Source organism: Xenopus tropicalis, chromosome 4 (genome assembly GCF_000004195.4).
Source record: "Xenopus tropicalis strain Nigerian chromosome 4, UCB_Xtro_10.0, whole genome shotgun sequence".
In the NCBI taxonomy this organism is placed as follows: domain Eukaryota; kingdom Metazoa; phylum Chordata; class Amphibia; order Anura; family Pipidae; genus Xenopus; species Xenopus tropicalis.
Genome location: NC_030680.2, coordinates 65,388,407 through 65,498,891, shown reverse-complemented (window position 1 = coordinate 65,498,891; position 110,485 = coordinate 65,388,407). Strand labels below are relative to the sequence as shown.

Sequence of the window (110,485 nt, the reverse complement as noted above, 5' to 3'; positions counted from 1 at the left end):
CTATTGGTCAGCAATTGTTTAATCAAAACACAGAACCATCTTTGGTTGCAATTACAACATATACTGATCAGAACACTTTATTACACTCACTGGCATAACTACAGCCATTTGTGCCCAGATTCAAGACCAGCAAATGAGCTTTAACCTATAGACTATTCCCAAAAATTTGAATTGTAGGAGCAAAACAGGATTTTTCTATGTAGATAACCTAGTAACCCTACCCTAGCGCTCAAGCTACCGTGTGACTGAACATACATGTCCTACATAAAAAATAATAACCTTCCATATAGCCATTTTACTGTCTAACCTATCTTGAGCTTCTCGCCAGAAAAGTATTCTGCCCCTGTCCTTCAATAAAACGCATAACTATGTGCTCTCGTATTATTTATTACACATCTACTCGCTGCTATTTTATTCCCGGTTCTTACAGAATCAGAGCTAGTCTAATCCATCAAGCATCAAATCTCTTTCTACCCCGCTTTAATACAACACCTCATACTAGATTGCTCCTACAGCTCAAGACGTAGGCATTGACACAGATCCCTACCTCTACCACTCCACAAAATGGTTTATCCCGCTTCAAACTCCGCCCGCTCTTGTTTCACGCTGACCAATAAATATCCAAAAAACCCCAAAGAAGGCGCTCGGTGGGCGTCTCCTATGGACCTTGGTGATTGACAGCTATTCTTTGCCATCCACGACTCCGTTTTTTCTTTTACTCCGAGGGCCCAAGGAGCAGCGATTGACAATGACCGTAAACCAAACAGACGCCTCCTTTAAAGCACGTGGGCGGGACCGGAGAGCGAAGTGACCTATCGTGTGCCCCTGTGTGGAAGGCGGCGGGAGGGACATAGTGTCAGTCTCTTTGGGGGGCGCAAGCCGTCTACTTGTAACGGTTTCGAGTTAAAGGAAAATAACGGATAACGGGATTGTGGAACCGGTGGGAATAAACCTACTGGCACCCGAAACTGGAGGAGCGGACAGGGAAGCGGGCGTGCCTTCATACATGGTGGGAGCCTCTCTTCTCATTTGGGGGCTGGGTGGTGGTTGTTTTTATGCCGAGCTTTGACACTAGTTTTCTGATGGGGAAACTTCCCACGGGCGGAACCCCGAAGGGACTGTCACAGTGATAGCGTTGCCTAGTTGGAGGGACACACTTAGGACTGAATACATAGGCACGTTATGCATTATATCCTGAATATGGCTTGCTTCATAGGGATGCCTAGCCTGCGGCCCTGCAGCTGTTTTTGAACCACAATTCCTGGCGATCCTCGACTTCCCACGGGATCTTGCTGTTTTGTGGGAGTTGAGTTTGGAACGACTGGAAGGCCACGGCTTGGATACTCCCCAGCAGCCCACTGTCCTTGTGTTTCACGCCTTACCGGCATTGACACCGAGCTTGCTTACATGGGCACTGACGGAAGTACAGATGTGTAGTGAGCAATCAGTGCGGATGGAAGGGACTTGGAGGCATGAATCGCTTTCCCTTAGCGCTCTGGATACTTATACACATGGGATAGAAAAGCAATGTGCCAGTCTCGTTGTCTTAAACATAATGAAATAATATCCTATCACACTTATACTACAGGTATGGGATCCTTTATGTGAAAAGTTCTAAATTAGCAGAATGCCATCTCCTGTAGACTGAATTTTAATCATTTTTTTTTTCTTTTTTAATCTCCCTTTTCTCTGTATTAATAAAACAGAACCTTGTACTTGACCCCAACTAGGATATCATTAATGCTTACTGGAGGAAAAAATATATTATTGAGTTTAATGTTTAAATGATTTTTTAGTAGGCATAACATGTTAACAATTATGTAAAGACCTATTATCCAGAAAATCCCATTTTGGATAAATGGTCCCATGCCTGCACTAAAGCACATAGAGTACTGTATAAGGGATGTAAACACAGAAAAAAAATATCTAATTTAGTTATCAAAATTCTAAGCAACATTACAATATACATTCATTGCAGGTTTAGAAGATTTAAAGTTATTTGTGAGTATTAATGGTATCAGAACCCTTTTCCAGAAACCCATTATCCAGAAAGTTCCAAATTACGGAAGCCCATCTCCCATCTCCAAATCCATTTTAACCAAATAATTCACATTTTTAAAAATTATTTCCTTATTCTCTGTAATAATAACAGTATCTTGTACTTGATCCCAACTAAGATATAATTAATCCTTGTTAGAGCAAAAACAATACTATTGGGTTTAATTACTGTTAAAATGTTTTTTTTAGTAGACTTAGGGTAGGAAATCTGAATTACAGAAAGACCCCTTATCCAGAAAAACCCAGGTCCCAAGCATTCTGGATAACGGGTCCCATACATGTACTACCATTGAAAGTAGTATGTCTGTCCCTTTCTAGTTCTTTATACAAAGAAGCTGTAAGTGTACAAAACAACTGTGAATGTTTTATGTGGCAGTTATTTTACCGTGGATAGGCAATAGCTACAGAAATTTATGGATTTGTTTTGACTGGTACCTCTGCAGTTTACCCCAAAACTCAATGCTGGTACACAGTAAAAGGCTATTATACTGTAGTCTGATCAGTTTGGAATGTAGACAGACATAGGTAATCTAGTACATCAGGTATATAGAATAGGCACACCTAGACAGTAGACTTGCAAGTACAGTAGGTTAGAGTGTTATCTTGCTAATATTAACACATGATAGTGTGTGTGTATATATGTATGTATATATAAAAACACATAGGTTAGCCCTATGTAGGCTGTAGCAGCACTGTAATATATCTACCTTTTTTACTGGGTTTGCAGTTGACATATTGTTATGTTTTCATCTAGGTGGAAATTTGTACCAAGGTTAGACCAACCTCAAAATCATCAACATGAGGCGAGTGGCGTGCCTGTGACAAGACCTTTGTTCTTCCCAGGAGGATGCAGCAACCTCCTTGGTGTCTCTGGACTTCCAAGATGCCAGAGATTTTGTAAAAGTGCTGGTCAGATCAGCCCCCGGAAGACTGGGAGATTTCGGGCTTGGGCTGGAGGCGCTGTTTAATAACAATCTTTAGTTGCCACACAGGAGTCTGCTGTGGTTCTTTAGAAACAAGTGTGCATCTTGGAAGCTACTGCTTAAAGCATGGTAGAGAAGCAGCGTTGCCCCCTGCAGAGGGATGGAGTTTACCGCTGGTTTTCGGAGCTGACCTCTTCACAAAGAGTTGAGTTCCTTTGCGGCCTCCTAGACCTGTGTATACCCCTTGAGCTCCGTTTTTTAGGCTCCTGTCTTGAGGACTTGGCTCGAAAGGATTATCATGCTTTGAGGGACTCTGAAATAAGAGCTAATAATCCTGCTGATCTGGGAAGTCTGACCAACCTAACAGATGAAGTGGTTCGTAGTAAGCTTCTGGTGTCCCTGGCTCTTCTAGCTTCTGATAATCGTGAGGCTGCTGGTGTTCTGTGTCGAACTCTAACTCACATTGACTCAATCATAGACAACTATGGTCTGCAGCTCAATGATGGAAGGACAGGGGATGAGTTTTTTCTGCTTTTTACCATGGCCACAAACCACCCTGCATTTAGCTTCCATCAGAAGCAGGTGCTAAGGAAGGAGCTGGCCCACATACAGGCACGGCAAAGTGCAACTAGTGCGAGCCATACTACAACCCCTAATATCCTGACAGCTACCGTTACCACCACCACTACCACTGTTACCAGCAGCAATGTATCATCTGGCTGCTCCAAGGTAATTGAATAAATGGGAGAGGACTAAGCAGTGTTTTGTTCTTTTTTCCCCTTTAGCTTTTAAAGATAATTTATGGTGTTTTGCTGCAGTATTTACTGCACATATTTTTTTCGTCTAGTTACTAAAATATTAGAAGATGGGTTTTTTGTTTTTCCATAAATATTTCATATATTTTGCTTCTGCAGTATGTAATGTAGTGATGTAATCCCTTATCCAGAAAGTTCTGAATTACGGAAAGGCCCTCTCCCATAGACTCCATTATAAGCAAATGATTCTAATTTTTAAAAATGATTTCCTTTTTCTCTGCAATTACAAAACAATACCTTGTTCTTGATCCCAACTAAGATGTTGTTATTAATCCTTATTGGAAGCAAAACAAGCCTATTGAGTTTATTTAATATTTGAATGATTTTTAGCAGACTTAATTTATGGAGATCGAAATTACAGAAAGATCCCTTATCCGGAAAAACCCAGGTCCAGAGCATTCTGGATAACAGCTCCCATACCTGTGTAACAATTGATCTTAGGTCAGTGTGTCCATCTTTTAATGGTTGGGCTGATTGTACATTATACACTCTATAAACCAGGGATCCCCAACCTTTTATACCCGTGAGCCACATTCAAATGGAAAAATGTTGGGGAGCAACACAAGCAGGAAAGTGGTTCCTAGGGGTGCCAAGGAGAGCTATAATTGGCTATTTAATTACCCCTATGTGGACTGGCAGCTTACAGAAGGCTCTGTTTGGCATTATTATTTATTATTTTGGTTTTTATGCAACCAAAACTTGCCCCAAGCCAGGAATTCAAAAATTAGCACCTACTTTGAGGCCACTGGGAGCAATATTCAAGGGGTTGGGGAGCAACATGTTACTCACAAGCCACTGGTTGGGGATCACTGCTATAAACTATGTAATACATGGCTTGGAAACACTAGGGACCATAAAAACTACTTGGATTCATAATGTGGATTCATAATGTAGTTGTAGTTTTGGAGCCTGTGGACAGATTGGGGTCTATAAAGTACCTTTAAGGGCTTCAGCTGCTCCGTGGGCCTCTAGTTGGAGAGTGCTGGTCTAACTTGTGGTTGTGATACTGTGTTTTATCTGTTTTTAATGGTAATTGGCCTGCTTCTTGAGACCTGCAATGCAATCTGTGTCTGCTTTGATGGAGTATGCTGTATGTAAGTTTCAAAGCGAATTTAACAGTTAGTCATAGTTTACATGATTGGGAGTTTGTGTGCTGTACATAGTTGGAGAGAGGATTGTGTAAAGGGAAAGCCAGCTAAATACTAAATAAAATTGCATTATGTCGAATTAATAAATATATGTTATTAAAAAAATATTTGTAAATAATGATAAATGTAATTTTTATTACATTTATCTGAATCCTCTAGATTTAGGACAGTGGTACATAGGGAGATTAGTCACCCTGTGACTAATCTCGCCGTGTGCCACTGCCCTTAGGGTGAAGACACACTGAGCTACTAGTAGCAACTACGCTGCCATAGACAATACTGAGAATTGCCTCTTCTAAAACACATGTAGAGACAATTATCAGTAAATGATCAGCATTTTAGTAGCCACAACAAGTAGCTGCTTCTGGTAGCTCTGTGCGTCTTCACCCTTGGGTGCCTTGAGAGGAAACTTCAGGCGACTTCCAGAAATCGTAGCGACGCATATGCCATCCCACTGGTGATTTACATTGTTGCCGGTGCAATGGCATTGTGGGAAGAGTATTCGCCGTGGCAGCGAAGAATTGTTGCAGGGTGACTAATCTCCCCACCTGTCACTGCCCTTAGTGTTACAAGGGTATTCAAAACAGCCATTTGGCACTCACCACAGATCTTATACTAGCTGTTAAAGGAGAAAGAAAGGTAAAAACTAAGTAAGCTTTATCAGAAAGGTATAAGTAAATACAGCCATAAGCAATCACAGAAAAGCTGCACTGACTTCTCTGAAAAAAGTTGTGTCTGTAATTCCTCTGCCAGAGACACGCAGCTTTCTGTTCTCTGCTCTTTCCTGCTCCCCCCCCACCCTCAAGAATGCTAAGAACTCACTCCCCTCCCTTAGGAATGTGGATCTGAGCCAATCAGCAGGAAGCTGACTCATAGTCTTACTAACTGAGCATGTTCACTTGGTCTGCAGGAACAACGCATTATGGGAACTTTCTTTACACAGCTCAGCATTTTTTCTTCCTGTTTGGCTTCAGATCTTCTGAACAGGTGAAATATGGGGAGACTTAAGGGCACTATTGAGACAACTGAAGTTTGAGATTAACTCTTTACTAGCCTTTCCTTCTCCTTTTAAGACTGGAACAGCATGCATTGCTTGGTTATTACTTGTAGGGGCCATTCTACAGTTTGGAAACCTCTTTCTAGACATTATCTGACAGAATGTATATTATGTGTATTCAGATTGGGTACTAAAGGAGAAGGAAAGGCTAATAAAGAGTTAATCTCAAGCTGCAGGCATACCTTCAGTTCTCTTAATAGTGCCCTTAAGTCTCCCCATATTTTTCCCATTCAGATGATCAGAAGAAAAAAAAACGCTGAGCTCTGTAAGAAATTCCCATAATGCCATGCTCCTGCACCAAGACTAAGACCGGTTTACATGTGCAGTTAGACTATGAGGAAGCTTCCTGCTTATTGGCTCGGATCACAAATTCCTAAGGGGGGGGAGGGAGTCCTTTAGCATCCTTAAAGGGAAGGGGGAGCAGGAGAGGGGAGAGAGGAGAGAGCTACGTGGCCGCTGGCCCAGGAAAACAAAGAGACAAGATATCCTGTTTTTGAAAGAGAACTCAGTGCAGTATTTCTGTAAGTGCTTAGGCTGATGCCACACATTGCATATGGTGTATATTTTCGGCGAGCGGCACATGTAGCCGAAATACGCAGAAAAACGCGAGACTTTGCATTCTCTCGCGTTTTTATGCCAATATTGGCTACATGTTCCTGCATCCAAGTGTATCTCATTCTGGTGCAGGCACAGGTAGGGGACATATTTTCAGTAAATGGTTTTCAGCTTGTCGAAAATAAACGCCATACGCCTGGTGTGGCATCAGCCTTATGGCTGTATTTACGTAGACCTTTCTGATAAAGCTTACTTAGTTTTTACCTTTCCTTCTCCTTTAACTGGCGGCAGACAAAGGATCCTCAATCCATTGAATGCCATAGTATCTCACACATTGGAAACACCAGTGAAACCCATGGAATAGAGGAACATGCAGTTTATTAGGGTAGGGAGATGCGTTTGGAATATAATAGTTACCTGGGTACAGCCTTCATAGATAAATATACACGAACCTTGAACGAACAGGCCACTTCACACAGGACTTGAATAAAGTTGAATAAAGAAGTTTATTTTTAGAATATAACTAGAACTGACGTTTCGGCTGGCGTTCCAGCCTTTCTCAAAGTTACAAATCTAACAGTGAAGTGAACCTAAATACACTAAATACCGCCACTTGATGTATTTAGGTTCACTTCACTGTGTGTGCAGCTCACTGTTTTGCTTTACACATGTTTTTTTGCAAGCACCCGGGGCAGTTGACTATTATTAGGGTGTGCTCTGTCTTTTTCTGTATGTATGTATGTATGTATGTGTATATATATATATATATATATATATATATATATATATATATATATATATATATATATATATATAATATATATATTTATATATAAGGTATAACTGTATTACAAAAGTCAAATAAAGCATAGCATATCTGATTTTATAGAGAATGAGAAATTTACAGAAACTAAAAATTTGCATATAGTATTGACACACAGGCTGTTAGTATACCAAGCCTGCACATTAATACTATATCTACATTTATATGTACATATTGGTGACCCAAAGCCTGGCTAGATATACTGTATTATATACAGCCACTTCAGAAGTTGTCCACAGGTGTTTTCCATTTTGGACATTGTTAGGCCATGACACTGCAAATACTCAGTATGCCTGGGCATCTGTTCAGAAACTAAGCTTAGGGGGTCATCAATGAAAAATCATTATGCAGAATATGAGGTCTGTCTGTTAAAGAAGATATGCTACATTGCAGATGATTAAACTTAGATTTTGACTACATAGCCTTCTAAGCTGTCTCATTATGTGTCTTAACATTTTACTCCATTCCCTCACACACTGTATACAGTACTAACAGATAAAAGATATTCATGTATTTTCATGCTTCCATTTCTTACGTAGCCCAGTATGTAGATCTTGTACAGCTGGAGCTCTGGGTTCCCCTGGAATATGTGGTGGAATATTGCTAGGAATATTCTTCAACAGGGGTCTGGAAACATTTTCTGGTTTATCTTCTGGTAAATGGCAGCTGAATTGTTAACAATATGCATTTTACATGCCATAGCTCTTTATCAGAATTATCGATATTAGACACGATCTTACCTTTTTACTTTGGCGGGCTTACATAATCTGATGTTGGCGGCTCACCTGGCAATCCCTGACAAAGTCAGCAGCTCATTGGCCTTTGTATGGGGCCAAAGCAGTGGCATTCTTTCATGTTCTCAAGTAAGGATCCATTGGGCTTTAAATCCAGCCCCTGTGTAATTCAAACAAGTGGACAACTACCACTTTAGTGGGCAAATAAGGTAAGGTCCGCTACTTTAGAGACCTTGCCAAATGAGTGGATTTTTAGTATTGCCAGCTTAATGTGGTTGTTTACTTTTAAGATGACTTTGAGGGTCCCGCTTATTAAACCTCTGATTTTTTTTTTTCTTCTGGATTCTGATTTTTAGTGCTAAAAGTTACATGAAAAAAAAATTGCAATTTTTTTTAAAATTTACTATGCGTCAAAACGGCTAAAAATCAGAATCCGACATTTCGCAAGCTAAAACTTGGCGAGATTATGTAGAAGTCAATGGCAGAGGTCTTTCTTTTCCTTTTGTCTCAAAACTTTAGAGTTTTCAGGTTTTTGTGCCACAATTCGATAAAGTGGAGGTATCCTTGCAACTTAAAAAATTTCGAGTTTTTGCAGTCACAATTCAGTTGCTGCAACTTTTTCTTGCACAGACTATTCATATTGGATTTGTTTAGTAAATGTCAGACATTCGAGGAAATTAGTTTAGTTGAATTGTAAAATTAAAAAAAATGAGTTTTACTAAATCTGACCTGAATATTTTATAGAATGTACTATTCTTAGCAACTTTTTGAGTAGTCTTTTATTATTATTTGTCTTTGTCTTCTGCCTCTTTCCAGCCATCAAATCGGGGTCACTGACCCATGAAGCTAAAAAAAACTATTGAGGCTACAATTTTGTTATTGTTACTTTGTAATATGTTTCTATTAAAGCCTTCTCATATTCATTATCCAGTCTGTCATTTAAACCACTGCCTGGTTGCTAGGGAAATGTGGACCCTAACAACCTGATAGCTGCTTAAATTCCAAACAGATGAGCTGCTGAACAAAAAAACTAAATTCAAAAACTATAAAATGAAAACTAGTTGCAAATTGTCTTAGAATGTAAATGTCTACATCATACTAAAGGTAAACCACCCCTTTAAGTTCCTTACCTAAAAGTGCCGATTGTGTTTAACCTACAGGAAACTAACCAAAGTAATGGATATTGCTAAATAAGGCAATTTCTTCTTACTTTACAAACCATTTATTTTTGTCTGAACTAATTTACTAATCATAGCCCATAGATTTTCTAGCTCTACTGTAAATAATTAGAACTAGACTTGTAGTGACTTGTTCTGGTATGCAGAAAATATTTAAACTTATATAGTGTAGCTTAGGGTTTCAAACCACCATAAAAATGTAATGCTCAAGGTCTGTGATTTTATCAGTAGCTAAAGTAAGCCTTTAAACTGCACAGGTGTTTCCAAGGTTAGATAAGACTTCAGGAAAATGTGTTTTTCAAATAGTTTGGATCAGTATTTAAATTGGATTTTGGTGCCAGCAGCTTATTTTATATGTGAGAAATCGCTTCTATTACAGTCTGATACTACCTGAGTGTGCCGTTGCAGCAGAACTTATTTATACTGCTATGAGGGTTGCGGCATACTGCAACCTTGGTCTGCCAGTACAAGTAATTGGATGCTATAGGAAAGGCAGAAATCATATTCATTTTCCTGCTGGAATGACGTTTTCCACTTGACAGTTTGTCTAACTGTGGAAATACCCATGTACTGAAGATCTCAATATGTATTTTCATCATTAAATCCTCACCTATATTAATTAAGCTATGTTTGTCTTCTTCAGAGCACACTAAGAACAGATGCACCTATAACCAGCGTTGGTAACAGTTTAGCAAATGCACTAAATACATCAGCACATTCCATAGAAGAATCATTATCTAGACGACCTTCAGGAAAACACTCCAAAGGTAAGAAAACATTTTCATTAAAATAAATTAATTTAAATTCTAAAGAGCAACAATGACTTTTTCAGTTTCCCTTTGTGTTTCTTGAATAATTTAAGAGATAGAGGTGAATGTATATTCCATTTTCTCTCACTTTGAGTTTTCTAGTTTATAACAGCTTCAGCCTTGCATAAGATTACCTTGTTTATTGGCCTTCATTATTCCCCTGTGGAGCATTACACAAGGCTAGAATGGGGGGTTAAGGGAATGTGTAAATGGTAACAGATGGTAATGTAGAATGGTACCAGAAACAACCAGGAAGAACACCTTATATTTACTTATATCTTGCACAGACAGATTACTATAAAGCTTTTAATTAAGCATGGAAGATATTGGACATTAGTGAACCCTTAAAGGAGAAGGAAAGGCTAATAAAGAGTTAATCTCAAGCTGCAGGCATACATTCAGTTGTCTCAATAGTGCCCTTAAGTCTCCCCATATTTCTCCCGTTCAGATGATAAGAAGCCAAACAGGAAGAAAAAATGCTGAGCTGTGTAAAGAAAGTTCCCATAATGCCTCACTCCTGCACATACACCCAGACCCAGTGTACATGCTCATTTAGTTAGACTATGGGGCACATTTACTTTTTACTTATCCACGAACGCTCCAAGAGTTGGCTCGATTGGTCCAATCGTATTTTCCACAACTTTTTCGACGCTTGCACAACTTTTCGTATTTTTAGCGCAAACAAATCGGATCGGTTTTGCTGCTGTTTCAATCGTTCGGTACGAAACTTTAGTGACCTTCGGATCGCCAATACGATATTATCGGGACTAATACGATTTTTTCGTAAGCATTTTCGTGATATTTGCGATCATCAGAAATATTTGTTTCCAATCCAAATTTTTCCCATTCGGGATTTGAACTCGTGTTTTGATAAATCTGCCCCTATGAGTCAGCTTCCTGCTGATTGGCTCAGATCCACATTCCTAAGGGGGGGGGGGAGTGAGTTCTTAGCATTCTTGAGGGGGGGGGGAGCAGGAGAGAGCAGAGAGCTGCGTGTCTCTGGCAGAGGAAAACAGACACAACTTATCTTTTGACAGAAAACTCAGTGCAGTGCTTATGGCTGTATTTGCATAGACCTTTCTGATAAAGCTTACTTAGTTTTTACCTTTTTTCTCCTTTAAGGAAACATTATACAGGTATAGGATCCATTACCGAAAAACCCATTAAACGGAGACCTGTTATCCAAGTTCTGAATTTAAAAAAAAAAAAAAAAGCCCATCTACCATAGACTCCATTGTAAACAAATAATTCTAATTTTTTTTTAGAAATGATTTCCTTTTTCTCTGTAATATTCAAACAATACCTTGTACTTCATCCAAACTAAGATATAATTTAATCCTTATTGGAGGCAAAACAATCATATTGGGTTTATTTAATGTTTAAATGATTGTATTAGATTTTATGAACAGTATGATGGCTATGGCTTTTCTTGGGTGAAGCAAGGTGGCTTCCATTTGGAAGAAATGCCTAGTTCATCTAAGTAAATTCTAACCTGTGAATATGTAGTTTAATGCAAGGGGCTGTATGGAATGCAAGTTGCTATAACTGATTGTTGTTAGAACTCGCAAAGCAAGGTTGTAGGACTGCAGCAATAAAAACATGCATTATGGGGCACATCAGATTTTTTTTTTCTTGATTAATTTGGAATGGCAGTATCCGTTTATTTCAGTTGACTGGTAAATATTGCTAATGTGTTTTTTAAATGACAAGCTAAGAAATAAGTAATTAATAGTAATGCAGAATTGTGTTGGTTGAACACTAGGTAATCTTCAGGGTGCCTTGGTGAACAGAATAACCAGAAACTAGGAAGTTTAGGATGTTTTCTTCAAAATGTCATAATTTTAGCATTAAGCCTTAAAATAAGTTTAATAAAATCCAATATAGGCTAGAATATGTTTGCATTAGAATGTTCAAAATCCACTTATTGATTTACTTTCAAGTAACATATTAAAGGGGACCTGTCACCTTGAGAAATAATTCCAAATCCATAAATCCAAGCAGGCAGCTGCCATTTTGTAAAGCACTGTTGTTAAGACAAACTTTGTATCATCCCAAAATTATATTTATTCTCCATAATCTGGCACCTCATGCCCATGAACAGGATACATAAATGGCATCTAGGAAGTGCTGAATGGAAAGTGAAGGTAATTGCTTGCTCTATGTGACATAGAGGCAGGGCAAGCAATATATGATTGACAGGTCAGATTGGTATGGACGATTTAATTAAAATAAAATCGATTTTCATGTTTAATTTGTAGTGGACTTTTTTTATACAGCTTTTTATGTGTGGGTGACAGGTTCCCTTTAAATAAATGTTATTTATGTAATTGCTGTTTTTTGATTTTACAGAACTCAATATTATAATTTCAAGAGGCCTTTGGGATTGCTTCATATTCACTTCCAAGCTCTGTTATGTGATCTCAGCACTTTGGTGTTTTATCATCAGATAAAGTTTTCATGCCAAGGCATGCTAACAGCTGTTGCTCATGTCTTCTTCTTGTTTGATCTAGTTCATTCAGTGTCAGAATGTTGAGTTATTCTTTAGAACACAGAGCTATGTAATGGTAAATGCTAAGATTGCTTTGGTTTGGGAGTTGCTTGAGTCATAAAAAAATGATATTCCATAACATTGGCATTATAGGACTTAAATTAGTATGTTACCTTTAATGTCACCTTTAATCTCCTGACTTCCAAAGAATGTAAATTCTATGGCAGCAGCTGCCTGGGACTTGACTGGTGACAGCGTATCATTTCTTTTTTTTTTATATACATAAATACATTTTGCTTTGTCAAAATGTTTATTTATAGAAACAGTGTCACTAAATGTGTACTTCCCCTTTAAATGGTAAATAAAATGATGTTCTCAGGAAACATTAATACGAATGGAATGAGAGAGGAGAGCATTGAGACTGGAGTCTTCGTGAGGAAGGTAGGAATATGAGGTAGTGGAACAAAAAGGAAGAAAGAAGCAAGGAAATTTGATATTTATCATGCGATAAAATATTTACACAAAACTAGCACGTTGCTGTTCATATCTAAATATTTAATACATATGGGTGTTCCTGACAACTGGAGGTATAGACAGTGCCCTAATATATATATATATATATATATATATATATATATATATATATATATATGTGTGTGTGTGTGTTTATATATGTATATGTATATTGCCAACACCTGTTACTTGCCCCAGGTGAGTTTAAAGGAGCATCACATGTTTGAAACAATCTTATTTATCCACAATTTTGAAAGGGTGCCAATGATTTTGTCCAGCCCATTTTGGAGTTTTGTGTGACATTATGTCCAATTTGCTTTTTTTCCTCCCTTTTTTGTTCTGTTCCAATACACACAAAGTGAATAAACATGTGTATAGCAAAACATGTGTTACTGCAATACTTTTCTGTGAGAAATACTTGATTTTCTGGAAAAATTTCTGGGGTGCCAACAATTTTTGCCATGACTGTATATATTCTCAAGTAAAATGTTTGTTTTGGCAACAAAATAATAAAAGTTACAAATATCTTAACTGCAGACCAGATTTTTACATTGCCATAGGCCACATTCTCTTCTATTATCATTTGCAGTGTTTCTGCTAATTTAGCTCCATCTGTTAACAGAGGCTAGGCAAAGTGCCAAAAAATTATAAGTTGTTCTGACAAATGGTATTCCAGGTTTTTTAAAATGGCACCTGGAACAACAGTGTAATGACAGTGTGTATACAGATCCCTTATTAACAAATAAGTGTAAATATTAAAGGGGAACTAAAGCCTAACTAAAGAAGTAGGGCAGAAATGTTGTACATAATGTTGTGTGCTTCTACAACCACAGTGCTTTAGCAGGGAATAGCTTTGCCCCAAAAGATGTCTCAGTAGCTCTCCATTTTTTTTTTGCCGATTCACTGCATATGCTCTGTGACCAACTCACAATATACTTGTGCAATTAGCATTAGAATTTAATAATCAGCCCTGTAGCATCACTTTATATGACAGACAAACCTTATTTTCTGCTTGATAATTTGCTATGACCCCCTAAGCTTAGCTTCTCAGCAACTACCCAGAGCACATTGAGCATGTGCACTGTCCCAGACAGTTCTAACAGAATCCAAAAAGGGGAAGCTCTTGTGAAAACTGTAAAGACCTATATCATTACTACTATAGAGATGCTGAAACTTTAAGCTAGTGCAATCTGTTTAGTATATAAAATATTGCATTTCTAGACATATTCATCTTTAGGGTTTAGTTCTCCTTTAACCCCACATTATATCCATAAGTAAACACAAGACAATGTAAATATATTATTTTGAAACAAAAAAACAATGTATGGCAACATTTGGAATTTCAGGTACTGACTAATTAATGTGTAATTAGAACATCTCAAAACCAAAAGTCCAACAAAGAAAAACAAATGCCTACATTTGTCACTTTTATTTTTTAAACAAGTTTTTGGGAAACGCCTCATGTCATAAATAGAAAAATATAGAAGAAAAGCAGATCATACTTGAACTGTAAGTTGTATGTGGAAATTTTGCAGCTATATAAACAAAAAAGATCAAAGTGTTCTTATTGGTCAGTGGGCTAGTGCAATGGGTGAGTGAATATAAAATGTCAGGGGCTAACCAGATAACTAAAGGTGATGTACAGACTTTAAGGGGAAAAAGTGTGTAAATAAAATAAAACATTGAAAATATTAGCTAGAAGCTAAAATTTGGAATTACAGGAGCCTGGGATATTTAAAAAAAAAAAAAATCTTGTATATATTCTTGCATATATTTACTGGATATATTTTCTTAATGCTTTAAACTTAAATCAGGGCTTGGAGAGTCAAATTTGAGAATTTGGGTGGGGGGGGGGGGAATATTGACGTTTTAACCATTTCATTACGTTTCCTAAATTTTGAGGAACTGGAAGTATCAATATAAGTTAAGTCCATTTCCCATATACACCTAGCAAAATTCCATCACTTTCAATCTGGTGATTTCCACATAGATCTTAGCTTATTGCTGAGATCTGTGAAGAAGCTAAACAGTCCCCAGTGCATAAAGCAGAGCTATTCTCCATGTACCACTGGTTTCTGTGCAATAACCCTTTCACTGCCAGCTGTTTTGGGCAAAGTGGAACTTCTACTGCCAGTTTTTGAACAGTTTGCACTGTTACACTTTAGGGGCCTTTTCTTGGGGAGACTTTTAATTTTCCCAGGAAAACTATATATTGTTTTTTTCAGAACTACCTAAGCTTTCAAAATATGGTGGAATTTTTGTGTAATTCCAATTCTGTAACAAGATATAGGCTTCTAAATGTCTAAAAAATGAAAAAAAAAATATTTTCCATAATATAAACACATAAACCAGAAACAAAAATTATTTTATGCATGAAAAAACAACTGATTGGAAAAGTCCCATGTCCCCCGAACGTGCCAATACCAAATATATATAGTTTTATGGAGACATCTCACTTGGGTAGGTTAAAAACTCCCAGCAGTACACTACCAAATTTCAAAAGCACTGCTCCAGAAAGCTGCATACTTTCAAGGCCAAAAATTCCACTAACAGAAAGGTTTATCCCAGAAAATTATACATTTTTAGAAAGAACAGATTCTGTGGAATCCAGAACTGCCTGTCTACTCCAAACTACCAAGTTGCAATGCTTTCCTAAAGTTATTGTTTTTTATCAAAATTTGTGAAATTTCTTAATAAACACTTCACAGCTTCCAGTCTTTAGTATCTTATCTCCCACATATCATTAGGTACCAAGAGAAAACACCCTAAATATAAACGCCAGGGGTCCACTGAACAGTTTGATGCCCAATATGTATAGGTTTTTCCTAAGTATGTGGCATGTAAGGGCTCCAATGGGAACATACCCCCATATGATCTATCATTTCAGCTTCTGCAAAATCAACGCATTTACATAATTTTGTGTGGGATAACGCTAGTAAAACGTATACTCACCCCAGAAAGCTATATATTTTTGGAACGTACACGTTCCCCCGAATCTAAAATGGGTACCCATGTCTTTCTACTACAAAGAAGCTAGCTGCAAAGCTTTCCTAAAGTTGGCAATTTTGATAATATTTCCAAAAATCCTCTCAAAGCTTCCAGTATGCAGCCTCTTATCTCCCATGTATCATTAGGTACCAAGATAAAACACCCTGAATTTGAACGCCAGGGGTCCACTCAACAGTCTGATACCCAGTATGTAAAGGGTTTACCTAAGTATGTGGTATGTAGGGGCCCCAATGTGAACATACCCCCAGATGATCTGTCATTTCATCTTCAAAATCAACACATTTACATCATTTTATGTAGGATAAAGCTAGTAAAAAGTACACTCACCCCAGAAAGTCATATATTTTTGGAAAGTACACATTTCCTGAAATCTAAAATGGGTACCCGTGTCTTTCTACTCCAAAGTACCAAGCCACAAAGGTTTCCTAAGTTTGCAGATTTTTATGACATTTCCAAAAATCACCTCAAAACTTCCAGTATGCAGCATCTTATTTTCTATAGGTCATTAGGTACCAAGATAAAACACCCTAAATATGAACCCCAGAGGTCTACTGAACAGTTTGATGCCCACTGTACATAGGTTTATCAAAGCACATGGCACTAAGAGACCCCAAAATATACCTTGTGCACACTAATTTCATGGCTTACCTTTACCTAATTCATAACCACATGGTAGTTTTATGTGGGATAGGAACTGCAGAAATGTAGGGTGACCCCTGAAAACCATATATTTTTGGAAAGTACACATTTTGACAAATCCGACATGGGTAAAGAGTCCTTTCTACACCAAAGTACCAATCTGAAAAGCTTTCCTAAAGTTAGTGGTTTCTACGACATTTCAGAAAATTGCCTAAAAATGTTGCAATTTGCCACAATTATCTCACACAATTTCTTGCATACAAAGGCAAATGACCCCAAATAGGAACACCAGAGGTCTACTGAACAGTTTTATGCCCTATATGCATAGATTTAACAAACTATGCGGTGTACAGGGGCACCCAAATAAATATAGTGCATATGTATTTTCACAAATGACGCTCCGGCTCGTGCAGTTTTTGCACCCGATATGTGTATTATGTGCCATAAGACCCCCTAACAGTATGGAGACCCTAGAAAACCATACATTTTCCAAAAGTACAGATTCTGACAAAACAAAAATGGGTAAATACATCTTTCTACTGCAAACTACAAAGCTATGCTAAACAGAACGGTTTTTATGACATTTCTGCAAACAAATAAATAAGGTTGAGGAGACTGCCTCATACAGACAAAAGCAAACAAAAGGAATTCTGGGAGTGAATTCCAAACTCTTAAAAAAAAATCCCATTTACATGGGTTATGACATTTCTGAAAATCGTCACAAAGCTTGCATTTTACCTCATTATGTACCCAACATTTCATAACATACCAACATAAAACACTCTAAATATGAACACAAGGGGTCTACTGAACAGTTTGATGCCCAATATGCATAGATTTACCGGAACAGAGGAAGCCAAATTGAAATACAGCCGACAAAAGGTCCATGTACAAAGACAAGTAACAAAGAACAATGTGAGTTAAATTGCTAAAAATCCCCCCCCCCCAAAAAAAAACAACTAAAATCAATGGTTTTTTTTTCCTAGTGATATCTGCAGTCAGAATCACAGTTTAAGAATTTTGGCTTGGGCAAATTAGTTTTACAGACAAAGTCAAGCGAAGAACAACTATGCATAACTGAAAATGAAATAAAATGGCTAAAAATGCAATAAAATAACTAAATATGCATCAAAATCACAGAAAATGTAATTATTATTAATGTATTGTGCAGTGCGGTTAGCCAATACGCTATCCGCAATGGCAATAAAAAAATTTTTCAGGCAAGAAAAAAACGATGCAATAAAAAAAAAAGTTTTGTTTTTTTTTACAAAATTGCATATGTGTGTGTACACATGGCAAAATGTGTTTTGTGTGAGTGTGCAAGTAAGTGTGAGTGCTGTAAGTGCTGTGAATGTGTGAAACCCCCAACCCCCCCAAAATGTAAGAGTGTGTGTATAAGTGTAAGTATAAGTGTGTACTAGTGTAATAAGTGTGTGATTGTGTGTTTGTGTGTGTATCTGGCACTAACCTGGGCACAAACAGCTGGAGATCGCAGGAGGGACACAGAAGATCACAGGCACAGCAGCTGCAGTCGTGTCCAGTGTCAGGCTTTTCCCATGGTGCCCCTGGGCGATCGCTCCCCAGGGGCCTTTATTTACCACCCTCTGCTTGTTCCCTAGGGGGTTCTTTACCATGCGCTCATTCTCTGCACTCAGATTAAGCAGCGAGTGCAGACCACGAGCGCAAGATAAAGAAAACATAGCTCCTAAGTGCTTGGAGCTTAACATCTTTTTATGCCAGCACATAGGAGCTATGTCGTTGGCAGGGAAAGGGTTAAACAACTCTTCTACATCATTTGTGTTGTGCAAAAGCTCAGTTTGGCTATTTGAAGGAGAAAACATTGGTGCTAATTTCCCTTTTGTACTCAGGATATACATTTTTTTGGTTTGGACTACATTTAACCGCATTTATTTTGTCAGCCTTAAAAACAGCTGAATAATAACATCTGGTTTCCAAATTGTGTTCAGTGTTCTTACAAAGTAATGAACTATTACAGTATTGGATTCATATGCAATTGTTTTTGTAACTCTGCTCCATTTTTAGAATGAAATGATGTTTGGCCACAGAGCAATATTTGTGTCATGAACATTGGCTGACTTTTGCTAAGTGGGTATCGAAATAGGTAGAATTTTCTTATGAATTTTCTAGTAGTCATCTTTTTTTCTGATTTCAAAGATTTTATTCTGACCACATATAAGGTAACATTACCAGCCATCTTGTTCCTTCCAGACCTAGTCAGTGGCTTATTGGGCCATGAATATGGCCAAAATGACTGCTTGCCTGATCTTGTCACACATTCATTGTGTGCTAAAACATAATGAATGCAATATGTTGTGACATTCTTTTAAAGATGCATTAGAATATCTGTTCAAAAGCACTAAAGTGTAGACTTACAATATTTCTAATGCAGTGCTATTTTTATGGACTTGCTAGCCTCATGCCATATATTGGCAGGCTGATGTCAAACAGAAAAGTCTTTGGTGCCCGCAGACATGTTGGGTATACATCAAAAAGTTCCAACTTTTGGAACATTTTTTAATTTTCTTTTTAGTGCTATGTCAAACATAACATGTATTATAAAGTTAAGCAGCCTTAGGAAAAATCAGAGTATGTGTGCAATATAAACCACCAGACAAGCCGGCAAATAATCTGCTCCAGAAGAATTGACAGGATTTCTTTACTAGAAAATATGCCTGCTGTGGATCTCAAATGTAACTGACACAGCAGGCACATTATTCTGGTTTGTATGAAAAACACACACAAACGCACACACTTTTTAAAAATTATGTAATGGCAGGATCCAAAAGTCACTAGCTCTGCCTTTACTAATAACAATGAAGTACACTTGTTCCACAGCTATACATAAAACTACAGCTACATATTGAGTTTTTATCCATTTTATTGGCAGCTGTGATTGGCAGCACTCCAAATTTTTGTGGGATATGGAAGTGTACATTCTGTGGCAGGTGGTAGTCGGGTCCAGACAGCCAACACCATAGAATCTGTTTTCTGTGGCAATTAAAACATTGTTTAAAAAAATTAAATGTACAATGAAACCATGGAAGTTTTTCTTAAAGGCAAGAAAAACTAGATACGCTGGTGGTTGCAATTAGTAAGGCACAGCTCAGTAACGCTAATCCCTAATGTCTTACCCAGGGTAAACTGCAGCCATCATCTGTGTAGCCAGACCTCCTCTGCACCAAAGTCATACTTTAAAGGGATGCTGTCATTATTTTTATGGTATAATTTTTTTTTCTAAATTACACTGTTTACATAGGAAATCACTATTCTTTAACCAACAATTTTTTTTTTTTTTTAGTTGTAATATTAATTTGTAGGCAGCCATCTCAGTGCCTTGTGCCTTGTGCCTTGTGCCTAAGTCTGAGATTTCAGAAGGAGCCAGTGCTACACATTAGAACTGCTTTCAGGTAACCTACTGTTTCTCCTACTCCCATGTAACTGGAGGAGTCCCAAGCCGGACTTGGATTTCTTACTATTGAGTGCTGTTCTGATCTACTCGGAGCTGCTACCTTCCTATTCTGCTGATTGGCTGCTTGGTGGGGGATGGGGGCAGGGGGGAAGGGAGGGAGGGTATTATCTCCCCAACTTGCAGCTCAGCAGTAAAGTGTGACTGAAATCTATTAGAGCACAGGTCATATGGCTGTGGCACCCTGTGAAATGTATATGGCTGGCCCCATGTGAGTTTTCAAAATGAAAAATAAAAAAAATCTTTGTGTTCTTGAAAAATGGATTTCTGCTGGAGAAGCTCTATTTACTGATGCAACAGTATCCCATGACAGTATTTCTTTAAGACTTGATGAATGCACACTACAAAACTTTTCCAACCAGATCCTTATTGCTCAAGTGCCAACACTCTAGCTTTCCTTCTCCTTTATCAGTTTTAAAACTCTATTTTTAGTATACATAAGATATTGTGCCGGTTTCCTGAATTATACATTGTATTAAATATTTATCCAAACAGATGAAAACTTAAGATACCAAGCCATTTCCTCTGAATATTTTGTATCAGCTTTTCTTAAGAGTTACTCTGGCTTCTTTTGCATTGTGTGCAATGCTGTAATGGGAAAACTACAGTGCAGTATCTTTAGCATGAGATCATAAGGGAGAAAAGCCTGGGAAATTACTTTTCAATTTTTGGAAAATCTTAGTGATGTCTGAATGTAGACAACGGAGCCTGTCTTCAATAAAAAAAAAATGTTCAATCTCACACGACACTAAATTCTGAAATGATGTTTCAGCACCAAAACAAATGCAGTTCTTAAAGGACAAGTGCTGTCGCTGTGAAAATATATTTTTGCATTTAAAATTGTATTTAGAAATACAGGTACGGAATCCCTTACCCTTAAACATATCATCTAAAAAGCTCTGAATTAAAATACAGAAGGCCATATCCATTTTAAGCAAATAATTCAGATTATTAAACATGATTTTATTTATACTTGTAAAAGTAAAACTGAATCTACTAAACTGCATTAATCCAAATTGGAGGAAAACAGCCCTGCTGATCTAAATTATAGAAATAGATCTGGGTTCTAGGTCCTTATGCCTATATAATATTTTTGGCAGCAAATAGCCTATTTTATATGAGAGGTTATGGTGTTTGACCTGTGTTTTAGCTACCAGAGTCACAACTATAAAACCCTTATGTTAGAAAATCTGTATTACTACTGTATTACTACAGCTTGAACTGCTGCTTCCTTGGATACACAGCTACTTGTATATAAATAAAACAAAATGCAGTACAGGTATTAGACTCCTTATCCAGAAACCCATTATCCAGAAAGTTCCAAATTTTGGTAAGGTCATCTCCCATAGACTCCATTTTAATCACATAATTCGCATTTTTAAAAATTATTTCCTTTTTCTCTGTAATAATGAAACAGTACGTTGTACTTGATCCCAACTAAGATATAATTAATCCTTATTGGAGGCAAAACAATCCTTTTGGGTCTAATTATTGTTTAAATAATGTTTTTAGCAGACTTTAGGTAGGAGATACGAATTACGGAAAGACCCCTTGTCTGGAAAACCCCAGGTACCAAGCATTCTGGATAATGGGTCCTATACCTGTTGTGGTTGTGAAACAAACACACAGGTTTTACCATTACAAGATATAACAGTATATTAAGTTTAAGTGCTTAATACACAGATCCTTTAGTTATTGTATACAAAATTCTGCTGAAAAAGTAGTGATACACAAAAATAGATTGGCTTTTGTTAGTGCAAAACTAACCTTAAATCGTGTAGCCAATCATTATTGCATCAATTGGTTTAAAGACAAAAGATTATTACAGTGGGGCACTGGTAAGTAGTACACACATGTAGCAGGGATATATATATATAAAAATAATATATATATATATATATATATATATATATATATATATATATATATATATATATATAAAATTTGTATTTTTTTTTATATATAATACATTTTGACCATTCATCACTGGCTGTGCTTTGTTATTTTGGGTCCCCTCCTATACTGAATTGTCCCTTAGCCAAAGTATTTCTGGAAAAGGACAGGGGCAACATGTCTTCTCTTACTATCTGTGTATTCATATTCCAAGTCACTTCAGTTCAGTGTGCAGTGCTAAAATGAACATGGACAGCCCTGTGAGGAGAAACACTGCACATGGTATACACACAGGACATGAGGTGGTTGGCAATGGAGGTACTTATCTCAAATATATTACACATACCACATGCTACATTAGTAAGGCAATGGGAGCTTAGGTAGACTAATATGATTTTGAAGGGCTTTTTTTTGAGAACTAGACTGTTTTTTTTTTTTTTTCATCAGCTACAAGCTGTTTGCCAGGGATGGGCTACATCTTGATAATGGTGTCGCTTGCTTAGGGGATGGCTAGAAGGTTGGAGGATATTTTTAACTATGCTTGTTGGGGTGGGGGGACAGTAATAAATTCTGCAGAAGATGGGGTAAGCCAAGATCTGGGCCATATAAGGGTAAAAGGAAGTGGAAAGGTGAACAGGAATATTATACTTGGCAGGGTGGAAATTAAGTTATACAAAATAGAAAACCTGGTACTGGTATTAAATGTATGTTTACAAATGCGAGAAGCTTATCTGGCAAAATGGGAGAGCTGGGATTAATTATACTAAATGAGAAATATGATGTCATTGGCAATGCTGGAACACGAATGAGTCACACAACTGGGCTGTAAATATAAAGCCTGTTCCTTGTTTAAGAGTAATAGGAGAAATAGAAAAGGACCAGGGTATGTCTATGTTAAGCATGATTTAATACCTATAAAAGAAGTTGTGGAGGAGAATGATAGGACTGAATCCTTACCTTTTCAGAGTGTGAAGTGACAGGCAAATTAATTGCAGGAGTATGTTGCAGGCCCCCTCACGTAAGCAGAGAAAAAGGATCATCTCCTGCTACAAATAAAAAAAAATCTGCAGATGGGGTGTTTTAATTACCTGTATATTGAATGAGGCAATAATACTGCCTGCACGGCTAATGGAAGCAAGTATATACATGTGCTGTATGATAATTTTATGTCACAGATTATTGTGGAGCCAGAAATCATGCTATATTTAATACTATATTGCACAGCTGCACATCCTGCTTTTGTTCACTTTGTTTGTTACTGACTTGGGCGAAGACTCTGGAAACAGAATATCTGTGTTTGTCAATGACAAAACTATGCAAGCCAATGAAATCCATGCATGATGTCGCATCCTTGCTGGGGGATCTGGATAAACTTTGTGGCAGATGAGTTTTAGTATTGAGAAATGTAAGGTTATTAAGAAGTTAAAACCTGCAAGATTATTCTAGATTGTTGGGCCCTATCTAGAAAATTCTGTGCAGTTTTAGTCTCCAGGCCAATTTGCTGCCAACACGTCCACTCCCTGACCTTTCTGATCTTTTCCAACCCCCATAAGTGACTGGGTGGTGCTTGTTTATGTACTTACGCTGGTCCGCACCATACTATTATGTCAGAGAGGGGCGTATATATAAATCTGCATAGTGGGTGTGGATTGGGGTCTCTCAGTTTAGGGTCAGGTTCAGGTTGAATATTCTTAAACCTGCACATCACTAGTCTCTTGTGCTCAGAAAGGATATTAATAAAGCCAAAGCTAATAAAGCCAAATAAAATCCAAAGAAGGGCAACTAAGCTGGTAAAGAGTATGAAATGTCTCAGTTTTTAGGAAAGGTTGGCCAAGTTGGGATTGTTTACTCCCTGCTTAATGGGAGATATGATAACTGTATTACTATATAAGAAGGGCATGTAGTAAATTGTCTGATGCTTTATTCAACAATAGATCATTCCAGCAGATACAAGGGCTTCCGTTTGGATTAGAAGGAAGGAGGTTTTGGAAAGGGTTTTTGTTTTTACGGTGAGAGCTGTGAGGTTGTCGAATTTTCTGTCAGAAGTAGGAGCAGATATATTACTTTTAAGAAGCCCTCTTGGTGTGAGGATTTTTTTTTTCTCTCCGAGGCCAATGGAGAGGCTTCAGGTGGGGTTTTCCACTTCCTCTGGATTAATTATCAGTCGGGCAAGCTCATCTACTATGTTTCTATTTTATGTATATTTAGAAGAGAGCTTTGGTGTCGCAATGTTAGAAGCCAAAGTCCATTATTGGGCAGACCTTTATATTAACACTTGTATTAATTTCTACTTTTCTAGTCCTTTCATATTCAGTACTGTACCTGGGCAGACCTGCCCATGCTACTACATAACCCCAAATCCCTATGATATTTTGTAAAGCAGAGAAATTCAGTAGTTATTTTTTTGTAATGTGTTGTGTTGGATTTGATGTACAACTGTGAAAAATCTTTGTGCTTTTTAGAAAAAAAAACCTGTCATTAATAATCCCCATGTTGTGTTTTCACAGTGAATGTTGAAAAAATTGAAGTAAAAGTATTTCCACATAAGAAGAAAGAAAAGAATGCTGACTATTGTTTTGAGGTATGTAATTGACTTGGCATGAAATCAGAAATATAGAGGTGTGAAAAGCCAAACAATGGTTCTTCTTGCCCTGTTAGCGCTTGAGCCACATGTTAGGGCTCATTTACTTCTTCAAGCGTGTTCCTGCAGTCAGTTGTGTGTACAACCACTTTCATGATAGGTACTTGCATCAAAATGCATTTATTGCACTTCGATATTGTTGCTTTTGGCACCACTCAGTCCTTTCTGCCTTCTGTACAGAATCAGGCACTACTGCACCTATTGGCACCTTTGTGACCACAATAATGCCAGAATTCTGGGGAAAACCCTGCACTTTGGCGATGGTGTTTGAAATGGCAATTTGCTTACTGCATTTGTGGATGTAAATGAGCCCTAATATGTCTAATTATTAAAGTTTATATGCTGTAGAAAGGGTGAGAAACACAGAAGGTGGGGGCTGAATAAGACTACAACTCAAAATGCATAAGGCTAATAGCTATGGGAAGCAGCCGAGGTGATAATAAAAAAAAAAATCATATTAGCTATTGCATACTTTTAATTAGGAGCACTTTTAATATGCACTCAGCAGAGAAGCAATGAGTTCTGTAGTCTTATTCATATTATTTTTTAAAAGGTATTACAGGATGCAGACATTTATAGCAGGAAGTTTAACTGTGTCTACTCCAATTCACCTTTAATAGCAATTTATAGGTCATGTTTTCTTTTTGCCAGTAGAAGACACAGACTTTACATATACTCAGAAATGAGAGAGTCTTGCAAAAGTTTTGAATCACAGGCTGTGATTGATCCTTTAGGAAGGAGTTAAACATGAAAGACAAATAAAGCTATATTGAAAATACTGTATTTTTAGTAATTCTATTATATACCTATTGTATAAAAATAGTTTCCCCCACCATAGCTGCAAGCTAATAGAAACAAGGGAAATTAGCATTTTTTTTTTAAGAAAGCCTCCCTTACAAGTCTTGTGTCCTGTGCATCAGCTGCCAGTGATGGGCAGCCATGTTGGGGAACACATATGAGCATTATGAGGGAGTGCCTCAGCTTAAGCATTGGGGCCAGTTTATCAAAGTGTGATATTAAAGCTCAAGACAGAAAAATGTACCCACTTTCTATTCATTCCTATGGGACTTTTAGAATTATATTTATCAATGAATGAAAGTTAGAGAGAGGTCAGACGAAATGTATATCTTCTCTCTGACCTCTCTTCGTCTGACCTCGCCCTTAGAGTTCACCATTTGATTAATACGCTTCTAAAAATCATAGGAATGAATAGAAAGTTGGTGAGTTTTTGGGTGAGCTCTTATTTCACACTTTGATAAATCTGCCCTTAGATGTGTGTGCATGGGATGTAGCATTGGGGGATTTATTATCTTCTTTTGGCCATCAATATGGCGGATTTAACCAGAATAATCCAGTTGTCAGGCAGACATTTAGGTTGCATGGGGGTTCCATGCAGTCTGTTTTAATCTAATTATGTCTGAGTGAGGCAAATAAATGCCTGACTCCATAGCCAAAATATAATTTATGGGCATCTTTATTAATACTATTATTATTAGCATCATGTATGTACATAGCACTACCATATTAATCATTGCCTTACAAAGATAAACATCATTCACCTTATTTATTCCTACTTCTTTAGTCAGCAAGAACTTCATATTTTGTGTTGTATGTGTGAAATATGTGTTATGACTGGTGCTGGTGTGTTGGTACTGTGTTCAGTTTAGAAGAATAGTGTCTGTGGCCCAAGTATTCTTCAGAACCTGAGTTATTTTAGATAGCTTTAATAATTCAAATACTTATGTTTTTGGTATTTTAAGTTCCCCTTTGGGAAGGTATTTTGGAAGGGCATTAAAGGAGAAGGAAAGCTAAAAATCACTGGGGGGTGCCCACTATTAAGCACCCCCCAGTGATTGCAATCGCTTGAAAGCTGCAAAGAGTCTAAAGCAGTGCTGTCCAACTTCTGTTGTACCGAGGGCCGGAATTTTTCCGACCTACGTGGGGGAGGGCCGATAATGGAAGCCAGTTTTGACCACTCCCCTTTTTGAAACTGCACCCACTTGAAACCACACCCATGTTATCACATGACCATACCCATATTAATGGTTGTAGTACAGCAAAAACCTGCCATACTCTGCCTGCCCTACCCTGCCTGTGTGCCATACTCTGCCTGCCCTACCCTGCCTTTGTGTGTGCCATACTCTGCCTTCCCTACCCTGCCTGTGTGTGCCATACTCTGCCTTCCCTACCCTGCCTGTGTGTGCCATACTCTGCCTTCCCTACCCTGCCTGCGTGTGCCATACTTTCACTGCATGTGCCATACTTGGCTGGTTTGTGCCAAACTTGGCCTGTGTGTGCCATACTCTGCCTGCCCTACCCTGCCTTTGTGTGTGCCATACTCTGCCTTCCCTACCCTGCCTGTGTGTGCCATACTCTGCCTTCCCTACCCTGCCTGTGTGTGCCATACTCTGCCTGCCCTACTCTGCCTGTGTGTGCCATACTCTGCCTTCCCTACCCTGCCTGTGTGTGCCATACTCTGCTTGCCCTATGCTGCCTATATGTATGGCACGCACAGGCAGCATACAGTGACACAATGCTGGCACTGCTCCTACAGTCTGCACAATAACTATATATTAAAAAACGTTTTAATTGCAGTACCACCTCAGTATATGTTCTTTTTGTAGTGTGCAGGGATTATTTGTGGGTTTCTACTGCTCCTGAGGTGTGAACAGGGGAACAATGGGGGTGATTACAGCCTGAGCCTGAGGTGTGAACACTGCAGGGGGTGAACAATACAGAGATTAAAAGGTGTGAACAACACAGGGGATTACATGTTTAAACAATACAGCCTGATTACAGCCTGAATCTGAGGTGAGAACCATGCAGGGGGTTAATCACAGTACTGAGACCATTTAAAGCTTACACAAGAGTAAGCCATCAAAGCAGCCAGACAGGTGGGGGGCCACACAGAGGGGGGTCGCGGGCCGCATGTTGGACAGCACTGGTCTAAAGAAAAAGGCAAATAATTAAAAAACTGTACAAAATAAATAATGAAGAGCAGTTGAAAAGTTGCTTAGAATTGGCCATTCTACAGCATACTTAAAGTTAACTTAAAGGTGAAACAGCCCTTTACTGTTATCAAGTAAAATCTCTCATTATAGCTGTAATCACTTGTTGCATGCAAAAATATAATTACTGTTTTTTTCTGTAATTGTATGCAATTTTTATTCTTTTTAGGTTTTTTGGTCTGATTCTTCTGTAACTTTGGTAACAAAATCTTCTACAGATGTAATGGAGTTTATTTCAAAGGTAATAGTTTTATTTGTTATGCCCCTTCATGAGAAATTTGTAACAAAATATTTTTGTAATGTAGTTTCATATACTTGTTTTTTTTCCAAGTCTGTTCTATATCAGCTATATTATATCTTTATGTAAAAATTAACTATTAGAGTTACATTAAAGACCAGTCCAGGCTATAGTGTAGTATATGTTAATGAGCCTTACATATAAAGGGGAGTTGATCTTGACAAGACCACTTCTGCTTTGAGGTAGGTTGAGAACCGTGCCTTAACAGGCTGCCCCTGTTACCCAAGACAAAAAAAAAAGTCCCTTTTAAATTAAACATGAAACCCAAATGCCTTTTTTTTATTAATACATCCATACCCATTATAAAGGCATTTTAAAAATCCCAGCTGTCCCCCCTCTATGCCTTAGGCAGACAATTACTTTCACTTTCCAATCAGCACGCACTCCCCCCCCCCCCCCCCCCCTCACTATGTAATTGTGTAGCCAGTGCATAAGCATGTGCATCAGGTTCTCCATTCTGGAACTTAAACAAGATTTTGGCTTCTCAGCTGCCCATGACTTTCCCCATTTATGACATTGCCGCTATATACAACATTTTATACAGCATTTATAAACTGGAAAAGCTGAAGTGCAAGAATACACAGAAATCAATGTTCAGTCTTGTGGAGCACATAGTGCCATGTGCTGCACCATAAATGATGATGCCCTCATCAGTTCATAAAATACATGGTATAGGGCAGCTGGAGGACACATTAATGTTGCCATTCAGGTAACCTAAAAGCCACCGGTGAACTCTTTAAGGGCCAGAACTACATGCCATAGAATCAAGGGTGGTGGCACTTGACCATAGTGTTTGTTTTGTGGCATTTGAAGGGTGTTAAAGTTAATCTACATTTTCTAGCATTAAACATATAAAAACAAACAGGTGCTACTTGCATTGAGGATAAAAACAGCTAAATTTGCTCATATGTATTCTTTTAGCTATCGCATCTGTTCCCAGATGAAAACTTGGAGAAATGCATTCCTTATCGTGTTGGCATGGATTCTTACTCCTTGGAAAGGAACCACATGGATCTGGAGTTAGATCTTCGGTATGTAGTCTTTCACATCAAAGAGAAGAGACCGGAAACTCCTAGTATATGACGGTGCTTGAAAGTTTATGAACCATTTGAAATTATCTATATTTTTATATAAATGTGACCTAAAACATCATCTGATTTTCAAAGTCCTAATAGTAGATGAAGAAAACCTAGGTAAACAAAAATCATTATATTTGGTCATGTATTTATTGAAACAAAAAAATGATCCAATGACATATCCACCTGTGGCAAATAACTGCATCTAAACATTTGCTGTAACTGTTAATCTGTCCTGCACATAGGAATTGTAGCTTTAGGTCTTTTCACAACATTTCAATTGCATTAAGGTTAGGGCTTTGACTTGGCCATTCCAGAACATTCACTTTATTCTTCTTTAACCATTATTTGGTAGAACGACTTGTGTGTTTAGGATTGTTGTCTTGCTGTATGACCCACTGTCTTTGAGATTCAGTTCACGGACAGATGTCTTTACATTTTCCTTTAGAATTCTCTGGTATAGAAGTTACCCTGGGATCCTTTGTAACCTCTCGGATTATTAGATGCCTTCCAGTTTAAGTTATCGTTAATTGGCCATTTCTGGGTAGGGTAACAACATTCTTGAATTTCCTCCATTTGTACACATTCTATCTGACTGTTGATTGGTGGAGTCCAAACTTTATAGAGATAGTCTTGTAACCTTTTCCACCTTCATGGGCTTCAAAAACTCTTTTTCTGAGGTCCTCCGACACCTCCTTCAAGCCATGATTCACATCCACAAATGTGTTTTAAGTGTGATCAGGTTTTGCTGGATCCCCGTTCTATAAAATAAAACAGGGTCTGTCACTCACATCTGATTGTCATGCCATTTACTGAAAACACCAGACTCTGCTTTCACCTTCAAATTATATGATACTCCTAAGGATTCGCTTACTTTTGCCACATGCAGATATGATATTGGATCATTTCTTTTCAATAAATACATTACCAACTATAATTATTTTTGTTCATTTGTTTAACTAGGTTTTCTTCATCTACTTTTAGGACTTGTTTGAAAATCAGATGATGTTTTAGGTCACATTCATATAAAACTAGAAAATTTTAAAGGGTTCACAAACTTTCGAGCACCATTGTAAGTCTGTTTTGTGGCCATAGTGTAGCCATTACAGTATTGCTGCTGCTTTTTTGTATTTTGTTATAGGACCTATAATCCAGAATGCTTGTGTCCTAGGGTTGCCAGATAAGGGATCATTCCATAATTTGAATCACCATACCTTTAGTCTGCAAAAAATTGTTTAAACGTGAATTTAGCACAGTAGGATTGATTTGCCACCAGAAAAAATAGGAAATCACTTTTAAATATGAGATTTATTTGCTTAAAATTAACTTTGAATTAGATGGCCTGACTGTAATTCTGAGCTCCCTGGATACAGGTTTAATATACCTGTACCATAAACTCAACAGCAGTACGGATCAGATTTTGCAGGATCCCAAAAATACTCATCCTGTTGCATGACAAGTCTGACCCACAAAATCTAAGGAAAATCTTGTGTAGCTTAACCCTAGCAGGACTTATGGCACAGCCCTTGTTGGTGGACACAACCGGCAGCTTATATTTTTGTTATGTATTTGTAACGCCAAAAATAATAATTATTTGACTTACTATTTATCTATTAATTAAGTGGTACTCATTGCTTTAGCCTTTTCCTGCCACCAGTGTGGGTACTGCATTTTCATCAGGGGAAATAACATACTGCCAGCAATGGAGTGCCTACACCTCCAGGTTTAATATTGCACAGTGGCATAACTGTAGGGGGAGCAGCTGGTGCAACTGCAACAATCCAATAGTTCCTGCCAGAGTTACCATACATGTTAGCTCAGGGGTGGGCAAACTTTTTGGCTCACGGGCCACATTTACTTACCCCCGGGCCGGACCGGGCCAGGGCGGGCAGGGCCAGGCCAGCGTTACGCCCCCTTCGTCTCTTTAATTCCGGCCGCCAATGACATCAAGTCTCACGTGATGAGACTTGGCATCGTCGGCGGGCCGGATTAAAAAGGCCAAGGGGCCGGATGTGGCCCGCGGGCCGTAGTTTGCCCACCCCTGTGTTAGCTGGATGCCATCTGGCAGGAAAGGGGATATATGTTACATATCTCATCTTAAAATTTCTCATATACTATTTTACTATGTGAAAGCATATTTTCTGCCAGAGTTTGATTACTTTCATTATTTTGCATCCTTAGGTATCTTGTATCTTTACCACAGCAAGTGCTGAAAAGTGATCTTGTCGGGAAATTCTTCAGTACTTTTTCCAGCCATCAAAACTTATGTGAGTGTGAAGTGTTAGTTTATGAGTTTTTTTTTTTTATAAACACTCTTCATATAGTTTCTTATTTGCCTTTCTGTTTGCTTAAGATCCCAGCAACCCATCCCATATAAAAACCTGCACCCCAGTGGCTACACCTATACGGTAAGTTGTAACGTCTCTTAATTATGTTTCTTTTTTTTTTTTTTTTTTAAAGTTTTTATTTATGCATTTTTCAATTTAACACAAGTAAAAGACAGTGAAGAAATTAAAGTAGAGAAGGGACGGGTAGAGAGAGGGAGGTAGGAAGGGGAGAGGAGGCGGGCTGTAGCGCTGGGAGATTGGAACCAGTTTGTTTCATTGTTATGGTATACTGTCCGTGATGTTTCCTGAAGTATCGTGGAAGGTCATCCAGGGGCCCCATATTGCATCAAATTTTTTAGGACAACCCCGTGCAAGGTAGGTCAGTTTCTGGTTGGTATGAGTGTTGTTGACTAGAGTTCTCCAGAAGGGAAGGGTTGGGGGGGCTAAGGATTTCCACTGTAGAAGAATGGCTTTTTTGGCATAATAGAGAAGCTGGAGGTAGCAGAGTCTAGAGTAATGTGTAAGTCCCAGGTCCTCTATGTTTCATTTTTAAAAATTGCAAAAGGATTTGGTATTTGGTTGAACCAAGTCCAATCTTATGGTGGCATCTCGGTGTGTTTTTTTTTTTTTTTTTTTTAAAGCAGTTCAGTATGCAACTGTCTACTTTAGTCCATTCGTTTCCCAGTCTATGCAAAATTATGCTCCAAACTTCAAGCAAGAAAATAAAAAATATTTTATCCTGTTAAAAGTTAATTATGCTGCCAAGTCTTAACCTATTTTAACATTAGCATGTCTTTGGTTTTAGACCAATATGTGGTGTTGCCAGCATCCAGTCGTCACAAAGCAGCATTTCATCGCACCACAGTGGGGCAACTGTAACACTTTCTCCATGTTCACACACGGGGAGCTCTAGTTCCTCTTCAATAGTGTATCGGCCCCAGATGGAATCTTCTTCCTCTGTTATGATAGCTTCTACTGTGCCAAGTCCCCAAACACAAGAACAACAGGAGATATTGGAATGGCTCCGAAAGTTACGGCTGCACAAGTATTATACTGTCTTCAGTCAGTTATCCATGAAAAAGGTAAAACATATACTGCATATGTGAAAATGTTGGCCTTGTTGTGAATGGAGCATAAATGTGATTTGCATGCAAAATTTGTGTCATAAGTTGGTACTCAGTATTCCACCTGCATTTTATGCTGATGACCCTATAATGTATTTTTAATATGCGTGCAAGCATAACAGAAGCAGAGCTTTAACTGTATTGAATTAACTTGTCATTACCTTACCACACATAGTAACCTGAAAATTATCTTTACAACACCCTAATGTATCCAGAGCCAAATTTCCAATTACTTGTAAATAAATAATGTAATAATTCCAAATAACCTTACTTCTGTCATCATACTAATGCACAAATAATCCCAAATAATAGCCTTTGCATTAATAAAAAACACTTAAAGACACCTTACTCAGGGTTTTAGTTTAAATATAAAAAGGCTTGAATAGCAAGAAACAATTGTTTTAAAGCCAAAAGTTTTGATTTATACAGTTAGACAATGTAACATCTTTAACAAAGCATTAACAAAAATTAAAGCATCTCGGTATATTAATTTGTTTTTGCACCTAGTTTTTGAGTCTCACGGAAGAAGATTTAAATAAATTTGAATCTTTAACAATGGGAGCAAAGAAGAAGTTAAAGACCCAACTGGAGTTGGAGAAGTAAGTGTTTTAGGTTTGTTTTCCTGCTTCTGCAGGAAGGGTTTTCTGTAATAAATATTATCTATCAATGCTCATTTCATAGGTTTGCAGTTGTTATGTGCTAGCATCTATATTAGGAAATGAATTACCCGTAAGAAAGGCCCTGTGTCATACAAATGTGTTATTGTTGACAAATTGCATAGGGTATAGAACCTTACAAATGCCGAAGGAAGCAGCTGGTGCTGCTAAAAGCTTTAAGACAATAGTACTCCATGAAATAAGGAATAATAAAATAGATGCATGAAACGAAACAATAGAGAAAATTAAAAAGATGCTCAAGGACTTCAGCTTCTCTGCTAGAAATATTTTGGTAGCTCTTTTTTGTTTAATGGGCCATCTGCTTTAACAGATTGCTCCATCTGAATGATTATTTATTTGGGCATGTTATTTCTTGCACAGGGCAAAAACTAAAAGTAAAGTTACATTCTCCTACCTGAGTTAATAATACATTATAATAATAGCATCTTAAAGAAAAGGAATAACTGATCTTGCTGTGAGCCCCATTCAAGTCGTTGGGCACCCCTAGGCCCCGTTTTTGCGCATGGCCCTGCCCCCTGCGTACACATGCTCAAATTTCCCTTACCGTGTACAGAGCACTGGGGATCGGTGTGCAGGTGCACTTTCCCATTGCTCTGCACCCAATTTTCTGGCAGCTGGCATGCTGCCCCTGAAGTCCTGCCGCCCTAGGCACAGGCCTTTGTAGCCTTGCCACAAATCTGGGCATAGTCTCATGAGACTATTGCTGCAATAATAGTGACATTACTGCATGTTTTTACATTTCTGTTTTATGTTAGTACCCTGCCAGTAAGGAATATTTATCACAGTTGATTCCTATGTCAGTTCATCAGAACGTTTTTAACTCATTTTAGCAGTTACACAATATTCTGCTGTATAGGTGATAGAGCTAAGCTGCCTGATGCAAATAGTTTACAGTATGTAGAAAAAAGATTTAAAATATTATTTTCCACACTAGAATAATTGTTCCAATTCACAAAAAATATCCTTTAATGCTGGGCAAGCATTACCAAATGGCAAAATTTTCAAAATGGGAGTCTAGAGCTTATTACATATAAACTTACCCATGTTCTATTTATTCCTATGGGATTTTTAGAAGCATTTTTATCAATAGGTGAAAGTTAGAAAGCACCATTTGATAAATACGGTTCTAAAAATCCCATAGGAATAAATAGAATGTGAGTGAGTTTTTATGTATCATTTTGGCATTTTACTGCCAATAGATTTGCCACATTAGTGCCACATAGAACAATATATTTATTCTGCAGAAACCATTACTGTACATGGGTAAACGGCTTTAGAAGCTTTCTCTGTTTGCTTTAGATAACAGCTGCCATTTTAAGTAGCTTCCTGCTACAGCTCTAGCCTTTATAGCTACGATCACACATTCCTAAGGGAGGGGGGCATTCTGGTAGGAGGGGGAGCAGGAGACGGGAGAACTGGGCAGACTTCGGCCACCGGAATTAAGAATGGTTCTGAGAGAGGAAGTCAGACACTGGAACATCATGTTTACAAAAAAAAAAAAAAGACAAGAAATCCTGTGTTTATTTTGATAGAGGACTGCTCTAATGTGCATCATTACATTGCATTGCATTGTACTTAATGTACTTTTTGCCTATTATATTAATTAAAAATATGTACTATTTTTGTTCTTTCTTGGACTAAACAGGGCAAAATCTGAAACTAAAAGTAGCCACATTTTACTTACTTTTTTAGGAACATGAACAAAATAAATAAAATTTTAGAAATTACTTTTACTTTTTTCTATGACAATGCTTTCTAGGGAGAAGTCTGAAAAACGGTGCCTGAATCCAGTCCAGTGTACTTCCTATAGCAGCAGTGGCATTGCTAGGGTTCCACCTACAAGCCATGTGGGCCCTGTTGCGAATGTTCACTGTAATCATGCTACAGGTAAGATAGATATATATGTATAATTTATTTATAATAGTATTTCAAAGATGGAATTGCTTTTATAAGTACTCTTTCATGCTGGTGACCTGAACAGTTTCAAAGCCAAGCATGCAGAGTCCAATTTAATCATTGCATCTTGCCTTAATCAGAGCATTTAACAAAACCCTGTGTCAGTAAGTCTGCTTAATAGATAATGGGATTAAAGGGGTAGGGGTAAAATTAACTTTAAATATGATGAATAAAGCAGTATTTTAAGACAACTTTTTGTGGTTTCTGAAATATTGCATTTTTTTTTTGTTCTGCATCCTCAAGCTTTGCATTTAGACTTTAACTCACAAAAACTACATGGAGCTCCAAACCTTAGCTCTTAGCTGAACATATTATCTGATGTCCCTTTTCACTGTTTAATGCCTGTCATTGATTTATATTATTTGTAGAATTGTCTGTAGATGTAGAGGTTCCAGCTCACCAGATGCCTCAAGAGGGCAGTTCATCTTCTGAGTATTCAAGTTCTCCATCAAGTCCCATGGGTCTGCAGACACGGGAGGAGAGCTCAGACAGTGCAGAGGAGATGGATAGAAGTAAGGATTTACATGTCTTTATGAAGGGAGCGGATATCTGTGTTTTTGCAGGCAATGTCATTTATTAAATATGAATTCATTTTGTTTCTTTTTAGGGCTTGGGAGACATTTAGATTGTGCTGAAAAAGAGAAGTCTGTTTTATTAGTGAATCACTTTACTTCAAGTTCTGTACGCCCAACAGCTCAAGTTTTACCAGTTCAGAATGATGCTAGCTCTAACATTACCAATCATCACCCCCCACAAATTCAAATCTTAACAGGAACAGCTTCTCATATTTCTCCAGTTCACCTTATAAATACAAGAGGGTCTGCTGACTTAAAATTGCTTCAGTCTTCTGCACACTCCATTTTTTCTTCTGAGGAAAGAAACAAGGGTTGTTATGGTCCCAGGACCAGCATTAAATTAGCAAACATGATTTTAGATGTCAAGACCTCTTCAACTCCACTGCAAACAGGTCCAGTCATTTCCATAATGACCGATAGCAGCTCAGTACACAACAGTGTTAACTTTGGTGTTCGGCCCAAAGTAGGAAATTCGGTGCCAGGAGAAAGAGTCATTAAGCCAACACAACAACCAGCACTAATGGTGGAAGCCAGTACTCCTGCCACTATGGCATCAACTCCAGTCTTCCACGTGGCAAGGCCACCAGTCAAGCTTCTTGTATCCACTTCTGATTCTTCGTTGATTGGACAGACAACTTGTTCTAGTGTCTCTCCTGCAATAATAAACCCAAGAAATGTACTTTATACAGCCAATACCAAAGTTGCCTTTTCTGCCATGAGTGGCATTCCTGTAGCTCAACTGTCTGGCAGCTTCTGTTCAAATAGCACTGCCACTACAAGCAACCATGCCTCTGCATCATTATCCAGTATTACTAGCCTTTCAAACTGCCCTGCCCCTAGTTCAAGCCCTGCTCTTTCTTCAACATCTGAGAACAGTTATTATAGCAGTAGTGGGAACACACCTGCAGTGAACATTCAGATTGGAAATCAGACTCCCAGCCATCATCATGTTCATCACCAGCAGCAACAATCCCAGCAACAAGCAGGATGCACAGTATGTAGTTCCTGTGGCTGCAGTGGAAACTGTGGTACTGGCGGCATGACTGTGAACTATGGCAGTTACTTTCAGCATCCTTTTCCAGGCCCTTCTATGTTTCCATTCCCAATTCTTCCTTTCAGCCCAATGTGCAATAATGGCTATGTAAACACCCAGCAATATAACAACAGTGCTACATTTCCTGTAGTCCATACTCCATACAATAGCAGCCTAAACCCTGATTCCATACTAAGTGGACAGCCCAGTTTCTCCATGCCCCCTGTGCAGAACTTTATACCAGGCACAGCAGGGGTGTATCAGCCTCAGGGAATGATGGGATCTGTAAATGGCACAGTTCACAAAAAAACTGGTAATCTTTCATGTTATAACTGTGGAGCCAGTGGCCACCGAGCTCAGGATTGTAAACAACCCTCTATGGACTTTAATCAGCAAGGTAAAAAAAACAAAACAATATCTGCAAGTCTTTATTTGAAGGCATACTGTTTCTTTATATTTGACTAATGGTCAAATTGTAAGAGATTAAGTGTAATGGTATATCAGTGGTAGGACTTTGCTTGCCTCTATGAGAGTTTTACTAGTTGACAATATTTGTTCACCTGCCCTGTAGAAACATTGCATGTTTTTATCTTTATGATCCTCCCTATCTGTCAGTCTTCAGGTGCTGATAGATACGCTTATATTAGCTTTAGACTTGGCCACATTTGACCAAACAACAACCAGAATCTGTTCAAATCTTGTCGAGGGCCGCATTGTCCTGTTTTTATGTAGTCTTCGGCTGACTGGCCTGCACAGGCCCTTGTGATCTGATTGTTATGAATATATCAATACAGGTATCAGACCCCTTATAATAAAACAGTACATTGTACTTGATCCCAACTAAGATATAATTACTCCTTAATGGAGGCAAAACATTCCTATTGGGTTTAATTCCAGTTTAAATATTATTTTTTTTTTTTTTTTAGCAGACTTAAGGTAGGAGATCCGAATTACAGAAAGACCCCTTATCCAGAATACCCCAGGTCCTGAGCATTCTGTTTAACGGGTCCCATACCTGTATATCAATCAGCCCTTCTATGCTTCTATGACAGATGTAGCCTTGCTTTCTGCTAATGTCTCCAGTTGAATTTTGTTAACCAAAAAAAAAGCAGAATTTTCTAAAAGTTTACTGAAAATAGAATTTCTGTTTTTTCCCTTTCTCACAGGAACTTTCCGTCTTAAATACGCTCCTCCATCCGATGGGTTGGACTCTGCTGATTAAATCTTAAGCCTGGAATTGTAGAAGATGTGACAAGTCATCCTGCCTAGCATCAGTGATGCACATCACATCTAAAGGTGCTTTACTTTTACCTAGACTGGAGTGAGATACCTTCAGGGACTCTTATTTAGAAATTGCCAAATTCTGCTTTAGGAGATTTTTATTTTTAATGGCGGTGATAAATCTTGCCAGATTATGCCTCGGTTTTTGTAGAATTTGGGATAAAGAAGATTTTACTGATGAAGTTTGAATTTTTTTCTTAAAGAAATATGAACATATTTTTAGGGCAGCTATAATAAACGTCAAAGTAAAGTCTGAAGTTGCCTCCTTGCGAGGTGATAGTTTTAAGGCGTTGTCTGTGTTGAACGCATATTGTTCTCTCTATCTAATATAACGCGTCGTCAGGAAGAAATCACTGGGATTCTTGTGGATTGCACTAGGGAAGAATGTATCATTTTTCTTGAAACTTCCAAATGTTCCTGGGATAAAAGAGGGAGCTTTGCAACATTTCAACAGGCATTGGATCCCTCAGATCTTTACCTAACGTGTATTCAAAAGACTCAAGTGACCTAAAGAACAATTTCAAAGCCTGAATATTTGATATTTCTATTCTCCAGTTTTCTCTATTTTTTTTTTTTTTTTTTTATAGTACTTTGTCTTTGACAAAATTTGCACTTTATTGTTGAACTGTTTCAGAATACCTGGGTTCCATTTTAGAAAAGGATTGGATACATAGTTACATGCAAAGGAATTTTTAGGGAAGAACATATACAAAAAAACCCTTTGCTTCATAACATGAGCAGCACGGTTTGGACTTTTTTTTTTTTAAACCCTTCTTTCCCATGCATGAAAAGGGTGAACATCCAACTAAGGGCTTTTTATTTAAGTTAGAAGTTACCATTAGAATTCCAGCAAAACACTAAACACAAACTACTCGGCTTGTTGGTGGTGATGTTCTGCGCCTCGAAAGATCTTCTTTGAAGGACTATGTTCTCCATATAACAGCTTCATAGGTAACTTCTGTGGTAAGCTACATCCTTGGGTGGGGGGAAAGAAACATTAGCACTAGATTTTTGATTGCTACAACTAGCAGTGTAACAAATGTTTCCTGGAACAATGTTTCCTTTTCTTCTGCTCAACCAAAGATTGATGTGACTAAAAAAAAAAAAAGAGCTGTAAAAAGAGGGATTTTATTCTACAAATATTTTCTTGGTAACACATTTCCGAGCAGATACTTGCTCATTAATGCACTCTTTGGACCCTGACTATTTAGCTTTTAGCAGCTTTTCATTAAAAATATAATAAAAATGGCATATTAGCTAAGCTTCAGTGTACATTATGTAGAACAAATATGTTTCTAGCTGTTACATTTATTTCTATGCAATGAAAACACTACAGATATGTATGGTGTGCTTTCTCCCAGGAAGTTCTAGTATTATTTAAAAGGAATAAAATAATGGAGGGAGAGATTTTCATTCTAAGATCTCTTTTCCAATCCTACTAAGCCATTATCAAGGCATCTATGAACTCCCACATTTGTAAAATAGCCCTTTCAATGCCGAAAGAATCTAGAATAAAGAAAAAAAAACACTTTTAGCTAACTGTACTATACAACTTGAATGCAGCCATAGGAAACAGAAGTTAAATTGTTTGTCTTTTTTAATCGTAGCATTCATTAAAACAGGACACTGTATTTGTCTCCAGAGAAGGATGGTGGCACCACCCAACACTAAAGACTCGGAACAGCTAATAATTGCAGATACGGTAAAATAGACAATTATGGCAATACATTTTGGCCCAATTTGATTTATGCCATGGGCATCACTTCCCTATTTTAAAGGGAGTAGTTGCTGGTTTTTTATCAATGTTTACTATTTGTAGGATGTTCCATGGCTTCTTTTTTTTTTTTTTTTTTTTTTTGCCATGGTCCATATGTGCGTTGAAAGCCAAACTGATGTTTCTATAGAAATATTCTGGACTTGAACTGTATATCTATATAGGAGAACTATATTATGTATATTTTTAAACTTAAAAAATTAATGTCTCCCCCATTATCATTTTAAATGACCTGTGCAGGAAAAAAAAAAACTTTTTTTTTTAATTTAAGACTTCTGTTCTTACTGCAGAAATGAATGGGTTGTATGTTTCTGAGTGATTGTGCACTGCAGGACTGGGAGTGTTTTTTATATATATATGGCTTTTCCTTATGTGCAGTCTTTTATATGTGTGTAAGCTACAAGGCAATGTTCTTCTGTGTTTTCTACAGTCCAATGCTACGCCAGTTAAACATGGAAGTTTTTTTTTTTTTAGCAATTATGCGCTTTGTTAATCTCACTCCCTAATACTTTAGCAGATAAATAAGCACCTTATACTGTTTTTCTTTTGCACCACGACATTTTGGGCAGTTATCATGAATAACGCTAACATGGCCTTGCTCTTTTTATTTTAAATTCACGCTGTTTATCTGATATCTAATTGTTTTGTTCAAATAGGAAAGAACAGTGAACTAGACAAATAGGAGAGTGTGTAATGGGTAAGCAAGGGAAATATGTTCTTTTTACCCTTAATGCTGCTATCTCTCTTAGCATTATACTACACAGTGTGTGTGTTCTACCAGTGCAGACCACATTGATAAATCATAAAAAAGTTTGCTATCATCAGTACAGGTGCAAATAGGATTGTCTCCAGGACAGCGATTACCATGGTGCGGAAAACAGCATTAACAATTAATTTGGTGCAAGTTTGTGTGTGTAGGTGTAACCCACATAGGAAAGGAATACCTATTAAAGGCAGATGTTAATTCCAGGTCTGCAACAGATCAGGTGCAACTGGCATTTTGGTGCAAGTATAGAGCAATGTGTATGGACACAATTACCTTTCTTAATAGCGTTTTAAAAGAATACTTTGTACTTTTCATTGCACCTTGTAACCCTAAATGGGCCCTAGGTAGAAAGATTTGCAGTAGGGATAGTTTTTGAGCCCATGTACCTTAAGGTAAAATGTAAATGACTGAGGAGTTCTCTTCATGGAATTCCAGATATGTTTTTATGTTGGCAAGATGACATTGTAGAAAATTGTAGACCCATTTAGCTAGAGTCATTCAGCCACAGTTTAAAGAATATCATTGACAGCAAATAAGGGGTACATTTATCAACATTGGAGTTTTTCCAGTTTTTAGTGCTAAAACAATTTAAATTATGGTACAAAAACTCATGTGTAATAAAGTGCGAAAAACCCGCCAACTCAAACATAAAATGTTGGCATTTAAAAGCTTTCAAATTCATATAGACCTCAGTGGGAGTTGTCCTAGGCAAAGTCAAGCTGCGTTTTCAATTTTCCCCAAATTTCCCAAATCAAGTTTTTTTATTAATACGAGTTTGCCATATTGATAAATAAGCAAGCATTCAAAAAAAAAATATTTTTTTTGAATGCAAGTTTATTTAAATTACAAAAACACTCACCTGACGATTCAGTCCTAAACACCTCCGATCTTTTGTCCCGCCCAATCGACCAGACGACTGATATCCACAGCTTTTGCAATATCGGTTGTCTTGTCGATCCACCATACACACATCCAGTATCGTCTATGAATGTATGGTATCTCTTGAGCAATATTTGCCACTGAACTTGTAGGTTTTGTGATTATAATGCTAGAATTGTACAGTATTTGCCACATACAGGGGTCAGGAGTATGAGAGTGGGCAGGTTCTGATTTATATAGAGGATAATTTCAGAAGGGGCAATTTTTATTTTACAGTGTTCTTGGATTTAACTGAAATTTTAGATAGGATGATGCCTTTGCTTTATTAGCATAACGGCAATGCATGCAACACAGGGCAGGTTCAAATATTTTCCAGCTGCTCCTTTAGGACCCTGAAGCAAAAATGCCCTTGTTAGCACTTATACAAGTTCTTGTCAACTTACGGCAGCCTACATACTTGAAACCCCCCTGTAACCTGCATCTAACCAGAACATTTAACCATTAGTGGCTTCTTTCTTCACTGCATTTTATTAAGCCAAGCTGGGTGGTGGTGTGGCTTTTTGTTTTCTGTGCTGAGGATACAGACTGCACTATAATGATCAAGAGATCAACTGGCTTCATGCTATTTACTAGCTGCTAATGGCAAAATAGACTTCTCCCTTGATCCTAATGTGTGTTTGGACACAGGCCACAGGTGGCGCTGTAAAAGAGCATTACCTTTTAAGTTGCTTTAAGTTAATGCTCAGTGCTGGAAATGCCTCTGATTCTTCACTTTAAACACACCAATTGTGCAGGAGAGAATGATGCCACTAACTTGCTGCTATTTACTAATCTACCCAGCTGGCAAAGGTGAGCAGTGTAATAATGAAGTATATATACTTAAAATAAATCAATGGCAAAACTCAATTATATTGCATTTTCTGCACATTGGGGGTCATCTACAAGGAAAACCTCAGTTTGGCCAAGTAAAAGTAGCTTCAGGGTTCCCCTATTGACACTGGAGCTACAGGCGCAAGCAGACATCCTGATGGCAATTTTTAGCAGGTTCACCGGCTGAATCTCCCCCTCACTACTACATTTATGCTGAAATTATGAGAAAAGCATGGCTTTTGAAATTGCACTTTGCACGTGCCTATTCCAAAGGGCTTTCACATGGTACTCGTCTTTTATCTAGTACCATCTAGTGAAATTATCCCCTCGACCCCTTGAATCCCTCATACCAAATCAAGCTTAGTTCTGTGCCTGCTGGCCTTATTAATATAGGGCAGACTGTGTAAAGTAGCAGCAAGGTGGGCCAGGACAGTGTTAATTAGGCCTGGTATGAGACAGTTATTTAACTGAATGTCAGCCCTGTCTGAAATGGAAAGTTCCATTAAAAATAAAATGCTGTATGCGAAACAAGGCTTAATTACTATTTTGTGCTGGACAAGACAGACCTGGTTCACAGATGCAGTTAAATACAGAAAAAAGCCCCTGTAGTTTAAAGCAGCATGCACACGAAACATTGTTTTTGTGCATCTGGTTTGGCACACTAAAACACATGGGTTTCCCTCTGCTGAATTGTATTGGTGTATCTGGTTTGTCTTATAGGTACAAATGGAGTGCCTGTGTGTATGACTGATTAATACTTCCTTATAGTCCCTCAATCTCTTTCATAACCAGTTGCAAAGGTCAGATTATCAATTGGTTACAGTTAGCACTTTGGATACTGGTAGTTCTGACTTACCTTATTACGGCTGCAGTCACAGTGTATCCGATTTTCGTTGTATACTTGGTGGCAGGATGAGGCTGCATCATTGTGCATATTTTTCTTTATATTGCACAGTAGTCTTATAGCCAGAAAAAGGTAACAGGCGGACCTACACCTTTCATAAACCATTAACAGCTTAGTTTTTAAAGGAAAGCCTGGAGTCCTAACCTAGCAATAGGTTTACCATCATCTTAAAAAAGTACCAGGTAGTGACTTAAAGGGGTTGGGTAGTGATGGAAGAGGTGGGAATTGGAGCCAAGCAGCAGTAAGTAGTTGGCTGTTGTGGGAGTGGGGTAATAACTGGGTGGAGTGAAACAATGGGGAACATCTAAATGTACACCCAGTAAAATTCTAGCAGCAGCTTTTTATCACTTATTATAGAATAGTATCTACAGTGGGCGGTTGCTGGGCATATATCTCTTCTGCCTGCCTTTTTTTTTTGGCCTGTATATTAGAGTCTGGGGTATTTGGTTTGAAAGTCTCAGGTGGGGGATTGGAGTTTGGGGAAGGGGCTTGTATTGGGCGCCCACAACCTTAGGCCCAGCACTGCTATACCTGCAACCTGAAGGACATAATTGTACTAATATAGTGCTGGCTTCATTTCTGCCACATAACAAACTGAAATTCCATACACATCTATATATTTTGAAAGTGTAATGTTTTTTGTTGTTTTTCCTGTCCCTAAGTTAAAACTTCTTTTATATATTAGAGACATCTACACCCAGAAGTGCTATACATGTAAATGAAGACAGGGTTACATAAAAGGTAAATGATCTTGCCCTATGTCTTCTAAACCAGTTGGCTTGTTACAGAGTCACTATGTAGATTCCCTGCCATACAGCCTGACAGGGCACAGACTGGCTAGAGACATGTAGAGAGGAAGTAGAGACAATCGCATGCCAGGAAGTACATTATCCCATGTAAGCACACTACATTATCTGAAGCAAACCTTTTCAAACTGTACAGTACTTTGGGGAATATAACCAATTGCTTTTAGGCATAAGTAAGCATATTGGTATCCTTTTACAGTTAATTTCTTTCCCTTCTTTTTAACAATACCCTATAGTTAGCCCCAGTACAAATGTTACGGAAGTTGGTATTAGAGCCTTGCCAAATAGCACTTAAAAGGCCTGCGTTAGCCATATCTGCCTTGTAACTGAGCTCCTCAAAGCAGGTCAAAGCCACAGTGGTGCCATGGGCTGACAGAGAAGCTAGCCAGGCTTAGTACATAGGGCTTATATTTGCCCCAACGTATATAACGACAGAGTAAAGATTACAAGTAGTTGTGACATCATCATCATCATCAAGGGGTAGTTAACCTTTAAGTTAACTTTTAGTGTGATGTCGACAGTGAAAGTTTGAGAGAATTTGCCTTTGGCCTTTATTCTTAATTAGTTATGTGGATTTTTAATTATTTATCTTTTTGTTCAGCAGCTTTTTAGTTACTAGGGTTCAGTTTTCCATAGCAGTTGGGCAGTGGTTTGAAAGAGAAATTGGAAGGATGAATGGATGTATAGATAATCTAATATTATATTGCGGCAAATGGTACTTCCTGGCCGTTAACCTTAACTATACACACAGTACACACATAACTGCAGGAGTCATTTAGAACCCTGTTATTTACTCTCGAGTCCCCAGATGATGTTGGACTCTTGATGTATGTTAAAGATTGATGGTTAATGTAGTCTAGCGACATCTAGAGACCCAAGGTTAAGAGAGAGGAATTTAGGTGATATATGTTCCATTATAAAATCAGGTGTAGCTCCTGGCTGTGTGCCACCTATCTCTGGAAAGGAAGCCAGGCAATAACAGTCAGTAAGTGGCTGGACTCTTAGTAACTAAGCAGCCCACGTGCCAGTGGCACCAAAGTTCTCCTTGTTACATGAGTGTGTGCTTCGGAATCATGCCTCTGCCCTCTGTATGTCCTGATAAATGCGTTCTTTGCTTGAAAACTCCATGCCTCGTATTCATTTAGGTTTCTGTTTGTTAATTCTTTCCTAAGAGGACAGAGAATTCACCTCTTGTCTGCTTTTTTTTTTTAATAACTTTATTGTGCTGACAAAGTCACAGCATCCTCTGCTTTTATTTTGAGCCATTGTACTTAAAGCAATGTAACCCTTTACAGTATTAATACATGTGCATGTGACTTCCTACAGACCGTATTGTAGTGCTGTAAATATTTCATAATCTGCTTATTTGACTTTCAACTGTAAATGTCAAGTATTCGGTTATTGGATTTTTTTTTTTTTAAATGTTTTATTATACTTGTTAAAGGGTAAATGTACATTTTTAGAATGACGTTTTTATCTGAGTAAATTTAATGTACTGAAGATAAAATATTGTTTGTAAAAAAAAAAAAAATAAAGAAATTAATGATAATAGTGTTTGCTTTTTTACATTTTTTCACATTTAATGATTGGTATCAATATGGTGCATTATGGGTAGTTTTTTTTTTTTAACCCAGACATAGCTGATTTCAGATATTGTAGCAAAACCATGTTAATTCCCCATCCAATCCCTTTCTCAGGCTGGCACAAGGCAATCAAATTTTCCCTCAGTTTATGCCATGTTGACATGATGGATTCTGGGAATTGAAGTTCCTCTGCTTTCCAGAGAATCTGTGTACCACCCACCATGGAATTCGGCGGGACTTCAAATCCTAAAATTCAACATGGAACCAGGAAGGGGTTATATGACTGGCAGCCTTAGGGGTGTGGAGAAATGATTTGCTTGATTTTGTATTTTCCTGTTGTATTTGTATAATAGAAGAAATAAGGCACACAAAGTGATATCCTGCCTATTATAGCCAATTCACCAGGTCTCCTATTAGGCTTGCCATCTGTTAGTTTTTACCTTTCTTTATCCTTTAAAACTTAAGTAAGCTTTATCAGAAAGGTCTATGTAACTACAGCCATAAGCACTCACAGAGTTCTCTGTCAAAAGATTTGTTGTGTCTGTTTTCCTGTGCCAGAGACATGCAGCTCTCTCCTCTCTCCTGCTCCTCCCACCCTCAAGAATGCTTAGAACTCACCTTTGCTTTGCACCTAAGCACTACCCATTCCCTTTTTTAATAGGCCTTAGAAAAGGATATAATAAAAGTACACAAGCATAGGTATGTCCCATTACTTAGAGAGCCTTTAATCTACAACAGTATATATATATATATATATATATATATATATATAAATATATATATATATATATATATATATATATATATATAATTTCTTAACATGCTAATACAGCCAGTAGCACTGCTCCACTTTTGATTTTTGCTGTGTACTTTGTGTTGTCAAGCCATGTATGTTCTTGTGGAATATTTGGAAGCCTCCCAGTGCTTGGATTGAAGTATATATTTCAAGAACCAGCTTGGAAAAGTAAACCGGGAGATGTTTATCATTTCTTGTGTTCAAGTGGATTAGCAAGTCTGGGACTGCTCTAAAACTGCAAGTGATAGGTCTCCGCAATTCCATAATATGTGGCTATGGTGGAGAAAAATAAACTTACATCACTTCCTGTGCTGCTTGACAGGAGACTTTACTGTCCTAAGAACCTGTGAATATTCTCAGGCCACCAAAATCTGCTGAAGGACTTTTATTTACTAGATTATAGTGTTGCTTCCCTACATAAACAATGGCAAACTCTAAAGTGTAATGATATGTGGATCAACCTGAAATCTGTGGGATCCATGGATTAACCCACAGGTTGGAGTGTAAATTTGGGCTGACATCAACACAGTCTTTATAAATTGTGTGCAGATTCACACCAAACATTTCCTTCGGCCTGTCTGTGAATTTACCATGTCCCACTTCTACCATCAGCAGTGTGTATTTACAGTATGTATGCTTGCTCTTCACTGCTCCCTTTGAGATGTCAGAGATAGGCGGATTGGGCATGGGTCTATAAATAGCAGGTCTCCCATTCTGATGCACACACAAGACAGAATGATGTAAAGATTGCTTTAACAACAGTGTCCACAAAATGGCTCCTTTCTGCTTGATGTAAAGGATGTGAAGGAAATAAGATTTAAGCAATTTATATAAACAACCATAACACTGTGAGGAGGGGTTGCGAGCATGTGGGGGTGAGAAAACAGGGGATTTGAGTGGCCTAGGGGCGCCCAATGATCAGACAATACTAACTACCCATAGGTTGCCGTGGATTGCTGGAGTGTCTTTTTCCCCTGCAACTCAACTAGGGGTTTAATTAACACACAACCACCAGTTCACAGAATAGGTGGATACCTGCAGTCAGCCTATTCATGGTTGTGTGATAAACCAACATATCGCCACCATGACAGAGAGGTATTGCCCCCTAATTGATCATTCCTTTTTAATGAATTTTATGCTATCATTACCATAGGCACCATTTCCTATAAAATACCAGCAAGTCAAACAGATTTATACAGGATATCCAAATCTCGCTCTGTCTGTAGACATTTTATCCAGATAAAAGTCATATGGGTTTGCCCACCCAGAAAATGTGGTCACTGCTTATGTAACTTATGAACTATACATATAAAAGAATTAAATCAGTAACCCCTTAGCTTCTGCACACTGGAACATTCACTCTTAAATGGATGAATCTAAGTCATATGGTGAGCACAAATAGAGATGAACATTGTGGGGGCAGAGGCACATGGAGATGTTATATCTTTTAGGGGCCATTGTTGATTCAATACATCAGCTGGAAGAGTAGATGGATAAAACAGCTCTCTTCTCATACTGACACTTATGCTTTATAAAGATGCCAAATTTGCTATATTATTGTCATTTCTTGGCGCTGATCACAGGCTTGCTACTGGGTGACAACTTGCAATGAATATTGTTCTGCTTCTTAAGGTCTATTCTTATGGGTTGGAGATTATGGCCTAAGTGTTGTGGCGCCATCACTAAATGGATACTGTCATCCCTTTCTAAAACAATGAAAAATATGCAGTAAAGGAACAATTAATGCACTGTCTGACTTCAGTGCCTCCTCCATTTAGTGAATGCTTGTTGGGAGTTAATGCTTCTTCTATAACAGAGTGATTTAATCCCTACTCTGGCTTGCATAGATCTATCAATCATTTGGTGAACTGTTCAAAGTCTAAGGCACTTTATGTGCTACTACTATTGGTTTAGAACAGGCAGAAACCACTAGGACCCCGGTACACCCATCTATTGTCCACAAGTCTTATCAGAAGTGACCTCCAAGATGTAAACAAAATCATGTCACCCTGCTTGGGGGCGGTAAATAACCCACTGTTATTTACATTACAGTGGGTACAAGAGTGTACCCCTTAAGTGTTCATTTAAGAAGCAATTGCACCCTGTGGTAAGAAGCGCTTTTGGATTTGAAAACCTGGCATGAAGAGCAGAGTGCAGCATCAGGAGGCTCATCTAGCCCTGGGCAGGTGGAAAGGACCCCAATGCATGTGGGGATGCCTCCGTGCCCCCTGTACAGATACAACACTAATGCAGTCAGTGCTTTATTCTTGTGGGAAGCTGCAGGTTTGTGTCATCTGAAATGGAGAGCAAAAGCCTGTGGCCATTCTTTAAAGGAGCACTATACCCCCAGGCACTAAAAGCCCCCTTACCTATCACTGCCTAGACCCCCCCTCTCACCTCTCACTTATCGCATAGTTTTTAAGTTTAAACAGAGTAGCTCAGCAGTGTACCTGGCCCACATCTTGTGGTGCAGAAAAATTTTAGTAGATCTGAACAAATGTTCTGTCAAAATGTAAAGATAACTCTATAGCCCACAGCAGGTTGCCTGTCAGAAAGCTAGAGAATGGTACTGTGTATGGATGAATGTCAGCAGGTAAATTGTAAAGCAACTCCTTTACAGACAGAACAGACAATACTGCAAAATATCTACACTCCATAATCCTCACTCCATAAGTACCTGCTCCACCTAAACAAGAGCAAATCTTGGGTGTTCTGGGTAACAGGGAATATAACTGTCAGGCAGCATAAATCATACAATAAACAAATAGCCCACCATAAATATAACCCTTGTATTGTAGCCATGCTCACAGACAGCAACATGGCTGCACACAAAGCACAGATAAAAATGGTTTGCTGTAATTGGGGGGGGGGGGGGGGTACCTGCAGACTGCGTGTTTATTTACCACCCCCGTGAAATGGGCCAGAGAAGGATCCCCTGATATACTGTAGTTACACAGGAGGAGGGGAAATGGTGGGTGAATTCCGTCAATTAGAAGAGGTGGGAAAGAACCAGATGTGATACAGACATGAGAGGCAAATGCACTGAATGGCAGAGACAGGGAGACATCGAGGAACGAGCACAAAGCAATACAGAAGTTACCAGCACTGCAGACAGATATCTCCAATATCTCTCCATGAGAATATACAAACTTTGTATACATTTTTAATATACAGCTATGCTCTTAAATTGCTATGGCTGACAATAAAATGAAAGAACAAACCTACTAAATGGCATATCTTAGTTAATTCAGTTGGATTCAGGTGGCGCCGAGGGAGTGGTCCCATGGAAGTGGCCATCCAACTGCTCCCTTTCCTTGAGTTCCATGGTGGGATGCAAATATTCTTTGAAACCCGGAGAGACTTCAAGTCCCAAAACCCAGTTGCCTGGGGTGCTAGGAGCATTACACAAATATCAGACTTCTTTGGTACATATCTGGGCTATATTATATATATAAAACAGCTTTATTTATACAGGAATAACAGAAAAGAACATAAATCCCATAATGGATTACAGACTTTAGATATTTAACAAGAGTTTAAGCAGGTCAGCCATATAGTTAACAAGGATTAAAAAAGCAAAACAAAACTAAGCATAAAGGCACATGCAGAAATGAACATAGAAGCAAATTAAATGCTCTGGTGCTGGCTGGTTAAATGCAGTAATATATTGCTTGTAAAAATGTATTTCTACATTACTGTTCCTAAATTAAACTCACCGTCTTCCAAAAAGATTATTTTGCCATTGAAGAGTACATTTGCCTAATAAGATACAATGAAAGGGGTCACTTTTAGCATCCCAAGAATCATTTGCTCTTTGGGGACAATCTATCAAGCAGTGTAAAATCGGCACTTTTAACACCATGACATACTGTGCAACCTTGTGTATTTATCAAGCTGTGTAATAAAAGTGAGCTGGGGTCAACATTCTGATGTAAAGCGAACTAAGAAGTTGCACTGCTTTTTATTCAAGGATTTCTTCTTCTGCCTGATCTCATCCCTTTCATTTTAAAGGAGAACTTAAGCCTAAAAAAGAATATGGCCTGAAATTATGTACTTTATATGCTAAAGTTAAAGTCCAGAGGTTCCACAGTCCTACAACTAATGATTCAGACCTTCATTGTACACAGAAACCTGCCATCTTGGATCTTGCTAGTCCATGCACATGTGCTCTGGGCAGTTGAGTAGCTAAACTTAGGGGTCATCGAAAAATATTAACATATTAGCAGAGAATAAGGTCAGTTCTAAAACACAATACGTTGGCTTCTGGGCTGCCATGTAATTTGAATCTGAATTATCAGTAATTAGTCTGGTATCATGAATTTTACATTATATATATATATATATATATATATATATAGTGAATAATGTACCCCTTGTTGTAAAATACAGCGATATTAAAAGCCACTGAAAAGGTCCATGGCCATATATACAAGTATGACGCTGAAGGCTGAATGCTTTTATACAGGTCATGGAACTCCAAAGTGATTTCTAATATCCTCGTATTATAAAACACAAATTTCAATGAGTTATGTGACAGAAATCACTACGCACTGATTATAATCGACGACATTACCATGCTCCATTTATAAGGATATAATTTACAAGATATTCATGGCTCTTGTGTATTTTATATACAGTATAATGTGAGTCACTCTCTAAGCTTAGATAACTAATAGCAAAGTGTGGGCCATGAATCAGCAGAATAGAAGATGGGGAGCAACTGGGGACATAATCAGAGGCACAGATCTGTGGGGGCCTCAGTATGGTACAAAAGCCATAAGGTGCAGCATTTCTAGCATAACTCTTTGTTGAGCTTTACTTCTTTAAAGGTGATATAAAATAATTTTTGGGAACAAATCAATGAACTTTATATCACCACTTTTAAACTGTAACGGATTATGCCTGCAGACAGGATCGGACTGGGCTGCCGGGGCATGGGGAAAAAACCCAGTGGGCCTTGGCGGCCCACACCCGATCCCTGCCAGGCGCTCCCCCAAGCCGGCAGTCTCCCTCTCTCGACGCGCTGAAGGTATGTGAGAGGGGAGTTGGGTGGGTCTGTGGGGGAGGGGTGTGAAGGTAGCAGTGGGGGCCCATGAGGCAGAAGCCCCAGTGGGCCCTGCACCCCCCAGTCCGACCCTGCCTGCAGATTTTACAATGAACATAAAATCATTAAGAGGATAGCACAGCTTGATAAATAGCAATTTTATTATTTCATACAAATTAATACACCATTATTTTGGTGTCAAACATTTTACACAACTTAATAAATCGGCCCCTTAATGTACATCATATATTAATCTTATCTTCAGCCAGACTGTCAGCATATCTAAAAGCCCATGGGCCTCCATGTAAACTTTGGTTTACGGTCCTACAGATTCTAATTCCATGCCCTCTATCCACCTATAAATTTTATCTCCTGCATATGGGGTTATGAAATTATTCCAATAAAACTATTGCCCTCCTGTGTTTATATATTCAATTTTTTATGTTAAATTATTTTGTGACCTGTTTCAAACCTTGTAGCTATGCTCCTCCCCATGGCATACATCCTCAGTTGTACTCCAAAAATAATCCTGCACACACATGAATGCCTTGTTATTAAAAGAACTCCATGGCTAATGTACACATTGCTCTGCCAGTTCAAGTTCTACAAAATCACAATGGTACACACAAAAGGACAGAAAAATCTCTCTGATTAGAAACATTATAACAATATATGTTGCTTTTCATTTAGGAGCACAATGATGTGCATCTCAGTTAAGGAGTGTTGCATTGGCCCTCCTGCCTGGAACCCCGTTCCCAAGCCACAGTCAGACTGTCGCATTCCGATGGCTGAAAAAGAAATGCTGACCATCCCAAGAAATCGCTTCTAAAGTTGTCACCAACGGTACAGGCAGCAGCATATGCCTAGATTCTATGGAAATCTATATTAATGTATTTCTCACTGTAACAACAACTTTTTTAGTTTTTATTTTCCATCTCTTATTATTAAAATAGTGGGACTGGGATCTAATTGTGGATCTTTGTATAAGGACATTAAGTTGGCAGCGCCATTGTGGCAAACCAGGGGCCTTTCATTTCACCCCTTTCATATAATGGTCTCTCCCATTATAAGCTGTCATTTAGTTTCTGCTGCATATAACAAAGCGACATAAAACAAAATCCTCCCAGTATGATATGAAGGTGTGAGAAACATCAGTGTAAAAACATATTCCTTATAGCTGAATTGCAGTCATCCATAGCAGAGGCTATTTCCTAGACAATACCACTGTACCCGTTAAATTGCTACATGGGAACAATGGTAATGGATATTAAAGGCATATAGGTAAGTTACTACCAACTTCTTGGTGTACATGAAGCTTCAGTATCACATGACAGAACCAGTGTTACTAGGTTTAATTCTTCAAAGAAAAAGCAAGGAACTGAATGTTTGCCTTATGAAAATGAAATAATGTTATGTGCGGCGTGTATATAATATGGATTTGGGAAAGATCTGCTTCAGCAGCCTGTGTTATATTCCACCGTACGTTTAAAAAGAAAAACAAATAAAAAGTTGATTTCCTTTTATGCGTATTTCACTCCAAAAGTCTCCTGTGAGGCGTATACCATGTAAAGGAAGCCATCTTCATCCTTTTCCCGTTCATACACCTCAGATATAGGTGTAGATACGCTCACCATGCTGTGGCCATTTACTAGCAGAAAGAAAGCCTGATTGGAGTTGAGCTGTAGGCGGCGCCTGCGATGTAGAAAAAGAGAATAATGTTCATTAAAACCTGGCAATATGGATTTAATATCATCGTTATATACCACTGTCATGTTACACAGATAGCTTTCATCATTCGTGTCAGTTCCTGCCGCTAGAGGTGCTTACAATTTAGGCCCCTATCTCAAACACAGATAGCCAACATGTGGAATGAAACCAGACACAAACCAGGTAGAACATTCAAACTCCTTTGCAGACTGAGCCTTCTATGTATAATGGCCTGGTACAGACAAAATCTTAGCTCATTCTTTCTGTGCCATGCAGGACTCTGTGGCACATGCATAGGACCATGAGCACCACCCATATTGCCAGTGTGTTTGAAGCTCAATGCAGACACAGTTTCTGCAAAGAGTGGGGGTATGTACAGTACAGCTACAGCGAGCAAAGCAGTTACAGGGGCCTATAATTTATAGGCCAAAATATGTTGCAACCACCTTTGCTTTATGGAAACATGACCAAAATGTCATGTAAAGCTTTAGTCTAAGTAGCTAAACTTTTAGTACAAACAGAAAGTGAATTAAAGATCTTTCAATTATAGTATTACTTAGATTATAAGCTCTAGGGGGCAGGGATATCCTTCCTCTTGTTTCTTTACACTTAGCACTCCTCATGTAACTGTACTTTAAATGTATTTGTATTTATTATTGTACTGAGCCCTGTTTGTTTTATTAATCAACTGTTCTGCTGTACAGTGTTGAGTACATAAGTAGTGCTTTATAAAGTAAAATATATATACATACTTTACTTGAAGAGCAGTAATCTCATTTGTTTACAACACTGCCCCTAACACTGCTCCCTAAGACTCCCCCCGCTCCCAGTGTAGTGGTACTTAACAAGCAGGAAGAGGGGATGGTCACAGGTTGCCTAGGGCACCCATTTAACTTGGCTCAGCCGTGCTACTTCAAGTATTGAAAATATAAGAAGGAGACACAATTTGCTGGTTTCTGTATGAAATTATGGCATCCAGCGCCAGTAAAAAGCATGATATTCATTCTTCTTTGTTCTACTTCCTTACCTGATGATTTTAATAAGCTCACTCATGTTGACGTGATCAGGGACCAGGAATTTGGTTTTATCCAGGACTGGTAATTGCTTCTCTCCCTTGTATCTCTCAATGATGACCTGCACAGTAGCAAATTGGAAGAAAAACTGTAAGCTTGCTTTAGTTGTGAGGTACAGAAGGAATTAGATGGGACAAATAAAATGCAGTGCATTAAAGGAGAAGGTAAGGTACAATCACTGGGGGGTGCTAAAATGTTAGGCATCCCCAGTGATTGTTATTGTTTACCTTATACCCAGGGCTGATGCTCCTGTTATGAGAAAACCGCACCAGCCCAGGGTAGCTGCGAGCGAGTGTCTTTAACAATTAAGTCACCATTTTTACCCTACTGCGCATGCACTGGCCCCAAGAGACAGAAGAGGAACACCCACTTGCAGATACCCTGGGCTAAGGTAACCAATTACAATCTCTGGGGTGCCTAACAAATTATTGTACCTTTTCTTCTTCTTTAATGGTAGTCATTCAATGCAGTATAGGGGATTTCTGTGTCAGTGAGAAATTAGACTGTAGATCTCCAGCTACAACTGAACTTGTAACTCTCATCATCTCAATAATAGCCACTGGCTTAATGGTGTATCAGAGATTTTACAGCCAATTTTAGCTGTTCCTTAGTATAAGGGCAGGAGCACACGGGGATATTAGTCGACTGCAGTTAAATCTTGGCTACCAAAATGCCTTTCCACAGGCAATGAAGTGAATCACTGATGAGTAAGGCACACGTTGTTTTGTTTTCCAAAGTTGCAGGGTTTCCTCCTGATATTTTTTTTTCAAGAAATGCATAAAAAATCCACTGCTCAGGAATGTAAACACCTGTGTATAAGAGCCCTAGAAGCTTGTCTCACTAAAGCTCCTGAGTGAAGGGTAAGCGCAACATAGTCTAACTACGAAGTCACTCTGTTTTCAGATTTTAAATGCAACATATATTTAGTACCCATGTACAATAAGGTGCCTTGAAGTGGCATTCTCAGAAAGTTGCTTTAAGAATTCAGTCTATGGAAACGTGGTACAATGCAATAAATATTCTTGGGGGTTTTACACAAGAGAAAATTCAGCGCCATGTACTGCAGCCAGTTGAGCATCTGACCAGCCTGTTTAGAATCCTATCCAATTTAGACAGTCAGGCTAAAGTTGCAGCATGCTGCACTACAGCCCTAGAGATACACTATTCTGCTATTTTGATCCGATTCTAGTAGGGCTGACAGAAATCAGACTAACTGGCATATTTACATGAGGGAGCCATATTGGTTGATTTGGCCATCCACAGATTGCCAACAACAGTGATCTGATTGATAGCATATAAGCAGCTTTTTGTACCACAGCATCCATCCACTTGAAGAGAATGACCATCAGTAACTGAACTTTTTGGTTTCACCAGTCCAAACATGATTATGTGAGACTACAAGTTTGTTGAAATTGTTATATGCCATACATGCCCAGAGGGTGGGGCAAAATAGCTGTAACCAAACCACATCTATGCATGCATGGCAACTTTTAGGCACTTTATCTATGCTAAATGGCTGCTTGAGCTATTTAAGCAGAATTTAAGAAGCCAAAAAACATGTAGTTATAGCACCCAAATCAGCCACCTGACTACAAAGTCTATGGGACGGTGCAGTTTCGGGTGCTACAATGATTTTTGGGTTACTTACAAATGCTGAGCCTAACATGTCCAAACAGCCTTGTAATCCATTATTCTTACTGTTATTTTAATTACTTGCCTTACGTTTATCTCCTTCTAGCAGGGACCATTCTCTGTATAGCATACCATAATGATATAACATGCTATAAGCAGATGATTCAGTGAATATAGAATTTCCAAATTAGGCCACATTATGTATTTACTATTGCAGTTACATAAAGTCACTTAAAATTCCAGACAAATACTAGGTGTTGCTGCAGCAGTGACATGTTTACAACAGTTATTTACTCCCTGTCATCCTACACCACACAATCTTTTTGCTTGGCAGAGTAAAGGTGACAATTGGCATGCAGTTGCACTGACTTGTGACGGCAGATTACTCACTGGAATTTTTGTTGGATGTTGTTCCCTGATGAGTCTCACGTCTTCCACTCTTTGCTCTGACGGAAAAAAAAAACGTTTTGCCTTTAGATTTAATGAACAAATAAACATTTTATTCTCATTTATTTACTGCAGCAGCAATTACCACAAAGATCGGAAGCACACAAGTTAACAAAAGGTATTGCTCTGATTTGGTCTACAAGCCCCCTCATGGGGCAAAGTGCATGCACAAGGAAAAAAAAAATGTATATAGACAATATATGTCAATGCCATTTCTCAAACCGACTTATTTGTCAGTATATGCAATGCTAGCATATATTCACAATAGTAGTTTAAATAACCCAGTCGAGTTCAAGTTACGTTTATACATTCTACTAGTGCTGATTTATGGTTGGACTGACCAAATGGAACATTATCATTTAATATAAATTGGCCTGCAAACACATTCTATATTGCGACAGATATAGGATTCACGGTAAGATTTGCTTGTTTGGCAAGGCCGCTAAATGAGCGCATCTTTCCCTCCAATATCGTACTAATGCGATCCTTAGATAAGATGTCAAATCGGCAGCTTAAATCTTCCCGTGTATGGCCACCTTAAAGGAACAGTAACACCAAAAAATAAAAATGTTTTTAAGTAATAATAATACAATGCACTGTTGCCCTGCACTGGTAAAATTTGAACATTTGCTTCAGAAACACTTCTATAGTTTATATAAAAAACTGCTGTGTAGCCATGGGGGCAGCCATTCAAGCTGGAAAAAGGAGAAAAGGCACAGGTTACATAGCAGATAACAGATAAAACACCATTGTATTGTATAGAACTTATCTGTTATCTGCTATGTAACCTGTGCCTTTTCTCTTTTAAATGGCTGCCCCCGGGGCTACACAGCAGTTTCATTTACTAAACTATAGTAATGTTTCTAAAGCAAATACACCAGTTGTACCAGTGCAGGGCAGCAGTACATTATACTGTAGTTCCTTTTATACACTTTGATTTTTTGGTGTTACTGTTCCTTTAAGATATAATTAATCCTTATTGGTGGCAAAATGATCCTCTTGGGTTAATTTAATCCTTAAATAATTATTTAGTAGACTTAAGGTAAGTAAAGAAGAGAGGCTTATGCAGCCCTGATTTTTCTTGGCTACATTATCGGTTTAGCACTGAACCCAGAAACAAATTCCCAAATAGATGAACATCTCCTTTAATCCATTTACATGTTTATACAAAACCCACCATAAATGCAATTTGTAGGCAGTATGAAGCAACACACGGAAATAGCTGCCAGGGCAATAATGGGAGTAGTCTGTACAGATGGAGGGATGAAGGCCACCAGTCCCTTACACTAGGGAATATTGTCACTTGTTTCCTTGTTGTATCTCTTGCTGCGCACATGGCTGAAACACGTGCTACTATTTACACAATACACTTCTGAAAATTAAAAATTCTGAGGATACATAAGAACCTGAGAATGTGTCACCTGCTGCTATAATAAATGAGTTCATGTAAATTATTCTCTTCCTCCATCTGACAAGGAAGCACTTTACTTAAATCTTTATGCTTTGTGTGCGTCTAAAAGTACTGCTGTGTGTGTCTAAAAGTAACGTCCCACAGAGATAAGTCACCTGTGATCATGGTCGGACTAGGCAGGCAGACTCCGGGAAATAACCTGGTGGGCCCCAGCCCAGAACCAATCCCTGCTGGGTGCTCCGGGTCCTGCAGGTCCCCCTCTCCCGACGCCTCTAAGTCCCTAAAAATGTGAGCTCAGGGGGAGGGGGTTGGGTGGCCGACCCTGCAACCCCCAGTTTGACCCTGCCCGCGATAAATCTCTGCTACCACAGATGACTAATCTCTCTGAAATGCCTTTTCACCAGCAACAAAGGGAATCACTGGTGGAAAGGTCTACGCATCGATTCAGTTTTCCGAAGTTGAGCAATGTTGCCTGCAGGAGGAAACTAGGCGACTAGTCTCCCCGTGGGACTTTACCCTAAGTGGTTTATTCTCTTTATTTATTCTTTTATAGGGCTGGGAGAGTAATGTTATTTTACGTAACTTCATTATATAAAACACACAATATAATATACAAGAAATGTTGCATATAAAAAGTCATGTGACAATCACATTTGTTTCAGCATACTGTTGCCAAAGTAGATTGATCATGAGATGGCACTCATTGTTTTGGCAGGTTGTGCAATCACAATTCTGGATTCTGGTTTATGCTAGTAGTCCCTTTGATACTCCTCCTGCTTTGCCTGTTGCTGCTATTATTTATACATAGGAACATATAGAGTCCCTTATGTATCAGACATGATTAGTATGCATTTTGATGCTTATAGGTATTGGATTCAATATCAAGAACATTCCAAAATATGGGAATGTCATCTGCCAAAGTGTGCTATTAAAGAAGTAATTTGTGAACTTTTAGAATGTTATAGAATAGTGAATTCTTAGCAAGTATTAAATTGGTCTTAACCTTATATATATTTATTTATATTTATAAATGATTTGCCTTCTTCTGACTCTTTCCAGCTGTCAAATGGCCCCAACAGCCAAAAAAACTATTTCTCAGTGAAGCCACAATTATATTATTATTGTTGTGTTGGGTTGAAAACCCCAACATACTGTTCTTCGACTTCAGCTTATTCTTCTGCTTCTTCCGCTTCTTCTTATTCTTAGCAGTCCCCATTTTCTAAACGCTACTCCTCCTACAGTTTTAGGGGTACAACACCCAAACTCTCCACACTTCTTCCCCCTATAGCTGAGCAGGTTGCTTGTGCTTTTGTAAGCGATCCAGCCCCCCGTCTTTTTGTGGCGCCTCTCTGAACACCCCAATTTTCTCATTGACTTTGACAATAACAGGAGGTCATGAAACTGTATCATTATCACACCCCCATCCCCCTTGGTACAGTCCGCCCCCCCTACCGCCCCCCCCCCAAACAAAATGGTACGGTCCGAACGCCCCTCCAAATAAATGGTATGGTCCAACACCCTTCTCCAACAAAATGGTACGGCCCGACCCCCTCCTCCAACAAAATGGTACGGTCTGACCCCCTCCTCCAACAAAATGGTACGGTCCGACCCCCCCCTCCAACAAAATGGTACGGTCCGACCCCCCCTTCCAAAAAAATGGTATGGTCCGACCCCCCCCCCCCTCCAACAAAATGGTACGGTCCGACCCCCCCTTCCAAAAAAATGGTATGGTCCGACCCCCCCCCTCCAATAAAATGGTATGGCCCAACCCACATAACAAAATGGTACGGCCCAACCCACATAACAAAATGGTACGGCCCAACCCACACAACATCATGGTATGGTCCGATCCCTCCCTCCAAAAAATGGTACGGTCCGCATTCCCCCCTCCAATAAATTGGTATGGTTTGACCCCCTCTCCAACAAAATGGTACAGTCCAATCCCCCCTCCAACAATATGGTACGGACCGACCCCCCTCCAACAAAATGGTACGGTCCGACCCCCCTCCAACAAAAATGGTACGGTCCGACCCCCCTCCAACAAAAATGGTACGGTCCGACCCCCCCCCCCAAAAAAAAAATTGGTACGGTCCGACCCCCCCCCCCCAACAAAAATGGTACGGTCCGACCCCCCCCCCCCCCCCCACAAAAATGGTACGGTCCGACCCCCCCCCCCAACAAAAATGGTACGGTCCGACCCCCCCCCCCCCCCAACAAAAATGGTACGGTCCGACCCCCCCCCCCCCCAACAAAATGGTACGGTCCGACCCCCCCCCCCCAACAAAAATGGTACGGTCCGACCCCCCCCCCCCCAAAAAAAATGGTACGGTCCGACCCCCCTCCAACGAAAATGGTACGGTCCGACCCCCCCCCCCCCAACAAAAATGGTACGGTCCGACCCCCCCCCCCCCCCCCCGAACAAAAATGGTACGGTCCGACCCCCCCCCCAACAAAAATGGTACGGTCCGACCCCCCCCCAACAAAAATGGTACGGTCCGACCCCCCCCATCAAAAATGGTACGGTCCGACCCCCCCCCCCCCATCAAAAATGGTACGGTCCGACCCCCCCCCCCCATCAAAAATGGTACGGTCCGACCCCCCCCCCCATCAAAAATGGTACGGTCCGACCCCCCCATCAAAAATGGTACGAGCCGACCCCCCCCCCCCCCCATCAAAAATGGTACGGTCCGACCCCCCCCCTCCCATCAAAAATGGTACGGTCCGACCCCCCCCAAAAAATGGTACGGTCCGAACCCCCCCCCCCACAAAAATGGTACGGTCCGACCCCCCCCCCCCCATCAAAAATGGTACGGTCCGACCCCCCCCCCCATCAAAAATGGTACGGTCCGACCCCCCCATCAAAAATGGTACGGTCCGACCCCCCCCCCCCCATCAAAAATGGTACGGTCCGACCCCCCCCCCCATCAAAAATGGTACGGTCCGACCCCCCCCCCCCCCCCCATCAAAAATGGTACGGTCCGACCCCCCCCCCATCAAAAATGGTACGGTCCGACCCCCCCCCTCCAACAAAAATGGTTTGGTCCGACCCCCTTCTCCAACAAAAATGGTACGGTCCGCCCCCTCCCTCCACAAAATGGTATGGTCCGACCCCCCCCCCCCCCCCACCCTCCAACAAAATGGTATAGTCCAACCCCCCTTCCAACAAAATGGTACGGCCCGAGCCCCCCCCCCCCATCCAATAAAATGGTACGGTCCATACCCCCCCGTCCGCCAAAATGGTACGTCCGATCTTTAGTTACAGGGGCTTTCATGAAACTGTATTATTATGTAACCCCACAGACTGTTCTTCAGCTTATTCTTCCGCTTCTTCTTCAGCTTATTCTTCCGCTTCTTCTTCTTATCATCCCCCATTTTCTAAACGCATTTTCTCCTACAGTTTTAGAGGTACAACACCCAAACTCCCCACACTTTTCTGCCCTATAGCGGACCAGGTTGCTTGTGCAAGCGATCCGGCCCCCCGTTTTGTGGCGCCACTCCAAACCCCCCAATTTTCCCATTGACTTTGACACTTACAGCTTTGAAGCTACACCCCCCAAACTTGAATAACATAATCATGGGGTCACCCCAAATGAAACAGCGACATTTGTTGGATGACCCCAAAGTGGGAGGGGCCAACAACAGCCAATCAAATTTCACCCCTTGACTTTTATGGGGAAATTGAAACTGCTGCCAATCTTACGGCTTTGAGGCTTCACTCACCAAACTTGAATCACATAGTCATGGGCTCAGCCTGAATGAAAATATGATGATTGCTGGATGCCCAAAAGTGGGCGGAGCTGTGAACAGCCAATCAGATTTTACCTATTGAGTTGGAGGAAATCCAACCTGCTGCCATTCTCACAGTAATAACACCAGGCCCCCAAACTTTGCAGGGTTAGGCACCAGGTAACTGCGGTTCAAGGTTAGAAAAAGTGGGTGGAGCCACCAACAGCCAATCAGATTTTACCTATTGACTTTCAATGGGGAAATTCAACCTGCTGCCATTCTCACAGTATTAACCCCAGGTTCCCCAAAATTTTCACAGTTGGTCAATAGGGGACTGCAGTTTTAGTTTTGAAAAGTGAGCAGAGCCACCAACAGCCAATCATATTTCACCTATAGAATTTTATTGGTTTGATGCCAGGGTGAGTCTGGAGGGGAAAGTAAAGTGAATGGTACGGTCCGATCTTTAGTTACAGGGGGTCATGAAACTGTATCATTATCACCTCCCCCCGTACCCCTAAAGTGGTACGGTCCAACCCACCCTCAAACAAAATGGTACGGTCCAGCCCCCCCCAACAAAATGGTACGGTCCAACCCACCCCTCCAGCAAAAATTTAATTCAGTGACTTTACGTTTTTCAACCCAACATGAAGTTTGTTCTCAAACTTCCCTTTCTAGTTACTTTTTATTACTTATTTTTCTATGCAGGCCTCTCTTAATCACCTTCCTGTCTCTCATTCACACCATTGCTTGGTTGCTAGGGTAAACTGTATCCCATCAACCAGATGGCTGTTAAAATTCCAAACTGGAGAGCCGTTGACCAAAAACTAAAATAATTAAAAAACTACAAATAATAAGAAATGAAGACCAAATTGCAAATTATCTACATCATACTAAAAGTTAATTTAAAGGCAAACACCCCCTTTAAGCTATTTTCTGCCTGATTTTAAATGAATACCTTGTATATGATGGTAACTAAGCTGCATAAATACACACTGGTGGCAAACCAATCCTTTTAGGAACCCGCCCGCAGGTTGGGGCAGGTTCAACCTGAAAAATTGTCCTGCACATCCCGCAGATTGAGTCCAGGTCAGGGGTGGGTTAAACTTCCCAGCCACAACACACATGACTTTATTTGTGCACTGCAGCTGGGCTCCTTTCTCATTGGTGGGTGATGGTGAAACTCTTGAGTCCACGTTTGTGATGTCATCTCTGACATCAGCTATGGTGTGGGATGGACTCAGGCTGGGTTCAGACTAAAAATTCCCTTCTCAAATTTAAGTGAGGTTGGGCTAGGCTTGAGGAGGGGCATGTTTGGGTGGGTTCGGGTTTGAAATTTGTAAAAATATGTGCTTGTCAAATGAAAGCAGAGTTTATAGTACACCCTGTACAGTAATAATGCAGGGCTGGAGGATCGTAAAAACCCTACCCAGCTAAATTGCACTTTTTTGTATGAAACCGTGATTGTACAATAATTATTCTCCCAGGCACCTAGTATAGTTCCTAACTGGCCCTTTACAATGAATACTCTGGACAGAAGTAATATAAAAGATTCTGTAATAAGTATAATGCTTGTAGTAGAACACAACTGTAAAAGCCACAACAGCCAACTTCTAATATGTCCAGTTATTACATTTTCTCCTTAATATGTTCAAATGTTCATTATTTAGAAAAATTAAGGGCTGTGACACACGGGGAGATTAGTCGCCGTGCGACAAATCTTCCTTGTCGCGGGCGACTAATCTCCCCGCAATGCCATCCCACCGGCTAGAATGTAAATCGCCGGTGGGATACGCGGCGCTGTGATTTGCCAAAGTCGCCCGTGTTTCACAGCCCTAAGATCAATTGCAATTGATCTCAGAATATCACTGTTTGCATCATACTAAAAGTTTATGCAAATGTGAATTGCCTCTGTAAGTGTCATTCTAAGGCCATTTACATGTATCCCTTTATAAATAAATGATAAGAAAGCATCTGCACTCTTGGAGACCTCCACACACTGAAACAAGAACCAGCAGGATTCCCAGACTGAATGGGGGTTGTAGGCCCAATGGAGGAGCCATTAAAGTGGTGAAGGATCAGGTGGTGCAGACACCGGCTTATCACAGCCAGTACAGGGACAATGAGGAATTTGTGAGTTTCCTTTATCAAACACTATTCACTCCATCCAAAACAAAACACTCCTTGTGTTGACGGAACATGTCCCTATATTAACACTTTTTAAACCAATTGTAAACAATACAATTCTCCGAGATACACACCTTCTAGCAAAATCATTAACTGTAAAACCAATAGAACATGGATGAGATGAAGTTAGTGGAAAAATTGCCTTCACAACAACACCAAGAGGGAAACAGAATAATCTCAGTCCATGTCCTGGATGCAGCCATTTTCAATGATAGCAGCAATTATAGTCCTTGAGCCACAATGCCACATTACACAAACTAAGTGCATTGAAACCAGAGCATGCATTCACTCCTGCATCACACCAACTGAATTATACATTACTGATTACTATGATACTCTGGAGATTCTCTAAATCAGAAGACTTCAGCATTGCCATTTGTCTAGACACCACAATTTTCACAGCATGTCTTAGATGGAAATATCAATTTCACCTTACTGCCTTCATCAAGCAGTACAAATGGATAACATAATAAAGGGCATACATTTTGCCCAGGTCTATTAACACACAGTCACCAATCAGGTGACCAGTAAGTGCTACCTGCCTAGGGTAAATGTTTATTTTGTCTTCCTCTTGAGCGGTCTGTGTAACTATGCACATCAGACTTGCACCCAAGGAATTACATGCAGAGGTTGTTTTAATGCCAAGCAATGGAAAAACAATGGAATTGCATCCAATTCATGAGCGCAAATCCACACGTGGCCACGATTAGGCTGGAATTGTGGGAAATACACTGCATTATGGGTAATAAACATAGCAAAGTAAATCAGAAATTGCATTTGCCTTCATAAATTAGCCATAGTATGTCGCAAGAGAGTTGCCCAGTCAGAAACCTTGAATCTACTACTTGTGGCACATAAAGGGTTTAAAGCCAATCTTCCCATTTTAAACTTAAGTTTTTACTATACTGTAGGAAAAGCACTCTCTTGAGTAGGAAAAAGCTTGTCCACTGCCACTTTGAGTAGAAGTAGGGGGTTTATGGGTGTCAAGGTTGTGGGCAGCATACATGTACAGGTAAGGGATCCCTTATGCGGAAAGCAGATATCCAGAAAGCTCCGAATTACGGAAAGCCTGTCTCCCATAGACTCCATTTTAATCAAATAATTCAGATTTTGATTTCCTTTTTCTCTGTAAAAATAAAACAGTGCTTTGTATTTGCTCCCAACTAAGATATAATTAATCCTTACAGGATGCAAAATAATCCTATTTGGTTTAATTCATGTTTTATTGATTCTTTTAATAGACTTAAGGTATGAAGATCCAAATTATGGAAAGACCCCTTATCCGGAATACCCTTGGTCCCAAGCATTCTGGATAATGGGTCCTATACTTGTACTTACAAAATCCAAAGTTTAGTGTTTTATTTAGTCTGTGTATTGCTTATAAAACATGCAAAAAAGTCAGTATAGAGCAGGGGTACCCAGAGTTCGTCACCCTGTGATCTACTCTTGCTATCTGGCCTCCATCAAGAGATACTTTAATAAAAATAGTTGATGTTTAATACCTAAATACACATTACAATATATATAAATGCAGAGTCAAATTCACATTTAATGCTCACATAACATTATACAAGTGTCAATACAGCAGTATGGCTGCAGTCAGAAGCTCTGTTATGTTGGGGGAAAAAATGAAGTGGTGGGATGGCATCCCGCCTTGTGGTCTACCAAAAACTTTAAAGTGATCTACTTGCAGACTGGGATCTACCTCTTGGGCACCCCTGGTATAGAGGATTGTTTCCAGAATGTGCTTCTTCTGTGTCTTGTTATGTGCTATGCAAAGTAGAACTACAGCCCGACTAGACCCAACATGGCTGCCTCCAAAAAATAGTTACATTTTATAAATTTTACAAGGGCAGGTTAATGTTCCATTATACTTAAATGTGTATGAAACCCTTTCAATTCTTTGGTGGCACTGGCCCTTTAAATTTGCTGCATGCAAAATATTTCTTTCTTCACGCAGAAGGATACATAGCAGACAAGCCCAAAAATCTTCATATCTAAACTGCCTCCAGCTCCTGCATCCGGCAATGAGATGCAGTAATACAGGTCATATAGTGAATAAAAGGAAAACCCCTGCATTAACCACTGCATGATGACTTCACTCAGATCAAAGGGCTACAGCTCAGAGAAGATTTAAGCCTTTTACTACCCAAGAGAACAGCAGAAAAACACAAATGAAATAAATTTCTTAGTTGGGTACCTGGGCAGGTAAAGTGAGCTTGAATCTAAATATGTGTGCTAACTAGTACTGCTTCATTTGATATTCCTAAAGGTAAATTAATTAGAAACAAAATTCCTAAACCAACACAAAAGCCCTGGCAACAACCCAATAAAACTATAGCAAAAAAAAAAAAAAAAATATGCTCTCTCAGACGTGTTTGGGTTATATCTGTGACATTCCCCTACCACTGTGCTGGAGGGGGTGGTATTTGGCAGTGTCTAGTTGAATGGATTCTACCCAAATGTAACAGCTTTAACTTGTCACAGGCAAATAAAAAGACATAGAAACAGCTCTGAATGGGATCCAGGATCTCCTAAATTTCATATATCCTAACAAAGGTATAATCACCCTTCTGCACTCCTGATGCTCAGTAAGATGCCTATCCTTTGTCCAGCCATCAGGCCACTCCTAGGTTGGTTAAGCCATATTTCATCGGTTAGAGGACAGCCAATTGGAAAATTAGCTGCACCGGGCCACAGCAACATAGGTGTCTTGACAATATTTACCAATGAGCAATAATTTACACATTAACCTATTACTCTTATATTAAACCCCCCTGTGCCCCGTACAGGCTTTTGATGATGGTCATAACCCCCAGGTTTCAAGCAGTGGTTAGAGCACTGTTGTCAGACTTCTTCAATTCAACACCCATTGGAGGCCCAACATTTGGTCACACTCACCCACCTTAGCTCATAAAAAAGTTACAGATAAAGAAAATCAGTGGTGCATCCATCCTTCTGCCATAGATCCAAGAATATATAAGACAATAAATGGGCATTTATCCCAATTCTCACCACAACTGACTTTCAACCTGGGCTTCTGGGTGTATCTAAAAGAGCAAATAGTCATTCTCCATAAATTTCACCCTAAATGGTCTTCAGGCTCAACCTGCCTGCCTGCTACTGCATCAAGCCGAACTAGGGGTGCCAATAGGTTAGACAAAGAGAACAGTGGACATCTTACAAAGTGAAGTTAAATACACTTGCATAAAAGTTTTTTTTTTTTTAGAAAACAAATGTTCTGTCATAATCCAAGAAGCAGAAAAGCAGAAAATGATTTATCTGTTGACCCTTAGACAAAATAATAGGAGTAGCAACTGCACTTCTCAGTACATAATATCTGTCATTAACTCCTGAACATTGTGCTTGGGTTTGCATTGTACAGAGTGTTGTGCCAGTGCACAGCCATGCTCAGCAATACTGTATGCAGTTGCCTGTTTAATGAATGCTGTAGCTATAAGCAGACAGGACTGCAATGTGGAAAAGGATATTAGATGATGTGTGGTACAGTTCAACTGATCCTGATTCCCTGATGGATTGAGTGATTGCAGTGCCCATCCCCCAGTGCTGACTGCAGTGCTTGCTCTCTAGTAAAGATGATATCATGCTGCCTCTCGGTGAGTACCATTAGCATGCAGGCCTGGGGACTCAGCTTATTGCGTCTCCCTGGGCTTGGGTTACACTGTACACAACGAAAATCATAAAGCAAATCTAAGGCTGTGGCGTATGTAAATATGGTATAACGGACAGCGTATTTAGCCAGCTATAAGCTGCATCTGATCGGACTATACCCACTGTGTCACTGGGAACACATTTGTATTAGAAGAGTTTTTTGCACGTTTGACAAATTTAACCAGTTACTAGACAAAATATTAACCCTATAAGCACCACCAATGTGAAAATAAGACACTTCACACCCGTAAAGTCTAAGTCCCTCTTCTGTTGAGGGGGCAGCCTGTCCTTTAATAGAAGGGTAGCTTTCGGAGGCCCAACTTATTAACATCCGCTAAAATACAGCTACAATATTGAAAAGACCCTACCTAAGCTTCTTCTTTGTTTAAATGTCTTCTCAGAGGGCATCTTGTCTCTGTTTTTGTTTCTGTGCCGTTCCTTCTTCCTTCTATCTCTCAGTATAGACCTGCGCTGTCTGCAGAGCTTTTCTCTGCCATCAAAAACAAAACACTGAAACGCTGACATCATCTGTGGCGTCATATGGGAGGTTCCCAGCGCCATCTTGAGTGTGGCAGTTCCCTAGTACAGGAGAAGTGTCCATATATTAACATGATTATTATAATACTCATAACCGTAATCATCCTTAATAACATGAACAATATACATAATGTCCTAATAATCTTTTTATAATTATCACACTGTAAGTGCATAATCATGAAGGGTTGCTTACTTTCACAGTATTCAACACCCTGTCCCTTCATATATTTGTTGTTAAAGCTGCCCAAAGATGTTGAAGAATTTCAGTGATGAATTGTAAACTTGTACTGTACTGTACTACTGTAGGTTCTTACTTAATTGGTTTTATCGGCTGTTCCTGTACTTTTTTTAAAGTTACATATACATTGTTGCATTATGCATTTACACATGGGGCTATAAAAAAATATGTTCACTTGAAGTTTGGGCACCCCTTGCCAAACATGGCGAGAACTAGACGTAGACAGTAGTGATGTGCAGGTTTACCCACGGGTTGGGCGGGTTTGGGCTGACTTTGGCACATCATTTGTGGGTCGCGGGCAGGTTCAGGTTGAGTTCTTCTGCCTGTTCTCCCTCCCCTTTTGTGACCTCATCAGCATGGTGGGCACGGGTCTATAAATAGAGGGGAGAAGCCAGGTTGGGTAGGATTCAGGTTGGGAGCAGGCGGGTTAGGGTCAGGTGTGGGTTGAGTTTTTCTGGGCGCGCACATCATTAGTAGACAGAAGAGGCATGTGCCTAGGGTGCAACAAAGGGGCGCAGCAGGGCACTAACCTTTTTGCCTACCCCTAATTCGGTTTTATGAAGCTGTCTGGTGGTGCATGATGGATGTGATATACTTGGCACTTCAGAAACATTACTAGGATTTCCTAGGCCAGTGATCCCCAATCAGTGGTTCGTGAGCAACATGTTGCTCCCCAACCCCTTGGATGTTGCTCCCAGTGGCCTCAAAGTAGGTGCTCATTTTTTCATTTCTGGTTAGGAGGCAAGTCTTGGTTGCATAAAAACCAGGTATAATTCCAAACAGAGCCTTCTGTAGGCTGCCAGTCCACATAGGGGCTATTAAGTAGCCAATTATAGCTCTTATTGGCACCCCCCAGAACCTTTTCATGCTTGTGTTACTCTCCAACACTTTTTCCATTTAAATGTGGCTCGCGGATATAAAAGGTTGGGGGATCCCTGTCCTAGGCCCTGGTGCAAGACATGTAACCAGGCCCCCCCACTCCTCTCTGCACATTTTCTCTGTTAAGAAAGATGCAATGTGGTTTCCCATTGGCCATTAGGGGGCACTGGTCTGGGTGCACCCCCTGCTCCTTCGGTAGCTTAGCCCTTGCATCATTTCAATCACGCATCATAATGCCTCCTACCCCCCACATCACCGATCATCACTTCACTGTGGCTGGGGAAAAAGGGCAAACATTCATGCAGCCTTACTTTTGGGAAAGGCTCAATCACCCAGGCAGTTGTTATTTCTACAGTCCTAACTTCTGCATTTTTGAGTAATGTTCATCTGCTGATGATTCATCTCTTAACATTAGTAGAGTGGAGGAACAATCTTTCCTGCAACCAATGGTCGAGGGAAAGTAATTGTAACATATGGCCACCTTTAAACAAAGGTGAATTGCGATGCAAAAATACAGTACATATTTTCACACTAACATGACGATATCAATGCCTATCAATGCATACTAAAGATGCAGGGAAGACAACTAATCAGCACTTTCTCCACTGGCATATTTACCCTAGTGAAGAAAATGCATGTTTGACACTAGCCCTAAAGCGACACAGTTTAAGGATAGTTAAAGGAGGACTAAATTCCTGCAACACATTTTTGCCACCTGAAAAGATTGTCTTTCTCTGCCTATGCAATGCCAGGAAGCGAGAGACCAAAAGTTAAGGTGGCTATACACAGGCCGATCTATGCTCTCTGACCAATTGGTCAGCAAGCAGATCATCTTTACTACATCATTTATGTCCTCCTTAACTTGCAACAGGGGAGCATCTGCCATGTCCATGGGGCACCATGAACTGGCTAACAGTGGATTAGCAGATATAATTTTGAAAGCTCACAATTCCTGAACCAAAAGCTATCCATAGTAAATGGATAAAGGTTGGCATACATGCAAATGTACACAGCTTTCTTTCCTACTATGTTATCTGTGCATGTGGCCACCCTTATTTTTGTGCAGTTTGATGATTTAAAAACCTGAAATATATTCACCTGGAGCTATAACATTTTCTGTAACATGACTGCCTATCATGGTGAAGCCTGGGATGTTACATTCTAACTGCATGCATAAAAAATGCAAGATCATTAAAAATATGACTGCATCATTGCAATACCTTTGTATTACTCAACAAGCCTTTCTAGTTCTGGGAAACTGTTGGGTAAGGCTCAATGCACCCAGGCATTGTTTCTGCAGTCCTAACATCTGCATTTTTGAGTAATGTTCATCTGCTACCAGAAGCATGTGCCCTACAGTGTTTGCCAAACAGTGGGAAGCAGAGAGTATAACTGGTATGTAACTGGTTCTAAATAATTTTAGGTTGCAAATGTAACTGTATGATTTAACCTAAGACCCCTGAGAAAAAGTTTCAGAAACACTCTCCTAAGTGCTAAAGATAGATGGTGCTGACAACAATTGGTAACACATCATGTCAGCCTGCTTACCTCAGTTGTGAATGTTACCGATGGTTATACGTGGTGCAAGTCATCAGTTTATCCAAATTAGCAGACCATTTGCCCTTGTGTGGGAGCCCAATGTATGTTAATTCTCAAGAGTCTAAATCTAGCAATCCAGTTACACAGACTCCATGACTGGTCTCACTATTTATGCAAACTGTTATCCATAAAATTTGTTGTGACTTCATGGTTCTTTCTGCCATGCTACCATTAAGCTTCACTGTTTTCTGGATGTCTCTGTACACAGGGTACAAAAGACATTCATATATTTGCTCAAGCAAAAACCCTGCCACTGGTGACATGTAGAGAGCCATGTCACCAGAAGACAAAATATATCCACTTTGGCTCATCCTGCTATTGCACCATCTGTCTTTCCACATTAAAGGAACAGTAACACCAAAAAATGAAAGTGTATAAAAGTAACTAAAATATAATGTGCTGCTGCCCTGCACTGGTAAAAGTTGTGTGTTTACTTCAGAAAGTCTACTATAATTTATATAAATAAGCTGCTATGTAGCCATGGAGGCAGCCATTCAAAGGAGAAAAGGCACAGGCACATAGCAGATAACAGATAAAACGCTATTGTATTCTACAGAACTTATCTGTTATCTGCTATGTAACCTGTGCCTTTTCTCCTTTTTTCCAGCTTGAATGGCTGCCCCCGTGGCTACACAGCAGCTTATTATATAAATTATAGTAGTGTTACACACCAGTTTTACCAGTGCAGGGCAACAGTGCATTATATTTTTATTACTTTAAAGCTGTTTAATTTTTTGGTGTTACTGTTCCTTTAATTCCACCACAGCCTCCCCTTTAGTAAATTATACAGAAAGTACTCAATCCATATTTTCCAGGCAAGGCTGTACTTAAAGGGGTGAATCACTTTTAAGAGAACTTTTAGTAAATTATAGAAAGGTTATATTGTGATAAAAATTGTAATTGGTGGTTTTTCAGTTATTTCTTTTTTTTTTATTCAGCAGCTATCTGGTTGCTAGGGTCTTATTTACCCTAGCAACTAGGCAGTGGTTTGAACTAGAAACTGGAATATGAATAGGAGAGGGACTAAAAAGATAGATAAGTAATAAAAAGTAACAATAAAATTGTAGCCTCACAAAGCAATAGATTTTTGGCTGCTGGGGTCAGTGAACCCCCTATTTGAAACCTGGTAAGAGGCAGAAGAGGAAGGCAAATAATTCAATAATATAAATAATGAAGACGAACTGCAAAGTTGCTATGACTAGAACAATCTATATCATACTAAAAGTTTATTTAAATGTGAACTATCCCTTTAACATGCTATTTGTGAAGTAGCAAGAGCTTATGAAACCCATGAAAAACTGGTCATCTGAATTTCAAATATGCTAAATACACAATGGCAGACCAAGTCAATTCAGTCAATAACCTCTAATGCAAATCAGTACTCATCTTGGGAGCAGATTTTAATCATGTTCAAAAAAAATATTTGTTGATACTCTAATAAAATAGTTAGTGTAACTAGCTAGAAATGAACTAAACAGTGATAAAAGTTAAAAAAAAACTAAAAGTGCAAAAACAAAAAAATTGTAAAAGCACGATTAGCTTTTTGGGATGGGGGGGAGTTAATTTAGGACTAGAGAAAGGGTAAAAGGGATATTATAGATGCCAGGTAACAAAAAATGTATTTAATTTCAGCTACTGAATCAGCTTTTAGAACATATAGTACCTGTGGGATGAAATCTGCAGCAAATGTACAGAGCCAGTGAGGAACTTGCAGTCTTCTTATCAGTCTTCAATTCTGCAATACCTCTCCCCAGTCCTGCCTACATCTGTGGCTTGATTGGATAATTTGTCTGACAAGGGAGCTGCACTCTGAAAGATCAATCAGAGTGCAGCTTATTACAACAGAAACAGAGCTAGAGACGGGTGCAGCGCACAGTGGGCAACTACAGCACCGAATGATGCAGATCCTAGCAAAAAGTGACAATCTTGTCCTTTAAAATCAACACATAGCATCAGCTGCTATGACATGCAAACTTTATGTTCTGCCTGAGCACAACTGCCCTGCTGCTCATAGAGCATTTGCTGTGTCACTGACACTCCTAACAAAATCCAAGATGGTGAACTCCTGTAATAACTTTGAAGGTCTGGATCATTTCTGTTATAGAGATGCTGAGCCTTTACATTGGTGCAATAAGTTCAGTATATAAAATAAGGCATTACTTCCATAGCAATAAGCTTGTATCCAGTTCAGCATAACAAGCACCACAGGATATTTGTGATAGTAATACCCTCAAACAGGTGAACTTGATGAACTGGTCATAGGGTAAGGCACACGTGGCGTTTTTACGCTGCGTTTTTTCTCAGCCTAAAAACGCAGCACAAGCCACACAGCCCCTGACTATGGCGTTTTTCAGCCTAGTACTGGTGACATAGCAAATCCCGTTTCCATGGTGCTAATAGTGCGAAATAGCAAAAAACGCTGCGCATTTCCTCTAGGTCTGGCAGCTGCCTTTGTGCATACATAGGAATAGCTTGCTTTGCAAATACTGGCGTATTTCGGCCAACGCTTGAAAAATCCGTGCTAAGGCGTTTTCTAGCGTATTTACGCTTTGTGTGGTTTGCTTCAAGTCTTTTCAAGTTATTTCTATGGTGATGATATCGGGCGTTTTTCAGCCGCTGAGAAAATTAGAAAATACGCAGCGTAAAAACGCCTCGTGTGGCATCAGCCTTACATTACAGCAGGCAATAAATAGATGATCTGGGCTGACATATATGTGAGCTAACAACCACAAACATAAATACATTGTGATCACAAAACGGGGACACTGCAAGAATAAGTGTCTCCAATAGAGATACCAGCTCTTTCTTAGAAAGTTATTTTAGAAACATATGTCCTAATAAGATAGTTCAATTACAAAATAACAATAATGGTTGTAGATAGTACTTTTAGCTAACTGAACTGAGAGGTCTGCTATTTTTGAAGACACTGCAGTCAAAATTTATAGCAGATTAAATATCTGATAGTGGTCACCCTGGTCAGTTTGGCTGGGCAAATGCCCTTTTGCCCATTTATTTAAACAGCCCTGATAGAACCTTATCAACAGACTCTAATGCAGCTCCTAGTGCCCAATTTATCTTAAAAGGAGTGTGTCAAGATGTAAAATGGCAAAATGTGAACTTGTAAAAAAACAGCAAAATAAATTACTAATTGGAGAGGAATTTGAACAAAGGAAGGCAGAGCGCATGTTAACCTGTTTAGTAATGGATCTGTATTTATTTTACAATGAGTTGAAATCTGAAAGTGAAAGTAAGAGTAATCAGCCATATACAAATGTCAAATTAAGAATTCTATCTAGAAAATGCTGCTTTTGTAGTTTTAACCTTACCTAACAAAATTTAAACGAAGTTAGTATTCTTCCTTTTATAAGCGCACGCTAAATTCTGTCATAGCGCCTCGTTAGCGCAGTAGGTAGCGCGTCAGTCTCATAATCTGAAGGTCGTGAGTTCGATCCTCACACGGGGCATGAGTTTTCTTCAATATTTCTGTGTAAATTACATTTATATTTACCCACACCGTTTTTTCCCACTAATTCTAGTAACAACAGATACACGCCAAGGTACCTGCATACCTATGATGTATTGCTTTTGCAGCTTTTCAATGTACGTGGGATCCCCATACAGTATTTTCAGCAAAGCAGTGCGTAATTGTACTTTGCGATAGCGCGCACTAGGGCAGCCATAACGCGGTAGATTATGTGCCTATGTGACAGACTATTCTCTGGGGACAGGTAGTAATTACTGATACGCGCAGCCCTTCCCTGCATTAGGCAAGTAAGGCCACTTGTGTGGGGATGTCAGCACTATGACAGGGAGAGAGAGAGAAAACCTCTTGGAAAGGGAATCCTGGGCCGCAGCCCTGACAGGAGGACTGATTGCGCCATGTCTCCGCCTGTTTGTGGGTGTGTCCCCGGGCTGTCACTAGCAGCAACACAAGCACCCCGGCCTAGTGTAGGGAGGGTCCCCGGACTGTCAGTGCCAGCGGGCCCCAGTGTGGGATGGCGGTGTGCGCCAGGTTGTGCGGAGTCGGACAGTCCGGGGGCTGCAGGAGGAGACAACAGCGGAAGGGAGCCGGAAACGGCCCTGAGCTGGAGGATGAAGAGGAAGAGGACGAGGTGCGGATTGAGGCAGAAGTAATAGGAGGACAAGCAGCAGAGGCGCCCCGGAGACCCCGCTCTCTCTTGCATCTGCCGCCAGAGATCCTTGTGGAGATTTTCTCCTCACTGCCCGGTACCGAGCTGCCAAGCCTAGCCCAGGTCTGCAGGAAGTTCCGCCAGATCCTCACTACTGACACTATCTGGAAGCGACGCTGCAAGCAAGGTAAGGCCCGCGGGTATCGGCTCCAGGGTGGAGTGCTTGTCAGAGGAGAGTGCGGCCCTCCGGCTGCCGGGCAATTCCAATTCCTGGAGGCGTGTGGGGGGTGTAACATGATTGCAGGCAGAGGGCTGCATCCATCAGGTTCCCCGAGCATGGCGGTACTACAGGGGGTACATAAGCAAACAAGTCGCAGTCTTTGTAAGTCAAGTTTGTTTTGCAGCAGCACAGAGTTGTTGTCACTATATTAGATTACTACATTCTACTGGAGCCAAGAGCATGCGATTTCTTGTGCAGCTGCTGCCAGCTTAGCCCACATGCTTTTTGGAACTGATGGCAAAGCACAACACACTATATATCTAATTGCTGTATTAAGATGATTCTTGGCACCTACACCTTTGACACTGGTTTGCTTGCTATGCATTCCCTAATACCGTCATATAGCATATAGCCTTGCTAGTTACAACGCGAGGCTCCTCCCACAGTGCCGGGGGATACCCTGCTGAGGTGAATGGTAGAGTGGGCTGTGTAATGATTATACTATCAGGTAAAAATATATATTTTTTTCCCCAAAACAATTACATACATTTAATAACTTATGTGGTGCAGTTTGTGCTGTTGCTGGAGCTATTGTTATTTATTTATTATCATCCTTTATTGATATAGTGCTTTACAGAGATTATGTACCATTCATATCAGTCCCTGCCCCAGTGGAGCTTACAATCGAGGGTTCCTATCACATTCACACACAAGGGTGAGTTTTATCAGGAGCCAATTAACCTGTTTATATGTTGTAGTAACATAATATGCCATATGAAACACTAGATACAGGAAGGATTACATACAATATGGAACTGAACTAATAATTAATATATGCCATCAGAATGCCACAAAACTTGTATTGCATAACACAAATTGGGTTGCAAATAAAAAAAAAACATTAGAGCAATGTCCTGAGTTTGTAGTTAGTCCCAGAAACACCGGTTTGATATGGTTGTACTAAAGCTTCTGCTACCTGCTCACTACCTTCTGCAGTGTTACCCAACCAGTGCTTGTGTTACTTCCCAACACTTTTTCCATTTAAATGTGGCTCACGAGTATAAAAGGTTGGGGATTCCTGACCTGCTGAAACCATGCTTGTTAGTGCAGGCATTGGTGTCCCTTATCTGTAAACCTGTTATCTAGAAAGTTATGAATTACAGGAAGGCAATCTCCATTTTAAGCAAATAATTCTAGTTGTTAAAATTTTTCACTTTTCTTCTGCAGTTTTCTTAAAAAACGGTACCTTGTACTTGATCCTAACTAACATGCATAGATCCATATTGTAGGAGACTTAGGGTGAAGACACACGGAGCTACTAGTAGCAGCTACTTGTCACGGCTACAAAAATAGAAAATGCTGATCATTTACTGATAACTGTCCTACCTGTGTTTTAGCAGAGGCAATTCTCAGTATTTTCAGTGACAGGGTATTTTCTGGTGTTTAGTAGCTGTGACAAATAGCTGCTGCTACTAGTAGCTCCATTAGTCTTCACCCTTAGGGCTCTGGCACATGGGGAGATTAGTCGCCTGCGACAAATCTCCGCTGTCACGAGCGACTAATCTCCCCGAACTACCATCCCACATGCTAAAATCGCCTGTGCAGCGTGTGCCATCCCTACCCATGGTAGTTCGGGGAGACGGGAGATTTGTCACGGGATAACTCCCTCTCCCCCCTCCCTTCAGAATCTCCTTGTCTGCCTGGCGTGGTGCACATGCCCAGTTCCAAGCCGTTTTAATGAGCATGCTCACTTGAGATAAATCTCTTCTCTACACAGTAGACGATTGAACTCTTTAACCACGCCCACAGTCAATCCTCCAATGAGCCGATTCCATAGGCAGTTGCTATACTAACTCTGCCTTTGTAAACAAGAGCTCTCTGCTCCCTCTCTTGGAACATGTTCTTCTGACTGCAGGCAGGAAAGTTTAACCTTTTCACCGCTGAATCTGATCTGCAGGTATTTTATAAGTGAGTCTTGCAAGCTTAAACAGTGTTTGCTGAAATGCTTAAGCAATGTACACTTCATTCCTGTTTAATTTTATTGTTGTTTAATGCCCTAACAGTTTCATTTTAAGGAAAAAGCTGTCTGTACAGCTTTGTTTAAAAAAGCAGAAGCTTGAAAAAAAAAATCCTTGAAGAGGTCAGGCGCGCGCTCTCAATGACGCCACCCGGCAAAATGGCCGCTGGGTGACACGCAAAACGGAGCAGAAAAGAATACGGTGGTGCAGGCTGTAGGAGGGGATTGAGGGAGTGGCACTTATGCGGTTTAAGTGGGGGTAAGGCGCCCTATCCATTAGAAGTGAAATTAAAATTAGGGTTGACATTTTTTTTTGATACGTGCAGTGTAACTGTTCATCCCACCTGTAGGTGTTGAGAAAAAAAGGAACAGTGTAAGGCATTATTTAGATTGTAGGTCATTTTGTTGGATTGATGCGCCACACTAGCATTTATATCTAAGGAGTCTGGTGCTTTGATAACATTTTACTTTGATACACACTGTCCCTTTAATCTAGAAATAGGGAAATAAGCACCCCCATATCCCCCACCAAGTGGAATTGCTTTTACTTTTTGTGTCACTTTACAGTCTCTCAAAGTGGTATGGGTTACTTTATCTCCATCTTCTTTTAAGTTACTGTGAATAATTATGGAGGATTAAAGCCAGCGAGCAGTAGATTGCATGTAGTGATTACAATATCTGTGTCATCTACACATGAGAGGGGCTAATTTTCTCTACTCTTTAAGTAGATATTACTGGCTTCATAATCAACAACCAGAGCACAAGCCTAAAAATAACCTTGAAATGAGCTGATGGTGGCGATGCTCTGTTATTTTTTTCCATTATATCCCCTTACTCACTCATTAACATGTACTTCACCAGTTATCCCTTATCACAATAGAAAGGACTAATTATTCCAGAAATGTTTGTATTTTAGAATCTTGAAAGGTTTTTCTCTGTTTAAATATTAACCCATTCCCTTAGATAATCCTGGTTGCATCTCTGGTAGCAAAAGTAGCATTGCATTTGTACTAAATATACTGTAAAGTATTGTTTTACTCCTGATATTCTATTGACATATTTAATATTTTCCATTTCACATAGACTAAATTAATAAAGGGTATGTAACCCATTGGCACATTAAGGATTTTTACTGTTTGTGTGAGTTGGCCCTGGCTGTGCAGACATCATTTCCTAAAACTTATTTTCTTTTTTAGATTACAGAAATGCACAGCTTTAGGGATATTTCACCTTAAAATAACCTTTTAGCATTGTGTATGTTAATTATCCAGTGCTACACATTAGAACTGCTTTCGGGTAACCTGTTGTTTCTCCTACTCCCATGTAACTGGAGGAGTCCCAAGCCAGACTTGGATTTTATTACTATTGAGTGCTGTTATATCGATTATTTTTAGAAATACAGGTCTCTGTTTGCTGCTATATTGCTGCCTTTCCATTGTTCTGCAGATCGGCAGCTGGGGTGGAAAGGGAGGAGGTTGATATCAATCCAACTTGCAGCGCAGCAGTAAAGTGTCACTGAAGTTTATCAGAGCACAGGTCACATGGCTGTGGCACCCCGGGAAATCAAAAATATGGCTAGCCCCATGTGAAATTTCAATTAAAAAAAAAAACAGGGACCTCGTTTCTGTTGTATTAACTTGTAATTCTTAATGTAAATACATTTTTTTAATTCTATTATTGTATTGATGCCTATTCTATCATTTCATTGTTTTAGAGAAATGCATTCACATATAGTACTTAAATATATGTAAACACATACATATGTATATGCGCTATGATATCAACATGCCTAGTCAGCTGACCATGGCTCTGGGCCCAATGCTAGTTGGTCACGGCCCTTCCGGTGCCAATGTTCTTTATCCTGCTCAAAGTGCAGGCTGTTAAAGGGGACCTGTCACTTAGGCATAAAAAGCTATATAATAAAAGTCCTTTTCACCCAACCCAAATTCCTTTTCTATTAGCACATTGTCAATATATTATACAATAAGCATTTAATAAGCATATATATAGAAGAAACACTTCTATATGTCTCTGGCAGGAAGGCTCATCATTTTTTTACCATAGCAAATGTGTTTTGTATTGCTCTTTTTAGCCTAACAAATCATTTGTTTTATCAGTTGTAATTTTCAGTTCAACTTCCAAAGAACAAGGTTATGGCACACATTATATTTACCAGCAGTGTATTTCAGCTGATGGGAACCACCAGAAACTTTAATTAACATTCATTACATTAATAATGGGCATTACATATCAAAATTCCCTATCGACTGCTTTTACTTGAAAAATCACCAGTACCAATGCTGTCCAATGTTTCCCATTCAATTATATTGGTTTTGGACACTTGGATCTGTCTGAAATATGCCGGGGTGAATACCCTGATGTGCCATTAGCCCATCATTGTATAAAATAAAAGGTATTTATGTTAAGAAGCAGCTGTGAAGCCACACAAATACCAGCATGGTTATTAAAATTACTTGAGAATATATCTATACAGGTACATCTAAACTTATATCGATCAAGCCACGCTCATTTAGCCTAAGGGTGAAGACACATGGAGCTGCTTAGTAGCAGCTACTTGTCATGGTTACTAAACACCAAAAAATACCCTGCCATAGACAACACCGAGAATTGCCTATGCAAAAACATCAGTAAATGATCAGTACTGTCACTGTGAAGTAGGACACACACTTAAAGGGATACTGACACGAAAAATTAAACTGTTTTTAAATATATCATAACATTGTCTTTGCATGAACTTTATAATTTTGCCATAAAAGTACTTCCTGATGCTTTTACATTACCAATCTGATCCCCCATGTTCCTCTATGACGGGGCTGCCATATTTGTGCAGCAGGAGTCCATTAGCATTAGAAGATAGAACTAACAGGATACTAAGTAACAGTCAGGTTTAGGAACTTCAAGCAACAAATACTTACAAAAGCAAACCTTCCCATGAAAAATGATTAACATGACATGTAGGCTTTTTATGTACATTATCACTTTAAGTATTAAGCCCTTTGATTCATAAGGCACACAAGCCACAAGCATAGGAGTATTGTAAGAGCTCCTTTATATTCTTTTTGATTCTGATCTCTTGAGTTAAAATATTTGTTGGCACATCTAACTTCTTATTATGACTCTTTTAGGCATTTTATTGGTTTAACTCACTGCGTATTTCTCCTTTCAGAATATGGTGTCTGTGAAAATCTGCGAAAACTGGAGGTCACAGGAGTGTCCTGCCGTGATGTCTATGTCAAACGTGAGTTGTTACTAAACCTGCCACTGAATTTAAGATCTTGTTCTAAAGAAACTCAAGGGTACACTATAAAAAACAAATCTGTCTTAACTATTAAGAAAAGCATAATGCCAAAAAAAAATACGATCAAGAAAGTTTACATTCATACATGCTGCAACATATATTTTGTATGTAAAAGGCTTTCCAACCTCCAGCCCTCTGTTGCTAGACTCTAACTATAGCATCAAATCAGAGACATATCTTTGTTTTATTGACTGAATTATTGAAAGATTTAAAGGAGACAAATAGCATAAGTTCCCCCCCCCCCCCCCCCCAGTCTGGTAAGCAGTAATAAATAATAGTAGTGTCAGCTTTCAGTTAAAAATGATCATTAACTTTAAAAAAATGGCTTCTTTATAAGAATCCCACCCAGAAGCACGTTAAGAGGGGCATAGCCAGTCACAGGCCTGCAATCTTACAAGCAAAGGCAGGCTGCAGTTCTCGAACTGGTACTTAGCTGATATCCTGTAGTGCAGTGTGCTGAGTGCCTCTGGCTTCCCTGCACAGCCTGGGAAAAGAGGCAGCAGGAAGTGGAACAGATGGGTGGAAATAGAGGAAATTTTCAATATATCAGCCAGAAACACAACTTCTATAAGCACATTTCTTTCTGTATTTAGAGCAATATAATGCACTGGCATATCATTTCTTTATTTTACACAATATGACGCCTTTAAAGGAACAGTAACACCAAAAAATGAAAGTGTATAAAAGTAACTAAAATATAATGTGCTGCTGCCCTGCACTGGTAAAGGTTGTGTGTTTACTTCAGAAAGTCTACTATAATTAATATAAATAAGCTGCTATGTAGCCATGGAGGCAGCCATTCAAAGGAGAAAAGGCACAGGCACATAGCAGATAACAGATAAAACACTATTGTATTCTACAGAACTTATCTTTTATCTGCTATGTAACCTGTGCCTTTTCTCCTTTTCTCCAGCTTGAATGGCTGCCCCCGTGGCTACACAGCAGCTTATTATATAAATTATAGTAGTGTTACTGTAGCAAACACACCAGTTTTACCAGTGCAGGGCAACAGTGCATTATATTTTTATTACTTTAAAGCTCTTTCATTTTTTGGTGTTACTGTTCCTTTAACTGCATGGCCTACGACTAACAGTGAAAGATATTTAGTGAAGCATTCCTCAGTATAAGGGTGATGACATGCAAGGTTATCACAAGTTTTCCAGGAGAAAGGTCAGACCATAACACAATCAGGCAATGGACAAAGATCACTTCTCACTTTAGTAAGTGGGCAGTACATGAGCAGTGTTATTAACTAGAAATGCAGAGAGACATTTTCTGGTGATGAACATGCCTAAAAATCAAATCATAAATATAATTGTAGAAAATTGTATCTAGAATTACTACCTAATTACTTGAAGCAATATGATGAACTAAATACCATAAGTCCTTTTGAAACAGGGATGTCTATTCTGTAGCCTTCTGGATTATGAGTTATATTGCAGTCATCCGCTTTAAATGAAGACTTTATAAAGCAAATTATTGTCAATTAATACCACGCAGTTACCTTTACTCATTTGTCTTCTATTTTTTATTGTTTTTCTAAAATGTATGTCTTAAATTAGGAATCTTTATAATCCTCTTTCCATGTCTCTGAGGCAGCCATTATACATTACTCTCAGGCCACCTAGAATGCAAGGCCATCTGTAATGATGGAGTTGTGTTTTCCCTAATACTTCTTTCTGAATACACAAAACATCATGGTGTATTCAGACATTTTTTTTACACAAATGATGTATAAACTATATTTGAATTTAAATTTCTACCAGTTTGTTATTTAGTAAGATGAAGAAGGGATGTAATGCAGGGTATTCGATTACCTCAAAGTAACTACTGCAATTATTTTCTCCTTAACTTGCTGTGTCTGTTCAGGTATTAATCCTCGGGTGAAGTCGGGACGGTTTATGAAAATCCTTCCCGATTATGAACACATGGAGTACAGAGATATTTATACCTGCTGTACGTATCTGATTGCCATTAAGTTTGTGTGCTGTGTGTTTGCAGGTTTTTGCATGGGCATTAGCACATTCTGTTTAATTAAAGGAGAAAGAAAGCCTTGTTAGTATATATGCCTCTCCCCTCCTTTACTGAATCACTGGTGACCCCCAACACTCTCCTGTTTGCTGTAAGCGTTCCTAAAAAATCAGAGTAGTGTAGCTGGGTCGGCAGGTGCAATTGCAGCATGGCTGTAATGAGGGATTACGTGGCATGAGATGCTGCCTGCCACCCTTCTATGCTGCTATGCTTTCTATGGTGTGAATTGGAAGGGGAACAAAGCCTCTGGAGGCTTTCATCTTTTAACAAGGCTTTTCATCTTCTTTAAGAAGAATGCAAGGATGAATATGGATTTCAGCCACCTTAAGCAGCAAACTTAAATGTAATTATAAGTGCTGCATTTTATTTTTATTTATCCAAGTATAATGCAGTGTATTGCGCACACACAAACACACAATTTTTCTTACAAATCAATGGCATGTTGTGTGCCCTGAGTGTTAAGTGTGCTAATTGCATTGAAACAAGTGAAATAAGCAAAACATTAAATGATCGCCTTTAATACACAACAGCCAAATAAATATCCTGTAAAATATATCCTTTTAAACCATGCTTAGTGATGTCATCAGTTATAATCCGTGCTTAGTGATGTCATATGTTTAATGTGATTTACTGAAACTTGTGTATGATGAAGAATTATGCACCCCTGTTGTAAAATATAAAGATCATAGATGTCACCTTGTTGATCCCATGACCTGTGTAAAAGCACCCAGTCTGCAACCTTGTGCTTTAACATGGTCATGGAACTCTTTGGTGACTTCTAATAGCTTTATTAGCTTTACAAACGGATGTATATTATTCCTTATATAATAATACATAATAGCCATGACTATTCTGTAAAATGTATCGGTATTATTAGTGCACAGTAATATCATCCGTTAAAATCAATGCTTAGTGATTATAACCTGTTAAATATGAGGATATTAAGGAAGTTATGTTAGAGTTCTAGAGATTTGTACAAAAGCAATTAGCCTGCAGCCTCATGCATTCATATGGTCAGAAACTCCGTGACATCTAATATCTTTATATTTTACAAAAGTAGTTACATTATTCTTTATACAAAGACATGCTCTGACGTGTGCCATTTATCATTAAAGACAAAAAAACAATAATGAGAACAAGGAACTGTCACTTAGCTCTCCGCCATTTGTTAGCTGGAGACTTGAAACAATTATAGGCACCTTAAAATGCATTCGGTTCTCAATTCTGAATTGTATTTTATTTTTCTACAGTTGCAGGGGTCTAGAGAGAATAATAGACACAAACAACTGTTGTTTATTGGCTGCCAGGAGAGGCAGGACATTCTTATTTAAAATTATTGCAGGAGATTAACTGAGCAGACCAGGGCCGGGCCAAGGTATTTTGGCACCCTAGGCAAGGACTTCAATCAGCGCCCCCCCCCCCCCCCCCCCGCTGCGCCGCCCCCATTACAATTTCCCACCTGATAATAGTTTCAGTTTTTTTTAATCTCTTTTTTTTGCATTTTAAAGTATTATATTTTATAATTTTTTTGATAATAAATCACACAAAACAGTCACAGGCAGCACATCAGCCCAAACTTAAAGTAGAAGGAAAGGCTAGTAAAGAGTTAATCTCAAAATGCAGGCATACCTTCAGTTGTCTCAATAGTGCCCTTAAGTCTCCCCATATTTCACCTGTTCAGAAGATCTGAAGCCAAACAGTAAGGAAAAACACTGAGCTGGGTAGAGAAGATTCCCATAATGCTTCCTCATCCCCAGACTCGGGGACTTAGAACTGTAGGCGGCGCATGCGCACAAGCAGGAGGCTCCCCCTAGCGCCTGCAGTAGCAGCATGAGACACAGGCAACGGGGGACACGAGCGGTGCTGGTAGGGGGGAGAGGCAACGGGGACACGAGCGGTGCTGGTAGGGGGGAGAGGCAACGGGGACGCATGTTAAAGATGGCGGCGCTGTTCAGTGAAACAAGTATGTAGAATGTAGCAGTGTATCTCTGTAAATCTTTCATTAGACAAGCTAGAAATATAGCATTTTTACTCAGCAATAGTAGTACTATTTAATAGTGTGGTTAATAGATTGTGACTTTCCTTCTCCTTTAAAACCTAATAATCACAGCACACATGAAACAGCACTCCACCCCTAGTCACAGCACCCATAACCCTTATCAGTTTTAGAACAGCAGCCCCTACCTCCTAGTCACAGCACACATAAACCTAATCAGTTCCAGCACAGCAGAAACCACCCCTACCCCCCAGTCACAGCAAAGTCACATGTATTGCCCCACAGAGAACTTTAGAACCTAGGCTTGCTTTCCAAACTATTTTTCCTCCTTTCCTCACCCAACTTCTTTATTTTCCTAGTCTCTTTTATTTACATACTAGCATCTATTCTTCCATTTATTTATGGCAAGGAGCAGGAGGGCCCACTGACACCTGGGCCCACTGGAAGTTTTCCTGGTATCCTGGTGGGCCAGTCCGACACTTGCTGCCATCATCATGCCACATAAAATAAGCCCCCCAATTTCTCCCATGTACCAGTGCCAACAGCCATCATATTGCCACCTAACGTATTGCCCCATCTGTACCTGTGCCCGCAGCACCCAACATATTGCCCCCATCTGTACCTGTGCCAGCAGCACCCAACATATTGCCCCCATCTGTACCTGTGCCAGCAGCACCCAACTTATTGCCCCCATCTGTACCTGTGCAAGCACCCAACATACTGTATCCCCCATCTGTACCTGTGCCAGCAGCACCCAACATATTGCCCCCATCTGTACCTGTGCCAGCAGCACCCAACATATTACCTCCCATCTGTACCAGCAGCAGCCAATCCCTCATATTGCCCAAAACTGTATAAATGCTAGCAGGCAGCCAATCCAAATAGCCAATCCAAATTGCGCTCAATTTGACCCCAATCACATGTACCTGTGCCAGCAGCAGCAATCAAGAATTGCCCCCACTTCCTGTAAAAGCAGCCTGCCTGTAAACTCCCAGCCAGCGGTCCTGCTCAGGCCTCAGGATGGTTTTCCCTGAGCCGCACAGCACACCCACACACTGCCGCACCCCAGCGCCTCTGTCCCTCTGGCTGCCGTAGCTTGAATGACGCGCATGCGTATGGGCGCGCCACTGTCTATTACGCATGCGCACAGCGCCAACTTTAACAGGGAGCTAAGCGCCGGTAAATAGAAGGGTGGGGAGGGCTCCAGGCTGGGTCCCGAGAGGAAATACACACACATCATGCCAGAGGGGGGTTGGGGGCGGCGGTTCTATTAAAGTCAATGTAAACAAATAAAATACTACTAAAAAAAATTAAAAAAAGGAAAAAAAAATTCTTTCACCTTTAAAGTGATACTGACACGAAAAGACTACTTTTCAAAATATGAAAATACATAAAAAGTTGCCTATAGGTCATGTTGCCTGTTTTTCGCTGACAGGGTTGCTTTTGTAAATAATTGTTACTCGAAGTTCCTAAACCTGACTGTTTTGCCAACCTGACTGTCCATTCTCAGCCTGTCAGTTATAGCTTCCAATGCTAACAGACAAATATGGCTGCCCCCTCATAGAGGAACATGGGGGATCAGACAGGTTATGTAAAAGCATCAGGCAAATACTTTTATGGCAAAATTATAAAGTTCTTGCAAAGACAATGTTGTGAAAGATGTAAAAAAGGATTTAATTTCTGGTGTCAGTATCTCTTTAATGTGTGCCCCCCAGTGAATGCGCCCTAGGCAGCTGCCTACTGTGCCTACCCCTAGTTCCGGCCCTGGAGCAGACTACTAGTTAATATAAAATCTCTTTGCAGGTTGTTAAGCAGATAGATAACTAATAGGACTACAGATTTTTGCCTTATATATTCTTAGATGACTTTGATGCCAGTGGCAGACAGTGGCCTATTTATCATGCTGTGTAAGAAAACGGCAACAAAATACACCACACACCACCAGCCAGGCATCACTGTCTAGAAAAAGCAGTGTACTTATGAAGCTGTGGAAGCAGCTATAGGAAAGTACACCATTCACCCACCGCATCCTTTTCACTTTTCTTCCACTAGAATTTAAACTTGCTGCTTGAATTTTTCCCATTGACTTTAATGGATTAGATGAGGTCTGAAGTTATGTAAATAACGGCGTCAAATCCAACATTCAGCTGGCGTAAAACGCACACCTTGATAAATTCATTATTGATTTTACACAGCTTGGTATTTATTGTTTTACACAGTATAATAAATAGATTTTGACAGCCAGTAAACAGTGAAAGCTTAGAAAATACTAAAACTACATGTGCAGTCAGTTACTTCTTCATGTGATAGGTAAAATGAAATAATGATCCACTTCTTGTTATTTCCATAACAAATAAAATTGGCAGAGAAAGATAAGGTATAGTGGCCCTTTAATTTAAGCAGAGGCTGATAGACAATTGTAGTGCTTCTGCACAAAGCTGATGAGTGTGACTCATGCTACATTGTACATTGGTATTCAGGGCTGCTACCTAGCCAGTGAAAATGACACTTCATGCCAATGTTATTAATAGGGAAGAAAGCTAAAAAATATAGAAAGGCTGGTAACCCTATTTGTATTAGCACAGAGCAGTATTGTATCAAAGATTTGTTTTAACCCTTTCTATTCTAGCTATGACTAATACTTTTTCTTCTAAGCAGACACAAGGATGTGTGTGTCATTTAGAAGTGAAACACACAAAGAGCTTAAGGTCTTCCAAATAGATTTGCCTGAATGCACTTTGTAGAAATTGGCTGCTTGAGTCATTCTTGACCTTCTTACCTTGTTCTACATGGATTTCTTTAAACATTAACATCAGCCTAAATGCAAACACTGAAACTGTATATGTAATTATGTGAGGGAGAATTTATATGAAGGATTGCATTCTCTCCAATTTTGTGCCATTCACCATAATGTGCCAGTCAGATATTTTTTATTCTTCCCAGACTCATTACATAAGTCAAATAAGTATCACGTTAATCTGCCAACACAATAAATGCTATATTGAATGCTGGGCTTTAAATTAAATCTAAAGCTCTAATATGGTGACATCTAGCAATAAAAACAACATTATTGCTTGATGTTTGACAATAGTGCTCTACACAAGTCAACATATTCAGTGCTATTTTCAGTACACCTACCAAAAGATAAGGTTGATAAATGAATGCATATTTAAATTGTCATGACAAGATATTAAGGGCATTTTTTTTGGCCTTTGGTCACTTTGTGCATGTTATTCCTGGGAGTTCCTGGGTCTATCTATGTATGTGCTGATTAGCCTTTTGTTACTGTGATTCCTTGGTCTGCCTGTTTCTCTCTTTATATTTGTGTAACAATAGAAATTTTGACCATAAAAATTTGTTTTTGGTGCTAACTTTCCACACTTGCCTTATGCATTTAGTGATTTTTTGTAATAAAAGATGCTAAGTTTGCCCAGGACCCATAGCAACCAATCATCAGCTAGCATTTACTGCTTAAAAGCAAACATCTTATTGGTTCTTATAGGTTACAGCTACTGGATAGACTGCCTTTTATTACATATTAGGTTAGGCCCTTAATCCTATACTAGTGAGATATATACCATAATTTGAATTTGATAAATTACCCCCTTAGTTAGGAAAGTACCAAGTCCATAATTTTAGGATGTGGCTAAATACCAAATCCACCACAAAGGGTTTAGCCAAATCTGAATCCTAATTTGCATGTTCACATAAGCAAAATTGAGGAAAAATTCAACCAGATTCAGTGAATTCCTAAACTGGCAATTCTGTGCGTCCCTTAGTAATAGGTTAAAAAAGAGGTTTCCCATTGTCCCCTGCCCTTAGTTATTAGGTTTTATTATGATTTATGTTTTTGTGGCAAGCAGTAATTTTAGTTTTTGGTAAAGCTAAAGTAGGTGTGGCATAGAGGGTCCGAGAAGGTAAAAATCTGTGTTGCCGTGGGTTGGGTGTAAGTCCAGTTAATTGGATCCACTCAGTCTCTGCTTTTTGGGTAAATGTCTAAACGAGCAGGACCTGTATACTACTTCTACACTAATAAACAGGGTCAGTTTTGCCATAAGGATAGGTTAGATTACTAGGTGCAGCAAATAGTAATTTTGAGGGGAGTGGCGCTGAGGCTGCTACCACAGAATTACCCATGCTAATAATGTTGCTCCATGTTATCCTTGAAAGTATTTGACTTGTTTTTTTTAATGCTGAACATACAAAGTGATAACTCAACTCAAAGTTGCTAATCAAACATATGAGTGTTAAGTTTTGTTAAATGTCTGCTTTTTACCCTATCCTACATTCTTAAATTATATTTGCTAACAAAAAAATTATCTAATTATAACTTTTTCTTGTGCAGTGCTGTCAGCCAGAGGATCCATCTTCTTTACTAATAAATCTGGATGTGCTCAGTCTTATCCAGAGCTTTTCCTTTAGGAATATGGAAACAAAGCTGATATAAATGGTTTGGAAATCAGCTTGTTGGCTTGACTTGTCTAACTGGGCAATTTTACAATATAATCATTGTTATTTCTCTTACCTCAAAGTATCACAGAAAACTCTAGTTACGCAAGCTTCACAAAGAAATATAAGTCAGTAGTCTATACTTGGACATGATTCATACATAAGCAATTTATGTTTTGTCATTCTCAGTGTTGCACCAATACCGCCATATCTTGGGCCTTTGGCAGCCAGATATTGGCCCTTACGGAGGACTGCTTAATGTTGTGGTAAGTAACAAGTCTCAGCTTGAGGAAGGTCTCTTGAAAAATGCTATTTTTGTTATATCTTTTATATTTTATTGGTTAGAGAGTCTTAGATGGATCCTTTGTGCAGCCCGATGGAATTTTACTTGTGCTGCTGAAATGTGTGGTATCCAAGACTAAGTGGGGAATGTGGGAGTAGAGGTTGCCTGCCTGTAGTAAGGGAAAACATTCTCGTTCACACTCCTACTTTCAGATTCTAATGAGGAGAGGGTATTATTTTTTTTTTTTTTTTGTCAAAGGGAGACTAGATTAAGTGACATGATGACATAATACACAAACTACATTATAAAACAGCCAGATGAATTGTTTTATGCTGTGTATAGTAGATGTTTCAATAACAAATCTGTACAGGGTACATTTTTTTATATGTACACCATTCAAATTGTGCAGTGAAGCAGGTCTTAAATAAACACAAGGTTGTATAACTATGTACATTATCACATAATACTTTTTAAATGAACCACATGAATTGTTAAATAGTTGCAGGTGATTTTTAAATGGTGTCCTGAATCCTATGTGTATATATATATATTCATGTATACACATATGTCCTATGTGTATGTCTATATTCTTTTGCTGCCAGTGGAGATACTTTATCTTGTCTGTGAAAATGTTACCCTCCAGCAATAGACTTAAATGCCTGGCTGTTCCATTGATATTTCGTGTAGTACAATATTGTTATTATGCAAGAAACTTCATTTGCAGTTACACCCACGTTGGCTTTTTATCTGAAAACATATGGCAGGAGGAGCAGCTGTGTCTTTACTGTTAGTGCAGCACTGGCAAATGTGGTAGCATAACTAATCTTGTTTATTATTTTCTGCAGGAGACTCTGTAGCACTAGATTGGTTTCATGAGCATGAATGAGTATTCTATGCTCATCTTTCCTTTCAATAGAATTTTATTTTAAAGGGAAAGAAAACAATATGAGCTAAATGTGTTTTAAAAAAACATACTACGACGCATTGCTGCATTTAGAGCAGGGGCTGAGAAGGGGGTTAGATAAGAGTAACTATTATGTCAGAAAAATTTTAATTAAAGTTACTTTATATGTTTGTTCCGTGAAAGATCCCCTTTAAATTATGTAAACCACTATTTTTTGTTAAAGCACTTTGCTAATGCATCTTACATAAAATACATGCTATGGTTTATCAGTGAAAATTAAGTATTTTTGTTTTCAAAGTCTTTACATAGCCAGCATCTGGTTAGAGCTACAGATTTAGCTTTTATTCATACCATCATTATTTATTCTCTGATTCAAATGTATTCTGTAGCCCTTGCTAATTTATTTTAGTCCATTATTTTTGTAAGTGCTGTGTAACTTGCTGACTTCTTATAAATGATTTTTGGTATATAATTACATTCCTCAAGATAATTTACATGGCCAATTTAGCCAAAAAGTATAGTCAAATTCAGTACAAATCCAAAATTTGTTAAACAATGTTTAAATGCCGACTGAAAAGCTGTTGCTCCATGTTAAAGAGATACTGATACCTAAAATTAAACGGTTTTTAAATATATTATAACATGGTCTTTGCATGAGCTTAATAATTTTGCTAAAAAGTACTTCTTTAGGCTTTTATATTACCTATCTGATCCCCCATGTTCCTCTGTGAGGGGGCTCCCATATTTGTGCAGCAGGAGTCTGTTCGCATTAGAAGCTATAACTGACAGATTGACAAGGGACAGTCAGGTTGGCAAAGCAGTCAGGTTTAGGAAGATCAAGTAACAATTACTTACACAAGCAGCCCTATCAGCTAGAAACGATCAACATGACCTATAGGCAACTTTCATATTTTGAAAAGTATTTTTTTTGTGTCAATTTCACTTTAAGTGGACATTCCTTAAAACTGTTATACCAGGTTTTTGAAGACCCTTTGTACCTTCAGAGTCATAACTTTACCCCTTCAGCTAAGCCTGACCCTTTAGCACTTCTTCCATTTTGTGCTGAGGGAGCATGCACAGGGTGGTATAATTCAAGTAACAGAAACGCATGTTCTGGCACTTACTAGCAACACAAAGCAGAAGCCAATCTGATATTAATGTTGCATAAAAATATACCTTTCTTTTACTAGAGATAGATTTTGGTTAAATCTTTCAAGGTGACAGCAGTTTACATTTTCCTTGCTGTTTACTGCCCTTAGCTTCTGTGCTTTCTGTTCCACCTTCCTTCTCTCCCATTTTCTTTAAATCTTTGCTGTTTTGCTCATCTCATAGTGATTTTCTTCATTTTGATGGCGTTCCTTCAAACCCTCCTACCTATATACCATTATTCTAAAACTGTTGGCTTTTTCATTTTTTTTTTCTTTTAAAGAACTTTACATGCCTCTGCAGCTCATTTGGTATAAACTGCTGATTGTAACACAAATGTACATGAAAATTTGTCACTGTTGCATACACAGGTAGATGGCTTATTTATTATTGGCTGGATGTATCTTCCCCCTCATGATCCACATGTTGATGAAGCTATGAGGTTGAAACCTGTTTTTAGAATTCACTTGATGGAGAGGAATGATGCAACAGTAGAATGTATGTATGGACACAAAGGACCCCACAATGGCCAGATCCAGGTAAGTGTTGCAGTGCTCAGCTTAGCATATATAAGTACAGCATATTTATTTTATATAACTACCGTTCGGTTCTTTCCTTGCCTTATGTCATATTTTATAAAACTGGACAAATATTCATCAAAACAGTAAAGAGTCATACATGTTTTACTGCATACTCGTGCATCTGAAATAAACCAGTCCTTTCACTTTCTAGCCAAGTGTTCATTTTACAGAAGTAACAAAAAATATTGATTAAAAGAAAATCCAAAACACCCTTATCAATGTACTTCAGACCCACTAAATACAGTAGAAAGTAACAATAACAGTAAATGGTAACAATAACCTTTTAGTAGTTATAATATCTAGATGTGAGTGAGAAGTTTGTGTTGGCTCTGTTACAGAAAGGGATTTTAATAAGTTGGCAAAAGGGGTATTTGCCTAGGGCCAACTATTAGAGATTTTAGGGTTGATTCATTAAAGTGCGTTAATTTTTATCGCATGCTTTTTTGCGTTAAAATAGATGCGAAAATTAACACGCAATTCACTACAGTATTACCGCGTGCGTTAAGTCGCATATCGCATGCGTTAAAGGACAAGGAAAGTCTAAAAACAACATGAGCTCAATAACTTAGCCTTAACACAGTCCTTAACATATTTCCTGAACTCACCGTGCTGTTGCTTAATCTGGCTCTGACATGGAAAAGTCTTGTCAGTAAATGCAGTACCTGCTCTAAGCCTGTGCAGCTTCCTGTCTCACTGAACATAGATTGTCCAGGACACAGACATGCTCAGTGCAGAGCAGAGAGCTCCGTTTTTTTTTTTTTTCCTTTCAAGATCTGCAGTCTCTGAAGAAAAGTTTGACCCCCCCCTTAGCCCCGCCCACTTCACTCTACTGTCCAATCGGAATGCTCCTGTGTTTTTTCTAGTGCTGCACGGTGCCTCTGGCTGCATTTGCTGTGCTGAAATCGTGTTGGATAGAGCAGAAAGCTGCTACCTGCTATCCCACAGCCCCAGTCCCTTCCCAGAGGCTATTATCCCCCCACTGCTACTATAGGCACCATCTCTCCCCACTATACCTGCTATCCCACAGCCCCAGTCCCTTCCCAGAGGCTATTATCCCCCCACTGCTTCTATAGGCACCATCTCTCCCTACTATACCTGCTATCCCACAGCCACAGTCCCTTCCCAGAGGCTATTATCCCCCCACTGCTACTATAGGCACCATCTCTCCCTACTATACCTGCTATCCCACAGCCCCAGTCCCTTCCCAGAGGCTATTATCCCCCCCACTGCTACTATAGGCACCATCTCTCCCTAGTATACCTGCTATCCCACAGCCCCATCCCTTCCCTGAGGCTATAATCCATCCTATAATCATATATCATCCCCAGCCATCCCACAGCGACTGTCCCACAGCCACAGTCCCTCATCCCCAGCCACCCCACAGTCCCTCATCCCCAGCCATCCCACAGCCGCCCCACAGTCCCTCATCCCCAGCCATCCCACAGCCACCCCACAGTCCCTCATCCCCAGCCATCCCACAGCCACCCCACAGTCCCTCATCCCCAGCCATCCCACAGCCACCCCACAGTCCCTCATCCCCAGCCATCCCACAGCCACCCCACAGTCCCTCATCCCCAGCCATCCCACAGCGACTGTCCCACAGCCACAGTCCCTCATCCCCAGCCAGCCCACAGCCACCAGCCATCCCACACTCCCACATAAAACCAGCATAAATAAAACATAATTTAATTTATTTTTTTTTTTTAATTTTTTTTTTATCCATATATCCATAATATCCATATATCAATCAATTTGACACTAATAGCCCCTCTCAAGCGCAATTAGAATGAAAAAAACCTGAGCGCTTCTTTCCCCAAACTTACTGTGCAAATATGGCAAATATTGCTGCTGACAGACGAGCGCGCCAGTCTGCAGCGTTACTTCAGGGGTCACGAGGCTGCGCATGCGCATTAGGAGAAGGCGAAGGGGGAAGTGACGTCATTGATTTTGAAAATGTCGGCGCCAAACTACAAACACCGGCGAATCTTCGGAGGGATTGTGCGCCGATCCAAAAGTTTCAAATTTTTTCTCTCCTTCTCCTTTAAATTTTGCACTACCGCATGCGTTAATTTGCACGCAGAAATGAATACTAACGCATGATTCACAAACACTTAGATGCGCTAAATATTGCATTAGGCTATGCGAAAATTAACACCTACTTGAGGCGGCTTTTGGCAATAAAATATGGACTGCGGTGTGATTTATTCAAGTATATGTTGGCCCAAGAGTGATGCAGCCTTCAGTTTGCAGGGAAATGGTAATTTTCAGTACAGTACATTTTCTGAAAGTATTGGCATGTATGGCTAACATGGCGTGCGTTTTTTTGCACGCGGCAACTGTTTATACGCAGTGCGTTGATTAGTGCTCGTTCCGTCAAATACCGCATGAAAATAGTCTTCTCGACTAAAATAACGCAAGCAGTATCGCGCATAAATTAACGCAAATATCCTTTTAGTGAATCATGTCTTAAGACACGAAAAATTAGACGCGATAAAAATTTTAACGCATGCTATAAATAACGCACGTTTTAATGCACTTTAGTGAATCAGCCGTTTTGTCTGCTATAACTATTTTGTGAAGAGTCTACCAGAAATGATCCCCTATTTTAATTAACTGGAAAAGCTCTGAGATTTGAATTTGATATTTTTTATTAATAGTAAAAAGCAGGTATATTTAATGAAGACTATTTATTGTGGTATGCTACATGCAGGTGTGTTGTAAGGTTCTGCTTTTGTTTGTTTTCCAGCAACAAACACAGAATAAAGAGTTCTTTGTTTTTTAGTGCCCACTTATTATTTTCAGCTGTACCTGCTGTAGTCTAGATTTGCCACATATTTGTGAGAGGCAACAGTGGGGGCCCATCAATGCTATATTTGCCCTGGCTTAACAATGCCTTTTTTTCTAATATGTTGTACGTTACAATTTCCACAATAGTGCTAACATTATTATTATTAATAATTTCAATATTATTAATTTGAAAACTGAACACTATTTTCTGTCCAGATATAAAGTATACATGTTTGCCCTTATTTTGCAGTTGACTACTCTATGCGTACTACATTTGCAAAGAATATCTTAATTAAACATTGTTTTATTTTTGTGCAGATTGTGAAAAAAGATGAATTCTCTACTAAGTGCATACAGACAGATTATCACCGGATGTCTGGAGGAAGACAAGAGGCATGAATTGTTTATTTTATGCAGTACTGTATTTTTTACTGTGCCCCTTAGCGCAATCAGTATAATTGGTGCCTGAGGCAGATAAAATTATTTATTTTAAAGGGTTAGTTCAAGTTTAAATAAACTTTTAGTTTCATGTAGATGAGGAAGGCAAATAATAGGATAACTATAAAAAATACAAAACGAAGACAAACTGTAAAGTTGCTAAAGGGCGAACTACCCCTTGAAAGGAGAAGGAAAGGTAGAAATTAAGTAAGATTTATCAGAAAGGTCTATGTAAATACAGCCATAAGCACTCACAGAAATGCTGAAATCCTGTGTTTCTTTTGATAGAGAACTCATAAGCAGTGAGTGCTTATGGCTGTATTTACATAGACGTTTTTGATAAAACTTTCTTAGTTTTTACCTATTCTTACAGAATACAGCCAAGCAATAACATTATTACTTTTACTGATAGTTGGCAACATTGAAACATCAGCATTTCTATCGATCAATTTATTGGCGGATTGTAAAAGTGAGGCCAAATACAACTGCAAGTATAAAATAATTGCATAATTTCATAATTGCAATCAGCGCTGGATTTCTAATCCGGGCGCCCCTAGACCACCCCCCTCCACCCCCGTGAACACGTGCCCGCGAAAAGCACCCCACGCACATGCATGCACGGGACTTTACACTTGCATATGGAGTAGTGGGGGAGAAGTCCCCATTGTTCCGTATGGGAGCTAAAGTTGAACATTTTGGTGCGACAGGCCAACATGCCACCCCCAAATTTGTGCTACCTTAGGCCCGGGCCTTTGTGGCCTCTCCACAAATCCGGGCCTGATTGCAATACCTTTACATTACTCAAAAAGTTTTTTCAGTTCAGTTTTTCGAGATATTTGTATATATAATTCCTAATAAAAGCAGTGTTTGTCCTTTTCTTCTCTCTGTCCTGGTGGCTCTGACTTTTGAAACAATGTAACACAAGGCAGCAGACCGACAGACCTCTCTTGCTGAAGGACCAGTCTCCTTCCTTTGCAACATTGTTTAAAAAGTAACCAGGAGTTCAGCAAATGCTGCTTTCTATAGCAATTTGAGAACAAACTTCATGTTGGTTTGAAAAACGTGAAGTCACTGAATGAAATTTGATCAGTTGTTGGCTCTGCCCACTTTTTTTAACCTTGGACCACAGTTAAATAGTAAAAACCACAAAAACCACTGTGCAAAGTTTAAGGACCCTGTGTCTGAATGGCAGCAATTTAAATTTCCCCACTGAATGTCAATGAGTGACATCTGATTGGCGGTTGGTGGCTCTGCCCACTTTTCTAACCTGGAAGTGCAGTTACCCAGTGACTAACTCGGCAAAGTTTAGGGACCCTAGGATTAATAGTTAAAGAATGGCATACATTGAAATTTAAACTAATAAAAGTCAATAGGTAAATTGTGATTGATGGTTGGTGGGTGTGCCCACTTTTTCTAACCTTGAGTCGAAGTCACCCAATGACAAACAGTGGGCACTCTGGCATAAATAGTGTGAGAATGACAGCATTTTAAATTTAACCCCAAAATATTCAATGGATGACATCTGATTGGCTGTTAGTGGCCCAACCCACTTTTCCTATTTTTGAACTGCAGTCCCCCAGTGACCAACTTTGCAAAGTTTAGGGACTCGGGCATAAAAATTGTGGGACTGACAGCATTTTACATTTCACCATTGAAAGTAAATAGGTGAAATCTGATTGGCTATTGGTGGCTCCACCCACTTTTTCAAAACTAAAACTGCAGTCCCCTACTGAGCAACTGTGACAAGTTTGGGGTCCCTGGGGTTAATACTGTGAGAATGGCAGCAGGTTGAATTTCCACCAAGTCAATAGGTAAAATCTGATTGGCTGTTCACAGCTCCGCCCATGTTTGGGCATCCAACAATCATCATATTTTCATTCAGGCTGACCCTATGAGTATGTGATTCAAGTTTGGGGAGTGTAGCCTCAAAGCTGTAAGATTGGGGTGTTCGGAGCGGCGCCACAAAAAGACGGGGGCGGGATCACTTAGAAAACACAAGCAACCCGCTCCGCTATAGGGGGAAGAAGTGTGCTGAGTTTGGGTCTTGTACCCCTAAAAATTTAGGAGGAGTAGCATTTAGAATATGGGGGGTGCTGAGAAGAAGAAAAAGCAGAAGAATAAGCTGTCGGAGAACAGTATATTGGGTTTTTCAACCCAACATAATAACTTTTAATGAACTAAATAAATTGAATAACTTCATATTGGAAAGTTGCTTAGAATGATGTTTTCTTTTATTAGGCAAAACATTATTATTGGGGTTGACATGTCCTTTAAGTCACATGGAAGAGAGTTCAGACTTGACCTCAGTCAGAGTCTTTTATTTTACCCATTACCCATGTGCCACTAATTCCAACTATGAACTGTGTTCAATAAAAAATGATGTCTTTGTATTCACAGGAATTCAGGACATGGTTGCGGGAAGATCTAGGGAGAACCCTTGAAGATATTTTCCACGAGCACATGCAGGAATTAATTCTAATGAAGTTTATTTACATTTGCCAATATGAGTAAGTTATGCAAAGTTAAAACCTTATTTTATGTTAATTTGAGGTTGTGAGCATTCATGATATATATATATGATGCAAACTTTTAGCAGTAAGACCACTAAGACCAAGTTTTCCAGTGTAGCAGTAATGTTAATTTTGCTCATTCTGGTTTAAATACAATGCTAATTACAAAGTTAGGGCTATGTCACATGTCTCAGTTTCCCTGTTTCCAACTGTCCTGTGTGTACAGTTAAGGACATCAATGGCATTCGCCTGCCACCCCAGGCATGGGGTGGATTTTGGCCAAAAGACACAAAAGTGTGCCCTTGGGAAACATTCCATTTGTGACATAGCCCTTGAGCATGTAACAGGAGTACTGTGATATCCATTTTGTGCCCAGTGACTGGTTATAACTGGTTGTAAATTATCAGATGCTTCCATTGCCTGTCTGACAGGATGTGTAGCACTGTCCTTGTGCACATATGGGGGTTTAGACTTTTCCCACACACAGAAAAGTATTCTGGGAAAAAACTACATGACTTTTACGGGCCTGGTAAACAAGAAGATTTGATACCTGCGCTAAGTATTTGCTTCAGTGGGTAACAAATGTCCCAAAAATGCCTTTCACTTTACTTTACATTATCGCTAAGAAATGCCTTCTCGTTCTTGGGTGCCCTTACAGTAGACACTACTAATACTTGCTGAAGATGTTGTCAAAAGATGTATGCCAAGTATTTTATATATGTGGCCTGAGGGAGACAGTATGGTCTTTTTTTCTCCTTAAAGGGCAGTTTACTTTTTACCAAACATATTTTCAATCAGTACACAAGTAATGCTATAAATGCACAAGTAATTCCTTTTTAAAGTTTTTAGCTATGTAAATTTACAAAGTTTTTTCAAAAGGACTTATTTTCCCCCATATTTCTAGTTAGTAGTAACTTAGTAAGCCTAATCATTTATAAAAACCCTAGCAACTATCTGTTGTAACTTTACTAGACATGGGGAAGCAGGTATGCTACTGCTGAGCAATGTATCAAATTGTTAGAATCTAGAATGTCAGTACCAATTAGTAACGATTTGATACATTGCTTAGCAGTAGAATACCAACTGTTATAACAAATACATTACTTGCTACGGTTTTTCTAAATGTATCAATTTTTAACATTTTAGAAAGTCAGCAAAACAGTTAACATTTACAGGGCTATTTATATGAGGGGCAGGAAAATAAAACAAATTAATTTTTAATTAATAATTTTTTTTTCAAGATATAAGCCTTAAAAAAGTAATTATTTGTACTATACCAATTAAAACTAAGTTTCCCTGCGTATTTGTGTGTTTCACTTCATGTGAAGGCAGGCTGACCCAATAATATTGAAGTACAGAAATTAGCTATCCTCAAATTATGCATACCTCACATGATTCGGTGTAGGGATCACAAAAAATATATCTGGATAAATCTATAGGTTTAGCTAAGGGAAAAATAACTAAATCAGTCCCTTCTGTATTAAATTTGGTAAAACATACAGAAGCATTAATGATGGGAACCATTGTCTTTCTGGCTATGACCCCCAGGCATGTATGCCTTAAAGGAATTGTTCAGTGTAAAAATTAAACTGGGTAAAATCGATAGACTGCAAAATAAAAAATGTTTCAATATAGTTAGTCGAAAATGTACTCTATAAGGGCTGGAGTAAACCGATGTCTAACATAATTTCCAGAACTCTACTTCCTCCTTTACAGCTCTCTAAGCTGTTAGCAGTCAGTAACCAATCAGTGACTTGAAGGGGGGGGCATATGGGACATAACTGTTCAGTTAGTTTGCTTTTGCATCTGACCTGTGTGCTCATAAACTAACTGAACAGTTATGTCCCATGTGGCTCCCCCTAAAGTCACTGACTAACAAAGAGGTTAGAGAGCGGAAAGCAGGAAGTAAAGTTCTGGCTATTATGTTAGACATCTGCTCACTCCAGCCTTTATAGATTACATTTTTGCCTAACTAACTATACTGAAATTTTTTTTTATTTGACGCATTATGTCTATTTTACCCAGTTTCATTTTTACACTAAATTGTTCCTTTAAGTAGAAATATACATATTTTTTCTGCATTTATGATTTGACTGAATCTCTATAAGCATAGAGCCATTTACATTATGATCCACAGCAGCCCTTTTTTTAAAAGCCTATGGTACATGTTGCTATAATTTTTTCTGCTTAAAACTCAGAATTAACAAGCTGAAAATTATGCCTGTTGGACTCTTTTGGAAATAGTGTAAAAGTGCCACCACTTCCATGCTGGTGTTTTCATGCAATTCTCATAGGTGGTAATGCCCATTTTTGGGGGATACAAAACATTACTGAATCTTAACATTTGCCATATACCTTAACAGAACCTTTGGGTATGCACTATAAGGTGTGTCTTTTGTGTATTTTCTTCACCTAAATGTTAGCAGAGTATGCTCCTGTACACCTGTATACTTTGTCTCAAATGCAAAAAATCAGTCACAATTGCTTTATTAAATTTTCTTTAAGCAATATTTTATAATCTATATTTTAATCTATTATGTATTATTTTATTCTGATGTTCCTCAAACATGTACCTAAAGACATTTACTAAGGAAAAAGGAGTATTTTGTAGGCAATAACAAAAACTGTATTGCTTACATGGTGTTGTTTAACTCTCCTTTTCCAAAGCAATTGCCTTACATACCGAAGGATATATCACCCACCCAGCCGACCGGATGACCTGTTGAATCCTGGATTCTTTAAAGGGACCTATGGGAGCCACGGCCTGGAGATTGTCATGCTCAGCTTCCATGGAACGATTGCCAAAGTGACCAAAATAACAGTGAGTACCTCCTCAGTAACCAACATGCAGTGGTTCAGAGAATTCATGCAGAGAATAGCAAGGGACAAGCATATACTGCTGTCCGTTTAAAAATAAGTGTAATATTAATATTTGTATTTGATTTATGTTGTTTAGAATTACATTTCTGGGGGTTTTTTTTTGCATATTTGGTTGGCATCCCCCTTACATATAGTGCTAGTCTGGTTAGCTGGTTTTTAGTACAGTGTTCCTTAATAAAGGTAAAACAAAGTGTATCTATTTAAATAGTGTTGAGAGCATCTTATATATTGTTTGCACACACCTATTTACTTGCAAAAATATATGAATAGGAGCTGTCACATTGATTGCCTTGGTTGAAGCATTCTCAATTGACTTGTCTGAAAGAGGTCAAAAAAAGGCCATAGCAAAGATTTTTTTTCAGTGAAGTCTATGAAGTAGGAGTCAAGCCAAGAAGTACATCAGTTAACACCATATATACCTGAATTCAAATATACAAAGGTGTGTATTACTGCTATAGAAAGAAATGCCCAAACTACTTAATGTCTTTTTAGGCATTATAAAAGCAACATAATGTCAAATACAATTTGGGCATAGTCAGGAATGTCAGTTTTATGTTGGCTCCTGAGGGCCTGTTTCTAGGGCAGTAGCTTGGGTGGGGGGGAATAGTCCTGTATATCTTACATATTCACTGTTGAGCAGTGGCAAGGGTGAAGCCATATTGCTTTTGTTGCATAGTTAATATGAAGTATGCATAGAAAGCAAAGTAGTACTTGGCAGATATATTGCAAATTTTTTTCTTGCTTGTGAAGGTCATATTAATACTTTAAAATACTACATTTACATGTGGCGTTACATTACACACCTAATATAGCATATAATAAAAGAACACCAAAGGACTTAGATTCAAACTCGGACACAATTGTGTTTGTGCAAAGAAAAAAAAAACAACTTGTTGCATGCAATGCTGTAATTGATTAAAAATACTTTCATTCATAATCCCTCCTTGCACTTCCCTATACTTGCACTTTGCACCAATGTGTCAGACCTGCTTCCTCTTCTGAATCTTGTATAAACGCACCTCTTGATGTAGGGAAACCCTGGAGGTACTATTACCTTGACACTTGCAATAATTCCAAGTTTCCAAAACCTTTGTACTAATGCTTCTTACTTCTAAAGATGAACATCTGCAATTACATTTGTTTTGGTACATCAGGTGCCATTGCATAGTCTACAGCCCTTATGAGAAACCGATGGTTTCATCGGTGGTGGCACTTTAAGAAGTCAGATACAGGCTACCAACATTAAGCCTTGTCCTGTGATGTTCAGCAACTCAGCTATGCTGCAATTTATGAACTCTTGTGACGTTATACATTTGTTTTACTAGTTATCTGTTATACAAGTAGTAGGCAAATGCTGAGTTTGGCTTACTCAGATTAATTGTCACAGGGCAGTGATTAGTGCAGTGACAGTGGCAATAGTTCTTATAGTTAACATGACACAGTAGAAATAAAGTTTGAGGAATGACTACTTTGAGCATACATTTTATTTTGGATGTTTGAATATTTTTATGTACCTCTAGGGAGATCCCAATGTTCCAGCAGGTCAGCAGACACTAGAGGTTGATCTAACACGGCCAGTGCAGCTTCCTGATGTAGAGCACCTACGAAATTTTGATGAGATGTCCCGCCTCATTCTGGACGTCCAGGCACAGATCCACCGAGAGCAAAGGCAGACAGGCAATGAAGAAGATGATGGAAGAGGGGCAGGTCCAGATAAGGCAGAACATTCTCAACAACCCGCACCTGTCCTAAGGCCCGCAAATGAAGATGCAAATAAAGTTGATGGAGGTGATGGTGAAGAACAAAAACCCCCAAATGTGCAGTCCTTTGTGCTCCCTACTGGGGTGATGGCTAGGAATGAGGAATACCCTCGTAGCTGTAAAATGTGGTAAGTAATCTCTTAAAGATTTCAGTATAGTTTTACCAATTCAAGATTTACTCTGTAGCACATATTGGTAGATGTATTTCTTGGCCCAAATTTATTCAGTGTTTATATACAACATGGGTAGAGAAATGCAGGCTGTAACATTGTGCTTGGCATTAGACACTTAGCAGAACTTGAGCTAAGCACTAATTCTTGGCAGCTTCTGTTCATTAATACTTCATAAATAGCTATGATACATTCTCGTAATATTAAAAATTCTTGAAGTGATGAAAAGTTTCTACTGATCTGCGACCAACTGATTAGAGTATACACCATATATAAATATGTGCACTATAGAAATGTGTGTGGAGGTATACTATTAGTACATATAAATATACAAATGTAAAAATTAAGGTAGTGTCACACCACCATCAAAATATGCACTCTTTTGCAGTGTAATCATCAGACATGTCTGAAATGCATTGCCAGCATTTGGACACTAATTTTGACCAGTTATATTTGTGCAACTGTGCATCCAGTAAGCAGCACCAACATACTTTACCATTTTTAGGATATTCATTAATTTCTAAATTTTTTAGTGTTTTGCTGTAAAAGTATATGCTTAGTCATTTTCCTTTTATTTTGTTCAAAATTCTTTCAAAGGTGCTATAAAGCACCCTGAAAACTATCAAAATTGTTTTATAAATGTTTGATTACTTAAAAGAATTGTCCTGGGAAAAATAATACTTTGGTTTTTGTTGGCAACCTATACTTAAATATTTTCTTACTTTCTTATAATGACTCACTGATTTTCTGTCTTTCATAAGCTTTTATGGTACTGGCCTCATTGCTGGACATGGATTCAGTAGTCCTGAACGGACCCCAGGTCTATTCATCCTATTTGATGAGGATCGTTTCGGGTTTATATGGTTGGAGTTAAAATCTTTTAGCCTTTACAGTCGGATGAGAGACAGATTCCAGCAATCAGAAGCTCCATCTGTAGAAGCCTTCGAAGAAATGCTCCAAAATATGCAATCCTGGACAACCTAAACGGTGTGGGCAAGGAGTGCAGTGCGTCAGGAATTCAGTGAATCTGCAGTACTGGATGTAGGTCATGTCACTGTTCATAATCAAGGAAAGAATATTCCAACCTTGGTACCTCGAAAATCAATGCATGTACTTTCCACAATAATATATAACCCTTTAATTGGCAGTAGGGCCAATGCTATGCATAGCCCTGTGGCAACAAAACAAGGTTAAATGGAATTTCAGTTGTTGCTTTTAAACAAATTATCCCTATAATTGTATATATAAAGGCTAACATAACGTATGTAATAATATATCAAATGTATAAATATAAGGGCATGGCTTCCTAAAGATCCCATGCAATTTGGGCAAAGTGATTTGTTTATTTTTCTAAACCTCTTTTATCATCCTAAATGATAAAGCTATTTCTCCTTGTTGAGTAAAGAACAAATAAATATGTGTTTGTAAGAGTAGCTATAATGGATGTTGAAGAGAGAAGTTGAGAATATTTTGATCCTTTCTGTTGGACCAACACAAAGAAGATTCTGGTTCCTCTTGTGTTTTGGACCTGAAGATCTAGGCTGCAAATCTTAAAGAAAAGTTTCAATACCTGTGGACAAGCAGACAGGAAGACCTTTGAATGTCTGCAGACACTGAATGTTGCTTTTGGCATGAAAAGTTTTAGATTCGGCCTCTTTGCCTTTCATCACAGGGATAAAATAAAGCAAAACTTGCTTCAGGGAACTGTTTTGTACATTTGAATGAGGCTCTTCTCTGTAATGCCTGTGGCAAACCTTCTGACTGCCATCCAGCAGAAAAAGGCAGTGGTCACAACACCCTTGTTACCAGTGCTATGTTGAGCAGTTATGAGTCTGTCACACTCTGCTCTTTTACACATGGTGCGTTACATTCAGTAACATTATCAGCAGTGACAAACAGATGGGCGTTTTGACCACTGCTGATTTCCACCAGAGGGCAGCGACGGCAAAACTGTCCATGTGCCATAGGCCTAACAGTGACCATTTAAAATTCTGGTTTGATTTAAAAGTGACCATTGTAGTCCTATTTATGCCTTTCTATGAACTTTTACAGACATTGTCACATGGTTCTGCAATATGATAGTGGTACAAGGGGCATCAATATACACTGCCAAATAACTGCACACACATTACAAAGTGTTATGCCAATCTTTTTAACATTATAAAGAGAAAGACAAAACATATAAATCATTTTTCCCAAAAAACTTTGACTATAATTATGTCAATAATTCCTCATTCCCCCTTCATAGTAGTATAGTAAAGGACAAATAACACCAAAACATAAAATTTGTTCATTTAAATTGTGGTACCAGTTTGTCGTTCTCTCAAAAGTTAAATCAAAATCTTGTCTGGGTGTCATATCAGTTTTTGAGTTTGTGAATTCGAGTTAGTTTTTCTAAATCCAATAAACTCGCACATCGAATCCTCGCTTATTTATTAATAAGGAAAACTTGTTCAAATAAAAAACTTGAATTCCGAGTTTACAGACTCGATAAAAAAAAAACCCTCAAAAAATTTTAATTGAAAATATGGCTTGAGTTTTCATATTTTTTGCTCTGCTAAAATTGCTTCCCCACCAGAGGTGTGAGTGCAAAAAAAAACTTGAATTGTGAGAAAACAAAAAATCAAACTCAAACGTTTAAAAAAATAAAATACGTAAAATGTCCGTCACTCACCATTCCTTAGGAGCAAGAGCAATGCTTCTATTGCAGGCCATTGTGGAACCTTAATGTTGCTGCCACCTTCAGCAGCAGTTCCATAACTGTGTATGTGTAGAAATGATTACCCTGAGAAGAACCCCTCAGAAGCAGGCAGAATCATTCAGCCTAGGCAGATTAACCTTTAGTAGTTAAATCTCATCCCTTCCTCTTGCCTCCCTGAATCTCTCACTGACTGGCATCTTTAAATTTGATAATTAAATTTGTTAATTAATGCAGTGTGATGCATGGAAATATATCACCTTACTACTTAATTAGGCAAGATCAGAGCAGATCTTTATGTGTAAGGTTAGCTAAAGAGAATCAGGAAGAAAGCAGAGGCAAGGGGGTTAGGAAACATGTTTACTGTTGGCATTGGATATCCATGTACTATGGATATCTGTCAGTTTGAACATTTTTTCTTCCAGTGCACCATGCTGGGCAGAGCATTTTGCATTGGCTGATTAGGAAATGGAGGAGTCAAAGCTCCTCCTCACTTTATGCTTTTAAATAATAGAAAGGCAACCGTATAATGTGCGCAATGCCGGATTTATAATTTCGGCGCCCAGAGGTCCCCATTAACAGCCACAGCAGCACATTTCCACTATAAATTAAAATACTGAACTGTTTGTGGAAACCCTTCTATGACATTTTTATTTCCTGATGTTACTGGTCCTGCTTATAATATTGGCCTCCCTGCATGTAACTTTTCTGTTTCTATAACATTAGTTACTGACAGACAGAAGCCCAAAATATTCTCCTCCAGTATATATCAACCCATCTTTTTTAGAACCCTGTAACTTTTTACAGTAGTCAAAAACTGTAGAAGAGGTTTTAGATCTTTTGGATTTAACAGATATTGAAGTCATATATACAAGCACAAGAGGTTGAGATACTACCTATTGCTAACTTTTAGGGCAGGTATTAGAAACAGACTGATGGTTAACAAAGGGAACAGCATATCCAACCATTATGAGTGTTGTCTGGAGATTGGCAGAATGTTTACACACAACACTGGTACTGTTGATCTTTAGGAGCAGTTTGCTTCTAACTCTATTATGGGGATTTTCTGAGACATGCCAGAGTACTGAATCTTGAACTGACCTCAGAATTTCAATGTGCCAGTTTGTCTGAGCAACCAACAAAACAATGATTAGCACAGCTCTTCTGTTGGAACAGTTAATCTCCAGTTCGCTTTTAAGATATTGTTATTTATATTATTGTATGTTATTTAGGCAGTTTTAAAAAGAATCAGATTCACTAATTTAGGCACCAGGTATGCAAGCATTTTGTGGTCTGTCTGATCTAATCTGCGTGGGGTACTAATGACATCCCTGCCAGTGCATTTAAGGCTAATGCACACCGGGCTTTCTGAATACTGCTGTAATCAGCTGGAAAGTAGTAGCTGATCTTATTGATTGTGTTTTTTGGAAAATATACTTGTCTAATGCAAATAGGACAGGCAGACTGCACAGAAAGGCTTGCATCTGCATAAAGGTCAGTTATTTTTCATTATAAATTGATTAAGAAGATTGGCACAAGTGTCAATTTTTGACTTTTTACTTTGCATTCCTTGCCAAATTTACTACTTTTTATTAATCTTTGTTGATATAGCAGTAACATATTCTGCAGCACTTTACAGAGATTATACATAGTGTCAAGAATGACCCCTGCATTTCTTTCCAAGACAATTACTTAAAAGTGCCAGTAAAAGAGCTGGTCATATAATTTTTTTCCAACACAACACAGACTGCAATGGTTTTAGGCGACAAGTGGCTGACAGCTGCCTACATTGGTGCTTTTCAATAATTGTCAAGGAGAATAATTTCGGGTATTTTCAAAATAAATTTTTAACAAGAAAAGAGAAGTGGCAGGAACCCTCCCCCCAAAATGTAATGGAAAATAGTGTAACCAGACTAAGGTGACTAACTATATTAGAAATATTTTTCTTTTGCGCATATTATCTATTTTACTCCGTTTCATTTTTACACTGAACTGTTCCTTTAAACACCAGAATCAGATTGTATATTTACCACAGGACATTGTGTTATAATAATTCTGTATACAGCTGTCAGTAGCGCTATTAGAATTCATACAATTCTATAATAATGGGTGACCTAACTGTTACAAAATCTAGTAGATAATACACTGGGTTATAGGATTTGGGAAACTAACACATGAAAAATGTATCACAATGGCCAAAGGTTGAGAGCAAACTTGTTCATTACGTTCACATCTTGTTAAGCTGTTTATTACTTGAAACTATTCTTTTTTTTTTTCCTTTTGTTTCTGTGGGATGGAATATCAAAGACAAGTGTTGTTTCCAGACAGGGCTGTTAACATTTTGATTCTACTGTACTTTATTACCATTTAGCTGCTAAATTGTTTTTCTTGGCTCTGACAATGAGTGCCAAAAAAGCCACTAGTATCTTTTATTTATTATACATGAAAATATCAATAAAAATGATTGCAGTTTACCTTGAAGCCTCTTAGAGAACTAAGTAATATATTTGCATTATTAAATGCAAAATGAGTGTCATATATATTTCTAAGTGAGTAGAGATCATACAGAAGCCATGGCTCCAAACCAGGGGAAAACTTTATATTTTTGAAAATCAAATTTATGGTACAAGATACCTGGTAATACATCTTTACACATTTGTTTGATGAGCAGATGATTCCCTTTTTATTTTCATATTGATGTTCACTAATAAATTGCCCTTTATTGAACCTGAACCAAGCTTCACTCTGCCCCCAAACATGTTCATAAAAGGGTACTTTCATAAAAATGACAGTTTAATATGTAGTGGTTAATGTGAAAAAAATATGTATGCAAAATGTTTTAATTAAAGAAGCGCTATTATTACCTAATCCCTTGAGCTCAACATCTTGCGGTGTATCCTTGTGGCTGGCATTGAGAATTGGTAGGATCCTCCACTACCTCCTTGCATATATCAGATACTGCTCTAAATAAAAGATGTGAAATTAACTATTGTTCTTATCTTTCCATGTGCGGGGCCTTCAGTGAGCCATTTGGAGCAAACACTATTTACTGAAGATACTGTTGGTTAGTGCTTGTAATCAGTATATGTGGGAGGTTACAGTAATTACAAGCAAAGTCCCTTATGATTCCTCTGTGATCTAATCAGTAGTCACAGATTTCCAACCACAACACCTGCCATTGCAGAAGATCCAATAGGAATATCACAGGACCATCTCTCTACATCACAAGTGCCTCCACATCTAGAGGACTTCCTAGGATTTATAGAATCTGCTGCCTAGAACACAGGATCCAAATACTTCCAACCTCAAAAGCATAAGATTATAACTCTATCTCTTATACCTATGATTCTTCATCTAGCTGTAACTTCAGTGACTTAACTTTAGGGTTGCCACCATTGGCCTGGGTGATAACTGGGCAAGGGGGGTAAAGCAAAGATGTAGTGGTAGATTGGTGATAACATGCAGGGGGCACACTTGTGACATCATCACCTTAATTTATGATTTTCAAGTGGAAGACTTGCAGTGCAAGACCAAGTTCTGTTACAGCTATTGATATTTGTGGATAGAAGAGTATTGTCTTAATTGTCTTCAGAGAAGGGGAGCCTTTAAACACAGACTCATCTTATATTTGCTAGGATGTACCAGTTTGTCTTAAATCTCAGATTATAGCAGAATATAGCATGCTCCTACCTTCAAGGAAACAACAGAAAATAGAGCAAACCTGCAAATTATGTAGTATTGAACCTTAGTAATCCCAGAGGCATTCCTTTAATTTCATGGGTTATAGAAGCAACATCATGCCACCAGCAGTCCCCCTTCAAAAAACATAAAGCATCAAACCCAATCCACCTCATTTTAGGAGGATGTAAAAATAAATAATTTTATTAACTTTTCTGTATTAACCATTTCCCAATACATTTGTTCTATTTTCAAATGTCAGTTTTTGTTTTTCAGAATTTTTGTTTTCAGAATCTTCACGTTAGATAAAACAATGCAATCCAATGCAGATCCCTTCCAAATAATATCTGTAAAGGAATCCTGTAATACAGCTGCCACACAATTCATTAATATTTATAAATGACCATCTGTAGATCAATGTTGACAAAATACAAATGCATTTATGAAATATGGCCATAAGCTTAACCATTTGAAAAGCTATAGTAAGTCTGTGCCTATGGTAAATCTGTTTGCTAGTCACGAAAAAATTCCACCAGCACACCCGTACCTCTTCCTTTTTTTGGACCTGGTGCTCAGTCTAGAGGGTTGGCACCCTCAAAAACACAATGCAAGAAAGTTTTGCCGGCACAACAGGTACAATGCAAGTGGGGCTTGCCCCCTGTGTGTTTATTTGAAGTGAAGGAATGTTTCGGGGGTGGACCCCTTCATCATGCCTGACGAAGGGGTTCGTTGCTTCGTTGCGAAACATTGCATCGCTTTAAATAAACATGCAGAGGTCGAGCCCTGTTTGCTAGTCATGTCATTCTAGCTGTGTCTCACCTAAACTTGACCAACATGCTTGTGGAGGCAATATGAGCTGCCGGACATTGATAATTACAACATATTGCCATATTTTCAAGTGATAATCATGACAATCTGTGTCACTTTCCATTTAAAGTGAATTGTAGCAGATTCCATCCAGTCAGTGGTCATATTCATAAACAAAAGAATATAATTATGATATCTCTTTACATAATCCTTTAAAAAAAATCATAATTGTCACACTTTTTTGTCTACATGTAATGTTTTTATTTACCCCATATCTGCCGGCAGCCATTCATGGGGCTTCTCTGATGTCCAGAGATGTTACTATCACTTATCACTAGATTACTTATCACTAAAAAAAGTATAGCAACCCCTATTGGTACAAATACATTACAACTGAGTAATTTATAAAATCTTCTGCCATCCTTATTTGCATCTAGCTTAAACATGCTGCTAATAGCAATAGGGAGGTATGAATCAAACACAATATTCAGGTTCGCTTCACCTTGGGTCTGTAAGCTACATCTTCAAATAAACAGAGGATTTGCTTGATTACAATTCATTAGTAACTGAGTTATTTAGTTAAAGGCAGCAATATTTGTTAAAAATAAAATACACTATATATGAGTGTAGCTTTCAAGGTAAAGAGAATGAGCTTAACCATATGCATCAAAATACAAATTCCACAGTACAGGTATAGGACCCATTATCCAGAATGCTCGGGACCTGGGGTATTCCCGATAAGAGATTTTTCCGTAATTTGGATCGCCATACCTTAATTCTGCTAAAAAATCAATAAATCATTAATTGAACCCAATAGGATTGTTTTGCATTCAATAAGGAATATTTATATCTTAGTTGGGATCAGTTACAATGTACTGTTTTGTTATTACAGAGAAAAAGAATATCAGTTTTAAAATTCTGGATTATTTCAATAAAAATGGAGTCTATGGGAGTCAGGCTTTCCGTAATTCTGAGTTTTCTGGATAATGGGTTTCAGGATAAGGGATCCCATACCTATATGTGCAATAT

General features: G+C 39.0%; 3 protein-coding genes and 1 non-coding gene across 8 annotated transcripts; 3 read left to right on the top strand and 1 right to left on the bottom strand.

Annotated features, from left to right (window-relative positions):
* Positions 1-639: 639 nt before the first annotated feature.
* On the top strand, positions 640-45,673 carry zcchc14 (zinc finger CCHC-type containing 14). 3 transcript variants are annotated; one of them, XR_004222169.1, is made up of 15 exons: positions 640-1,009; positions 2,813-3,710; positions 9,935-10,058; positions 24,637-24,710; positions 27,948-28,019; positions 28,998-29,107; positions 31,334-31,419; positions 31,506-31,560; positions 32,285-32,561; positions 33,111-33,202; positions 35,040-35,167; positions 35,605-35,748; positions 35,844-37,241; positions 38,011-39,076; positions 39,733-45,673. XR_004222169.1 is itself a non-coding variant. In XM_031899815.1 (14 exons), exons 2-14 carry the CDS (start codon positions 3,108-3,110, stop codon positions 38,064-38,066), a joined length of 3,219 nt encoding a protein of 1,072 aa, XP_031755675.1. In that variant the 5' UTR covers positions 640-1,588; positions 2,813-3,107; the 3' UTR covers positions 38,067-45,673.
* A 4,269-nt stretch (positions 45,674-49,942) lies between these two features.
* map1lc3b (microtubule associated protein 1 light chain 3 beta) lies at positions 49,943-67,889 on the bottom strand. The gene is given in 4 exon segments (NM_204015.2): positions 49,943-53,239; positions 54,282-54,388; positions 56,350-56,405; positions 67,768-67,889. Coding segments are annotated over 4 exon segments (375 nt in total). The 5' UTR covers positions 67,808-67,889; the 3' UTR covers positions 49,943-53,067.
* Positions 67,890-74,043: 6,154 nt separating this feature from the next.
* trnam-cau lies at positions 74,044-74,116 on the top strand. Its single transcript has one exon. It is a non-coding gene; the product is annotated as a tRNA-Met (tRNA).
* Positions 74,117-74,478: 362 nt separating this feature from the next.
* On the top strand, positions 74,479-107,957 carry fbxo31 (F-box protein 31). 3 transcript variants are annotated; one of them, NM_001079057.1, is given in 10 exon segments: positions 74,615-74,969; positions 80,207-80,278; positions 82,208-82,294; positions 89,004-89,080; positions 91,519-91,686; positions 94,834-94,908; positions 97,351-97,460; positions 100,131-100,284; positions 101,864-102,231; positions 103,035-104,919. In NM_001079057.1, coding segments are annotated over 10 exon segments (1,656 nt in total). In that variant the 5' UTR covers positions 74,615-74,647; the 3' UTR covers positions 103,258-104,919.
* The last annotated feature ends 2,528 nt before the right edge of the window (positions 107,958-110,485 follow it).

Bases quoted from the DNA above. Each gene is read 5' to 3' on its own strand.
- zcchc14 (XM_031899815.1), top strand. From the start codon at position 3,108: ATGGTAGAGAAGCAGCGTTGCCCCCTGCAGAGGGATGGAGTTTACCGC. The intron at 24,711-27,947 runs GTATGTAATTGA...TATTCTTTTTAG, and splicing joins ATGCTGACTATTGTTTTGAG to GTTTTTTGGTCTGATTCTTC. The intron at 35,168-35,604 runs GTAAGATAGATA...TATTATTTGTAG, and splicing joins TCACTGTAATCATGCTACAG to AATTGTCTGTAGATGTAGAG.
- fbxo31 (XM_012961337.3), top strand. From the start codon at position 74,648: ATGGCGGTGTGCGCCAGGTTGTGCGGAGTCGGACAGTCCGGGGGCTGC. The intron at 91,687-94,833 runs GTAAGTGTTGCA...ATTTTTGTGCAG, and splicing joins CCCACAATGGCCAGATCCAG to ATTGTGAAAAAAGATGAATT. The intron at 100,285-101,863 runs GTGAGTACCTCC...ATGTACCTCTAG, and splicing joins CCAAAGTGACCAAAATAACA to GGAGATCCCAATGTTCCAGC.